At 43.2% G+C, this 120,297-nt stretch overlaps 4 protein-coding genes, 1 long non-coding RNA gene and 1 pseudogene across 9 annotated transcripts; 5 read left to right on the top strand and 1 right to left on the bottom strand.

The window, feature by feature from the left end:
* Positions 1–17,362: 17,362 nt before the first annotated feature.
* On the top strand, positions 17,363–18,450 carry Magea13-ps2 (MAGE family member A13, pseudogene 2; annotated as a pseudogene).
* A 44,960-nt stretch (positions 18,451–63,410) lies between these two features.
* On the top strand, positions 63,411–64,342 carry LOC120099181 (DNA ligase 1-like). The gene has a single exon (XM_039100171.2). The coding sequence runs from the start codon at positions 63,682–63,684 to the stop codon at positions 64,270–64,272; it is 591 nt and encodes a 196-aa protein (XP_038956099.1). The 5' UTR covers positions 63,411–63,681; the 3' UTR covers positions 64,273–64,342.
* A 2,130-nt stretch (positions 64,343–66,472) lies between these two features.
* Positions 66,473–71,718, top strand: LOC134484105 (heat shock transcription factor, X-linked member 3-like). Its single transcript, XM_063280505.1, has 2 exons — positions 66,473–66,833; positions 70,395–71,718. Exons 1-2 carry the CDS (start codon positions 66,804–66,806, stop codon positions 71,019–71,021), a joined length of 657 nt encoding a protein of 218 aa, XP_063136575.1. The 5' UTR covers positions 66,473–66,803; the 3' UTR covers positions 71,022–71,718.
* On the bottom strand, positions 71,042–75,840 carry Eola2 (endothelium and lymphocyte associated ASCH domain 2). Of its 2 annotated transcripts, XM_006243225.5 has the most exons (4): positions 75,363–75,840; positions 73,306–73,578; positions 72,481–72,610; positions 71,042–72,037 (listed from the first exon to the last, which is right to left on the bottom strand). In XM_006243225.5, the coding sequence occupies exons 2-4, from the start codon at positions 73,556–73,558 to the stop codon at positions 72,034–72,036; spliced, it is 387 nt and encodes a 128-aa protein (XP_006243287.1). In that variant the 5' UTR covers positions 73,559–73,578; positions 75,363–75,840; the 3' UTR covers positions 71,042–72,033. The 2 variants fall into 2 exon arrangements, with proteins under 2 accessions (XP_006243287.1, NP_001099682.1); NM_001106212.1 differs by lacking the exon at positions 71,042–72,037 and having other exon boundaries at positions 72,089–72,610; positions 75,363–75,605.
* Positions 75,841–76,014: 174 nt separating this feature from the next.
* Positions 76,015–86,049, top strand: LOC102547109 (uncharacterized). The gene is made up of 6 exons (XR_356385.5): positions 76,015–78,184; positions 80,175–80,229; positions 80,502–80,625; positions 82,595–82,693; positions 83,680–83,787; positions 84,887–86,049. It is a non-coding gene; the product is annotated as an uncharacterized LOC102547109 (long non-coding RNA).
* A 4,737-nt stretch (positions 86,050–90,786) lies between these two features.
* Ids (iduronate 2-sulfatase) lies at positions 90,787–113,687 on the top strand. Of its 4 annotated transcripts, XM_063280160.1 has the most exons (10): positions 93,011–93,349; positions 94,162–94,298; positions 94,915–95,092; positions 96,719–96,807; positions 97,800–98,000; positions 99,534–99,704; positions 101,406–101,534; positions 104,368–104,494; positions 106,746–106,919; positions 110,019–113,687. In XM_063280160.1, exons 1-10 carry the CDS (start codon positions 93,235–93,237, stop codon positions 110,489–110,491), a joined length of 1,794 nt encoding a protein of 597 aa, XP_063136230.1. In that variant the 5' UTR covers positions 93,011–93,234; the 3' UTR covers positions 110,492–113,687. The 4 variants fall into 4 exon arrangements, with proteins under 4 accessions (XP_063136229.1, XP_063136230.1, NP_001388114.1 ...); XM_063280159.1 differs by lacking the exons at positions 93,011–93,349; positions 101,406–101,534 and adding an exon at positions 90,787–90,807; NM_001401185.1 differs by lacking the exon at positions 101,406–101,534 and having other exon boundaries at positions 93,024–93,349.
* Positions 113,688–120,297: the final 6,610 nt, after the last annotated feature.

The raw sequence follows: 120,297 nt of genomic DNA, 5'->3' as shown, positions 1-120,297 counted from the left end.
AGTTTCTGTACACACCAATGAACAGTTTGCTCCCAAACACTTAGAAAAGCTTTACCACCCCTCTGGACCTCAAACCAGGGAAGGCTTTGTCACTCTCATGAGGCTGAGGCATTGGAGATATTGACACAATTGTGCCCATGCCAATCACTCAGGACTTCCTCTGCTCTCTACAGAAAACAGGATGGACAGGCCTACCAGAAGTCACTGACTAGATTCACATAAAAACCTGATTTTGTTCTCATTCCCATCTTGCTCTAATTTCTTAGTTTCCTCTTTACTTTCCTTCCCTGCTTTGTGTTTCTGTCATGATCTTCTGGCCCAAATTATTTTCTCTAAGCATCATTTAAGCAGGGTTAACCTATAACCTTTAGTCCTTCAGTCTACTTCATCCAGACTATGGCTTCTAAACTTGCATTGTGTCAGATGCTGAAGGAGGTGCTAGGAACAAACAGAAATGCATAATCAAACACTGCATTGTGGCTAAATTTCCAGAACTTGAGAACTGAAGAGCTAATTCTTTTGTTTGTTTTTTTTTTTACAATAGTATTCTTTTTTTTTATTTTAACTTATGTTCATTATTCTACATCATTTTATGTTTTAGGTTTTATTTCTGAAAAGCTAACTTTGTTATAGCTCATAGAGTTTTTTTTCTTTAGAATTGCATATTCTTTTTTTTCCATCTTTATGAAATTGGGTATTTCTTATTTACATTTCAAATGTTATTCTCTTTCCCGGTTTCCATGCCAACATCCCCCAACCTCTCCCCCTCCCCTTCTATATGGGTGTTCCCCTCCCCATCCTCCCCCCATTACTGCCCTCCCCAACAAGAATCCTGTTCACTGGGGGTCCAGCCTTGGCTTCCCCTTCCACTGGTGCCCTTACTAGGCTATTCATTGCTACTTATGAAGTTGTAGCCCAGGGTAAGTCCATGTATAGTCTTTGGGTAGTGGCTTAGTCCCTAGAACGTCTGGTTGCTTGGCATTGTTGTTCATATGGGGTCTCGAGCCCCTTCAAGCTCTTTCAGTCCTTTCTAAGATTCCTTCAACGGGGGTCCCGTTCTCAGTTCAGTGGTTTGCTGCTGGCATTCGCCTCTGTATTTGCTGTATTCTGGCTGTGTCTCTCAGGAGAGATCTACATCTGGTTCCTGTCGGCCTGCACTTCTTTGCTTCATCCATCTTGTCTAATTGGGTGGCTGTATATGTATGGGCCACATGTGGGGCAGGCTCTGAATGGGTGTTCCTTCAGTCTCTGTTTTAATCTTTGCCTCTCTATTCCCTGCCAAGGGTATTCTTGTTCCCCTTTTAGAGAAGGAGTGAAGCATTCACATTTTGGTCATCCATCTTGAGTTTCATGTGTTCTGTGTGTCTAGGGTAATTCGAGCATTTGGGCTAATATCCACTTATCAATGAGTGCATACCATGTGTGTTTATCTGTGATTGGGTTACCTCACTCAGGATGATATTTTCCAGTTCCATCCATTTGCCTATGAATTTCATAAAGTCATTGTTTTTGATAGCTGAGTAATATTTCATTGTGTAGATGTACCACATTTTCTGTATCCATTCCTCTGTTGAAGGGCATCTGGGTTCTTTCCAGCTTCTGGCTATTATAAATAAGGCTGCTATGAACATAGTGGAGCACGTGTCTTTGTTTTATGTTGGGGCATCTTTTGGGTAAATGCCCAGGAGAGGTATAGCTGAGTCCTCAAGTAGTTCAATGTCATTTTCTGAGGAACCTCCAGACTGATTTCCAGAATGGTTGTACCAGTCTGCAATCCCACCAACAATGGAGGAGTGTTCCTCTTTCTCCACATCCTCGCCAGCATCTACTGTCTCCTGAGTTTTTGATCTTAGCCATTCCGACTGGTGTGTGGTGGAATCTCAGGGTTGTTTTGATTTGCATTTCTCTTATGACTAAAGATGTTGAACATTTCTTTAGGTGCTTCTCAGACATTCAGCATTCCTCAGCTGTGAATTCTTTATTTAGCTCTGAACCCCAGTTTTTAATAGGGTTGTCTCCCTGCAGTCTAACTTCATGAGCTCTTTATATATTTTGGATATAAGCACTCTATCAGTTGTAGGATTGGTAAAGATCTTTTCCCAATATGTTGGTTGTCATTTTGTCCTAACAATAGTGTCCTTCGCCTTACAGAACCTTTGTAGTTTTATGAGATCCCATTTGTTGATTCTTGATCTTAGAGCATAAGCCATTGGTGTTTTGTTCAGGAAATTTTCTCCAGTGCCCATGTGTTTTGAGGTTCTTCCACAATTTTTCTTCTTTTAGTTTGAGTGTATCTGGTTTGATGTGGAGGTCCTTGATCCACTTGGACTTAAGGTTTGTACAGGGTGATAAGCATGGATTGATCTGCATTCTTTTACATGCTGACCTCCAGTTGAACCAGCACCATTTGCTGAAAATGCTATCTTTTTTCCTTTGGATGGTTTTGGCTCCTTTGTCAAAAATCAAGTGACCATAGGTGTGTGGGTTCATTTCTGGGTCTTCAATTCTATTCCACGGATCTATCTCCCTGTCTCTGTACCAATACCATACAATTTCTTTTTATCGCTATTGCTCTGTAATACTGCTTGAGTTCAGGGATAGTGATTCCCCCAGAATTGCTTTTATCGTTGAGGATAGTTTTCACTATCCTGGGTTTTTTGTTATTCCAGATGAATTTGCAAGTTGTTCTATCTAACTCTATGAAGAATTGGATTAGAATTTTGATGGGGATTGCATTGAATCCATAGATTGCTTTTGATAAAATGGGCATTTTTACTATACTAATCCTGCCAATCCATGAGCATGGGAGATCTTTCCATCTTCAGAGTTCTTCTTCAATTTCTTTCTTCAGAGGCTTGAAGTTCTTATCATACAGATCTTTCACTTGGTAGGTTAAAGTCACAGCGAGGTATTTTATATTATCTGGGACTATTATGAAGGGTGTCGTTTCCCTAATTTCTTTCTCGGCTTGTTTCTCTTTTGTGTAGAGGAAGGCTACTGATTTATTTGAGTTAATTTTATACCCCATCACTTTGCTGAAAGTGTTTATCAGTTTAGTAGTTCTCTGGTGGAACTTTTGGGATCGCTTAAATAAACTATCATATCATCTGCAAACAGTGATATTTTGACTTCTTCTTTTCCGATCTATATCCCCTTGATCTCCTTTTGTTGTCTGATTGCTCTGGCTAGAACTTCAAGAACTATATTGAATAAGTAGGGAGAGAGTGGGCAACCTTGTCTAGTCCCTGATTTAGTGGGACTTCTTCAAGTTCTCTCCATTTAGTTTAATATTATACTGGTTTGCTGTATATGGCGTTTACTATGTTTAGGTATGGGCCTTGAATTCCTATTCTTTCCAGGACTTTTATCATGAAGGGGTGTTGAATTTTGTCAAATGCTTTCTCAGCATCTACTGAAACGACCAGGTGGTTTTTGTCTTTCGGTTTGTTTATATAGTGGATTACGTTGATTGATTTCCATATATTAAACCATCCCTGCATAGCTGGGATGACGCCTACTTGATCATGATGGATGATTGTTTTGATGTGCTCTTGGATTCGGTTTGCAAGAATTTTATTGAGTATTTTTGCGTCGATATTCATAAGGGAAGTAGGTCTGAAGTTCTCTTTGTTGCGTCTTTGTGTGGTTTAGCTATAAGTGTAATTGTGGCTTCATAGAAGGAATTTGGTAGTGCTCTGTCTGTTTCAATTTTGTGGAATAGTTTGGATAGTATTGGTATGAGGTCTTCTATGAAGGTCTGATAGAATTCTGTACTAAACCCGTCTGGACCTGGGCTCTTTTTGGTTGGGAGACTTTTAATGACTGCTTCTATTTTGTTAGGCGTTATGGGGTTGTTTAACTGGTTTATCTGTTCCTGATTTAATTTCGGTACCTGGTAACTGTCTAGGAAATTGTCCATTTCCTCCAGATTTTCAAGTTTTGTTGAATATATGCTTTTGTAGTAGGATCTAATGATTTTTTGAATTTCTTCTGGCTTTGTTGTTATGTCTCACTTTTCATTTCTGATTTTGTTTATTTGGACACACTCTCTGTGTCCTCTGTTTAATCTGGCTAAGTGTTTATCTATCTTGTTGATTTTCTCAAAGAACCAGCTTTTGCTTCTGTTGATTCTTTGTATAGGCCTTTGTGTTTCTACCTGGTTGATTTCAGCTCTGAGTTTGATTATTTCCTGCCTGTGTGCTGTCAAACTGCTGATATATGCTCTCTCCTGTTTCTTTCTGCAGGCACTCAGAGCTATGAGTTTTCCTCTTAGCACAGCTTTCATTGTGTCCCATAAGATTGGGTATGTTGTACCTTCATTTTCATTAAATTCTAAGAAGTCTTTAATTTCTTTCTTTATTTCTTCCTTGACCAGGTTATCATTGAGTAGAGCATCGTTCAACTTCCATGTATATGTGGGTGTTCTTCCCTTACTGTTATCGAAGACTAGCTTTAGCCTGTCATGGTCTGATAGGATGAATGGGATTATTTCTATCTTTCTGTATCTGTTAAGGCCTGTTTTATGACCAATTATATGGTCAATTTTGGAGAAAGTACCATGAGGTGATGAGAAGAAGGTATATCCTTTTGTTTTAGGATAGAATGTTCTATAAATATCTGTTAAGTCCATTTGGTTCATGACATCTGTTAGTATGTCTATGTCTCTGTTTAATTTCTGTTTCCATGATCTGTCCATTGATGAGAGCGGGGTATTGAAATCTCCTACTATTATTGTGTGAAGTGCAGTGTGTGCTTAGAGCTTTAGTAAAGTTTCTTTTATGTATTGGAGCATATATATTTAGGATTGAGAGTTCATCTTGGTGGATTTTTCCTTTGATGAATATGAAGTCTTCTTCCCTATCTTTTTTGATGAGTTTTGGTTGAAAATCAATTTTATTCGATATTATAATGGCTACTCCAGCTTGCTTCTTCAGACCATTTGCTTGGAAAGTTGTTTTCCAGCCTTTTACTCTGAGGTAGCGTCTGTCTTTGTCTCTGAGGTGTGTTTCCTGTAGGCAGCAAAATGTTGAGTCCTCATTGCATATCCAGGTTGTTCATTTGTGTTTTTTATTAGGGAACTGAGTCCATTGATGTTGAGAGATATTAAGGAATAGTGATTGTTGCTTCCTATTATATTTGTGTTTGGATATGAGATTATGTTTCTGCTTGTCATCTCTTTGTTTTGTTGCAAAACAATTAGTTTCTTACTTTTTCTAGGGTGTGGCTTGCCTATTTGTGTTGGGCTTTACCATTTATTATCCTTTGTAGGGCTGGATTTGTAGAAAGATATTGTGTAAATTTGGTAATGTCATGGAATATCTTGGTTTCTCCATCTATGTTAATTGAGAACTTTGCTGGATACAATAACCTGGGCTGGCATTTGTGTTCTCTTAGGGTTTATATGACATCTGTCCAGGATCTTCTGGCTTTCATAGTCTCTGGTGAGAAGTCTGGTGTAATTCTGATAGGTCTGCCTTTATATGTTACTTGACCTTTTTCCCTTACTTCTCTTAATATTCTTTCTTTGTTTTGTGCATTTGGTGTTTTGACTATTATGTGACAGGAGGAGTTTCTTTTTTGTCCAATCTATTTGGTGTTCTGTAGGCTTCTTGTATGTTTATGGATATCACTTTCTTTAGGTTAGGGAAGTTTTCTTCTATGATTTTGTTGAAGTATTTACTGGTCCTTTGAGCTGGGAGTCTTCACTCTCTTCTATACCTATTATCCTTATGTTTGATATTCTCATTGTGTCCTGGATTTCCTGTATGTTTTGAGCCAGTATCTTTTTCTGTTTTACATTATCTTTGACAGTTGTGTTGATGATTTATGGAATCTTCTGCTCCTGAGATTCTCTCTTTTATCTCTTGCATTCCGTTGTTGATGCTTGTATCTACGGCTCTTTGTCTCTTCCTTTGGTTCTATATCCAGGGTTGTCTCCCTTTGTGCTTTCTTTATTGCTTCTATTTCCATTTTTAATTCCTTCACCTGTTTGATTGTGTTTTCCTTTAATTCTTTCAGGGATTTTTGCATTTCCTCTCTATGGGCTTCTGCTTGTTTATTTGTGTTTTCTTGCATTACTTCTTGAAGTCCTCCATCATCATGATCAAATGTGATTTTAAATCTAGATCTTACTTTTCTGGTGTGTTTGGATATTCAGTATTTGCTTTGGTGGGAGAATTGGGCTCCGATGATGCCATGTAGTCTTGGTTTCTGTTGCTTGGGTTCCTGTGCTTGCCTCTCGCCATCAGGTTATCTCTGGTGTTACCTTGTTCTGCTATTTCTGACAGTGGCTTGACTGTCCTATAAGCCTGTGTGTCAGGAGTGCTGTAGACCTGATTTCCTGTTTTCTTTCAGCCAGTTATGGAAACAGAGTGTTCTGCTTTTCAGTCCTTCCTGTGTTCTGGCTTTCAGCTGTTCCTGTGGGTGTGTGTCCTGAGTCCACCAGGCAGGTCACTTAGAGCAGAAAAGTTGGTATTACCTCTGGTCTCGGGCTTGAAATCATTCCTCAGGGCTGGGTTTCAGCTCTCTGTGAGGGCAGCAACCAGAAGGGCCTGCCCCTCCTTTTTCTGGGTCCCTGTGCACAGAGCACCCAGATGGTGTTAGGCGTTTTCCTCCAGAGTCAGAAATGTGGGCAGAGAGTAGTCTCCTCTGGCTTCCCAGTCATGTCTGTCCCTCTGAAGGTCTAGCTCTCCCTCCCACAGGATTTGGGTGCAGGGAGCTGTTTGACCTGTTCCCTTCAGATCTGGGCACAGTCTAGACTGCAGGGCTCCTGCAGCTTGAGTGCCCCTCTCTTTCTGTTCCCAGAGGCCCTATACAGTTTCCTCTTGGGCCAGGGATGCGGGGGGAAAGGTGGGCAGAACTGGAAGTCTCTCCTGCCCTGCAGTCTCAGGATTGCCCACATGTCTGGGCGATCAGCTCTCACTCTCACAGGGTTTGGGAGCAGAGAGCTCTGGGCCAGGATCAGCGAGGTTTGGGCACCAGCTAGAAACTGGAAATGTCTGGTCCCAGAGGAATTTTGCCTTCGTGTGTCCTGAGTCTACCAGGCAGGTCACTTGGAGCAGAAAAGTTGGTCTTACCTCTGGTCTCGGGCCTGAAGTTGCTCCTTGTTGCTGGGTTTCAGCTCTCTGAGAGGGCAGCAACCAGAAGGGAAGAGCTAATTCTTAAAGGAGAAATAGTATTTTGGGCCATGAAAACAAAATTACAAGCAGAGAAAACAATACTTCAAAAGTGTCTGCACCTACCCTTGGCTTCTCTAGACTCACTAGGCCAGAAAACAAATCTGAGCAGCAATAGCTGAACAGCAGCCACATGTCCAGGAGCATTTAAATGAACACCAGTTTCTAGCCACAAGCCTGAGCATTTCCTAAACAACTGGAAGAAATGATCTTGGAGAAAGGTGTCAGCAACACCCTCTTTTCTGGCAAGCCATCAGATAGGTTGGAATCTGAAAGCTTATCACTAAATTGTTTTTACTACAGCTTACTCTTATGATTACCATTGATTCACCTCTACTAAATTCAGCATTACAAATAAAAAGCATGGAGGAATTTGTAATAGAGGTCAATCATTTAATCACTGTCTCCATTATAAGGATACTGAAGACCTTTGATATCCTGCAGGGTTTTTGTTGTTGTTGTTGTTGTTGTTGTTGTTGTTGTTTTGTTTTGTTTTGTTTAGTATTTTTTGTTTTGTTTTTCTATCCTCCAGAGATGCTAGATTTGCCTCAATAAAACCAGATGAAGTCTTTTTTTACTGTGCCAGGAAGAAGAGAAGATGTGTGATACCAAATTCCTGTTTTCCTATTAGGTTCTTTCAGGTTATAGACACAAGATGTCTGTTCTTATTATAAAATAGCTTACTTTTAAATGTGTGTGTGCATATGTTCACTTTGTATGTACACATGTGAATGAGTGTGTATACATGTATGTGGCCATGCATGTGGAAGCTAAAGGTCAATATTGGATGTTTCCTCTCTCATTCCCCACCTTAGTTTTTGATACAGGGTATCTCACAGAACCTAGAGTTCACTGAATAGGCAAGACTATCTGGCCATCAAATTTGGGGGCTCCTGCATTTCTGCCTCTATAAAACTAGCATTATAAACATGCACCATCACATGCATCTTTTTTATTTTTACATAGTGCAGAGGATCTAAACCAAGGTCCTCATATTTGTACAGCAAGCATTTTACTGACAGCCGTGACTCCCATGCTAAGGGCCCTTCAGGAGGAATGACAAATGGCTTTAGAACTCATGGAATATAGCCCACAGGTGATCACAGCCACATGGGTGGGCCTTGGTGTGGCATGGCACCAAGAAATACATGTCCTGAGGACATCATGCTATTGTAAAGTTCTGCTATGCTTGCTGCACTCACATCCCTCTTAACCTAAGAACTTTAAGGGGGCTTATCTCTGGCACTCACAGCACTAATGCTTGATCTCTTTACAGCTTTGATGCTAGACCAGATTAGGAGTTATATCGCAACCTCAGAGAAGAGCTTAGAGATAGAGATTGTGAGCGATGACCTTAGAAAACATTTGGGAAAATAAAATTGTTAGTGAAGCTACATTGAAATGCTTTTACTACTGGCTCTGCTGTAAGAAATCTTAGTGAACAACATGAAGTTCAGAAAGGCAAACTCTTACTAGTTAAGCTAGGGCCCTTTATGGTCGGTTAACAAGAACAACGCCAGCACTGGCTGACCTGACTCTCACTGAGGCTGGACTGTGATGACTGATTTCTGACACCCATTTTTGCTCTCAGCTTCCTGATATGATGTAATAAGAATTGCTGATGAGTACATATGCATTCTGAGGATTTAAGGCAGATATGATTGATTTTTATGAAAGGGTTTAGATTTGTGATTCTTTTAAGAGTCTTACAAGAGTGGTTTAAAGATAAATAGTAAAATAATTACCCTTTTCTTTGTAAATGTAAAATGCTATCTGCCAGTAAGTGAAACTGGCTGAGAAAACTGCCTCGCTTGCTTACACTTTGTTAATCTATAACAAGTTGCTTAGTTACAAATGTATGCGGGTTTTAGGGAATAATTTGGGTTTTGGCTTTTGGATTTTTGGTTTTTTAAAACCTATACTGTGTACTATTATTTTTTGTAAAAGAATCAGGCAACATACTATTATTTTCATAATTGTTTACTAGAAGAAAACTAAAATGTAATCACGTTGTAACTTTATATTTCTTGAAAGATTATTCTGGAATATATAAGCGATAAGAGAAAAAAATTAAGTGTGGTGGTTGGAACACTGTTCTTCCACTCATCAACATATATATATATACATATATATATATATGTATATATATATATAAAATCTGGTTCTGTGCTTGTTCCATCCACACATTGTGTGTGTATGTCTGTGTTAATGTCTGTGTGTGCCTGTGTGTGTGCGTGTGTGTGTGCATGCGTGCTTGAAATTCCTGGACTGTATTTGCTAGTCCTTTTCTCTGAACATTTTACCTGTCTGTAGGTCTGTATGCATGTAGATATGCATATATGCATTTTGTATGTATGTATATATTTGTGTGTATGAAGTGACTTGGACTCTTTGCTTCTCCCACTTTGTGTGTGTGTGTGTGTGTGTGTGTGTGTGTGTGTCTGCATGTGCATGTATGTGCGTGAGTGTGTGTGTGTGCTTGTGAACTTTCTTTCTTTTCTTCTCTTTGTTGCCTGCTCCAAAGAGTTAAAAGAGTTCAGTGTTGTTCTGCTGGCCATGGGGACTGGTAGCCCCAGTGAATTAAGCTTTGTTCCCTTAGAGAAAAGTCTTCTGGGAAACATCCCTAACTGCTGGCTGCCATAGAAAGCAGCCGGTATAGGCATCTGGATCTACCCCAGTCACCCACTCGAGGCACCGACCTGTCGCGCGCCCAATGTCCCGCCAGCAAGAACGACGCGTGGCAACAGGATTCTTCTGCGAGCAAGCCTTTACTGTGTTACAGCTCTTCTTAGTGTTACAGCTCTCTTAGTGTTACAGCTCTCTTGAACAGGGACCCCGAGCAGCAAAATCGCTCGGCTTATATAGACAACAGTATGCTAATTATCTCTCAGGGATTGGTGGGGCTTGGATCACCCCACTACTTGTCCTCCAGGGATTGGCGGAGAATGAATCACCTCATTAGCATATTAACGGTCAACTAACACCTGGTGCATAAACCGCACATGTGCAGTACTGCTGTTCACCACTAGAGGGAGCCCTAGCAAGGGGACAAGCCTGCACATGCGCAGTAAGTCGTTTATATCCAGACAAGGCTGGATGTCGGCGCCATTTTTGTTTCGCCGCGCCGCTCTCTACATCTCCCCCTTTTTTGTTTAATAAAATGACTGGTCTAGATCTGGGTGTCACGTCAATCTTGTCATTGCTCCTGTCTTAGGTCGTTCTCATCCAAACTCGGCCTTACCCGTCATAGAGTTACCCTATCGCCACCGGGCCCCGTGTCTTAGGTTGGTCCGAGTTCGAGGAAAGTTGCCCGTCCCTGGATACAATGACTCCACATGACTGTGACAAAAATGATCTAGGGCGAACTCTTGATCTTTCAAAGAGGCCAGCCATATGTTGGGAGAAGCACCCTTTTTAATGGTGGTCATAGCCTGGTAAACAACCATTTTGTGTCTGGCATGTTCTCTTTTTAAACAGCCAATAAGCCAGAGACCTACTCCGCATCCCAGGAGGACAATAGCTCCCCGGGACAAACATGCCCGCCCACTCCTTGAAAAGGGAGAAAGCATTGGTAATCCATGAGGTAAGTCTTCAACTGTGATGGGGTCCAGCCTAGTGCTGTTGAGGACAGCAATCTGCATCAGCAATTGTCTTGATAGTTGCTCTGCTTTCATGGACCAGTTTCCTTTCAGATAATTCGATATTTCTTTGCTCTGTTGAAAATTCTGAGAAAAGTTAGCTCACAAAGGAATAATGCATAAACCTCTAAGGGAGGAAACACAAGACAGCTGTGTCATATGATACAGTGCTTCAATTTGTTCTTGAACTAAATCTATCCTTTGATTGGCTAATAGAAGGCCAGATGCCAAAGGGGAATTAAATTCTTCTTGTATCTCTAGCACCACTGCAGTTGCTTAGTTACAAATGTATGCGGGTTTTAGGGAATAATTTGGGTTTTGGCTTTTGGATTTTTGGTTTTTTAAAACCTATACTGTGTACTATTATTTTTTGTAAAAGAATCAGGGAACATACTATTATTTTCATAATTGTTTACTAGAAGAAAACTAAAATGTAATCACGTTGTAACTTTATATTTCTTGAAAGATTATTCTGGAATATATAAGCGATAAGAGAAAAAAATTAAGTGTGGTGGTTGGAACACTGTTCTTCCACTCATCAACATATATATATATATATATATATATATATATATATATATATATATATATATATATATAATCTGGTTCTGTGCTTGTTCCATCCACACATTGTGTGTGTATGTCTGTGTGTGTGCCTGTGTGTGTGCGTGTGTGTGTGCATGCGTGCTTGAAATTCCTGGACTGTATTTGCTAGTCCTTTTCTCTGAACATTTTACCTGTCTGTAGGTCTGTATGCATGTAGATATGCATATATGCATTTTGTATGTATGTATATATTTGTGTGTATGAAGTGACTTGGACTCTTTGCTTCTCCCACTTTGTGTGTGTGTGTGTGTGTGTGTGTGTGTGTGTGTCTGCATGTGCATGTATGTGCGTGAGTGTGTGTGTGTGCTTGTGAACTTTCTTTCTTTTCTTCTCTTTGTTGCCTGCTCCAAAGAGTTAAAAGAGTTCAGTGTTGTTCTGCTGGCCATGGGGACTGGTAGCCCCAGTGAATTAAGCTTTGTTCCCTTAGAGAAAAGTCTTCTGGGAAACTTCCCTAACTGCTGGCTGCCATAGAAAGCAGCCGGTATAGGCATCTGGATCTACCCCAGTCACCCACTCGAGGCACCGACCTGTCGCGCGCCCAATGTCCCGCCAGCAAGAACGACGCGTGGCAACAGGATTCTTCTGCGAGCAAGCCTTTACTGTGTTACAGCTCTTCTTAGTGTTACAGCTCTCTTAGTGTTACAGCTCTCTTGAACAGGGACCCCGAGCAGCAAAATCGCTCGGCTTATATAGACAACAGTATGCTAATTATCTCTCAGGGATTGGTGGGGCTTGGATCACCCCACTACTTGTCCTCCAGGGATTGGCGGAGAATGAATCACCTCATTAGCATATTAACGGTCAACTAACACCTGGTGCATAAACCGCACATGTGCAGTACTGCTGTTCACCACTAGAGGGAGCCCTAGCAAGGGGACAAGCCTGCACATGCGCAGTAAGTCGTTTATATCCAGACAAGGCTGGATGTCGGCGCCATCTTTGTTTCGCCGCGCTGCTCTCTACACCGACCCACAAAGGCTGCCTGCCTCAGTTTACCCTACTGGTGAAAACTGGCCTGTGACAGCCTCAATTAATACACATATGGAGTGTATGGTACATACTGAATCAGTGTCACTCATATTACAATCTTGGAGAGAAGGCTTATATTCCGTATTAGCAACCCACTTTGTATGAACTTAGGTAATACTGCAAGTTGAAAAGATTCCTTCCAAAACTTAATGGAAATCTTAATTCCCAATGATAACACCTGTGAAAGCAACCTCATTTGACAGTGGAGACTTAATAGTTAAGATGAGACCATTAAAATGGGTTGTTAATCCAATATGACTATGTTCCTATGAGAAAAGGGAAATCTGGACACAGACACAAAAGAAAACCATCTGTATGCTTCTTAGGGGCACATGATTATGGTTTCAAGTGAAAGATTCCCATTTGATATTAGTACAGCCTTTTCTTAAGAATGAGAATCGGGGTTGGGGATATAGCTCTGCGCTATATAGTAGAGCGCTTGCCTAGCGAGCGCAAGGCCCTGGGTTCGGTACCCAGCTCCGGAAAAAAAAAAAAAGAAAAAAGAAAGAATGAGAATCTTTTAAGCTGGCCCTGGCTTAGCCCCTAGATGTTAGACAATAGACCAGAAAGTGCAGAAAGCACATTCCTACCCACTCTCTAGGAAGCTGCCGGACCATAAGAGCAGATGGTATAGAACATATTTACTGCAGGGCAATTACAAGACAGGAAACATCTCTGGGAAGCTAACTGACCACTATAGAAGTGAGATGTCCTTGGTACTGAATGCAGCTGTGCTGACATAGCTATAGCCTTGTCCTAGGAACTCCAGAAGAGAAACACCTGCCAAGACAGATATCCTTGGTCCTTGTCCTGGAAACCCCAGGATGAGAAAACATATATCAAGTCAGACGTCCTTGGTACTGAAATAGCTGCATTGATGCGGTTACAGCCCTATCCCAGGAATTCCAGGACGAGAAACATCTGCCTAGTTATCCTTGGCACCAAAATAGCTGAGCTAATGAAACTGTGTAATCTTAAATGAATATTTAAGCTGTACATTTCTGTTGTTCGAGGCTTTTCACATCCCTCCTGCGTGAGGACCGTGTCGAGCCCCAATGCATTGGTATCCCAAAGTAAACCTCTTGTTTTTACATCAAGACTGAGTCCCGTGTGTTTGTGGGGTGGTGAGTGTCCTCAGGACTGGAGCGAGAGTCTCCTCTGTCTGAGGGTCTTTCACAAGGCCTCAGAGGAGCTCCTCAGGGAGAAACCTCAGCATCTCCCTGTGGTGGCCATGAAGGAAGGAGACTCTTACCTGCTCTGGCTTGCACAAGTCAGTCCCTGGATGGCACGGGTCCACCCCGGATGCTGATATGAAGGGCAATAGATGCTGAAACTGTACCCACAATGAAGTGGAAACTTAAGGGTTCTTTGTAAAGTCGGTTGGATGGAGTTTTCCAGGGGCCAACACGTGAAGGAAAGTTCCCTTGAAGTGGATACAGGTCAAAGACTAAGGCAGAATCCTGAAAAAAATTTAGGTGAAGCAGACACAGGAGAAAGCATGTTCTGCTAAAGCAAGCACATGAAAAGTCACACGATGAAGGATTCATTGTTAATAACAAGTATGTATTTGTCTGCCTTACATTGCATAGTTGAACTGCATTTGCCTGGATTCCATAGAGAGAAACACAAAATAAACTTCTGGTGTCCTGCAGTTTCTTGCAGCTTCAAAGGACTCAGGCTGGTGGGCAGACTGATGTCAGCTGAGACAGATGCATATTCTGAGAAGGAGGAGGACAAGTAATGCATGGCGGGTATAAATAGGACTCGAAGGACAATGACAGAGACTGAACTTGATTGGTTTATACACCCAGCTGTGTAATGGTCATGGGCCTCCAGTCTTCCCTGAACCTTGCTTTCCTGAGAGAGGCACAGCCCAGAATGTCTCATGGCCTCCCTCCAGGTCCCCCCTGTTGCATTGTTCCATGGTTGAGGCTTGGCTGTGTCGGCTAGGTACTGGGACCACTGCTGATTCATGTTTGCTAGCACTACTCTACCAAACTGCACTGCTGGCTTGCTCGTGAAGTATTTGCAAGTGGATCCAGCTGCCTGGTAACCTGTGTACTGAACTGCTGATTTCCAGATAACACAGCCAGAATATGCTCCAAACCCATTGCTAAACAGGCTCACTGCCCCAGTACACTTTCCTTTCTACTACCACTCAAGGGTGGTAGCCTAAAGCATTTAAGAACCAACATTAAAAATAGGATTTGAAAAAGAATTAAAGTTACACAGGGGAGCCAATTACTGCTACCAGAGGATGTATCCAGGATCTGCCAGCAGTCCAGGTGACCTAGCATGGGAAGAAGGGAATTGTAGAGGGGCCTAGCATCCTCTCAAACAGTGGACCTTGTAGAGCACTTCTGCCCTTGTTCTAATGCCTAGGATGCCCTCCAAGGGTAGTTGTTGTGGCTGGATTTCCTTTCTGCCTCAGGAGTGGGAATATGAGGTCTGAGGGACATAAAGACCTTGATAGTAAGGTCTTCAGATGGCAAGCGAAAGGAAGAGTCCCTGGATGAGCCAGATCCCAGGCATGGACCTCGTCTGGTAACTGCACAATTCTACAGCCCAGAAAGAAGGGGTTGTGCTGTCTGGCTGTGTCTGGGACCAGCCCTCCTGGAAGAGGAATGACAAGCTTACATAAACTAATTCAGGTGGGAAGGTGGGACATACTGGGGAAGAGGAGTCCTAGTACAAAGGGAGCCAGTCTGGAACTACAGGTCAGATGAAGATGCTTCACTCACCAAGGGGTGGGGGAGTGTCTCAGAGAGAAGGTCCTACAAAGTTTTGTCTATAACTAGGGGTAGAAAAAAATCAGCAAACAGGGACAATTTGCCAGAATTAGCCCTTTACCCTGCCAGGTAATATAGAAACAAAGATAAAGGAAATGGTTTCTAGTTGGGAGGTTGTTCTTGAGAGTGGGTTCACATTTATGGTCTATGTGGGACCCAAGAGGACAGCAGAAGCCCCAGTCTATCTAGGGCACAATTTAAGGATATTTCCATTACAGCGATGTTTGTAGCAAATTCCTATTCTATTCCCTCGGTTTAAACTCAGGAATGGAAACAATATTGGATTTTAGAATGATCAGGGGCCCCAATCCATACCCTGGAAAGATAGAAAGGCTGGATCAATCGAGCTAATTTGTATTATTTTGGCCATCAAAGAGATACACTTAGTGTGACTGAAACTATTAGCCCTCCTGGGGCTTCCATGTCTCTCTTAAGACTTGACAATGATAGACCTGAGGTGTTAGGTTCTTGCACCTAACAAACAGGATGCCTAAGTGCCAGGCACTTGTTGAGATGGTGTCATTACCCTTTCACATGCAAATGGAGTTCCAGGAGGGGAAGGCCACTCTATCAGGGACAAGGTAATATCATGACCTTCCCCTAAAGGACAATTTCTAGATAGTGCATTCAGAGTTAATGCAGCCTAGTACTCAGTGTGGTCCAGGGGTTTTTTGTTTGTTTTTTGTTTTTTCATTGTTGTTATTGGTTTTTTTTTTGTTTTGGTTTGTGGTTTTGTTTTTTGTTTTTTGTTTTTTTATGTGTCCTTGCCATTCAGAGCACTGCTGGACCTCTTCATACCCTTGTATCCTGGGAGGCCTTGACAAGGAGGCCAAACTGTGTCACTGTGCTTTTGCTTCAGACTGTGGTGTGAGGATGAGTGAGGAGATTTATCCTGGGAGTAAGACCTCAGGTATATTAGGGTTAAGGAACCAGAACCTCCCATGAGGAGCATAAGATTCCTCTCTGACAAAGGACTTGTTAGAGCTGCCTGATCTGTAGCACAGAATGTGAATGCAGGTCCACGGTACACCAATGGTGTCATCTCTGACTTGTGATTAGTTGCTAAGGTGGTGTTCAGAGGTGGGCTAGGACTGTAAGATCGAACTGGGGTCCAGGCAGAGCTTTGTGGGGAATGGGGAAGAACCTTCAGAACCTGAAAGAGAATACAGTATCCTGCTCCTTTTGCCAGTCTTGAGAAACCTGTGTCCAGAAGTATCCAGAGGTGTTTCTTCTTGACATCTGTCTCCTCTCTCAGGAAGGTATCCCTGTCAAGTCTGGGTAGCATCAGAGCCCAGAAAATGTCAAGGACCTGTGCCCAAAGAGGTATTCATTATCACCAGGCATACAAGATTTTACTGTCAAAAATTAGCATGCAAAGAGGACCTTGTTTCCAAACAGAAGACTGCATAAAGCATGTATTTTCATGTTCAGATGATTGGAGAGCTCTGAGTGGGCAGTGCCATGCCATGCATGGAAAGCAAGGATCTCAATAAGCTGGGCTAAGGTGCCCTTCAGAGGGACTTTGGGAACACCTATGTCACCCGAGATGAGCCCAAGAATGGTAGCCATAACTGCAGATGCATCCCACACAAGGAAAAATGAACACTACAGAGGCTCAGTTCTCTTGACAGGTTTTACAGGGCATCTCTGTGTGGACCTTAGTTTGAGTGGGATTCTTCCTTTGAACACAGCTCTTGGTTAATAGGCACATGGGAAGTTCTAGGAAAGGAAAGCAAGGGATAAGTAAAGGAGTCTCCATTCCAGACCACACACAGTGGCTCCAAAGAGACTGCCTTGATGCACTGTCTATAGTAGTCTGTGTCTCCTGCCCTGCAACCAGGGCAGGAGAGTAAAGGAGCTGAAGGGTCTGCTGAGAGCACTGTGACCTGGGTCATCAGAGGGAAGATAAGGTGTGTGAGGACACAGGGTGAGAGTTGAGAGAGTCCCTTCCTCATGCACAGTCCTCACTACCTACATGCCTACCCTAGATGTATTGAAAATCTGAGGGACTTGGAGTGGATTCCTTCCCCTTTCCTATTTTTCTGCCTTACTCACAGATTAGCGTCGTGTCTTAGGAAGCTGGATGGCCTAGTCACCTGAAACAGGCTGTACCTAGCCTTTCATCATGGCGAAGATCTTGTACAGTACTGTTTTAGGACAATCGATCCACACTGAATTAGGTTCTCTAATTCAGGGACGGACACTTGCCCAGGTGTCAGGATGCTCGAGGTGACCTTGATACCTTCTGTGCCACTTCAGAGACAAAAAGTTGTTCCGAGAATTGATCTCGCCCAAGAGGAGACATACACATAGAAGCCATTTATATTCATTTCCTATAGGCCATGGCATATGTGATAACAGTATATTTTGTTCATAGAACATTCTCTGTGGAACCCAATGCCATAACTCAGGGGCTATGTCTGTCGGAGGAATGCTGGATTCATCCCAGAGGGCTCAGAGCCTCCTCTCCCCCGAAAGCCATGGGATACAGGGCAGGACCCAATCTGTTGGGCTTCAGAAAGCCAAGTATGGGAACTGCTTGACCCTGAATCCCCTTGGCAGGATTCAGTCAATACAAAGAAAGTTGATTTGATTCTCTTTCTGCTCCGCAAGTACAGGAGAAAACAGCTGACATCCTTCTTAGAGTTTCTGTATATGATCATCTGAGATTATGAGGAACACTACCCTGTGATCTTTACTAAGGCTGCTGATTGCATGAGGTGATGATTGGCATTGACCTAATGCAAAGGAATCCCACTGTCTACTCTTACTCTCCTGTCCATGCCCTTGGGCCACTTATGATGGCATTAGCATGGTTCTCCTGGCATACCCAAGACAAGCATGGTAATCACATGCCATGTATCACCTTCAAAGAGGACAATTGTGCCATTGAGGAGGTACTGTGGCATATATTGAAAATAGTGGGGCTATATGTAGAGAAGGATCCTGTCATGTCTGCATAGGACAGAAGCCTCATTAGTGAACCTTTTGTGCATGAACTGTACCTGGAATGCAGACAGGTGCTGGACAGAGACATCCTAGTCATGAGTTAGTGTGGAGACCCAGGACACATGCAGAAACCACTTAGATGAAAACACTGTTTTGTTTTTTTTTGCCAGAATTATTAAGCAGCATCCCAGATCCTACCCCACTAGGAATGCAGAGACTTTGAGAAATGAGATAGAGCCTAGATCAGGTTCGCCCAACAGATAGAACTATGCTATGACTGGCACTCATGCTAGTGCACTGGCCTTCCCATCCCACATCAGGTCAGTCAGAGGGTTTGGGGTAAGTACTGTACCCTTGTTTGAGAAACCGTGTGAGGAGAGTGTGAACCATTGCATTCTGTCTGTACTGACTGTGGGACTTGGGCGATGTCCTTATTGCAATACGTTGTCTCTTTAACTATAGGTTCCATAGCTGGAGATTCACATTGTGGATGGCATTGTTAACACACCTCCTGTTGCTGCTCCATTTTAGGACAATCTGAGAGTTTTATAAAGAAATGAGATTGACTTATGTCTAATGTTTCATATGTCTCAAGATACCATGGTATTCTACTAGGGACTACACAGGAATTGGGAAAGAACTTGGCATTTTCCTGAAATACAGAATAAAATTATACATTTTGGCTAAATGGTTTTAGTCTCCCGTTCTGGTCAGCATATCCATTCATCGTGCAGAAAAGATGAAGTTCATGTTCAAGAGCCCTGCCAGAAACACAAGTGAGAGTTCCATTTTATCTCTAATATGAGCACAGGAAGGCTCAGAGGGGTCCCCTGGGGCAAGTAGTCTCTTTTCAGTGGGATGAACCAAGGCAGTAATAGCTCTCAGAAATATTGACCAAGTAAATGCCATAGGGATGTGTGAATGACTCAGGGCTGAGAGAAGGGAAAACTGCTCTGAGCTGTCACTGTTGGTGTCCTGGAGGACGCAGGCTGGCATGTCACTAGGTGATTGAACACTTGAAGAACGTACACCATCAGGAAGGTTGGGTTGTATCCCTATCACCTAAAAACAGGAAAGCAAAAGGTGCATACGTCATTCCTGTCCTGGTGCTAGAGTTACAGATGAACATAGCACATGTAGGGCATCTTTTCCCCACCCTCTTCACAACACATAGGTTAGGATCACAGGGATGTGGGACCTAGAACTCCTTCTCTCGTGCACTTCTGCCTTCCCAGAGAGTGTCAGAAGAGGCACAGGAGTCTACTAAGATCACTGTGTGTATTAATGTTTCCCCTGCGTGAGATGAGTACCTCAGGTGACCCTGGTGAACCTGAGAACAGAACAGCCTGTCAGCAGCAAGAGCTCATCACCAAAACAATTGAGGTTTTAGACGAAATCATTTATGTATGTATACATGAGTGAGAGTTTGAATATGTGTGAGTTTGAGCAATTGAGAGAGAATATATTTGAATGCCGTTCTTCCTTCTACATTGAGGGAAGGATGTCCCTTTTTTCTGCTGCTGCAGTCTGTTCACTCTCTGTACCTGTTTCCCAGGATGTTCTCACCCTACCAGACCAAGGCTGTCCCTCTGACAAACACAGGACTCTTCCTAGTTCTTTGTAATGTTTATGAGACCAGCAGTAGAAGGACCTTCCAGGAGGCTTATGTTAGCTACTGAGAACAGTCTTAAAATAAAGTGGATCACATGAGTCAAGTATATGTAGAGATTGTCCCTGAGTGCATCCTGGATAGCTGGGTGTTCCAGTGTGGGAGTTTCTGTCCGTTCCCAGCCCGATACAATGCCCATTAAACTGGCTGTGCCTCCGTGTGTGAGCAGTTCAATCCCTACACATTTTCCCATCTTTTCTGATGTTCCTGATGCCTCCCCTGGTCTACAAAGGACATCCTGCCCTCAGCCCTGACTGTCTTTCACACTGCCCCAATCACCAGTTGACAGAGTGTTCTTGTGTGGCACAGAAGAGACTCACAGGCAAAGGTTCACTGCTAGATCTAAAGGAAAGTGAGGATTCTCAGCCTCTCAAGAGAACAATGGAATTGTGAGGAGTGCAGGGGTCAGACGATGCCTTACTTCTAATTTCAGGATCGACACCCTGTCCGCCTTTCTACCTGCAACTATGCACATGAGGATCTTGGCTGTGTTTGTGACTTGGAGCCATGTTGGGAGGTTTCTGAAACACAGAAGGCCAGTCTGAGCCTTCTGAATTAAGGGAGGAAACTACGTAGACGTTAAAGTTTCCTTTTAGAGTTGTGGTGCAAAGGTTATGCAGCCTTTTCTTCCTCAGTTTTCAGAGTGCCTACTCTCTTCAGACTACCATGGATCTCATTGTAAAGCCATCATCTGTTGGGTGCTCTGGAATTCAAGCAAGAGAAGTGATTGACTCCGATTTCCCCTTGCAGGACACCCTAACTTGACAGATAATGTATTTCCTGCAGTTCCTGCGCATCACATGTAGGAGGAAGCAGCAGCCACCCGGGACAGAAATGCTCGATGTGGTCATAAGAGATTATGAGCATTACTACCCTGGGAAAATAAATAAGACAGGCTGTAGGATTTCACATAACAGAAGTGGACCCAATTGCCCACTCTTCCTGACTCGTCTCTACCATAGGAATCCCTTTGATGGGGTGCTACATGAAGTTCTGGAATTCCCAAAGCAGACCTGTCCATCATGTTCACAGAGGGCACCAGCTTCATTGAGGAGATTGTCAGGGAAGTGATGTGTACCACGGGCCTGGATTTTCAGAGGGAACTATCCATGTAGAGAAGTCAGGGGTCAAACTACTGAGCATTTTAGCTAAACAGGACCTTTCCGTGGGATAATTAAATATGGTTAAATCAGGCAACAAAATTGAGTATGTCATAGAACAGGAAAATATCATCTTTGGAGAAGAAAGGGCAACCAGTGGCAATTCTATTGTGCACCTAAGATCAAGATTGGGTGGCAAGCCGATGTTTACATGGAAATTCAAAGGACAGGTGTTTAGAATAAAATACACACATTTTGTCCCACCTAGTCATGGCGCTACACAGGGGGGCATCCTGTCCTACTTGTACTGAAACACATTCCTTATTACGAACTTTGTGAACAGGTCATACTCAGACAGTAGGAGCAGTTGGTAGACACCAATGCCAGAGCCAGAAGTGCTATATGGTGGGATAGGTAAATGTGAAAGCAAGACTAGACATTACTGCTTTGAACATAGTGCCATCTAGTGGCATGTCATCGCGGAGTAGTCTTGGTACGGCTGAAGTTTGGACTAACTGGAGGCTGGATCTTGACCAAAGAAGAGTCAGTAGAAACAGATTTCCCCTGCTGTCCCCTCCACCCCTTGAGGATTGGGAGAAGAAATACTATCTGTTTGCCAATTGATGACATTTCGGCTATATACGCCCTTCTGAACACAGAAGAACGTTCTGGAATATGCTTAATTTTCTCCACTTTTTGACAACTACCAACACTGAGACAGGGCTCCTTCTTTAGGCTTGCTGTGAGCCACCTTGTGACATCATGTGATAAACAAAGAGGCTGATGAAGTCATCAGATGGTTGCCCCACTACAGAAACTAGCATTGAATGGCCACTCTTTGTGGAGCACCTGTCCTCCAAAGATAGGCAGTCTGGACTATCTTGAGGGATGCTACGCACTGCCAAGTCTAGAAAAGAGTGATGGCCAGGGAAGAGGTCATTATGCCTGAGCTGGATTTTACCACCAAAATGACACGTGCAGTTAACCAGTCCACAGGGCCTTTGAGAACATACAAAGAGAGCAGCATCCCTTTAAGTACTCCAGACAAATGTCCATCTCCAGAGACAAGTAACTCATGTAAGGGTGGCTCTTCATTTAAAGATATAGATTGTCCATCAGCTACTGTTGAGGTGCAAGTGGCTGGGAATGAGCCGACCAGCTCCTCATGGTACCTTAAATATGGTGCCATGGTGTCTCCATGCAAGGTATGCAGATCTATCCTGAACGCTGCTCTCTCGGCCATAACTATATGGCAGAACATTGTGAAGGAAGAGGAGGAAAGGGAGGAAGAAAAAGAGGAAATTGTGGAGGGAGAAGAGGAAGAGGAGATGGAGGAGGACGAGGAGTATGAGGAGTGTGTGGACTACTGGGAGGACTATGATGAAGAGGACGAAGATCAATACTCTGACAACATACGTATATCTGTGAGATATTCAGTTTCTTGAACATGTTCATGAACTCAGAGACAACTATTGAATGGGGAAAAGCACCATTTTCTGTGTAACAGAACGTGTTTACTTCTTACTTAAAAAAAATAAACCTTGTGGTAGTTCACTGACATCTTAAACTGGAGCCTAGAGTCTGTGTGCGATGTCATCTACCCTTGGCCCTGTTCCCAAGCCTCGCCTTCCACACACTTGGGTCAGCCTAGCTCTTTCATGGACAGCAGGAGCATTTTTAAGTCCTCAGCATCATGGTGCAGAAGGGTGTGGCTACTGACTTGGTACTGTACCCTCAGACTACTAAGGTGTCTCAGAGAAGGAGATTCCATTCTCCTGGGTCATTACCTACAGCAGATATTGCCAGGAAGCTTCTTGACAGCAGCTGGGGGGGGTGCCTACCAAGCATCTATTAGCCCAGTACATGCACATTTGAAACTACGTGCTTATCTGTTGAGGGAGGGAAACTGAAATACCCTGACCCCTGAGATTTAGGCCACTCCTCTCAGCCCATGGTGGTGGGAAATTGCCTGATGCAAGAGGAAGACCGACTTTAGAAACATTGCAAAAGAACCTACAAAATGTTGCTACAAAATGTCCACCACCTAAAACTTCTTAACCAACCTCACAGAATAGGGTTGTATGTAGGATATATAAGATAAACAGCTGGGTGAGATTCACTCCTCCTTCCCTGGGAACCTCTATGCAGCGATCTTGCATACAAAAGGGCTCGACATGCTTGGGCTTCTCCATGGGTTCTCATCTTTACCACACATTTGCCAGTGTACTGATGTCTGCTCAGTGCCCGACCCTGGACTGAAATATCAACCTAGGGAAGCACTCATGTGTGTGTGTGTGGGGACAGGGGCAAGCAGGCAACACTATTTATGTCTACTATCCAGACAACAGTACGACCAAAGGAAGCTTGAGGGCAGATGTCATTTCCTGCTACTTTTCCACTTCCATAAATGCCAAGGTACCTGGGACTGTGTCCGCAAGGCTAGAGAGGCCAAGCAGGAGAGAAGTCCTCATCACCATCCCATTTGTGAGAGCATAACAGTATGATTGGGTCTGGACACAGTGACCTGTTCTCTGCAAGCCACAGTGGCACAATGTTGCCTTGGCTTTAGAGACTACACAGCATTCCAAACCTGACAGGGCTCTCATTTAGCTTCTGACTTTGCACCACATCTGCCCCCTCAGACATGCCCTAAGTGCTCACAGCCTCCTCTCCAAGGGACCAAGCTCTAAAACCACAGATCCCTCACACTCCCAGAGAACATCTGATACTACACTTTATAATCTACACCGTGACAAGGACAAGGCCTGAATCTCCCTAAGGGTCATTGTCCACTACCCTGTTCATGATATTGCCAACTCTATGAGCATTTGATTTCTGATGGTCCGGTTCTCGGGCACAGCAGAGGACATCAACACATTACACATTGTGTCCCTTTTTAGGGCAAACCCAGCATAAAGCTGTTGGGCAGAGGAAGGAGCAATGCACACTTGCCTCAGACCCCTTGGGGCAGGGCAGAAACACATCAGAGCCCAGCCCTTCAGACTCAAAGCCATGTTCCAAGTTACCTGACACTCCATTGAACTTGATGAGCCAATGCCTCTCCTTACGCAGGTCTAATGCGTACCTCCTTGATGACAGGGTCAATGCAAAGACTGATGCTGAGACAACTGGATTCTGTCTATGGAACTCGGGGGAACCTAGCAGGACAGGCTAGACACTTGTAGAGGAAAGTATTAAGTGGACAATGTGAGCAGGTGACGACAGAGGTCACCATTCCATAGGGGAACACACTGGAGTGAAACCACTTGGCCTAGGCCAAGGGCTGTGTAACTGTGTGAATCAGCATTAGCACTGAGGGACATTCTTTGTTCCACAGCTTTTCATGCCTGTCTATGTCACTGCCACCAATACTCCCATGACAACTGATTTCTTGAGAAATAAAAAGGATTGCCTCCCTCCTAGACTTACTTCTGGAACACAGGAGGCATGCATCTGCAGGTCAGAAAATACATTCAGGCGGTGGGCTGAGATATTCTCCTAAGAAGCAGAACTAACAGGAGAAAAAACATTTCACCAGAATGGAGACGTCTCTTCTGATACTGGTGGAGGGAAGCATTTGGTGTGTTGAATCCCATCCCTTTTAATATAACTGGCAAAACACACAAAGTGTTATATCCCAGACAACAGCTCTGTAGTACCCAAAATCTAGGATCTTGTTGAGTTCACAACTTCAAGGTAATGATGGCCTAGTTCATGTGAAGGAGCCCTGAGGCTCTCGGCCTGTGTGTAGTGACCTTTAAAAGGAGAGCAGATGTGAAATGCTGACAGGAGACATGGTATGGCAAGGGTGACCCCTGGACAGTCCTGCAAGGATACTGAGTCACTCAATGGAGAGCACTACAGGTAGATGTGAGTTTATGGAGGGTCAGGCTCACAGGCTCTGTGCCAAAGGTTCTTCTCTCTCTTGCAGTGTGCACTCAGTCTTTGACCATGGGCAAGCAGGCTTCACTCCCACGCTTCCCAGCCAGATTCACACTACCAGAATGCGTGACTCCCATAATCAGGTGAAGGAATGTCTCGGACCATGGATGAGCCCAAAGGGGTAAGTAAAGCCCCACATGGTTTGTCTGCTGATGTGGCTTCCTGGACCTGACCCAGCCCCAGTTGACTGGTATTCTCAGGCACAAGCTCTGATGCTTTTATCCGGACTCTGACAGCTCATATGCAAGAGGTATAAAATAACACATAGCAGCATGTGTGCCTGCACCTACACATACATCCAGACCCACTACCCCAACCTGTGAAACTAATACATGCTCAGCAAAGCAGGCCAAACCACCTCTTCTTCTTCAAGGACTGGGAATCCATTTATATGAGTATGCAGTAGTCTGAATTGGCCCCTAGGAAATTATGTTGAAATAAACAGACTCTGGGAAGCCCTGATCATTCTGCCTGGGACAGGGTCTGTATGTAGTAGGGATCCAGGAAGGAAAGAGAATGAAGAAAGAATCAGAAGATTAAAGAGTCAGGAGGAAGTTGTGCAAGGGAAGTGCTGAGTGTGATGAGGTCTTGCAGGGAACGTTCTGGAAAAGGGGCACAGGAGAGCTCTGGGTCTGATGTAATGAGTTGGGAGGCAGGGCTATGGAAAGATCAAGACAGGCCTGTGGGTGCTTAGAACTACTGTTTCCAACAGCAATAGAAGCCCTGAGTGTTGAGGTCATGTAGGGGTGGGGCTCTGCTAGTAACATGGATATCAGTATAGGACAGTAACTACTAACATTGGTGGACAGAGTTATGGGAATAGCAAAGCTGGAATGTGTGTGGTGCTGAGAGTAATGGTGTAGAAAGGTAATGGCTGAAGAAGGGACAGAGCTGAGCTGTGAGTTTGAGGTAGAAAATGGAGGCACAGCTGTGAATTCTGACCTAGGGAGGCAGAGATATAGAGAAACAAAGCGAGGTCATAGCTGGAGTGTGAGGTAAGAGTTCAAGATCAGCCATGAATACTGACCTAGTACACAAGGTCTATGTAGTGGCAGGAAAAGAGGTAGAAAGTTTGAGGGGAGTTTTCTTGAATTCTGACAAAATGAGATCTCTGAGGTAGGGTTGGCATTTCTGCTTAACGACCTGGGTAGAGTCCTGAGGAAGGAGTGGAAAGGAGTTTTCAGGTCTTCCAGGTGAACAAGGACAAGGCTGATAGTGGTAGAGTAGGGAGAAGTGCAGAGCGGAGTTGTGCATCCTGAGGTAAGGAGTTTGGAGTGGGGCTGCAGACAGAGGAACAGGTTCTGAATATTTTGGCTGCAATAGGATCATGGGTAGTCCATGTGCTATGTCGTAAAGGTGGGGAGGGCTATAGGACAAGGTACAGAACTGATCAATGGTAGACATACTCAAAGAGTCTTGTAGAATTGAATTGACACATCCTGTCCTCAAATAGTTTTAGGTACTACTCTACCTTTCAATATTCCTTAGCTGAGAATTCTTTGTTTAGTTCTATACACTATTTTTTTTTCTTTTTATTAACTTGAGTATTTCTTATATACATTTCGAGTGTTAATCCCTTTCCCGGTATCCGGGCAAACATCCCCCTCCCTCCTCCCCTTCCTAATGGGTGTTCCCCTCCCCATCCTTCCCCCATTGCCGCCCTCCCCCCAACAATCTAGTTCACTGGGGGTTCAGTCTTAGCAGGACCCAGGGCTTCCCCTTCCACTGGTGCTCTTACTAGGATATTCATTGCTACCTATGGGGTCAGAGTCCAGGGTCAGTCCATGTATAGTCTTTAGGTAGTGGCTTAGTCCCTGGAAGCTCTGGGTGCTTGTCATTCTTGTACATATGGGGTCTCGAGCCCCTTCAAGCTCTTCCAGTTCTTTCTCTGATTCCTTCAACGGGGTCCTACTCTCAATTCAGTGGTTTGCTGCTGGCATTCGCCTCTGTATTTGCTGTATTCTGGCTGTGTCTCTCAGGAGAGATCTACATCCGGCTCCTGTCGGTCTGCACTTCTTTGCTTCATCCATCTTGTCTAATTGGGTGGCTGTATATGTATGGGCCACATGTGGGGCAGGCTCTGAATGGGTGTTCCTTCAGTCTCTGTTTTAATCTTTGCCTCTCTATTCCCTGCCAAGGGTATTCTTGTTCCCCTTTTAAAGAAGGAGTGAAGCATTCACATTTTGATCATCCATCTTGAGTTTCATTTGTTCTAGGCATCTAGGGTAATTCAAGCATTTGGGCTAATAGCCACTTATCAATGAGTGCATACCATGTGTGTCTTTCTGTGATTGGGTTACCTCACTCAGGATGATATTTTCCAGTCCCAACCATTTGCCTACGAATTTCATAAACTCGTTGTTTTTGATAGCTGAGTAATATTCCATTGTGTAGATGTACCACATTTTCTGTATCCATTTCTCTGTTGAAGGGCATCTGGGTTCTTTCCAGCTTCTGGCTATTATAAATAAGGCTGCAATGAACATAGTGGAGCACGTGTCTTTTTTATATGTTGGGGCATCTTTTGGGTATATGCCCAAGAGAGGTATAGCTGGATCCTCAGGCAGTTCAATGTCCAATTTTCTGAGGAACCTCCAGACTGATTTCCAGAATGGTTGTACCAGTCTCTATACACTATTTTAATAGGGTTATTTGACTCTCTGTACTCTAACTTCTTGAGTTCTTTGTATATATTGGATATTATCCCTCTATTGGATGTGAGGTTGGTAAAGATCTTTGCCCCATCTGTGGGTTGCTGTTTTGTCTTAATGAGAGTGTTTTTTGCCTTACAGAAACTTTGCACTTTTATGAGGTCCCATTTGTCAATTCTTGATCTTAGAGCATAAGCCAGTGTTTTGTTCAGGAAATTATAAAAAGTCTTTAATTTCTTTATTTCTTCCTCGTCCACAGTATCATTGAGTAGAGTGTTGTTCAATTTCCTTATGTATGCGGGCTTTCTATCCTTTTTGTTGTTATTGAAGACCAGCCTTAGTCCGTGGTGATCTGATAGGATGCATGGTACTATTTCATTCCTCTTGGATCTTTTGAGGCCTGTTTCGTGACCAATTTTATGGTCACTTTTGGAGAAAGTTCCATGTGGTGATGTGAAGAAACTATATTCTTTTGTTTAGGATGAAGTGTTCTGTAAATATCTGCTAAATCCATTTTGTTCTTAAGTTCTGTCGGTTTCTCTATGTCTCTGTTTAGTTTCTTTTTTCATGTTCTGTCCATTGATAAAAGTGGGGTTTTGAAATCTCTCACTGTTATTGTGTGAAGTGCAATATGTGCTTTGACCTTTAGTGAGGTTACTTTTATGTGTGGAGGTGCCCTTTCATTTAGTGCATATACATTCAAGATTGAGATTTCATATTGATGGATTTTTTCCTTTGATGAATATGAAGTGTCCTTCCTTATCTTTTTTGATATATTGTGTTTGAAAGTCGATTGTATTTGATATTAGAATGGCTACCCAAGTTCATTTTTTGGACCATTTGATTGGAAAGTTGTTTTCCAGCCTTTTACTCTGAGCTACGTAGTGTCTATCTTTGTGACTGAGGTATGTTTCCTGTATGCAGCAAAGTGCTGGGTCCTCTTTATATATCAGGTCTGTTAGTCTGTATCTTTTTACTGGGCAACTGTGTCCAGTGGTGTTAAGAGATGTTAAGGAACAGTGATTACTGTTTGCTGTTATTTTTGTTGTTAGAGGTGGAATTATGTTTGAATGTCTCTCTTCTTTTGGATTTGTTGCAAAAAGAGAAGTCTTCCTCCTTTTTCTATGGAGTACTTTCTCTCTTGTGTTGGAGTTTTCCATCTATTATCTTTGGATGGCTGGATTTGTGGAAAGATATTGTGTAAATTTGGTTTTATCATGGAGTATCTTGGTTTCTCCATCTATGTTAATTGAGAGTTTCGGGGTTAGGGATTTAGCTCAGTGGTAGAGCGCTTGCCTAGGAAGCGCAAGGCCCTGGGTTCGGTCCCCAGCTCCGAAAAGAGAGAGAGAGAGAGAGAGAGAGAGAGAGAGAGAGAGAGAGAGAGAGAGAGAGAGAGAGATTTGCTGGATATTGTTGTAGCCTCAGCTGGCATTTGTGTTCTCTTAGGGTCTACATGACATCTGCCCAGGATCTTCTGGCTTTCATAGTCACTGGTGAGAAGTCTGGCATAATTCTAATAGGTCTGCCTTTATATGGTATTTGACCTTTTTCCATTACTGCTTTTAATATTCTTTCTTTGTTTTGTGTGGTTGTTTTTTGACTCTTATATGATTGGAGAAATTTCTTTTCTAGTCCAATCTATTTGGAGTTCTGTAAACTTCTTGTATGATTATGGGCATCTCTTCCTTTGGGTTAGAGAAGTTTTCTTCTATAATTTTGGTGAAGATATTTATTGTTCCATTAATTTGGGAGTATTCTCTCTCTTCTATACATTTTATTCTTGGGTTTGACATTTTCATTGTGTCCTGGGTTTCTTGGATGTTTTGGGTTAGGAGCTTTTTATGTTTTACGTTTTTGTTGAGGGTTGTGTCAATGTTTTCTACGGTATCTTCTGCCCCTGAGATTCTCTCATCTATATCTGGTATTCTGTTGTTGATGCTTGCCTAATCTCTCCTAGGTTTTCTCTCTCCAGGGTTGTCTCCCTTTGTGATTTCTTTATTGTTTCTATTTCTATTTTTAGATCCTGGATGTTTTTTTCAATTCCTTCACCTGTTTAGTTGTGTTTTTCTGTAATTCTTTAAGGGATTTTTGTGTTTCCACTTTAAGTGCTTCTACCTGATTAAATGTGGTGTCCCTCACTTCTTTAACAGAGTTATTTATGTCCTTCATAATGTCCTCTACCATCATAATAAGATGTGATTTTAAAACCAAATCTTCCTTTTCCCTTGAGTTTGGATATCCAGTATTTGATTTGGTGAGATACCTGGGCTCTGATGATGTCCAGTAGTCTTGGTTTCTGTTGCTTAGGTTCCTGTACTTGCCTCTCACCATCAGGCTATCTCTGGTGTTGGCTTGTCTTGCTGTCTCTGGCAGTGGTTTGACCCTCCTGTAGGCCTGTGTGTCAGCACTCCTAGAGACCTGTTTCCTTACAGAGGGATCTGAGTATAGTGTGCTGTTTGACCTGATCAGCTCCAGGCACAGGCAGGAACCAGAAGGGTCCTGTCCCAGACTGCTCCTGTGTTTGTGTATCCTGAGGCCTGGAAGCAGGTCACTTGGAGCAGAAGAGTTGTTCTTACCTCTCCTGTCCAGTTTGTCAGGGCTTCTTGGTGACAAGCTTTCAGCTCTGTGCACAGGCACAAACCAGAAGGGTCCTGGCCCTGACTGAGGGCACTAATTGGTTTCCTCTTCAGCCAGGAATATTAGCTGAAGTGGTCTCCTCTGAGCTCTCAGGGAGATATATATATATATATATATATATATATATATATATACACACACATGTATATATGTCTATATATATGTATATATATGTATATATATACACATATATATATGTATATATGTCTATATATATGTGTATATATATGTATATATATGTATATATATGTATATATTTGTTAAATGTCTTTAGGTTGTATTTCATTTTCATTTTCAAAACTACAAGACATACACTCTCAAGAAATATTGACGTTGAGAATGGAGGTTATCTTACACCTTCTGTCACATGAATGGCTATGTCATTATGTCTTTCTTAATAATAACTACCATCTTACATTTAAAGATAAACTCTGCTCTATATCTGTAACACTAAAACACAAAGTTATTATTTATGTCCAGTGTGTTCATCTGGAAAATGCTGGGTTTCAAGGTTCGTACCAATCCTGATTTAAACTAAAGAAATAATTTTAAAGTCCTAAAGTCTCATCAAAAATAGGTTAAGGGTATGTGTTAGGAGCTGAGAGCCATTTTCTGAGGTGTCCAGACGTATGAAGGCCTCACTAGGATTCTTGAAATGGGGCATGAGTGGATTCAGGCCATTTCTGAGGCTCCTGCAAGGGAGACATTCATACACCAGGTTCCAGGCACTTGAAGGGTTCAGAGTCATTTTCGGTGTTGTCTTGAAGGGCTACAGTAACTCAGTGCTTCATGGAATCAGGGATTTGTTAAGGGGCTTGAAGACCTTTACTGAACTCCCTGGAATTATGAAGTCCATACTAAGTAAGCTTCTTGCATGTGGATCCATAGGGGACTGAAACCAAGGGACTGAGGTTCCTTAAGGGAGACCTTCAGGAAAGTCTTCATTCAATATTCAGGCAGTACAGGGCCTTAGAGTCACTTTCAGAAGTGCTTGGGACCTGGGAGGGTGTCATTATTACTGTGCCTCTGCATTTGGGAAGTGGGGAAGAAGATGAGCTTAGAGCTATTTTTGACACTACTGGAAGTGAGGTTCCTGTAATGGAGACCTTCACACACAGGAGTCTACATCCAGGTCTTGGTGGTGGCAGTGGATCAAAGGCATTTTCTATTGTCCCTGGAAGTGAGTGGAAAACGCCACTTTTCAGACATTAGGCTTAGGGTGTGTACACAGTCATTTTGGGACAATTGTGGAACAGTGAATGCCATACACTCTTTCTTGCTTGAGAGGTCTTGTGGGTTTCGAAGGTATTTGTGAAGTTGCTGGACAAAAGACATTCTACATCCAGACATTTGGAGGACCCATAGCCATTTTCTGAGAGGCCTAGGAGTATTTCCCACCAGGCTACCCACATCTGGGACTTAGGTGAATGGGGGCCATTTTGTGAGCTGACTATAGTGTATGTGACTAGTTTTGAGATTTGAAAAGACCACCTTGAAAATAGAAACTTTGCAAACAGACATTTGTTGACACTTTGGTCAGCACATCCCCAATAGGGACATATAGAAGGACTAGCTGTCATAAACCCTTTGGTTTTTTGTTTTGTTTTGTTTTGTTTTGTTTTTTTGTTTTGTTTTGTTTTTTTGTTTTTTGTTTTTTGTTTTTTTTTTTTTTTGGAAATCAAAGAAAGAAACCTAAAAAGACTGGAGGTATTACTACTCCTAGGGCTTCCATATCTCTCTCCTAGGACTTGAAAGTATTTAATCCAAGGTTTAAGTTCTTGTTGCTTACAAAGTGCCCAAGTTCCCACTTGCTGTTATGAGCAACTTTTACCATTATTTTCTGTATGGAAGTACGTCCTGGGATGGGAGTCAAACTATCAGAGGAAAAGAGACAGCATAAACTTGACCTATGAGAAAATTTCTAGTTAGTAGGATCTGAATTAATGCAGACTGGCACCTAGTGAGGCCCAAGTAACACCAGAAGCCGCAGGGTGCCAGACCACTAGGTATACGTTTTGACCAGGAATCCAGGTACTTAGCCATGGTCAAAACTGAAAATGTGAAGAGGGCCCCATCCACCAACCAAAGAATGTCTAAAGCATGTATGCCCCTGTTGCCTTGATTGGGAGCCATGACTAGGGGGCTGCCATGCCTTATATGGAAAGCAGTGAAGTCAAGAGAGTGAGCTAAGAGGCTCTGCAGAGGGTTTTGGGAACTCATATCTTCAAAGAGATGAGCCCAGGACAGTGGGCCATTATACTATATCACCTACAGGGGTCCACTTTTCTGGAGAAGATTACAGGGTGTTCAAGTGAGGAACTTCAACAGAGTGGGAAAACAGTCCTTGGTTAAGTACACACAAGGGAAGTTCAGAGAAATAATAGGGATGAACAAAGGAGTCTCTATTCCAGACCGTTGACAGTGGTCCCACAAGAGACTTTCTTAAGGCAATTTCACACAGAGTTCAGAACAGGTCTGCTAGTCTGTGTCTCCTGCCCTGGTTCGAGGCAGGAGAGTAAAGGAGCTGAAGGGTCTGCTGAGAGCACTGTGATCTGGGTCATCAGAGGGAAGATTTGGTGTGTGAGGACACAGGGTGAGAGTTGAGAGAGTCCCTTCCTCATGCACTGTCATCACTACCTACATGCCTGCCCCAGGGGTGTGGGAAACCCAAGGCACTTGGAATGGATTCCCTCCCCTCTCCTGTTCTTCTGTCTTGCTTACAGATTAGCCACTTGTTTTAAGAAGTGGACAGCATGGGGTTGGGGATTTAGCTCAGTGGTAGAGCACTTGCCTAGCAAGCACGAGGCTCAAGGTTCAGTCCCCAGCTCTGAAAAAAAAAAAAAAAAGAAGTGGACAGCAGAACACCAGGAGCAGGCTAGACTTAGCCATTTATCAATGTGAAGATCAGGTACTGTACTGCTTTGCACAATTGAACTGCACTGAATTATGTTCTCTCTTCCACTGACCCTTGTTCAGGTCTAAGGATGTGGGAGGTGACAATGATTCATTCTGTCCCACTTCACAGACACAGAAAGTTCAACTGTGAGTTGACAACAGGCAAGTGGAAACACACACAGAGCAGCCATTTATATTCATTTCCTTTAGGCCACGAAATATTTGGTAACAGTATATATTGAACATAGAGCATTCCCCAAGGAAAATACAGTATCAGGGATTTGAGACCTGCCCAAGTGACAGCTGTCAGAGTCTACTCACCTTCTTTATTTCTCCCTCAGACCTCTGAGAGTTCACCCCTGTGACCTACAAGGTGTCCTGCTTGGTTTCCCAAGAAAACTCAGCATGTTTCCTCCTGAAAACAGTCAGAGCTTCAATGTCCTGGACAGCACTTAGTCACATAGTGAGACAGGGGACATGGAGGGTTCCCAGGCCCCCATAGCAGAGGTGGGGCAGGTGATAGCCATCCCAGCCGCCTTGGGGTTTGTATCTGGGGGAGGAATGCAGAGTTCATCCCAGAGTTCCCAGAGTGCCTCCTATCCTCCTACGGCTATCTACTGCATTGGAGGGGCAACATATGTTGAGGGTTCTTGTGACCTATTCGGGGCAGAGGCAAATGCAGTGTCCTCACTCAGGAAGCAACAAATAGAAAAACAGTTAGTCCAGTGCACATCCTGCTTGTGAAGTATGGAAGTAAGCAAATAGTAACCATGGCAGAAATGCTGGCTAAGATCACTGGAGCTTATGAGTTGTCCTACCATGTGGTAGTTACTAAGGCCTCTGATTGCATGTGGCTATTGTTTGGCATTGACATTGTAGAAGTGTACCCCATCTCCACTCCTCTCTATTTTGTCCCTGCACTGGGGATCACCTATGCTGGGTGCAGCATGGCATTCCAGGCATCCCCAAGACAGGCCCAGTAGTCATAGTGCTAGGCATCATCTTCTTGCATGACAACTGTGTCAGTGAGGAAGAGTTGTGGCCTTTATTGAATGACATGGGACTGTATGCTGGGAGGGATCATTTCATGTATGGGAAGCCCAGGAGACTCATCACAGAGCATTTTGTGCAGGAACAGTACCTGGAATACAGGCAGGTGCCTGGCAGCCTCCCTCCTAGACAAGAGTTCCCGTGGGGCCCAAGGGCCCACGCTGAAACCACCAAGATGAAAGTCTGGATGATTTTTCCAGCATAGTTAGGCAGCATCCCAGACCCAATCCCTTCAGCTATGCAGGGACTTTGGTAGAAAAAGTACTGAGGCACTAGGCCAGGAGCACCTTGCAAATGGTACCTCTGCTCTGAGGGGCACCTATTTAATGCACTTGTATTTCCAATATCAGGTCAGGCAGAGTCATGGGTCTAAGATCTATACCCTCATTAGAGAGCTGGTAGCAGTATTTCCATTCCATTTGTCCTTTTCTGACTGGGTGTCTTGGGGGTTTCTTGCTGTAGCAACACATTTCTGCTTTTAATGCAAGATTCCTTATCTGTAGATGTGTAACAATTATGAATGCGATTAATAAAGCATGTGTTCTTCATACAAACTAGGAGAATTTTATTTTCTTTTAAAAAGTTGCTTGCTTTTTTCTCTCTAGCTAGTACAATGTCACTGAATTTCATGGCATTGACAGTGGAAATTCCTTGTCAATGCAAAGAACTTAGCATGATATTGAACAACAAAATAAATTTCTTCTTGATTTCCTCATTGTATTTATTCTCTCTTTCTGTTTAACTACATACTACTCAACTAAAGTAGGCTAAACAGAATTGCTGCCCCAAATCTTCAGTGAGCACATGGTGTCTCTAAGGCTCTGTGTTAGTAGGACGTGGGAGAGGTCAGATCCTTCACTCAGATCACACAGGATGTGTGAGTGCAGAAGACACACACATGGGAGGAAGCCATCGAGAAATGCTTAGACCAGAAGTCCAAGCACAGCAGTGCTTTAGTGTGAGGTTGCAGCCAGAGCAGCCACATTTCAGTGCTATAAAGAAGGCAGTTGTAAGTGTGGAAAATGAGAAAGAAGCTGATTCTAGGTCTTTCAGAGTGTGGTGAACTTAGGGGGAAGTGCTCTGAGCAGTTCCTGCTCTTCAGGAAGTTGGAAGGGAGGAGTCAGTCTGGATTGTCCTTCAGGGTTCAAACATCAACACTACAGGGGCAAACCCCTGGGCTGAAACAATCAGACAAATAAACCCAAGGCAGAGGGTACTGAGCTGGTGCAGGGTCTGGAATTACATTGGAGCATGCCACATGCACTGCAGGGCTGGCCCCCAACCTCTGGAAGAGGTTTGTGAGTCATGGTGGAATTATGGGAAAGTGAGTCTTTGAACTCCTCCTCCTCTCTCCTTGATAGGAAAGGCAGAGCTGACTCTTAACATAAATTGTTTATTTCTCACTTGAAATAGTGTTTTACCTGAACATATGACTGTACAGTAAATGTGACCCTGGTGTCCCCAGAGTTCAGGAGAGGGCGACAAATTTCATAGATCCAGATAGTGAGAGGATGTAAACCTCCATGAAGGTGTTGGAAGCTATACCCTGCGCCTTTGCCAGTGCAGTTCGTGCTGAACAGATATTCTAGTGGCAGATGCGTTTATATTTTATCACTCATCTGTACGTGTTAAGTGGCAGGGTTTGTGTATGCAGTCCTTGGTGCAAGTGTGGACATTAAGAGAACAGCTTTCCTATTGATTCTCAACTTCCTCAGGGGCAAGGCAGCCTCTCTGCTGGCTTTAATGCCTCCTCCTCCAGGCAGGATCACTGCTATTTTTACTGCTGCCCTCCATAGTCAGGCTGGCTGGCCTGAGCGGATGTGGTTCCTTCTCCTGCCTGTCTGCTTTACACCTCACCAAGGATGTGCATGGATTACAGATGCCCACTGATGATGCCCACTCTGTGTTCGAGTTCCTGGGAGCAAAACCAGATTCAGAGGGTTGAGCAGCTAGCATTTCCATGTTCTGATCTATATCTTGTTCCTAAATAAACTTTCACCTCCTAATCTCCATTGTACTTTGGGGGAGTCTAAGGAGATAATGGCTTTGGAGTTTGGAGAAGAGCAGTGAGTATTGGTTTGGCTGGGAAAGTAGCTTTATGGTGGGTAGGATCTGGTCTATGACTACCATGCTAGGAGTTTCCCTGTGAGGGAAACACTCAGATTTCAATGTGTCTGACAAGGCAGTTCATTTAGGGAAGTTTCCTCATGAGATTTCATTTGGGCTCATTAACTATCATATTCCCAACTGTTCAGCATAGCTCTCTTCAATACAGGAATTTGCCCCGGGGACTTTACATGTAGCACAGAAACTCCAGTCTTCTGGTTGGACAGGCTTTATCCCACCCATTTCCCAGGTGTGAGCTGTGAGGTACACAGCACTGGAAATCTCCCTGATTCCTGTCACAGGTCCTTGGGCAGGAGTCTGCATGAACTCATGGCTCAGACAGTTCCAACACTTCTGGCACCATGGCTGACAATCTTAAGGACAGGGAGTAGGGGGGAGGAACTTCTTGGCTCTTCATAATGTCTTCTCAGGCCTCAAACAAAAGGAACTTCCAGGAGGCCAGTGCCCCTTACTGAAACCAGCTTCTAATGAAAGGTAGCAATGCAAGAGTCACACGGGATTTGGGGATTGTCCCTGAGTGCGTCCTCCTTGGCTGAGTGTCCCACTAGAGAAGTTTCTGGTCATATCCAGGACTTTCCTGTAATCTTTTTCCATGGGACTGCTGGTCCATTTTATGATGTTCCTGATGCATCCTCTGTAGGGAAGAAAGGAGCCCCTGCCCTCACCTGTGACTGTCTTTCACAGTTACCAAGGCACCTGTTGATGTGTTTGCTGAGAGAGGTCAGGTGTGTGACAGCAGAGAGTCACAGGTGTAGGTTCCCTGCTGTGTACATGAAAGAGATTACTGTTGACCTCCCATGAAAACGGTAACATCATCCAGAGTAGTAAGGAATGCGCCATTCATGAAAACACGAAAACCTTTTTTTCAGTCTTAACATGGTTTGAGTTTGGCACTTCCCTTCATAACTTCAAAAATTGTAATTATGCCTGGCCAGAAGAGGAAGATGTCAAATGGCCCACCTCACCACATGACAGCAATTCCAGCAAATCTTCAGTGTGGGGGCTGTAGGATCAAGGCAGTCAGCTTGTGTCTGTTGCTGGCTGCATGTGATTTTGTCCTGCTTCCTTCCTGTATAGCAGCAGTGCAATGGCAGTACCAGGCCTTATTTGACCTTGAGCTTTCTTAGAGCAGTCAGAAGTATCTGTATCATCTTGGGTTCTCAAAGAAGCCACAGAGGTTAGCGAGCTACCCAAACATGGGCTCATTGTCAGAATAAGACTTTGGCCCCACCAGTTATTATGGAGAAAAAGGATTTTTTTTTCTTTTTAGGAGTGAGATTATTCCTGACAGTTGTTTCATATTTATGGTGTTTGTGGGACACAAGAGAACAGCTGAGCCTGTACTGTAACTTATAGTCAACCAAATGATATTTCCATGAATTTCTAATTGGGAGAATGGGCCTATGTCACACCCTCACCTAAGTGTCAGTCATGGAAACAATTTTGAGTTAGAGAATGACTATGTACCCCAGCCAGATACCAGAGAGTTAAATAGATGGGCTGTAATAGACAGTCAAAGAAACAAACATAGGCTTACTTGGGGCATTCCACCTAGGGCTTGAAATTTTTAGAGCAAAGGTTTTAGGTTCTTTGTGTTTATAATATGCCTAAGTGCTCACTTGCTGGAAAGAGCTCTTTCCCCAGCCTTATGCACACAAAACAAGTTACTGAAGGTGAAGGCCAACTTATCAGAGGCAAGCTAGACCTAAGAGACAATTTCTAGATACTGCAAAATGAATTCATGTAGCCTGCCATATAGTATGGCCCAATTTTAAAGAATGTTGTCCTTGCAATTTGGAGCATAGTTGGGTCACTACACATTCTTCTTGTATCATAAGATGCCTTGAGCATGCTAAACTGTCTAAGTCTGCTTTTGCTTCAGACTGTGGTGTGGGAAGAAAGAGAGGGTTTGTTCTGGGAGGAATTACCCCAGTAAGTCCTCAGATGTATAGGGTTAAGGAACCAGAAACAGCTAGGAGAAACATAAGACCCTTGATAAGGGACATATGTAAATGCTGCTTGCTCTGCTGCACAGAATGTTAGTCAGGGTCGACTGTATAACAAAGATGTCATCTCTGATTTGGCTTTGGTAGGAAGTTGCTGATGAGAGGTAGCTTGGACCTAAAAGATGGAACTGACAGTGTGGAAGAAGTGTGTGGGAATGAGAAGGATAAAAATCTTCAACATCTGCAAGAAAATGTAGAATGCTGCCTACTTTGCCAATCTTGAATAGCCGCTGTCCAGGAGAATACAGAGGTGATACATCTTGACTTCTGTCTCCTCACTCATGAAGCTGAGAGTTCAAGTGTAGGTTACCACAAGAGCCCAGGGACTGGCAGTCCTCTGTGCCAGAGGAAGTATCCATTTTGTCTAGAAATCCAGGGAAGCTGTCATGGTCAAAAATGAATTTGTGAAGAGGGCCCTGTTCCCAAACAAACAAACAAAAAAAACTGTAGAAAGCAAGTATGCCCCTGTTCCAATGTCTGGAGATCACTGAGAGAGGGGCTGCCCATGCTATGCTTAGAAAGCTTAGAACCCAAGGAGGAACGATACAATGTTCTTCAGGCTGAATTTGGATATTGCCAAATCAGCAGAGATAATCCAAAGACAGATGGCCTTTACTGCAGATCTCACACAGGGATTTATCTACTCTGCCAGGGCAGAGTTTTCCAGAAAGTTGTAAAGAGTGTCTGAGTATGGAACATCACCAGAGTGGGAGTCTTCCCTTGAACACAGTAATAGACACCTGGGAAGTCCTAGGAAAGGATCCAGAGGATGAGCAATGGAGTCTCTCCACTGCAGACCATAGACACTGACCCTACAGGAGACTTCCCAGGGGTACTGTCACACAGAGTGTCTGAAGCCAGAATGTCTGTCTGAGTCCCCTGCCATCCATCTTCAAACCTATCTCCTCCCTAGGAAGTTGAGTCTACACAGGGAAGGGTACATCAAAGCAGCAGAGGAGGCCACTTGCTGTTACCAAAGGGAGAGTCTAGGATCTGTCAGCCGTCCATGTGTGTCACCATGGTAGAACTGCAATGGTGGTGGTGCTGAGTTTCCCCAATAGGCAGGGAGCACCCTGAGCCAGTATGCCCCTATTCTGATGTCTTTGGAACTCTGATTGCATCACTGCTGTGGATGGCCTCTGTTGGACTTCTTGAGTTGGGGTGAGGCCCCTCTGGGAAGTCATGGCTCACATGTAATGTTAGCACTTGCAGCCATCTTCATACAGTTAATGGATTCATGGTCTAGATTTCCCATGAGGACTGTGTGATTCTGACAGAAAGAATGAAGTGACAGTAGAACTTGGGCCATGTCCCTAACAGGCAGTAAGTGCCTTTCCTACCTGAAGTACCTCAGGAGGAAAGATGAGAGGCTTTGAGCAGATGAGGAAAAGGAAAGTGTCAGGAAGGACAGGTCACATGAATGCATGTCCAGGATGCTTAGGGAAACCCTTTCTTAGAAGAAATGATTCTAGGTCATGTGGGCATGACTGGAGATCCCACATAGGGGGGATGGGATATAATGCTAGCACACTGTTGGGAGTGATGCCCTTAAAACCCTCCATTATTGATGTTAATAGTATAGTTAGAGTTAAACATGACTGGGTTCATGGAAAATCCCTAACCAGCTGCAGAAGACTAATATAAATCTGGTGGTCAGGATGAATAATGATATGATAAAGTTGTAACTTCGCTGAGAAATATATCTGACGTCAAGATGCCCAATGATATGACCTGTAACCTTTCTGAAAAACCAACATCCTGCTGACTAATAATATGACAGACCTGTAACCTTTCTGAAAAAGCAACATCCTGTTGACATCAGCTGACCCCACGAATACTGTGTCCTTGGCCTGTGTAAATGTTTCCCACTCTCCCCTCTCTCTGTTACCCCTGTTATGGTATAAATTCAGCCTTGGGAAAAAATAAAATTGTCGCCTTGATCAGACTGTCTTGGCATCCTTCTTCAAGTTTCTTGTCCACCATTCTCTTCCAGGTACCCTCAGCACCATCATTGACAGCTCACTACTCCTGGGAGGGTATTGGATCTCAGGGAGATGAGAAAAGAGATGTAAGATGGAGATTTAAATCAGGTACACAGGTTCCCAAACAGGACAAGACCCTGGAAAAACTCCAGGGACTATAACAGAATCTCCAGCCTAGTACAAAGGCAGGGAACTCAGAAAAGTCTTCCAAGGAGCCCTCTCATTCAAACAGCCCTGGGTTGGGTTGTTAATATTAGCCCCTGCTTTGTTCTCAGGCCTTAGGTCAGTAGGGTTGAGAAAAACCTCTTGACCCAGGCCATCAGTGGAAAGATCAGGTGTGTCAAGACTAAGGGTGAGAACTGAGAGAGCTTCATTGGCCAAATTCAGGATTCCACACACTTCCTGGCCTCTTGTTGTCTGTGGGAATGGTTAGACACTTTGGGGGAATTTCCTTACCCTCCTCCTTTTGTCTCTCAGAACAAAAACTTGTGTACAGAAAGGTTAGAACCTAGCAAAAAAGGAAAACCTTCCTAGACCTTGACATTTCTCAGGGTGAGGTCCAGTCTTGTCTTCAATCCTTGCACTAATGGGGCACATTGAAATTGCCTGCCTCTTGCCATTTCTCCAGAACAGGTGGAAGGGACTATGATGTTCCCTCACTTCCTTCTGATCCATCTCAGGGACAGAGAGACCACTTCTGGGACTTTGTCACAGGCAAGAAAATCTTCACTCAAAGAGCCATGTCTCTTTTCTATCGGGGTCCATGCAGCACCAGAGTCCTTTGGCCTGGAAGCAACACCCAATCACATGCACAGGCATTATTGACAGCTGCTGGAGGTAGAGCTCTCAGAGTCCACACACCCTCTCCCCACAGGCCTGTGAGTCTCTCTCCCTGTGATTTGCACAGTGCCTTGCCATTCTTTCCAGAGACATTCAGCCAAATCATAATGTGAACAGCCAGAGCTTTAACCTCCTGGAAAGCACTCAGTCCCAAAGGAAGGCAAGGTATCAAGTCGAGGGGGCCAGGTCACCATACCTAAGGAAGGATGGAAGGATGTGTCTCTGGTAGAACACCCTTTTCTATCTGAGTTCTCAGAGAGCACCCTCCTCTCACTAGTGTGGGCTCTGTTCTAAGGACATCATCTGTTGGGGCCTATTGATTACATGCAAGGCATGTGATTGACTCAGATTTACACTTGCAGAACAACTTACCTTGAAAGATCATGTTCTTCATGCAGTTCCTGCTCATCACATATGGAAGAAGCAGCAGCCAACTAAGACACAAATGCTCCATGCGATCATAATAGATTATGAGCATTACTACTGAAAGACCCCCTCCTAGAAAGGGAATTGTACAAGCCCAAGGCCCTCAACTATAGAAGTAAAAAATAAGTTTTTAGATACACAGACTCAGAACTAAAATAAGCCTGGGAAAGTTCAGATGTGTCCAAGCTTTGTGGGACAAGCTGACCCATCATTTAGACAAAACAGACCATAAAAGAAAACAAAATACAGAAACCAGTCTAAATTATTGGTATTGCTTTATGGGCCACCTAACAAGAGATAACCCCCTAGCCCCTGACATTCTGGACGCCCCAACCTGCACGTATTCTCTTGCTGTGTGGCAACCTCATTTGAATAGCCAATTGGGTGTAACCATACATCCGTGCCTCACTTGAATCCACCAACCATGCATCTGCTTCTGTAAGCCTGCTTCTGCTCCCCAATACCCTATAAAAACCCGTCCCTGGTTCTGTTAGGTGCGCCAGTCTTCCGAATTGACTGGGACGCCCACAGATACCTGTGTATCCTGATCAATAAAAATCCTCTTGCAGATTGCAGCCTGTGGACTCGGACTGGTCATTGGGCTCGAGGATCTCCCTCCTGAGGGAAGATTCTCTCTGAGAGTCTTACACTACCCTCGATCATAAGTAAGGCCACCGACTGCATGAGGCAGGCCTTTGGGTTTCACATGATACAAGTGGACACAACTGTCCATTTTTATGATCCTGTCTCTACCATACGGATCTCCTATAATGGGGTACTGCACAGAGTTCCTGAAATTCCTAAGAAAGGTTTTTCCATCATGGTAACAGAGGGCACCTGCTTCAGTGAGATTTCTAGAGGGAACTTTCCATGTGGAGAACTTGGGAGTCTCACTACTGAGCATTTTGTGCAGGAAGCATCCCTGGTATATATAGAAGTGCCTGAGAATTATCTTTTTAAGGCTCTGTGTTAGTGGAACATGGGGAAGTCAGATCCTACAGTCAGATCACATAGGAAGTGTGAGTGTAGAACACATACTTGTGAGGAAGCCATCAAGAAATGCTTTAGACCAGAAGTCCAAGCGAAAGAAAGCTGCAATGTGCTCTCCAGCAAGAGCAACCACAAGATAGTGACATAAAGCATAGAAAACATGAAAGAACCTGATAGCAGGTCTTTCACATTGTGATGAACTTAGAGCACAGAGAAGGCAGAGCTGACTATTAACATAACTTGATTGGTTCTCACTTGGACTAATGTTTTACCTGCATATGACTGTACACTACATGTTACTGTGGTATCCCCGGATGTAAGGAGAGGGTGACAAATTTCATGGAAACAGGGTTTGAGAGGTTGCAATCCTCCATGTAAGGGTTGGAAGCTAAACACTGGTCCTTAGCCTGTGCCATAAGGGCTATTAACAAGTGAACAACCTTCTAGCACCAGATGCATTTAAATTGTAAGAATCATTTTTGTGCGTTAAGTGTAGTGTGTATGTATGCAGGCCTTGTTGCAAATGTAGACATAAAAGAACTTCTTTCCTATTGATTCTCAATTTTCTCAGGCTCTCTGCTGGTTTTAATGCCTCCTCCTCCAGGCAGGATCACTGCTATTTTTACTGCTGCCCTCAGAAAGTTGTTTAATTTCACTTCCCAGAAACTACAGGATGGTAGAATGGATGGGTAAGGTTTTCTTTACCTGACAGTTCTTGAGCTTTCCCTGGTATACATTCATTATCAGTTAAGATAGCTCACACTCACAGGTAACTCTATGATCAAGGATGAGAATCCTCTACTGTCCTACAAGGGCTACTGTGGTCATGTGCTCACACAAAGACACAAGACAGCAACCCACATGATTAGTAATAAAGCTAAATTTTTTATAAAGGAAGGATCTGTCATTGTGGGCTCAGTGGTCTCTCACTCCATGGTACCTGTGACTCTGTCATAGCCTAGTCTGAGACCTGGAGCATGATACTTCTGTCTCAGGTTTTCCATGATGTGCAGACCATGATGATAACGACATGAGCTTTTCTGAGGGCATCCAGATATCCATAATCAGGATGGTGGGACCGTGCTCTCACTGAAATGAAACTTGCAAAAGTCACTTGAATCTTCTTGTTGAAAGGGGGGTTTTTCTCATAACACTTTGATGGGCACTGCACTCAAATTATCTCAGGATAGTACAGGCAGATAGAAAGAGAAAGAAATAGAAAAATGATTTCTTCACATGTTGATTTTCATCTTCATTGTTGATTCAGTGCAGGTTCTCATCTTGTCTTAATTCTATCATATATTTCTCTGTTTCCTTAAAGTAATTATTTTTTTATTTTGAATCTCTGGGTGCTTGTTTCTGCACACATCTACACCTCAGGCGTTCAGGTCCCTTTGGAGGACATTAGGGGTCACCAGATGGTAAAGAACAGGACCTGAAAGTGATTTTGAGGCTCCATGTGTGTGCTGAGAACCAAACCCAGCTCACCCACAAGAACAGCAAGATGTATTAAATACCAAGTCATTTCTCTTGACCCTATCTTATTTTCTGTGCATTGTACCTGGTATGATTTTAAAGGAACACCCAGCCTTTTGTCAGTTTCAAATCTTTCACATGCTTCTGACATTGCTATACCCATCTAGAAAACCTTGTACTTTTACAGCATTTAAAATGTTGTGTTTGGGAGAGCTGAACACCCAGAAGTACAGAACATCCTGAGACCACAGGACAGACAATCACTTCTGCCCACCTCTGCCTACATCCCTGGTCCAAGAGGAAACTGCATAGTGTCTCTGCACACAGGAATATAGGAACAGTCAACTGCAGGTATCTGCGGTTCTGTTCTGTGCCCAGAACTGAACTGAATCGGTCAAACAGCTCCCTAACCCAAATCCCGTGGGGGAGAGAGCTGGACCCTCAGAAGTGAGGACACTCCTGAGGAATCAGAGGAGACTATCCTCTGCCCACATCCCCTACCCAAGAGGGAATTGCCTAGTGCCAGCTGTGACCCTTGGGCACAGGGAACTAGGATCCATCAGGGGCAGGATCCTTTTGATTCCTGCCCAAGTCAAGAGCTGAAAGACAGTCACCAGAAGTGCCTACACACCTGAGAGCAGAGCACCTGTTCCCAGAAATGGATGAAAGAAAACAGGAAAAGAATTCTACAGGAGTGCTGACACAGAGGCCTACATGAGGGTCAAGCCACTTCAGAGACAGCAAGACAAGCTAACACCAGAGACAACCTGATGGTGAGAGGCAAGCATAGGAACATAAACAACAGAAACCAAGACAACTTGGCATCATCAGAGCCCAGTTCTCCCATGAAAGCAAATACTGGATATCCAAACACACTGGAAAAGCAAGATTTAGATATAAAGCAACATTTTATGATGATGATGGAGAACTCAAAGAAGGACATAAATAACTCCCTTAAAGAAATACAGGCTGCCGCTGCAGAGAGCCCCTGGGCAGCACCCCACGAGCGAACCTGAGCCTCGGGACCAAAGGTAAGACCAAATTTTCTGCTGCAAGAAAGCTGCCTGGTGAGCTTGGGACACAGGGAAGCAGAATTTCTCTAGGACCGGGTACGTTCTGTGTTTACCGGAAGTCCCACACCCGCGGATCCCGGCCCACAGCAGCTCTCTGCTCCCAGACCCGGTGAGAGAGAGACCCAACCGCTTGGTCAGGTGGGCACTCCTGAGGCTGCAGAGCCGAAGAGACCAACAACACTGCTCACCCCTGCCCACATCCCTGGCCCAAGAGGAAACTGTATAAGGCCTCTGGGCTCCCGTGGAGGAGGGCCCAGGAGCAGCAGGACACCTGCCTGAGACACCACTGGAACCGGAAAGAAACAGACCGGATAAAACAGTTCTCTGCACCCAAATCCCGTGGGAGGGAGAGCTAAACCTTCAGAGAGGCAGACAAGCCTGGGAAACCAGAAGAGACTGCTCCCTGCACACACATCTCGGACGCCAGAGGAAAAAGCCAAAGACCATCTGGAACCCTGGTGCACTGAAGCTCCCGGAAGGGGCGGCACAGGTCTTCCTGGTTGCTGCCGCTGCAGAGAGCCCCTGGGCAGCACCCCACGAGCGAACCTGAGCCTCGGGACCACAGGTAAGACCAAATTTTCTGCTGCAAGAAAGCTGCCTGGTGAACTCAAGACACAGGCCCACAGGAACAGCTGAAGACCTGTAGAGAGGAAAAACTACACGCCCGAAAGCAGAACACTCTGTCCCCATAACTGACTGAAAGAGAGGAAAACAGGTCTACAGCACTCCTGACACACAGGCTTATAGGACAGTCTAGCCACTGTCAGAAATAGCAGAACAAAGTAACACTAGAGATAATCTGATGGCGAGAGGCAAGCGCAGGAACCCAAGCAACAGAAACCAAGACTACATGCCATCATCGGAGCCCAATTCTCCCACCAAAACAAACATGGAATATTCAAACACACCAGAAAAGCAAGATCTAGTTTCAAAATCATATTTGATCATGATGCTGGAGGACTTCAAGAAAGACATGAACACACTTAGGGAAACACAGGAAAACATTAATAAACAAGTAGAAGCCTACAGAGAGGAATCGCAAAAATCCCTGAAAGAATTCCAGGAAAACACAAACAGTTGAAGGAATTAAAAATGGAAATAGAAGCAATCAAGAAAGAACACATGGAAACAACCCTGGATATAGAAAACCAAAAGAAGAGACAAGGAGCTGTAGATACAAGCTTCACCAACAGAATACAAGAGATGGAAGAGAGAATCTCAGGAGCAGAAGATTCCATAGAAATCATTGACTCAACTGTCAAAGATAATGTAAAGCGGAAAAAGCTACTGGTCCAAAACATACAGGAAATCCAGGACACAATGAGAAGATCAAACCTAAGGATAATAGGTATAGAAGAGAGTGAAGACTCCCAGCTCAAAGGACCAGTAAATATCTTCAACAAAATCATAGAAGAAAACTTCCCTAACCTAAAAAAAGAGATACCCATAGACATACAAGAAGCCTACAGAACTCCAAATAGATTGGACCAGGAAAGAAACACCTCCCGTCACATAATTGTCAAAACACCAAACGCACAAAATAAAGAAAGAATATTAAAAGCAGTAAGGGAAAAAGGTCAAGTAACATATAAAGGGAGACCTATCAGAATCACACCAGACTTCTCGCCAGAAACTATGAAGGCCAGAAGATCCTGGACTGATGTCATACAGACCCTAAGAGAACACAAATGCCAGCCCAGGTTACTGTATCCAGCAAAACTCTCAATTAACATTGATGGAGAAACCAAGATATTCCATGACAAAACCAAATTTACACAATATCTTTCTACAAATCCAGCACTACAAAGGATAATAAATGGTAAAGCCCAACATAAGGAGGCAAGCTATACCCTAGAAGAAGCAAGAAACTAATCGTCTTGGCAACAAAACAAAGAGAATGAAAGCACACAAACATAACCTCACTTCCAAATATGAATATAAAGGGAAACAATAATCACTATTCCTTAATATCTCTCAATATCAATGGCCTCAACTCCCCAATAAAAAGACATAGATTAACAAACTGGATACGCAACGAGGACCCTGCATTCTGCTGCCTACAGGAAACACACCTCAGAGACAAAGACAGACACTACCTCAGAGTGAAAGGCTGGAAAACAACTTTCCAAGCAAATGGTCAGAAGAAGCAAGCTGGAGTAGCCATTCTAATATCAAATAAAATCAATTTCCAACTAAAAGTCATCAAAAAAGATAAGGAAGGACACTTCATATTCATCAAAGGAAAAATCCACCAAGATGAACTCTCAATCCTAAATATCTATGCCCCAAATACAAGGGCACCTACAGACGTAAAAGAAACCTTACTAAAGCTCAAAACACACATTGCACCTCACACAATAACAGTGGGAGATTTCAACACCCCACTCTCATCAATGGACAGATCATGGAAACAGAAATTAAACAGTGATGTCGACAGACTAAGAGAAGTCATGAGCCAAATGGACTTAACAGATATTTATAGAACATTCTATCCTAAAGCAAAAGGATATACCTTCTTCTCAGCTCCTCATGGTACTTTCTCCAAAATTGACCATATAATTGGTCAAAAAACGGGCCTCAACAGGTACAGAAAGATAGAAATAATCCCATGCGTGCTATCGGACCACCACGGCCTAAAACTGGTCTTCAATAACAATAAGGGAAGAATGCCCACATGTACGTGGAAATTGAACAATGCTCTACTCAATGATAACCTGGTCAAGGAAGAAATAAAGAAAGAAATTAAAAACTTTTTAGAATTTAATGAAAATGAAGGTACAACATACCCAAACTTATGGGCCACAATGAAAGCTGTGCTAAGAGGAAAACTCATAGCGCTGAGTGCCTGCAGAAAGAAACAGGAAAGAGCATATGTCAGCAGCTTGACAGCACACCTAAAAGCTCTAGAACAAAAAGAAGCAAATACACCCAGGAGGAGTAGAAGGCAGGAAATAATCAAACTCAGAGCTGAAATCAACCAAGTAGAAACAAAAAGGACCAAAGAAAGAATCAACAGAACCAAAAGTTGGTTCTTTGAGAAAATCAACAAGATAGATAAACCCTTAGCCAGACTAACGACAGGACACAGAGAGTGCGTCCAAATTAACAAAATCAGAAATGAAAAGGGAGACATAACTACAGATTCAGAGGAAATTCAAAAAATCATCAGATCTTACTATAAAAACCTATATTCAACAAAACTTGAAAATCTTCAGGAAATGGACAATTTCCTAGACAGATACCAGGTATCGAAGTTAAATCAGGAACAGATAAACCAGTTAAACAACCCCATAACTCCTAAGGAAATAGAAGCAGTCATTAAAGGTCTCCCAACCAAAAAGAGCCCAGGTCCAGACGGGTTTAGTGCAGAATTCTATCAAACCTTCATAGAAGACCTCATACCAATATTATCCAAACTATTCCACAAAATTGAAACAGATGGAGCCCTACCGAATTCCTTCTACGAAGCCACAATTACTCTTATACCTAAACCACACAAAGACACAACAAAGAAAGAGAACTTCAGACCAATTTCCCTTATGAATATCGACGCAAAAATACTCAATAAAATTCTGGCAAACCGAATTCAAGAGCACATCAAAACAATCATCCACCATGATCAAGTAGGTTTCATCCCAGGCATGCAGGGATGGTTTAATATACGGAAAACCATCAACGTGATCCATTATATAAACAAACTGAAAGAACAGAACCACATGATCATTTCATTAGATGCTGAGAAAGCATTTGACAAAATTCAACACCCCTTCATGATAAAAGTCCTGGAAAGAATAGGAATTCAAGGCCCATACCTAAACATAGTAAAAGCCATATACAGCAAACCAGTTGCAAACATTAAACTAAATGGAGAGAAACTTGAAGCAATCCCACTAAAATCGGGGACTAGACAAGGCTGCCCACTCTCTCCCTACTTATTCAATATAGTTCTTGAAGTTCTAGCCAGAGCAATCAGACAACAAAAGGAGATCAAAGGGATACAGATCGGAAAAGAAGAGGTCAAAATATCACTATTTGCAGATGACATGATAGTATATTTAAGTGATCCCAAAAGTTCCACCAGAGAACTACTAAAGCTGATAAACAACTTCAGCAAAGTGGCTGGGTATAAAATTAACTCAAATAAATCAGTTGCCTTCCTGTATACAAAAGAGAAACAAGCCGAGAAAGAAATTAGGGAAACGACACCCTTCATAATAGACCCAAATAATATAAAGTACCTCGGTGTGACTTTAACCAAGCAAGTAAAAGATCTGTACAATAAGAACTTCAAGACACTGAGGAAAGAAATTGAAGAAGACCTCAGAAGATGGAAAGATCTCCCATGCTCATGGATTGGCAGGATTAATATAGTAAAAATGGCCATTTTACCAAAAGCAATCTACAGATTCAATGCAATCCCCATCAAAATACCAATCCAATTCTTCAAAGAGTTAGACAGAACAATTTGCAAATTCATCTGGAATAACAAAAAACCCAGGATAGCTAAAGCTATCCTCAACAATAAAAGGACTTCAGGGGGAATCACTATCCCTGAACTCAAGCAGTATTACAGAGCAATAGTGATAAAAACTGCATGGTATTGGTACAGGGACAGACAGATAGACCAATGGAATAGAATTGAAGACCCAGAAATGAACCCTCACACCTATGGTCACTTGATTTTTGACAAAGGAGCCAAAACCATCCAATGGAAAAAAGATAGCATTTTCAGCAAATGGTGCTGGTTCAACTGGAGGGCAACATGTAGAAGAATGCAGATCGATCCATGCTTATCACCCTGTACAAAGCTTAAGTCCAAGTGGATCAAGGACCTCCACATCAAACCAGACACACTCAAACTAATAGAAGAAAAACTAGGGAAGCATCTGGAACACATGGGCACTGGAAAAAATTTCCTGAACAAAACACCAATGGCTTATGCTCTAAGATCAAGAATCGACAAATGGGATCTCATAAAACTGCAAAGCTTCTGTAAGGCAAAGGACACTGTGGTTAGGACAAAACGGCAACCAACAGATTGGGAAAAGATCTTTACCAATCCTACAACAGATAGAGGCCTTATATCCAAAATATACAAAGAACTCAAGAAGTTAGACCGCAGGGAAACAAATAACCCTATTAAAAAATGGGGTTCAGAGCTAAACAAAGAATTCACAGCTGAGGAATGCCAAATGGCTGAGAAACACCTAAAGAAATGTTCAACATCTTTAGTCATAAGGGAAATGCAAATCAAAACAACCCTGAGATTTCACCTCATACCAGTGAGAATGGCTAAGATCAAAAACTCAGGTGACAGCAGATGCTGGCGAGGATGTGGAGAAAGAGGAACACTCCTCCATTGTTGGTGGGATTGCAGACTGGTAAAACCATTCTGGAAATCAGTCTGGAGGTTCCTCAGAAAATTGGACATTGAACTGCCTGAGGATCCAGCTATACCTCTCTTGGGCATATACCCAAAAGATGCCTCAACATATAAAAGAGACACGTGCTCCACTATGTTCATCGCAGCCTTATTTATAATAGCCAGAAAATGGAAAGAACCCAGATGCCCTTCAACAGAGGAATGGATACAGAAAATGTGGTACATCTACACAATGGAATATTACTCAGCTATCAAAAACAACGAGTTTATGAAATTCGTAGGCAAATGGTTGGAACTGGAAAATATCATCCTGAGTGAGCTAACCCAATCACAGAAAGACATACATGGTATACACTCATTGATAAGTGGCTATTAGCCCAAATGCTTGAATTACCCTAGATCCCTAGAACAAACGAAACTCAAGACGGATGATCAAAATGTGAATGCTTCACTCCTTCTTTAAATGAGGAAAAAGAATACCCTTGGCAGGGAAGGGAGAGGCAAAGATTAAAACAGAGACTGAAGGAACACCCATTCAGAGCCTGCCCCACATGTGGCCCATACATATACAGCCACCCAATTAGACAAGATGGATGAAGCAAAGAAGTGCAGACCGACAGGAGCCGGATGTAGATCGCTCCTGAGAGACACAGCCAGAATACAGCAAATACAGAGGCGAATGCCAGCAGCAAACCACTGAACTGAGAATAGGTCCCCTATTGAAGGAATCAGAGAAAGAACTGGAAGAGCTTGAAGGGGCTTGAGACCCCAAAAGTACAACAATGCCAAGCAACCAGAGCTTCCAGGGACTAAGCCACTACCTAAAGACTATACATGGACTGACCCTGGACTCTGACCCCATAGGTAGCAATGAATATCCTAGTAAGAGCACCAGTGGAAGGGGAAGCCCTGGGTCCTGCTAAGACTGAACCCCCAGTGAACTAGTCTATGGGGGGAGGGCGGCAATGGGGGGAGGGTTGGGAGGGGAACACCCGTAAGGAAGGGGAGGGGGGAGGGGGATGTTTGCCCGGAAACCGGGAAAGGGAATAACACTCGAAATGTATATAAGAAATACTCAAGTTAATAATAATAATAAAAAAACAGTGTGGAGATACTGTGGGATGTTTTGGAATTAGACTGGATGCATATTTGCATTATGATATGACAAGAAGCCTACGGGGCCAGGAAGTGCAGTGTGGTGGTTTGAATAGGAATGCCCCCCATAGGCTCACAGATTTTGTTGCTTAGTTACCAGGGAGTAGCATTATTTAAAAGAATTAGAAGGTGTGGCCTTGCTGGAAGAAAAGCTCTGAATTTTCAAATGCCGATGCAAGACCCAGTGTATCTCCCCTTAAAAACAACTGCATCATGAAAATCCCATTTCAACATGGACGACAGCTAGCTAGATAGCTAACTAGAGCTGGGAATCTGGAGCACTGTACAACCTAGAGGCATCCCCACAGATTGAAGAGTGTCTGTGCTAGAAATTTCAATTTTTCTGAACACCTTTCAGGCAGTTTGGCTTGCTTCTGATTCTGCAGACCATTTGGCTGGCTTATTTCTGTTTCTTTCATACAGCTTGACTTGTCTAAGAGCATCTCTCAGAAATCCTTTTCACTTATATTTCATGGAGATAGGTGTACCTAGTGATTCTGGTCAATTTCAGGGACTTTCTCTTGTTTACTTCCTATGTTTAAGAAACTTTCCCATAGTATGGGATATTTTACCTCCCTTCAGTATATCTTGTTGTTTTACATTGCCTGTAATCATATTGTATCTTAAGTACCTTCACCTTAGAATATCCAATTGTTTTATTTGACTTTTAACATCTTTTTTCAATAAACCATTGCTTCTCCTCCAAAAAAAAAAAAAAAAAGAAATACAGAACAACACAAGTAAACATGTAGGGGCACTTAAAGAAGAAACACAAAAATCCCTGAAAGAATTACGGGAAAACACAACCAAAAAGGTGAAGGAATTGAACAAAACCTTCCAGCATTTAAAATGGAAATAGAAACAATAAAGAAAGCACAAAGGGAGACAACCATGGAGATAGAAAACCTAAGGAAGAGATCAGGAGTCATAGAGGCAAGCATCACCAACAGAAATACAAGAAATAGAAGAGAGACTCTCAGGGGCAGAAGATACCATAGAAAACATCTACACAAAGGTCAAAGATAATGTAAAATGGAAAAAAAACTCCTAATCCCAAAACATATGGAAAATTGAGGACACAATGAGAAGGTCAAACCTTCCTTAAGGATAATAGGTATAGAAGAGAGTGAAGACTCCCAACTTAAAGGGCCAGTAAATATCTTCAACAAAATTATAGAAGAAAACTTTCCTACCTTAAAGGAAGAGATGCCCATAAACATACAAGAATCCTACAGAACTCCAAATAGATTGGACCAGAAGAGAAATTTCTCCTGTCACATAATAGTCAAAACACCAAATTCACAAAACAAAGAAAGAATATTAAAAGCAGTAAGGGAAAAAGGTCAAGTGATATACAAAACAGACCTATAAGAATTATACCAGACTTCTCACCAGAGACTATGAAAGCCAGAAGATACTGGGTAGATGTCATACAGACCCTAAGAGAACACAAATGCCGGCCCAGGCTACTATATAGAGCAAAACACTTAATTAACATAGATGGAGAATCCAAGATATTCCATGATGAAACCAAATTACACAATATCTTTATACAAATACCGCCCTACAAAGGATAATAAGTGGAAAACTCCAATACAAGGAGGAAAACTACACCCTAGAAAAAGCAAGAAAGTAATCTCCTTGCAACAAAACCAAAAGAAGAGAGACACACAAACATAATTCTGCCTCTAACCAAGAGAATAACAGGAAATGACAATCACTATTCCTTAATATTTTTCAATATCAATGGACTCAATTCCCCAATAAAAAGACATAGACTAACAGGCTGAATATGTAAAGTGGACATTTTGCTGCATACAGGAAACAAACCTCAGAGACAAAGACAGACACTACCTCAGAGTAAAAGGTTGGAAAACTATTTCCAGGCAAATGGTCTGAAGAAACAAGTTGGAGTAGCATTTCTAATATTGAATAAAATTAAATTTCAATCAAAAGTCATCAAAAAAGATAAGGAAGGACACTTCATATTTATCAGAGGAAAAATCTACCAAGACGAACTCTCAATCCTAAATATCTATGCTCCAAATGCAAGGATATTTCATAAAAGGATGTCCATAAAAGAAACTTTACTAAAGCTCAAATCACATATTGCACCTCATACAATAATAATAGAAGATCTCAACACCCCAAACTCATCTGTGGACAGATCATGGAAGGAGAAATTAAACATAGACATAGAGAAATTAAGAGAAATTATGAACCAAATGTGGATTTCACAGATATTTACAGAACATTCCATCCTAAAACAAAAGGGTATACTTTCTTCTCAGTACCTCATGGTACCTTCTCCAAAACTGAACATATAATTGGTCACAAAACATGCCTCAACAGATAGAGGAAGATAAAATAATCCCATGCATCCTATCAGATTATCACGAACTAAGGCTGATCTTCAATATAAACAATAAGATCAGAATGCCCACACATACAAGGAAGTTGAACAACGTTCTACTCAATGAAAACTTGGTCAAAGAAGAAATAAAGAAAGAAATCAAAGACTTCTTAGAATTTAATGAAAATGAAGATACAACATACACAATCTTATGAGACACAATGAAAGCAGTGCTAAGAAAACTCATAGCTCTGAGTGCCTGCAAAAAGAAACAGGAGAGAGCATACATCAGCAGCTTGACAGCACACCTAAAAGCTCTAGAACAAAAGAAAAATATACACCCAAGAGGAGTAGAAGGCAGGAAATGATCAAACTCAGGGCTGAAATCAACCAAGCAGAAACAAAAAGGACTATACAAAAATCAACAAAACCAGGAGCTGGTTCTTTGAGAAAATCAACAAGATAGATAAACCCTTAGCCAGACTAACGAGAGGACACAGAGAGTGTATCCAGATTAACAAAATCAGAGATGAAAAGGGAGACATAACTACAGATTCAGAGGAAATTCAAAAAATCATCAGATCTTACTATAAAAGCCTATATTCAACAAAACTTGAAAATCTGCAGGAAATGGACAATTTCCTAGACAGATACCAGGTACTGAAGTAAAATCAGGAACAGATAAACCATTTAAACAACCCTATAACTCCTAAGGAAATAGAAGCAGTCATTAAAGGTCTCCCAACCAAAAAGAGCCCAGGTCCAGACGGGTTTAGTGCAGAATTCTATCAGACATTCATAGAAGACCTCATACCAATATTATCCAAACTATTCCACAAAATTGAAACAGATGGAGCCCTACCGAATTCCTTCTACGAAGCCACAATTACTCTTATACCTAAACCACACAAAGACCCGACAAAGAAAGAGAACTTCAGACCAATTTCCCTTATGAATATCGACGCAAAAATACTCAATAAAATTCTGGCAAACCGAATCCAAGAGCACATCAAAACAATCATCCACCATGATCAAGTAGGTTTCATCCCAGGCATGCAGGGATGGTTTAATATACGGAAAACCATCAACGTGATCCATTATATAAACAAACTGAAAGAACAGAACCACATGATCATTTCATTAGATGCTGAGAAAGCATTTGACAAAATTCAACACCCCTTCATGATAAAAGTCCTGGAAAGAATAGGAATTCAAGGCCCATACCTAAACATAGTAAAGCCATATACAGCAAACTAGTTGCTAACATTAAACTAAATGGAGAGAAACTTGAAGCAATCCCACTAAAATCGGGGACTAGACAAGGCTGCCCACTCTCTCCCTACTTATTCAATATAGTTCTTGAAGTTCTAGCCAGAGCAATCAGACAACAAAAGATCAAGGGGACACAGATCGGAAAAGAAGAAGTCAAAATATCACTATTTGCAGATTATATGAGAGTATATTTAAGTGATCCCCACCTAAAGCCAAGGGGAAACTGGGCTCCATTCTCATTTGCTGCTTAGGTGATTCCCTGGTATAAGAGGTTAGTACAAGGTTAGCACTACGGCTGTAGTTGCACCTGTTGCTTCTCCATTCACCATGCTGGATGATACCTTGACTTTACAAATCATCTCCAATCCTAGCATAAAGTTTTGGCAGAGGGAACTAACTATATACCCTGCATAGTCTAAGGAAGGATGACTCACTCTGGGACAGTTTTAACCATCTTCACCTATAACTTTTTCTTTTTTTAAATTTTTTATTCGATATCTTTCTTTTTTTTTCTCCATCTTTATTAAATTGGGTATTTCTTATTTACATTTCAATTGTTATTTCCTTTCCGCGTTTCCAGGCAAACATCACCCTAACCCCTCCCAATCCCCTTCTATATGGGTGTTCCCCTCCGGATCCTGCTCCCATTACCGCCCTCCCCACAACAACCCCGTTCACTGAGGATTCAGACTTGGCAGGACCAAGGGCTTCCCCTTCCACTGGTGCTCTTACTAGGCTACTCATTGCTACCTATGCAGTTGGAGAACAGGGTCAGTCCATGTATAGTCTTTGGGTAGTGGCTTAGTCCCTGGAAGCTCTGTTTGGTTGGCATTGTTGTTCATATGGACTTTCAAGCCCCTTCAAACTCTTTCAGTCCTTTCTCTGATTCCTTCATCAAGGGTCCCTTAGTCAGTTCAGTAGTTTGCTACTGGCATTCGCCTATGTATTTGCCATATTCTGGCTGGAACTCTCAGGAAAGATCAACATCCTGTTCCTGTCAGCCTGCACTTCTATGCTTCATCCATCTTATCTAGTTTGGTGGCTATATATGTATAGGCCGCATGTGGGACAGGCTGTAAATGGGTGTTCCTTCTGCCTCTGTTCTAAACTTTGCCTCCCTATTCCCTCTCAAGGGTATTCTTGTCCCCCCCCCCTTTTTTTTCATGGAAAACAATTTTATTTTGGCTCACAGTTAAACACACAGCCTATCCTAGCAAGGAAATTAACATCACATCCATAACTAGAAAGCAGTAGAACAATGAATTCATGCATACTAATTCCCCCTCTCAATGGTCATTCTTTGCCTATACTATTTGTCTAGGGGATGGGGCATGAGATTTCACCCTTCAGGTTACCATGTCTATTGGTGTTTTCTTTTCTAGGTGGCTATATCATTGAGTTATTGGTGTAGCATCCCTGTCCTTTTTAGGTGATACAATCTCACAGCTGACTTTCTGTTCCTGAGGCTCTTACAACCCTCCCATAATCTTCTGTGATATTACTTGCATCCCATCTCAGGTACAGGAGTTGTGTTGAAGATACATCAGTTGGTCTCTGAATTTTGTTTAGTTGTGGTTTTCTGAAATACACTGCATATATTTCTGAGAGAAGCCTCCTTGATGAGGGACAAGAGCTACACTTATATGTGGATGTAAGGGTAAATATTTATAATGTAATTAAGAATTATACTGACTTAGCAAGGTCATGATAGTAAGTTTTACTTTAGGATCCAGGAACACACTAGCTGCAATTATTTGGCTAGGTTTTTATACTAGGTATTATTTTCCTCTTGTTAAGCTGACCTTATATCTAACTAGATTAATTCGCAATCTAGGAGGGCCACTAGTGCACCTTTAGTGATATCTTGCCATGTTGGTTATTGTGGTTTATAAGCGTCACAGCTGGGTAAGGCTATTGCTTACTTTCCTCCATTGGAAGGCTGTGTAATGCCTTCTAGTACTATAACAAACTCAAGAATTAAGCTTTCAGGACAGATACATTTAGAATCTTCTTAGCATTGTCTCAAAATGTGTAATGTCTTCAATAATTGGGACTTAACGTCATCATTTAGGAAAGCAACTAAGGGCAACAGCAATAGTCTATATTGTTTTTAGAGACACTTGGACCAACCTGGGCCACCATTTTTTTTTCAGCTACCACTGTACTTTATTGTGTTCAACCAAATCACCATGTTACAAAAATAGCAAGCTGCCATAATAAAAAATAAGGCTCCTCTATCCAGCACCAGATAGCATCATTTTACTTTCAAGGCTAGAAATTGCACACTTGTATATAAACCAACCGAAGATGAGGATTGAGAGTTCATCTTGGTGGATTTTTCCTTTGATGAATATGAAGTGTCCTTCCTTATCTTTTTTGATGACTTTTAGTTGGAAATTGATTTTATTTGATATTAGAATGGCTACTCCAGCTTGCTTCTTCTGACCATTTGCTTGGAAAGTTGTTTTCCAGCCTTTCACTCTGAGGTAGTGTCTGTCTTTGTCTCTGAGATGTGTTTCCTGTAGGCAGCAGAATGCAGGGTCCTCATTGCGTATCCAGTTTGTTAATCTATTTCTCTTTATTGGGGAGTTGAGGCCATTGATGTTGAGAGATATTAAAGAATAGTGATTATTGCTTCCTGTTATATTCATATTTGGATGTGAGGTTATGTTTGTGTGCTTTTCTTCTCTTTGTTTTGTTGCCAAGATGATTAGTTTCTTGCTTCTTCTAGGGTATAGCTTGCCTCCTTATGTTGGGCTTTACCCTTTATTATCCTTTGTAGTGCTGGATTTGTAGAAAGATATTGTGTAAATTTGGTTTTGTCATGGAATATCTTGGTTTCTCCATCAATGTTAATTGAGAGTTTTGCAGGATACAGTAACCTGGGCTGGCATTTGTGTTCTCTTAGGGTCTGTATGACATCTGTCCAGGATCTTCTGGCCTTCATAGTTTCTGGCGAGAAGTCTGGTGTGATTCTGATAGGTCTGCCTTTATATGTTACTTGACCTTTTTCCCTTACTGCTTTTAATATTCTTTCTTTATTTTGTGCGTTTGGTGTTTTGACAATTATGTGACGGGAGGTGTTTCTTTTCTGGTCCAATCTATTTGGAGTTCTGTAGGCTTCTTGTATGCCTATGGGTATCTCTTTTTTTAGGTTAGGGAAGTTTTCTTCTATGATTTTGTTGAAGATATTTACTGGTCCTTTGAGCTGGGAGTCTTCACTCTCTTCTATACCTATTATCCTTAGGTTTGATCTTCTCATTGAGTCCTGGATTTCCTGTATGTTTTGGACCAGTAGCTTTTTCTGCTTTACATTATCTTTGACAGTTGAGTCAATGATTTCTATGGAATCTTCTGCTCCCGAGATTCTCTCTTCCATCTCTTGTATTCTGTTGGTGAAGCTTGTATCTACAGCTCCTTGTCTTTTCTTTTGATTTTCTATGTCCAGGGTTGTTTCCATGTGTTCTTTCTTGATTGCTTCTATTTCCATTTTTAATTCCTTCAACTGTTTGATTGTGTTTTCCTGGAATTCTTCCAGGGATTTTTGTGATTCCTCTCTGTAGGCTTCTACTTGTTCTCTAAGGGAGTTCTTTATGTCTTTCTTGAAGTCCTCCAGCATCATGATCAAATATGATTTTGAAACTAGATCTTGCTTTTCTGGTGTGTTTGAATATTCCGTGTTTGCTTTGGTGGGAGAATTGGGCTCCGATGATGCCATGTAGTCTTGGTTTCTGTTGCTTGGGTTCCTGCGCTTGCCTCTTGCCATCAGATTATCTCTAGTGTTACTTTGTTCTGCTATTTCTGACCGTGGCTAGACTGTCCTATAAGCCTGTGTGTCAGGAGTGCTGTAGACCTGTTTTCCTGTTTTCTTTCAGCCAGTTATGGGGACAGAGTGTTCTGCTTTCGGGCGTGTAGTTTTTCCTCTCTACAGGTCTTCAGCTGTTCCTGTGGGCCTGTGTCTTGAGTTCACCAGGCAGGTTTCTTGCAGGGGAAAAGTTGGTCCTACCTGTGGTTCCAAGGCTCAAGTTTGCTCATGGGGTGCTGCCTAAGTCCTCTCCGCGGCAGCAGCAACCGGGAAGATCTGCGCCGCTCTTTCCGGGAGCCTCCGTGCACCAGAGTTCCAGATGACGTTCGGTGTTGTCCTCTGGCGTCTGGATGTGCACAGAGTGCAGTCTCTTCTGGTTTCCCAGGCGTGTCCGCCTCTCTGAAGGTTTAGCTCTCCCTCCCACGGGATTTGGGTGCAGAGAACTGTTTATCCGGTCTGTTTCCTTCAGGTTCCAGCGGTGTCTCAGGCGCAGGGGTCCTGCCGCTCCTGGGCCCTCCCCTATGGGAACCCAGAGGCCTTATACAGTTGCCTCTTGGGCCAGGGATGTGGGCAGGGGTGGGCAGTGTTGGTGGTCTCCTCTGCTCTGCAGCCTCAGGAGTGCCCACCTGATCAGGCGGTGAGGTCTCTCTCCCACGGGGTTTGGGAGCAGAGAGCTGCTGCGGGCCGGGATCCGCGGGTGTGGGACTTCCGGTAAACACAGGAAGTGCCCGGTCTTAGAGGAATTTTGCCTCTGTGTGTCCTGAGTTCTCCAGGCAGGTTTCTTGCAGGGGAAAAGTTGGTCCTACCTGCGGTTCCAAGGCTCAAGTTTGCTCGTGGGGTACTGCCTAAGTCCTCTCCGCTGTGGCAGCAACCGGGAAGATCTGCGCCGCTCTTTCTGGGAGCCTCCGTGCACCAGGGTTCCAGATGGCGTTTGGTGTTTTCCTCTGGCGTCTGGATGTGCACAGAGTGCAGTCTCTTCTGGTTTCCCAGGTGTGTCCGCCTCTCTGAAGGTTTAGCTCTCCCTCCCACGGGATTTGGGTGCAGAGAACTATTTATCCGGTCTGTTTCCTTCAGGTTCCGGCGGTGTCTCAGGCGCAGGGGTCCTGCCGCTCCTGGGCCCTCCCCTATGGGAACCCAGAGGCCTTATACAGTTGCCTCTTGGGCCAGGGATGTGGGCAGGGGTGGGCAGTGTTGGTGGTCTCCTCCGCGCTGCAGCCTCAGGAGTGCCCACCTGTTCAGGCGGTGAGGTCTCTCTCCCACGGGGTTTGGGAGCAGAGAGCTGCTGCCTCGATATCTTTCTTTACTTACATTTCAAATGTTATTCCCCTTCCTGGTTTCCTGTCCATAAGCTCCGATCCCCTCCCTTCTCCCTCTCCCTCCCCCATACGGGTATTTCCCCCACACATCCCCCTTACTCCCCCCCCCCATATTTCCCTGCACTGGGGATCCAACCTTGGCAGGATCAAGGGCTTCCCCTTCCATTGGTACCCAACAAGGCTATTCTCTGCTACATAAGCAGTTGGAGCCCTGGGTCAGCCCATGTAGCGTCTTTGGGTAGTGGTTTAGTCCCTGGAAGCTCTGGTTGGTTGGCATTGTTGTTCTTTTGGAGTGGCAAGTCCCTTAGGCTCTTTCAAACCTTGCTCTAATTCCCCCAAAGGAGGTCCCGTTCTCAGCTCAGTGGTTTGCTTCTAGTGTTCCCCTCTGTATTTGCTGTATTCTGGCTGTGTCTCTCAGGAGAGATCTACATCCGGCTCCTGTCAGCCTGCACTTCTTTGCTTCATCCATCTTGTCTAATTGGGTGGCTGTATATGTATGGGCCACATGTGGGGCAGGCTCTGAATGGGTGTTCCTTCTGCCTCTGTTTTAAGAGCTCCGATTCTCTTAACGTAGGCTCCGCGGGAATTTTGGGTTAATTTCCTGATATGACAGAGTACAAAACCCCAACAGGCTCACACTATTGTTTAACTTACTTCCTTTTTAAAAATTGTTTAATCTTCATAATGGGTGTGACTTTGAGTTTTATGGTTATATTATTACTCTGGGAGAGAGTGCAAGGTACAGGCTTTTCTCATTACAGACTAAGGAGCAAAGTATTCAGGGGGAGAATTTTTTGTTTTTGTGTTTTTAAAAAGTGTGATTAGGCTCTGGAAACCTCACAGAGTCATACTGATCAGATTTGAGAGAGGGAGACCGCCTGAAAAACTAGATTCAAGAGACTCAAACAAAAAGATGCCTCAATTCTAAACTTTTGTCTTGAGAGTTGTATTTTACAGAGTGTACCTACTTGTGTTCCTGGTCTCAAGGACATTCAGTTGGGTCCAGTCAGGACACATCAACTACAGCATTTGCTTCATTCTTCCTACCCCCTACCCCCAAGTATATCTCAACGCTCATGTACAGCTTGAAGAATTTATAGAAGAGTCGTCACCCCAATTCCCTGGACTTTTGGGGGCTGAAAAGGTTGTAATTTAACAGGGAGGACTTAGCTAGATGTATGAGTTGTACAGTCATAATCTCATTTGGTAACATGCTAAAATCATATCTCTGCTTTGGTATAGAATTTATTTGTTAAAAAAGTTTAAAAGTACAAGGTTTAGAACCAGTCCTTCTATTGATGCCATTACAAACTTCTGAGTTGATTACATTTGTGAGTTAAGGGCTGAAAAGCAAATTCATAGCTCTAAGTTTTTTAGAATACTTTCAGCATAATATGATAGTTAATAAACAACAGTCCAGATTACTTTATGTAAATAGATTGTTTTCAAAAACGTCAGAAATCCACAAAATATGAGATGTAAAGTTATTTATTTTTGGTTGAGACATATCTGCTGTGAACAGTTCCCCTTTGGCAGATTTAATGAAGAAATTGAGCATCTCTACCTCCAGGTGAGGTAATACTTTGTGGCTAGGCAGCCACTGGACAGGAACTGTCCATTTCATCTACAGACTAATACTCTCCAAAAATGACACCTTATGCAGAATATTCGACTGATAATTTGCCAAGCCAGAATTATCAGTCCTTCAAGATTTCTGCATTTCAAGAGTCTGTCAGTTGACTTTGGGCTAGAAGACTGAATACTTGTGCTCACATGTGGCTGGCAGAGGACTGTGCTAGTGGAGATTTGTCTCTACAACCTCTCAGTTCTGGAAGTTGTGTTAGGCTTCCTATGTTTATAAATATTTGGTCATTCTCATATTTCTGAAGGGGTTCAAGACTGATTATAGTCTCCTAGCATATCAGGCTGTTTAACTCTGAAAACACATATTTAATTAGATAGTTATCAGATAGTATACAAGCTAGCCAGGATATAACAGATTTTAAGCCTTTCTTCAGATGGAATGGATAACTAAATATTCTGTTTAACTGTACATTTTATGCTTTTTATTACAAAATAATAATAGTTGTGCTTAGCTAAAGTTTGAGAAAAAAGTTTTTTTTTTTAAATTAGACAAAAAGGGTGAAATGTAGGATGATGTCATACAGGTGAAGGCAGGTACAAGATAGAATGAGGCCTGTCATTGAATGAGAAGGAAGAATGGGCAGGAGAAAAGTTTGAGGGAAGAGGTGGAAAACAGAAGGCAGAGGAAGCTGTGGAAAGAACATGGAGGATGATGTTAAAATACCACTCTGTGTATTTACAGGTTGTTATGAATATTCTTAAGGGATGGATGTGTAAAGGGCTTTGTATGTTTAGGTGGGCAATTATATCTTATCAATTGGATCAGTTATTGTGTTGTGTGTTCTTTTATGTAGCAATTTAATTTAAAGAGAGTGTGCAGCAGCTAGAGACACTGGGCTGCCAGGGAGTTGGGATGTGTGTTTCTGGCAAGATATCTACCAGATATATTGGGACACTGTGGTGAAGGATCAAGTGGGGGTAAAGAAAAACCATTTAATATAATTTTACAACAACAGTACACCCCAGAAAAGATTTGGTGGCAAGCTGATGTTTATATGAAAATTCAAAGGACAGGTGTTTAGAATAAACTACACACATTTTTGTCCTACCTAGGCATGGCACTACACAGGGTACATCCTGTCCTACTTGTAGTGTAACACGCTCCTTTTCAGACCTATGTGAACAGTCACACCCATCCACTAAGAGCAGTTGGAAGAGACCAATGCCAGACATGAGAGGGGTGTGTAGTGGGATAGGTACGGAGTGAAAGCAGGGGTAGACCATGCTGCTTTGAAGGTAGAGCCATCTACCATCCCTTCATCACTGAACAGTATTGGTACTGATGAAGTATGCACTAACTGGAGGCTGGCCCTTGAGCAAAACGGAGTCTGTAGAAACAGCCACATGCTGCCCTCCTCCACCCCTTGAGGAGTGAGAGAGAAAATAGTATGTGTTTGTCAATTGATCCAGTTTGGGCTACATATGCCCATCAGAACACAGGAGACTGTTGTGAAAACATGCTTAATTTTGTCCACTTTTTGACAACTCCCCTACCCTGAGACAAGGCTCCTTCTCCAGACTTGCTGTGAGCCACCTTGTGACATCATGTGACAAACAAAGAGGATAATGACTTCATCAGATGGTTGCCCCACTACTGAAACTACCATTGAGAGGCCACTATTTGCGGGGCACCTGTCCTCCAAAGGTAGGCAGTCTGGACTGTCTTGAGGGATGCTTCGCACTGCGAAGTCTAGAAAAGAGTGATGGCCAAGGACAGTGACATTATGCCTGAGCAGCAGTTTAACAGCAAAATGACACCTACAAGTAAACAGTCCACAGGGCTTTTGAAAACATATGAAGAAAGCAGCATCCCTGTAAGTACTCCAGACAAATGTCCACCTAAGGAGACAAGCAACTCATGTAAAGATGGCTCTTCTCATAATGATATAGATTGTCCATTCGCTACTGTTGAGATGCAAGTGACTGGGAATGAGCCCACTCGCTCCTCATATTACCTTAGATATTGTGTCATGATATTTGTGTACAAGATATGCAGATCTATTCTCAAAGCTGCCCTCTCAGCCATAACAATATGGCAGAACACTATGAAGGAAAAGGAGGAGGAGGGGGAGGAAGAGGAAAAGAACGAAGATATGGTGGAAGAAGAGGAGGAATGGTATGAGGCAAAAGAGGAAGAGGAGATGGAGGAGGAGGAGGAGGAAGAGGAGTATGAGGAGATTTATGGTGAAGAGGATGAAGATCAATATGCAGAGAACTTTTGTATAATCTGTGAGATATTCCATTTCATGAACATGTTTGTCAACACAGAGACAACTATTCAATGGGAAAAATGACCATTTTCTCTGTCAAAGAATGTGTTTAATTCTTACTTAAAAAATAAACCTTGTTCATTAACATCTTAAACTTGAGCCTAGAGTCTGTGTGTGATGCTATCTAACCCTTGGCCCTGTTCCCAAGCCTTGCCTTCACTCACTTCAGTCAGCCTAGCTCTTTCATGGACAGCAGCAGCATTTTTATGGCCTCAGCATCAGGGTGCAGAAGGGTGTGGCTACTGACTTGGTACTGTATGCTCAGACTACTGTGTCTCAGAGAAGGAGATTCTATTCTCCTGGGTCACTACTCACAGCAGATATTGCCAGGAAGTTTCTTGGCAGCAGCTGGTGGTGCCTTACAAGCATCCATTAACCCTGGGTAAGCACACTATGAACAAAGGTGCCTACCTGCCAAGGAAGGAACATTGATATAGCCTGATCCATGAGATGTAGGCCCCTCCTCTCAGAAACTGGTAGTGGAAAATTGCCTGATGCATGAGAAAGACAGACATTAGAAAAATTGCAAAAGACCATACAGAATGTTCCTTCAAATTTTCTAAACCTAAAATTTCTTAACCAACCACACAGAATCAGGATTGTATGTAGGATATATAAGATAAACAGCTGGGTGAGATTCACTCCTCCTTCCCTGGGAACCTCTATGCAGCGATCTTGCATACAAAAGGACTCGACATGCTTGGGCTTCTCCATGGGTTCTCATCTTTACCACACATTTGCCAGTGTACTGATGTCTGCTCAGTGCCCGACCCTGGACTGAAATATCAACCTAGGGAAGCACTCATGTGTGTGTGTGTGGGGACAGGGGCAAGCAGGCAACACTATTTATGTCTACTATCCAGACAACAGTACGACCAAAGGAAGCTTGAGGGCAGATGTCATTTCCTGCTACTTTTCCACTTCCATAAATGCCAAGGTACCTGGGACTGTGTCCGCAAGGCTAGAGAGGCCAAGCAGGAGAGAAGTCCTCATCACCATCCCATTTGTGAGAGCATAACAGTATGATTGGGTCTGGACACAGTGACCTGTTCTCTGCAAGCCACAGTGGCACAATGTTGCCTTGGCTTTAGAGACTACACAGCATTCCAAACCTGACAGGGCTCTCATTTAGCTTCTGACTTTGCACCACATCTGCCCCCTCAGACATGCCCTAAGTGCTCACAGCCTCCTCTCCAAGGGACCAAGCTCTAAAACCACAGATCCCTCACACTCCCAGAGAACATCTGATACTACACTTTATAATCTACACCGTGACAAGGACAAGGCCTGAATCTCCCTAAGGGTCATTGTCCACTACCCTGTTCATGATATTGCCAACTCTATGAGCATTTGATTTCTGATGGTCCGGTTCTCGGGCACAGCAGAGGACATCAACACATTACACATTGTGTCCCTTTTTAGGGCAAACCCAGCATAAAGCTGTTGGGCAGAGGAAGGAGCAATGCACACTTGCCTCAGACCCCTTGGGGCAGGGCAGAAACACATCAGAGCCCAGCCCTTCAGACTCAAAGCCATGTTCCAAGTTACCTGACACTCCATTGAACTTGATGAGCCAATGCCTCTCCTTACGCAGGTCTAATGCGTACCTCCTTGATGACAGGGTCAATGCAAAGACTGATGCTGAGACAACTGGATTCTGTCTATGGAACTCGGGGGAACCTAGCAGGACAGGCTAGACACTTGTAGAGGAAAGTATTAAGTGGACAATGTGAGCAGGTGACGACAGAGGTCACCATTCCATAGGGGAACACACTGGAGTGAAACCACTTGGCCTAGGCCAAGGGCTGTGTAACTGTGTGAATCAGCATTAGCACTGAGGGACATTCTTTGTTCCACAGCTTTTCATGCCTGTCTATGTCACTGCCACCAATACTCCCATGACAACTGATTTCTTGAGAAATAAAAAGGATTGCCTCCCTCCTAGACTTACTTCTGGAACACAGGAGGCATGCATCTGCAGGTCAGAAAATACATTCAGGCGGTGGGCTGAGATATTCTCCTAAGAAGCAGAACTAACAGGAGAAAAAACATTTCACCAGAATGGAGACGTCTCTTCTGATACTGGTGGAGGGAAGCATTTGGTGTGTTGAATCCCATCCCTTTTAATATAACTGGCAAAACACACAAAGTGTTATATCCCAGACAACAGCTCTGTAGTACCCAAAATCTAGGATCTTGTTGAGTTCACAACTTCAAGGTAATGATGGCCTAGTTCATGTGAAGGAGCCCTGAGGCTCTCGGCCTGTGTGTAGTGACCTTTAAAAGGAGAGCAGATGTGAAATGCTGACAGGAGACATGGTATGGCAAGGGTGACCCCTGGACAGTCCTGCAAGGATACTGAGTCACTCAATGGAGAGCACTACAGGTAGATGTGAGTTTATGGAGGGTCAGGCTCACAGGCTCTGTGCCAAAGGTTCTTCTCTCTCTTGCAGTGTGCACTCAGTCTTTGACCATGGGCAAGCAGGCTTCACTCCCACGCTTCCCAGCCAGATTCACACTACCAGAATGCGTGACTCCCATAATCAGGTGAAGGAATGTCTCGGACCATGGATGAGCCCAAAGGGGTAAGTAAAGCCCCACATGGTTTGTCTGCTGATGTGGCTTCCTGGACCTGACCCAGCCCCAGTTGACTGGTATTCTCAGGCACAAGCTCTGATGCTTTTATCCGGACTCTGACAGCTCATATGCAAGAGGTATAAAATAACACATAGCAGCATGTGTGCCTGCACCTACACATACATCCAGACCCACTACCCCAACCTGTGAAACTAATACATGCTCAGCAAAGCAGGCCAAACCACCTCTTCTTCTTCAAGGACTGGGAATCCATTTATATGAGTATGCAGTAGTCTGAATTGGCCCCTAGGAAATTATGTTGAAATAAACAGACTCTGGGAAGCCCTGATCATTCTGCCCGGGACAGGGTCTGTATGTAGTAGGGATCCAGGAAGGAAAGAGAATGAAGAAAGAATCAGAAGATTAAAGAGTCAGGAGGAAGTTGTGCAAGGGAAGTGCTGAGTGTGATGAGGTCTTGCAGGGAACGTTCTGGAAAAGGGGCACAGGAGAGCTCTGGGTCTGATGTAATGAGTTGGGAGGCAGGGCTATGGAAAGATCAAGACAGGCCTGTGGGTGCTTAGAACTACTGTTTCCAACAGCAATAGAAGCCCTGAGTGTTGAGGTCATGTAGGGGTGGGGCTCTGCTAGTAACATGGATATCAGTATAGGACAGTAACTACTAACATTGGTGGACAGAGTTATGGGAATAGCAAAGCTGGAATGTGTGTGGTGCTGAGAGTAATGGTGTAGAAAGGTAATGGCTGAAGAAGGGACAGAGCTGAGCTGTGAGTTTGAGGTAGAAAATGGAGGCACAGCTGTGAATTCTGACCTAGGGAGGCAGAGATATAGAGAAACAAAGCGAGGTCATAGCTGGAGTGTGAGGTAAGAGTTCAAGATCAGCCATGAATACTGACCTAGTACACAAGGTCTATGTAGTGGCAGGAAAAGAGGTAGAAAGTTTGAGGGGAGTTTTCTTGAATTCTGACAAAATGAGATCTCTGAGGTAGGGTTGGCATTTCTGCTTAACGACCTGGGTAGAGTCCTGAGGAAGGAGTGGAAAGGAGTTTTCAGGTCTTCCAGGTGAACAAGGACAAGGCTGATAGTGGTAGAGTAGGGAGAAGTGCAGAGCGGAGTTGTGCATCCTGAGGTAAGGAGTTTGGAGTGGGGCTGCAGACAGAGGAACAGGTTCTGAATATTTTGGCTGCAATAGGATCATGGGTAGTCCATGTGCTCTGTGGTATAGGTAGGGCGAGTGCTGTGGTACAAGTTTCAGAACTGAGCATTGGTAAACATACTCAAAAGTGTCTTGTAGAATTGCTGTGCAGAATTGGTGGAAGACTTTATAAATGCTGTGTTAAGAAGACACTGTTCTCTCCTTTCTAGGGAGATTCACTTCTCATGCCCAAAATGCTCCAGAAAACAAGGCTTATGGGATGGACTGGAGGGGAGGGGAGGGGCAGAGACTCCCTTCCTTGTGGGAGAATCCATGAATGTTGGCAGGGCCTTCAAGTCATTGGTTACTCTTTCCACTTCTGCCAGTCTAATAAAAGGCTCTTTCTTCCGTTGAAGGCTCCTTCCTTCTGCCTACACTTGAGCACCACTGATCCTCTGATCAGGAATTAATGGTTCAGACCTCTCTTCTAGTTGTGGGTCAATGATGGAGCAATCAGTACACCATGTTGCAGGATGAATATAGTGGCATTTGTGTGCCCTTGTGAGAAATTCCAGAGTACTCCCTCTGACTTCATATTTATCTTAAGGCAGTCTACAGCAATGCTGTAAATGCACTCCCTTTTGAGGCACAGATCCCATTGTCCTCAGTGGCTTCTTCCTTCAGTCCATGTATGGAGTCCTGTAGGGTCTCCTAACCATTCCCTCTACTCACCTACCTACGGTCAGCCTTTGTTTCACTTTTCTCTTCTGTAACTGATAAAACACTGACCACAAGCTAGTTGAGGAGAGGACTTACTTGGCTTAGATTTCTACACCACAGTCCATTAAGAAGGAAAGCAAGGGAAGTAACTTAAATTAGAATCTCTCGAGAAGCTGGCTTAATGGCAATCAACAGTTAAAGTACATAGTAGTTTTAGCACAGCAATAGAAGCCCTAAATTGGACAAGTACTTGGATTTACAAGACAACATGCCAATAAGGTTTACTTGTTCATGGCCTCTGCATCAGTGCCCATCTTCAAGTTTCTGCCTTTCTTGTGTTCCTGTCCTGCCTTACTTCAAAGGTAAAAACTAGGAACACAAGCCAAATAAACCCTTTCTTCCCTAAGTTTCTTTCCTTTTGCATGTTGTTTAGCACAACAATAGCAATGCCAACTGACAAGCCCCATGAACCCTTCCCTCCTCAATCGAAGTTTGATTGCTTACAGGTCCTGTTGTTATATCTATATCTTTGAATTCTCAGTACTTTTAGATTTACATGTTAACTTGTTTGTTTTTGCTTTTCTTAGCCTATTGAGAATTTTTTGCAGGGTGCTTTCGTCATGTGTACCTTCTAACTTCTCCAAAATTCACCCACTTTTCTTACCCTCCCAACTTTGAACTCTCTCTCTCTCTCTCTCTCTCTCTCTCTCTCTCTCTCTCTCTCTCTCTCTCTGTGTGTGTGTGTGTGTGTGTGTGTGTGTGTGTGTGTGTGTGTACATGCATGTCCATAGGAATTAAAATTAAGTAAAAGTGTTTTTTCAACTTGATATTTGCTACACTGGAATTGGTTCAAGGGAAGGTAACTGCAAGCGTCTGGAGAGAGGGAAACTGAGGGGCTTGAGGGAGGGTACGTGGGAAGAACCACAGGCAGGAGAGAAGTGGTGAAATTCTACTCAAATTGATATCATTTTCAAAAAGAAAAGAAAGCTATTTCTGTAAAATATAAATGACCTTGGGTTGAAAGACACAGGTGCAGCATTTTCCTTAGGCTCTCATTTCCATCTATGAGCTAACAGGGAGAAAAGTCTTCTCTGCTCTACTCCTTTACACCAACACACAAGCTTGAAAAAAAGGGCTGCCCCTGAGAGAGGCCAAAGTGGACCCCATAATAAAGACCGGGACCCTTTTGGTCTGGGTAGTGGCTTTCCAATATAAGTCTGGTATCTCCTTATATAGATTGATACTAAAGACTAGATGACTTCATTGTGTGGAGGGATGTTGCTCTTTCTAAATGTAGAAGAAAGTGGAGGGTGACTTTCTTTTGGGCCTCTGACTTTACCTCACACACACTCACACACTCAGCTGATCATCAGATGCACTCTGGTATCTTTCACATTTGAATTACTATAGTTAATTTGACTAAACAGGTAGGGCCTTTTCTGGGGATAATCAAATATGGCTAAATCAGACTTCAAAACTGAGAGGCAGACAGGGTCTGAGAAGCCAGTTAATGTCACATATATCTTTATGAGTCATCTTTATGAGTCATTGGTCTTTATGGGAGTCCTACTGCAGCACATATCACCTCTATCCGGCCACTTCAGTCATTTTATCCATCCCACAAAAGACCAGTAGAATGTGGTGAGGTCAGTTTAGCTGCATTTCAAACTGCCTAACCTAGTCCATTTCATTTCAGGTCTATTATAACTTCAATTTCCAGAGGGACAAGCCAGAGCTCCTGGAGAATATTGAGAGGAGCAAATGGAGAAATGCGGCTCAGGTATGCGAGGCACAATCTCTTCTCACAAGTGGTGAGGATCCAGGACCCAGTCCAATGAAGATGAAGCTTTTACCTACCAAGCATTCCCCATGGTTACATAAGGCCAAGGAAGGTGGTATGAAGTTACAGCAGGCATTTAGCAACAAAGAGGCACCTGCAGGCAACCTTTCCAAGGGACCTTCCTGTCCATTTAGGAAGAGCAACATCCCTGTAAGTGCCCCAGACAACTCTTCATATCAGGATATGTGTAACTCATGTAAAGATGGATCTCCAGGTAATGATATAGATTATCCATCAGCTGAGATGGAAGTGGCTGGGAATGAGCTCACCAGCTCCTCATGGGACCTCGGATATGGCTCCATGAGGTCTCTATACAAGTTATGCAGATCTATCCTGAAAGCCGCCCTCTCAGCCATATCTATAAGGAAGAACATTGTGAAAGAAGAGGAAGAAGAAGATACAGAAGAGGAAGTAGAAGATGAAAAACACTCAGAAAACAAGTGTATAATCTGTGCACTGTTCAAAAACAAAACATGCTCATAAACTCGGAGTCCACTACAGACTGAGACAAATCACCATTTATTTTGTGGAAATGAACAATTTTAGTTCTTATTAAATAAAAGCAGACCCCATGGAGGTAAAATAATGATCTTGTGCCTGGAATTTCTGTGCTATCTGTCTGTATTGTCCCTGTGCCCTTGTCTTCTGTTCCCTGAATCCACCTTTCCTTCCCATTAGAAGCAGCTACAGTATTACGCAGGCACACGTGCATTCTCCTGGTTCCCCAACCCCAGTCAATGTCAATATGAATTTCTAACATCCATCTAATGCTCTGGCTTCAGTTTCCCACAAGAGGACTATGTAACGTATCTTCCAAGTCATTGATACAGAGACCAAATAGTAAGTAGGCCCACAGAATCAAGTTAATGGGGCTCATAGAATTGGCAACTATGCAAGCATGCTGTGATTGTTGAACTTGGGGTGTTTGTGGCACTTGTAAGTGTGGGAGAATGGCTTTCTCTGACTCTTTTGCCCACTCTTGGGATTCTTCCTCCTACTGGGTTGCCTCATCTAGCCTTGATATGAGGGGAGGTGCCTAGTCTTATTGTATGTTATGCAGTGTTTCGTTGATATACCTAGGAAGCCTGTTCTTTTCTGAATAGAAAGAGAGGAGTAATAGATCTGGGAGAGAGGTGAGGTTTGTGTGTGTGTGGGGGGGAAGCGATTGGGAGGAGTGCAGGGAGGGGGAAGCTGAGGTCAAGATAAATTGCATGGAAGAAATAAATATTTTCTACAAGATAAACACTATCATCTAAATATTAAACTTCATGCTACCTGAGTAATATTTAGGATTCTCTAGGTAAAGAGTAGTTGGGTGATAGTCATTTTTTTGTTGCTTGAGGGACTGTTTCCCAGAATAAGAGCAAGAAGGGGTCACTGTTTTCTCCATTTGATTCCCTCTTCACCACAGACTTAGTGCATTGGGGTTAACTCAGTGCCTGGTCCCGGACTTGTCACATGGCCCCCTGGGTGCTGTTCATACATTGCATGAGATTTAACTGCAACAAAGACATGGAAAAGGAGAAAGGGAGGTGAGACACTAAACACTTAACCATTGACAGATTTATTTGTACAATCTAGAACAGCAGGACTAAAGTGAACTTCAGCAAAATATCATTTCCTGGGATTTTTCCTTTTCCCTAAAGGCCAAAGTTCTCAAGACTGTGCAGCTTTGCTGGCAGAGCCACAGCATGAGGGATGTCTTCACTGCCATCCCCTTCCTGAGGGCAGAGCAGTCTGGGAACAGCACCTACTGAACTGTGTGCTCTGTAGGAGTTGATTTGGAGGTTCACACTATGATATTCTATGGGCAGAGCCATTACCCAGTTGTTTTCCAGAGCATTCACTGCTCCATTCTTTCTCCAGTGGGATCAGGTGCTCTGGGATATCTACTTGGAATATATCTTTCCCCCCTTTCCTAGGTATGGGCTCCAGTAACCACCTGGGGTTTGAAACTGGAGTCAGGTACTTCAGGTGCAGGTTGGTTAGCACTGCTTGAGTTTCCAGTTCCACAACATCAGCAGCAGCTAAGTTTTCTGGACACTGCAAAGTCTCTCCAATGTCAACAAGTCCTGGACACAAAGACAGAAATATGCAGATGTATTCTCTTCTATACAACAAGGCTATCATTATGACTGCACAGTCAACAGATAGGGTGTAACCAAAATGATAGGAAATTAGGATTTTTCTTACTGAACACTGGGGATATGACCAACTGAACTAGGGATTCCTAGGTGAGGCAGCCACAGGCCTTGGGCAAAAGGAGAGAGTGGCTTATGCTCAATGAGTCCTGTATTAAGGGACAGTCAGATTCTAGCACACTATTAGATATTTACCTACTGAAAGAGAACCACCCCTATTCAGGAGCCTACAAATAAAATTACCAATTAGGTCAGCAGGTGACTGGGTCAGATGTTGATTGGTGTCTTACCTAAGGTCCTTGTGACAGGCATTACAAGCCAGGAAGGCAGCTTTACTCTCGATAATGCTCCACTTTTGCAGGGACTATGACAGTTGGTGTCTGTGCTGACTGTCATAGGCCATGCCCTTTTCACATATTCATGCACACACAGTCCAATGCTATATGAGTTCTACCGTCAAGAGGGTACTGAGTCTATAGAACCCAGGCCTATTCACCCGATTCAAGTGACTTTGGCAGCTCTAGAGAGGCTTTTTGGAAACTTTAGCACATGCTCTAGCTGACAGCAAAACAGTGCACCAATCTATCAAGCAGCATCCTGTTGGAGTTGTCTAGAGCCTCACTTACCAGCTATTACCCCTCTGCCGTATTTTTCTCCTGCCTGTAGTAAGGTCTGAATCTGTGTTGGGGTCATCCCCAACCTCTCCACCAGCACTTTCTGCCACGCATCATCTTCCCAATCCCTGTGAGCAATGTGGATGGCAACAGTACATTTCTGATAGCTGCTCAACAGGGGACGCCAACGTGTCTCAAGAGTCTTGATTCCATTTAAGATTAAACCAGCGTAGGGCTGCCGGAAGGATAGGCAGGGAAACTTCATTTTCCTCAGAGTCTCTGGGCCTAAAAATAGAAACACATCACAGCTCAGCTCTTCAGGCTCACATTCATTGGATCTGGCCTTCCCCAGATGATTCCCATGTACCCTGAAACTGCAGTGAACTCGATGTGCTTCTTGTCACAGATTAATAATGTCCTGCTCTTAACCTCTAAGCCTAGGAATGGGAGTGTTCAGGGTCAGGTATGGAGAAGGACAGGAGATGGACAGATGGCCATGAGAATGAATGGAAATATCCAAACTGTCAGGGGCATGGAGTGAGGGGGAGCATCTCCAGGACAAGACAGAGTTCTGGGATAAGGGAGGTACCCAAGAATCAGTGGGGGTGACCTTAGCCATGACTCACAGCATTGGGGACATGGAACCTGAAGAGGCCACATCCTGTAGCCAGACAGGACCCCAGTGGAACGATAGCGACACCAACTCACCCACAAAACTTTTGACCCAAAATTTATCCTGTCTATAAGAAATGTAGGGATGGGGATGGAGTAGAGACTGAGGGAATGGCCAACCAATAACGGGCCCAACTTGAGACCCATCCCATGGGCAAACACCAATTTCTTATGCTTGCAGACAGGAGTCTAGCATGGCTGTCCTCTGAGAGGCTTCACCCAGCAGCTGACTCAGACAGATACAGACACCCACAGCCAAACAGTGGATGGATCGTGGGGACTCTTATGGAACAGTTGGGGGAAGGATTGTGGGCTCTGAAAGAGATAGGAACTCCACAGCAAGACCAACAGCCAAATAACCTGGACGTCTGGAGCTCTCAGAGACTGAATTCCTGCCCTAACTTCTCCTGTGACAGACTGTAACCTGTAAACTAACATAGACCTCTTTGTCCAGATCACACTGTCCTGTGGGCATGTCTGGAAAACTATTTAGATTATTGATTTTTCCCAAGGCTCATGTCCCAACCAACTCCAAGAGCTCACAAGAATCCTCAGGATTCCTTGTAATCTGGCTGCCCATGCTAAACATCTGCCCTCTTCCCATGTCATTCACTGCCTGTAGCCAAAACAATGGAATGCTCTTCTTAATAGTACTGCAGATAAACCTGCTCTGTGGATGAAGAAGCTGCCCTCTTTGGCTTGTTTCTGCTTCTCCCCTTGCATAAGCAGAAGGTAGATAAAGGAGAAAACATCAAGTAAAACTTAGTTATGTTGGCTACTGGCAACATGAAAGACTTCTACTCTGCAAGCATTGGAGATCATCAAGAGTTAGGGCTGGCCTTACACAACACACAAGTGCATCTCACAGCTTGGTACCGCTATCATGGCAGCGGGAAGGTCCTTTTCTGCCTGGGACAAGAACCGCCTGATGTAGAAAGTTAATTCTACAACTGGTTCCCATTATTACACCAAAGGTGCAATTTAACAGGAGAAAAATGATGCCACACAGAATGTGGTTGCACGGAAATGTTCAGGTCTACCAAATCCCAGTGCCTTCAATGCCATCTGGAAGATTAGACTGGGCATAATACCAAAGGCCACAGATTGGCATCCTCATGAGCTCGTAGCCTAAAAGAAAGGAAGAAGCAGTGCCATGGAGCAGTACATATGGTTTCCATCCGCCTGTATCCACACTGCATCACTTAGGAGAGACAGTGAGATGCTAGCAAGATAGTGCAGGCAAAGACTAGCCTTGGGCTAGCCCAGCAGTCAGGGAAGCCGGAGGCTGGGGTGCCCTCAATGGGGTGGGGGTGGGGGTGGGGGTGGGGGTGGGGTGGGGTGGGGTGGGGTGGGGTGGGGGTGGAGGCAAGCTCACAGGTTCCGATTCAACAGGTTACCTGTGTCCGTTGGGTGCGTGGGTCTCTCAGTTTTACCACTTGTCACTCAGCAGACTCCAGTTTACATCCAGTCCTCCGTCTTCCAGCGTTCCCAGGAGGCCACCGATACCAAAGGCTCCTAAACGTGGGTGGATAACGTCAGCTCTAAAGAAAACAAAAGCGTTTGGCTAGTGCAGTCACACTGACGGGCGTTCTAGGATCTTAACTCTGACTGTTTTAAGATGAGATCCAAACAGAGACGTATTCACTCTTGCGCACACAATCTCGCGTAAGCACGCACACCACGCCCATTTACATTCGCAACCAATTAGAAGTACAGGCACTAAGCAACCGGCCTTGGAAAGTACGGACTAACGTAATTGAGCAATAAAACACATTGAAGGCTAGGAGACACCGTTTTTTTTTTTAGGCAATCTTGCAAATAAAACTAGGTCAGGGTCTGTAGTAGGCGGCTGGGATGAGAAAGAATTGAAAAAAGGAATGAAGGATTTAGTAGGAGGAGTCTGCAAAAACCCTCGGAAGTTGGAGTAGGGTGCACTGCAGCAGGAGGGGCGGGGTTGGGGCTGTGAGGGAAGAGGCTTGTTGAGGAGGGGCCTGAAATTGGTCCAGGGCCAAGCTGTGTGAGTCCCGAAGGTTAGGCCTTGGGGTGGGGTGGGGCTGTGAGCACCTGGTAAAGGTTGAGAATGGGAGTTTGTGCTTTCAAGAATCCTTGGGAACAGATCGGAATTGCGGGTTTTTGGAGTTTGGGCAGGGTGTGAGTGCTGACCTACGTGGGTGGAGCTATTGGGATACTAGGGCGGAGCTTTGGATTCCAACTTAACTTGGCCCAGATCTACTTAAGGACAAGGAAGGACTGTGCAGGTTGAACTGGTGGGCCAGACTGTCAGTACTCAGTAAGGTGGTCAGGGCCTCCAACGTACCAGCCAGTGCTGTGTGTGGTGAGATTATGTTGATAGAGCTAAGCTTTGGATCGTGGCATTACTTGTTGGAGGACTACAGGAGGAGGAAGGCTTGCCTGTGCGTGTGAGCCGGATTAGAAATGATGGGCGGGGCTGTGTATGCTGAGATAGATTGCTGACATATGAAGTAGGAACAGAGCTTTGGATAGTGACATAGTAAAGTCCCAGAAATTCTGAAAGAGAATGACAGTGTCGTTTGAGATGTAAGAGCCAGGTTTTGGGTTGTGGATGGGGCTGTTAATGCCAGTTTGGATCTCTAAAGTGCTGGCCAGGACTGTGAATTGTGAGTGTGACAGCAGGGCTGAGCAATCCTGATAGAATGTGATAGAAGACCACTTAAGGAATAGGACGTGGATGTGGATGCTGACATAAGAGTACGGATTGTGTATGCTGGACAGGATGGGTGCACTACTGTGAGTAGTGCTATATGAAGCAAGGGAGGAGGAGTCTGGTCATTTGTGATGATGCAGGAGTGGCGGGTAGGACACTGCTTTCTGAGTTAGTTGTGGTGAGTAGTACTGTGTAGGTTGTTGTCTGATGATGGGCAGTACTGTGCACACAGTGTGGTTGGAGTGGTGGGAGGGGTGTGGGTTTGAAGGTAGGAGAGGTGGGTGTTGTTGCGAATGTTGCTCAGGGCACCCAGGGTTTACAGAGTACTGGGAAAGGTCTATAGGTATTTCTGGAGGGGGAGGGAGACATCTGAATACTGACATACCATGACAGAGGATCACTGGAGAGGGAAGAACAAGACTGTATGCTGAAGTAGGAGTGGTGGGCTTAGCTGTGAGTGCTGACCTAGGTGAGCTGTCTCGAGAGTAACAGGGATGGTTGTCAATGGTAAGATATGAAGTGGGGATTGAACTTTGGATATTAATACAAGATGATGCAGGACCACTGGAAGTGGGGGGCAGAGAAGTGTATGCTGAAGTGGGGGTGATTGGTGAAGTATGAAGTAGAGCTTTGAATACTGTCATAATAAATTTCAGACTGCTGATGTAGGGCTGGGCTTTGAGTGCTCACCTCCATGGGTGAGTCAATGGAAGCAGTGTTGTAGGACAAAGGAAGACAGCAGTGAATTCTAACCTAACAAGACTCATGCTAATGGAGAAGCCCAGCTGAGTGTGTTGAGATTAGCACTAGAGGCAGAGATAAAGGAAAATCAGGGTGGGCCTGTGAGTACTGTGGTTGACCTGGGGGCAGGGAGTGGGCTCCTGAGTAAGCAAGATAAAGTTGTTAGTGGCAGAGTAGATGGGAGAGGAAGAAGTTTAGGGCAGACCCCTGGATTAAAAAGTAAGGCATTTGGAATGGGGCTGCAGGAAGAGGAGCTAAGCCGGACTGTGAGAGCTGAGGTGGGGATGTGGAAAGTGTCCTATAAGTTGCTGTATAGATATGGGTGGGGCTTGGGAGGAGCAGGGTAGAGCAGGGTAGGGACCTTTTAGGTATGTCAAAGAAGCTTGTAGAGTAGCTACTTGGAGTTGGAAGGAGGCACTCAGAGATTGTGAGGCACATCCTTAAGTAAGAGAGGCAAAGTAAGAAGAGAAGGATGCCTTAGGGACCTAACCATATCCTGAGGGTGATCTCCAGGGGACACCTTAGAGGGCATGAATGCTGCAAAAAAAAAAAAAAGGCCAGGAACTTTTGTCTGGGACTCAGGTATACTTAAGCTAAGTCTTAAAGGGTAAGACTCAATTCCTGAGGAGGTCAGCCTCCTTTTCTCCAAGCCCTGCTGTCTAAAAGTACCAATGGTCCTAATCTTACTAAGGTTTATTTCAAGTGCGAATTTGGCAGCCAACTCTGGATCCCTACCTCTGCGGTGCCTAGAAGAAAATATGGCTGTCTTCTTGTTTGCCAGGGCTACCCAAGGTCAGTCTTCATCTGCTGCCTGAGCTCCTTTCCGAGCCTCTGGATGAGCTTGTCCTGGATATCTCCACTTCAACCATTCTCCACACGCAGGTGTCTAAGCTACACTTTCCCCCTACCGCAATTAGTCTTTCAGTCTTTCATGTCATCCTGTTTGAGTATCTCAACAGCAGATGTCAATCCTCCCTCTCTTCATCCTTATTGTTCAATGTGGATCAGGGCTGCATATGTGATGCACTTCATTGTCTCTGACCCAATAGACGTCACTAGCTCAGGGTTTTGTTTTTGGTTTTGTTTTTTTGTTTTTGTTTTTGTTTTTTGACTTCTCAGGGCTCATGCTCTACAATGCCTGTCCAGCTTCTGTTCTAATTGACCCATTTCTTCAAGACATAATGTTACCATCTAGGGCCTAGGATTTAGACACTTTTGCCTCTCAGTTTTGATAACATTTTTCAATGATCCCCTTGCTTCCTGCATTAGGATCATGGAACCTACCTAAAAATCTAATGCTGTTCTCTTGGGGTTGGGGGAGGTATTCTGAGTTCTCTGGTCTCTAAGGCAAAGGGGAAAAGAATCTAATACAGTGTTTTGGGGACTTAAAGTCCATTGGTTTCCCGGATTCTCTTCTGTGCTGGCCTTTTGTACTAGACTCCTTACTCTTTGGGTGGCTACTGGCTACCTCCTGATCCCTGAGCACATGCTTGGAGCAGTTTCATATCATAATTAAGGACAACCTGAATGTAGACTGCTCCTTCCCCTGTACTCTGCTATGCCAAAGAGCTTGAACTTGCTCAAGGAACCAAGTCCTTTGAAATAAGTATCTTCTAGTGTGGAATTGTAGAAGGACTTCCTATCCTGATTCTCAGCTACCCTGAGACTATATTGTAGTGAGTATGTTGACTGGGGTACATACTGTAACACAACTTCCTTGGGGACCAGATCCAACAGCAGAAGCCAGTTTTATTCTCTGGCATGGATGTACAATGTTAGTTTTCTGCTGCAGTATCAGATAGGCCTTGGAAGAATCACCTTACTGGGGTCAAGGAAGGGCCTAATAGGTATTTTCTCAGGACACCGAAAATCTCTATCTTGATTTTCATTCGAAATGACAATTGACTACCAATCCTGGAATGGTCTGTTTGACCCCTCCCCTCAGACCACATTCTCTTTACAGACTGACTTCCTTCCTGACTACTGTTCTGATAATGTCCTGATAGACATTCATCCAATACTGTCAGATCATCTCTTGGAACATTAGTCTTCATTCCTTCCCCTGCCTAATGTTATACAGCTCTTGCATGACTGTTATAGAGACGCTGTTCAGTAAGCACTGTGATTTCCATAACAACTCCTATGTTCCTAGCCCAGAGGTTCTCAACCTTCCTAATGCTGCAACTCTTTAATACAGTTAGTTCCTTATGTTGTGGTGACCCCAGCCATAAAATTGTTTTCATTGCTACTTTATAACTTTAATGTTGCTACTATTATGAATCATAACGTAAATATCTGATACAGGATGTGAGACTCCCAAAGGGGTTTCAACCCATAGGTTGAGAACTACTGTTGTAGCCCATAACTCACTTGTCTCTATTCCTTATGCACTTCAAAAATGCTGCTTCCACCCTTCCCTTGCTTCTTTGCCTCAGAAATACAGGATTAAGATGCCCTCCTGGTAAGGCTTCAGTTTTATCCTGAGTCCTAGATTTCAAAAGTCTGTTGTTCCCTTGACCCAAATTTGTGTCATCCCTTCAAACATCCCTAACTCAGTCCAGTTTCCTCCTCTGGAGAACACCTTTGTCACATTTTCCCTCCTGTGGAGTTACTTGTCTTGTGTGATTGGAATGACAGGGACCACTTTTGAAATCTGCATTCACAAGATACTCCTGGCATGAGTGTTTGTTTCCTTTATTCTTCTTCTGCAGGGCTTCTTTGCCTCTGTCTAAGGACTCTTTTTGACTCAATATTAACCAAGTGCTTATAAATATATTTGCAGGTCAAAGAATATCCTATTACCCATCCATACAGCCCATACACCTCCCCAAGTTCTGGTGAGTGTTTCTTGAGAAGAAGATACTCAGGTACTGTAACTCTTAGAGAGGAGCATACCTTTCTTCTGTCACATATGTTGTACCCATCCTCATTGAGGGCTAGACGACCTTGTAGCCTACACATGGAGAATGGCAGGCTTCTGGGGACCTATGTGCTGATTGTGACTTGTTTTTCCCCTATCTATTCATTCCTGCAGTGTTTCCCCACCCCTGATGTGGAGTTCACCTATTTCCCAGATTCCCTCCCTTAAACTTCTTTCTTCTGCATCTAGGCAAATGGGATCATATAGTACTACCCGGAGCCCTACATTTATTGCTGGTTTTGACATTTCATATGGACGAGAAGAAGCTGTGCCTCAGGAACCCTAGACATGGATGGACTACTTAGTCTATTGGGTAGGTTTTCTTTTTATCACATGTTACATGTGGTTGGGAAGAAGTGGCATCCCAGTGAGTTTGCAGGCCTGGCAGGCTACTTTTACTTCACTGGAGAGGTATGGTGCAGGGGACATGTTGGAGAAACATAATTTGGATTTTTTCTGGGCTTCTTTGACTTGGCTTGTAGTGATTGGAAGGAGAAATGGTCTACATATGCTCATCTATTTGAACAGTTGGTTGTCAGTTGGTGGTGCAGTTTGGGGAGGTTATAGAACCTTTAGGATATCAAGTCTGGAGGAAGCAAATCACCTGGGGCGAGCTTTGTTGATTTATGGCTTCATCACCCTTCTGGTTCATTTTCTCTGCTTCCTATGTGTACATCGGCCAGCTTCTGCTCCTGCCACCATGCTGCACATTCCTGGCCACGAGAATTCTATTCCTCTGGAACCATATGGTAAAATAAAGTCTTTCAGCATCTAGTTTCTTTTGGCCATGGTCCTTTATTGCAACCACATGAAAGTAATTAATACATGTCCCCAAACAGTTATATCAGCTTTAAGCTTGATGAATTCATTTCCCTTTCTCCAAGGCTCCAATCTCTTTAGTCACCCTTTACTTTCTTCTTCTTCTTTTCTAGTATTCAATCATGAGCATATCACCCATGTGTCATGATGAAGGTTTCAGGTGGCATATAACATGTGGTCATGATCTTTGGTTATATGACCAGGGATTGGTGGACAGGCTCTGGAGAACACAATTGTAGATAAGAATTGTTCTAGTGTGCTCCTTCTAGAAGACCCTTTCCTTTCTTCCACATGTATAGTTGTAAGATTGCTCTGGCGACTCTCAAAACACAAAAAGGTAGAAGGCAGACAGGGACTTGAATGTGACCATTTCAAAGAAGCAAAAAATATTTTGGGTTTAGTCATAACCCTCATGTTCCTTTTTCTGTGTATTTTCTTCATGTATTAAGTTGATGCTGTCTGATTATTTTGTTTAGTATTTTCTATTGTGTTATTAGTCTATATTTTAAAAGGATCTTAACAAATTTAACCCAACATTCTCACTAGGTCTGCAGTCTAATATGAAGTATGTTGACTAGAAGTATTTACTTGCTAAAGGCCAACAAGGAAATTCACAGGAAATGGACTTTCTCACTTTGAATATGACATCATTTGTTCAGAATATAGATACAGGAGGTCGTACTGAGGCCACCTTTCAGATGGATGTCATTGAGATGCCAGGTATAAACCTCACATAGGACAGTGCATGCAATTCCTCTTTTGAGTTATTTCCATTTTCCTGGTGTTTCATGACCCAGAACACAGTCATAGGTCATTTTGGAATGAGGTTAGTGTCAATTTAAATATCTCCATGTTGGGATGCTGTAGCATCTTCTCTTTTAGGGACCTGAATACCACTTTAGTCATAGATACAGGTCTAAAATCTAGGCTATGGGCTGAAACAAAGCAGAATGCTGGCTGATTTATTAGGGTAGTAGCCCTTATTCTCTTCATGCCCTCCCCATTCCCAGTGACATTCAGCAGAAGAGTGTTGGCCTTGTGTTCCGTGGACTCATAATGAGGCCACATTGCTGCCATCTATTCTGTCAGTTATGTCTAGTCCAAACATGTGGTTCTTGCTGCACAGTATTGTTCATTGTTGCCTCTGACCATTTCTTTGCTGCTGCTGCTGCTGCTGCTGCTGCTGCTGCTGCTGCTGCTGCTGCTGCTGCTGCTGCTGCTGCTAAGAATGAGAGTGGCAGGAAGAGGGGACTACACTGAGGATGGTATAGCCTTACATTGCTGCTGTACAGGAACCATTCTGACTGTCCCGGGTGTCTACATGTTCTCAACAACAAATGGCCCACCTCTCCACAGGACGGCCATTCCAGAAAATCTCTAATGTGGAAGGTGTAGCAACCAGGCAGTCAGCTTGTGCCTGTTTCTGGCTGCATGTGACTTTATCCTGCTTCCTTCCTGTATAGCATCCATGTAATGCAGTACCAGGCCTTAATTGACCATGAACTCTCCTAGAGCATGCAAAAGCAACTGTATCATCGTGGGTCATCTAAGAAGACACAGAGGTTAGTAGAGTAAAGGATTTTATTAAGATCCACCTCACCCAGATATAGGAGGAAGAAAGCAGGGTTGGAAGGGTGGGGCACAACCTGATATTGTTGACTCATCAAGCAGATGGAGAGGAAAGCTTGCTCTTACATTTTTACTCTGTTGAGCCTTCATGGCCATGTGACATCCTTCTAGCACCTGAAACACAGTGGACCATGGGGCCATAACGACAGAGTGAATGATGGACTGACTGACTGAATGAATGAATAAGAGAATGAATGATGGGCCCTTTGGAAAGCAGAAAGTGAGAGCCAGCTGGGAAGCACTAGGATGCTCCAGTGGCTGTCTTCACACATCAGCTTGATCTTTAACCCTGTGGTATCCCTTGTCCCAGAGTGCACTTCCTCGGAGATGCTTCCTCCTGCCCCTTGTGCATTAGTCAGCTGTCTGAATTGTAAAGATGTTCATGGCAAATGCTTACAGGGCATCTGAGACCTGTTAGCGCGGGTGTGTGCGTGCACAGCCTGCTGAGGGAAAGCTTGCCTCATGACACACCACAGTGTGAGATCAATAGGCTCTGCCCTGTCCTGTTAGATGTCCCCTGTTGGTGTATCCTTAGCCCTACATTGCTGACAGAGCTGCTGGGTGTGTTGTCCCCTTGAACTTTCGGGTGGTGGTAGATGTGAGGTGATGAGGAAGGGTGGTCTTGAGTGTGTGCAAATGATGCTTCCAGAAAGCTCCAGGAGAAAGGCCCTCCTGCAGGAGGAAATGCCACTAGCAGCATTTTAACTTGGTCTTGAGCAGTACATTTTCTCACAGTGCCATCTGCTGGCCCATTCTTCCAACTTCACTGGGAACTAAAGATGAAGGGCGATTAGAGGCTGGGGCAGTGAGCACCTTCCATGGTGGAAGTTCTGTCATGCTAAGGAAGCAGGAGTGGAGGTGAGGATGCTTTGCCTTTTGGGTGGATAACTTGTGAGACGTTTCTTTCCCTTTTCCTCAGGTTCTTCGTCTTCCTCCGGGGCTCCACGGTCTCTGATGAGAAGGCCCCATCTTTCTAATTGTTTTAGGCATATCAATATAGGATCATTTCTCTTCGAGTGCTTCTAAGGTACTCTTTCTTAGTCCTCAGAGCTTTGACGTGGTTTATCTGTAGATATATTTGGGTTTAATCTTCTGATTATGAAATGTGTCAACGTGGGTCTTTTGGCAAAATTTGTACTTTTTCTCTTCTCATTCCATGCATTTAGTTTAGAGCTCGTGCCCTCAGCTTCTAGAAACCCTGTGGCAGAGATGTTGGAATTTTCTCTATAGTCTCTTGGGCCTCTGAGGCTCTGTTCTAAGTTTTATGGTGTGTGTGTGAGTGAGCAGTTTTATTTTTTAGGATTAGTGTCTTCATGGAGAATGATTAGTGTCATTAGGCAAACCTGTGACTTTTAGGTACTCTCATTTTTTAGGGAAAATACCCATGTGGGGTGTGACTAGTGTCATTAGGCAAACCTTTGATTCTCAAGGTCCTGACAAACTTTTGTAAACTACTCCTTCTCACCACATTTCCTCTGCTTCTTTGCTCTGCTCACTAATCTCTGCTGTGGGCAACCTCACTGCTTTCTTTGTGCTTCAGAGATCAGATCTTTAATTTTTAAATTTCCACTGGGTTCTTTGTATGTTCTATTACTTCCTGAGGCATTGTGATTTTAAGTTTCTTTTTCTTCAGAAACGATTTACTTATATTTATATGTATATGTATGACTGTTTCGCCTACACACACACACACACACACACACTATATATATATATATATATATATATATATATATATATATATATATATACTGAGCACACACATGCAGTGTCACAGAGGCAAGAAGAGGGTGTGAGATTCCTTGTAACAGGACTTACAGACTGTTGTGAGCGGCCAGGTGGCTGCTATGAAGCAAAACTGAATCATTGGAAGAGCAGTGAGTACAGTGAGTACTGTTAACCACTGAGCCATCTGTCTGACCCCAAGTTTCAGGTTCTTTAAAGTGAGGTTTTTTTTTAATTGCTCAGTGAAGCATTTTTATGGAGGTTAATTGACAGGTAATGCTGACGAGCATCTTCAGTGTAGACTCTGCAGTTCTTTGGATGGAACGGGAATTTTTTTTTTTAATGAAATCTGCACATGGTCTTATTGTTTGCCTCAGTATCTTATTTAAACTGTGTTGTAGCTGGAATCCTGTGACACACAGATGTGATGGAATCCAGCACATCAGAGGAAAGAGGAGAGGCACTACTCCCTGAGTGAATGGTGATTCCACATCTTCATCTGTCCTCTTGATTTCCAAGACTCCCTCCATCTCCAGGGAAACTTCAAGTGATTTCTCATTGAGGTGCAATGTGGGCTTCTGAGCAGGAGGACTTTACTGTTGCCTTCAGGCCTTATATGGTGAGTGATGCCTCATTACCTGCCTCTCCCCTGTAGTCTGCTGCAACATCTTGGAGGATTACTCTTATTACCACTCAGTCAAATACCAGCTGCCTGGTAAATGTGACATCATTTGGAGGGGTCAGGGGGCACAGTGTGATGGTCTCAAAAGGATTAGAGCCTGATCATGGTTGACACAGCTCTCCTCTGAAGACAGTAAACTGAAGTGTCCTTCTAAACAATCAGCACTGTCAATTGTCTGGGGTTCAAGTAAACTGCGTTTGGAAAAGGTGGGAAGTGAGGCAGTTTGTAAAGATCAGTCTGGAGGACTGGCTGACAGGGAGCCCTGTATCTATATCTCTGTGCAGGAGAATAAGGCAGCATTGAAAAGTGCGAGAGGGTTGTGTGTGATCTCCCTGGGCAAAGAAAATGATTCATTTTACCACCATGTGGAAGGAGGCTAAGAGGTTGTGAGTATAGAGACCCAGGGTATAGGAACACGACAGAATCCAGCCTTGGGACCACAGGAGGCCATATTGGTGTACATGAGTGAGGTGTGTGGACAGGCCCATCCAGCACATCAGCCAAGTTCTCCGTGCCACTCTGAGCCTGTATGACTTGGCAAGTCGTAGTGGGCTGCCTGGCACCATGCAAAACCAAATCTTAGGCTAACAGAAATACTGGCACACAACAAACATTTAGTACCTAGCTGCTTTCCTAGCTCCTGGCTACAGAAACACATTCACCCATGGTTCAGTGTAGGCTGATGGAGCTGGGGGCAAATATGTGAGCACAATCCCAGGTTTCTGAGCTTTAAAGAGTCTGTCTTGACAGAAGGAAGGATGAAAGAGGGATGAAAGCTGGAAGCCCTTGGCAGGGAGCTCATAAGTTTGCTAGCTCCTGCCCCAGAGATGTAGAGTAAGGGCTAGGCAGCAGCCCAGGATGGCAGAGGAAGTAGAAGCTAAAGAGATAAGAAGAGGAAGTTAGAGCCACTGGACGCAATTGTTTAACAGTACGTGCACACTTTGTGCCTAGCTTTGCAACTGCTTGCTTGAGTGTGTCTACACACATGTACACACACACATATACATACACGCAGACACACATATACACACACATACACAAACACAGACACACACATACACACACATACACACATACACACACACATACACACATACATACACACATACACACACATACAAACACATATAGACACATACACACATACACACACATACAAACACACATACACATACAAACACATATAGACACATACACATGTCCCCGCCAGCGGGGACCCAGTTATTCAGGGTCCCGAAGGGGCGCTACCCTTGGGCCTAAATGGGGGGTGAGAGAAGAAGGAGACCAAGCAAAAGTTCTGTTGTCAAGGTCTCGTTTATTGGGATGAATGTTACAGCTTTTAAGGCTTTCAGGTAGGGGGAATGACCTTTGTGAAACATGAAGGAGGGGGAGATGAGGGTATAGGCAGTGATAGCTGGAGGCAAAGAAGTCAGGTGATGAGGTCAGGTGGTGGAGACACTGGGTGTAGACTGAGGAGATCACTGGTATCTGCTAAGGGAGCTGAAGCATCCCTTGAATGTTATCTTCCTGTGCCGTAAATTCATGGGAGAGGCTTTATCCAACAATCTTAAGACTTATGGCAGTCATCTTAGGGGTGAGTCTCTGTGGCCAAACAGCCCAGAGTCACTTTGAACCATGCAGTCAAAAAGCGGCTAGGCCCAAATCCAATATGGCTCCGTGCATACACATACATATACACACATAAGTACACATACAAATACACACAGTCATATACACATACACACATACACATATACCCACACATACACACACACACACACACACACACACACACACACACACACTGATTTCTGATCTTATTCACAGGGTGGACAGTAGACCCCAAACAGCCCTTTCAGTGAACATCAAGCCCATACAACATCTCTGATCCACTCATGACGTCCTGAGATGTGTCCATCCCACTCATACTTCACAGAGAGACCATCCATTTGCCAAAGACTGAGGTCTCCAAACTTACCTTCATCCAGCATTGCTCCCCACAGCTAGTCCCCCTCCCCTCCAGCAAGGAGACCAAGAACCACCAGCAGCTTCTAAAGGAAACAGGCCCCCACCCTCTGGTGAACACAAAGTCAGGTTGAAAAATGGTAGGTTTTAGTTTGTGTTTGGTTGGTTGGATAGGTGGGTTTTGTTTTGTTTTGTTTTTGTAGAAAGGCATCAGTGAAAAGGAAGCAGCTGGCTGGAGGAGGTTGCTGAAAAACATTTTTCCAGCATGCCCCTCCAGGAGGAGTTGATATAATAGGGGCAGGTAGTGTCTGGCTGCCTCTTGGCCAGGAGGGACACCTGGCTAGTGTACACAGGCCTTGTTGACAACGATAAATAGAGCTGTGCCCTCAAGTGCAACCAAGCAACCTTCCCAGGTCCTCAGCAACAGCCAGGCAGCTGAGCCATGGAGATGTTAAAGCCAATGGAGGGATATGGGCTTCACCCACATGCTGTTAATCTCAAAGGGAAGCAGAAACAGGTCCCCCCCACCAGCACGTGCTGAACTCTTCTAAGCAATGCCATCAATTCCAAGGTATCCTTGGTGGGCAGTGGTCTTGTGAGATTGCCCTGAGCTGGGCTAAGCAGGTCAGGCCACTGTGGCAGCTGACTCACTCTACCCATCCCCAGGTCAGTCAGAAAACCCACAGGTGGCATTCTGAAGCTCAAGGCAGCTCCTGTTTCTGAGAGAAACCTGAACAGGCCCATTATGAGCATGTCAGGGTCAGGGCACAGCCTCCACTCTAGGAAGAGAGAAAAGCTCATAGACACAAGCTTTCGTTTCTTTTAATGTTTATTGTACTGTGTGTGTATGCGTGCATGTCTGTGGTTTTGTGAGTGTATGGCATATGTACTGGTGTCCTTGCAGTCAGCAAGATGGTGGGTGAGTCCCTGAAGCTGGATGTGCGGGTAGTTATGAGCTGTCTGATGTGGGTGCTGAGAACTGAACCCAGGTCCTCTGGAAAGTGGGAAGCACACAACTGTTGTGGTGTCTTTTCAGTTCTAGGTACAACTTTCTTATGACTGGACAAGAGGCTTTCCAAAGCTACAGTTTTCTGTATTCATGCTTTCCTCTATCAAGGAGGTGTCCAGAGCAGTGAGCACCACCAAGAATTAGCTGGAGAGCCCCAAATCTCATTTGCTAATGGAGACACTATCTCTCAATATACCTGGGTAAAGGCATTCTGGAAGATTAGGTTCTGGGACACTGGTGGTTGCTATCCTGGGATGTCACTAGATCTCCTTACAGGAATATGGGTGATTTTAAGCAGTTGCACCATTAAAAGTCCCAGCCCAGCAAGGATGGCCACTTCTCCAAAGCTTCAAAGATAGAGTCTCCCCTCTTCCTCCCCCATGCTCCTCTACCTTCTGAGACCACATACAGCTGCAAAGGTGACAAATGGGAGTGTCTATAGTGTGAGGTGAGGATCAGATGACTTCAGTCCCCACTCCTGTGAATGAATGTTAATAAGCCCAGCTTTTGGAGAGTGTACCTTAGGTAAAGCAGCAGAGCTGCAGTGGTAAGGATGGTAAACAACAATGCTATGCCCAAAGGACAGCATTCACAAGAGCCTTTTTCATTCCTGCCCTTCCCTGAGAGGCTTTATTACCTAAGGCTAGGTCAGGTTGAAAATCAGAAGCCCTTTCTGGGTCAGTGGTAGAGAGCCTAGGGAGGTGGCCAGAAAAGCTGCCTTCATTCAGAGAAAACCGAGTAAGTACCATGGTGAGTGACAGAGGGAGCCTGCTCAGTTACTGACGGTGGTGACATACTTCCAAAGAGCTGATTAAGCATGTGAGGTTGCAATATTTGGTTTTTAGCTTATGTTTTAAGTGATGAAATCTGTTGCCTTTCTGTGTTAGTATTTGAACATCTGCGCGGTGTCGTCCTCTGGTGGATACTTTTAGAATCTCTGCTTTAGCCCACTGGCTTGTATGCTCCAAACAGGAGCTCCATCGAAGCTGAGCTGGGTTACCAATGAATGGCCTGAGGGAAAAGTCTGGGATCGGAGAGGCAGAGACAGGAAAGTGGGGAGAGCTGGACAAAACCTAAAGGGAGGGAAAACTAGGACGGTTGAGCAGATGGTGTGGAACACATGAAGTATGCAAGGGTGTGTGTGGCCTTCTGTCAGACACCATGTATAACCCAGGGCTGTAGCCCCTCTGCAGAGGTCAGGACTGGTGAGTAGCACATCCCCTGATCCGTTTCCTGTGTTCTGTGGGGCTCCACATGCACCTTTAGGGAAGGAAGACAGAATCAGAGTCTGGTTGTGATGCAATTCACTTTCATTTTCTGCAGCTAAGGGCAGCCTGAGCAGCTACAAGCCATGGTCACCAGGCCTGGCTGTGTCCATCCATGGTTTTCAGACAGCCAGAGAACTGACTTGTGTTTCTGGGCACAGCCATTCCTGAGAACATTGAACCTTGATGGCAGGGTGACAGAGGATTAATTAATTTACTCATTGCGTCCTCTCTTATTCTCGTTAAGGCTGTCCCATAGGTGGAGATACAATACAGTTCTAAGGGCAAGAGGAGTCCTGATCCCTGCTTGGAGAGAGTTCCAGAACTGACTTTTGTAGTAGTTGAGGATAGCTGAGATGCATAAGTTCCCTGGATATGCTCCTGAGGATCTTTGACGATATAGAAGCATGTGAAGGATGCTATATTTCCCTAAACTTTCCAGCCATGAGTGAGGGGGACCCTGCAGCTTGGACCCAGGGTAGGGTGAGGTCATTTATTTGGAAAGCATAAACGCTTTGTGTCTCTGAGGGCTGGCTAAGATTGTACTATATGGTTTTCTTTGTGTTTTGCAGTTCTGTGGATTGAGCCCTGGGCCTTCTATGTGCCAGGCCTCTTCTCTACCACTGGGATGTATTCCCTGCCCTTTAATGTTTCTTTTCAGTTGTTTTTTGAGACAGGGTCTGGTAAGTTTCCCAAGCTGTCTTGCACTAGCAGTTCTTCCACCTCAGCCCTCTGAGGAAGTAGGAGCACAGATACTGTCAACTGTTTTAAGTTCAAATTGTTTGAAAGTTGTCCTATTGTATAAGGACACTAATCATACTGGATCAATACACACTGTACAAAGGTTTTCTCTGTAAATATCCCATTCCAAAATAATGATATATTTTGTGGCGTTGAGTGTTGGCACTTTAATGTATTTTTTCAGGGTCAATAATTCAGCACATAATCAAAGGTAGCAGTTTTGGCATATAGTATAAAATGAAGGTCATTCTGTCCATATCTTTAGATGAAAGTTTTCATTCAAAATGTTTCTAACATCATTTTTGAGAGTTTATTTAAATCTAAATCCTATGTGTATATCTGTATGTTATCTTGTGTTTTTCTCAACTTTAGACACTGCTGACTTCCTGTCATGATAGATGAAATTATAGTTCACTTATCTCTTCCTCTATCTATGTACATACTTTGAACCCTTGATTATGAAAAATGATCAAAATTTTACACACACACACACACACACACACACACACACACACACACACACACACACCATGATGCAACTGATCCTGATGTCTTCCCTTCCTGTTTGCCTTTCTCTCCACAGATTTTTTTTGAAGGAACTCCATTGCCAACATCCTGTATGCTTAACTTTAGAGTCAATTTTCTTTTGTGAACATGCATGTAAGTGTTTCCTATGCTCAGAGGCCAGGGGTCTTGGGTGTCTGTCTCTATTACTGTCTGCCTTGTTTCTTTTATACAAAACTTGTCCCTGCACATGGAACTCCTGGCCTTTTTTTTCAGCTAGGCTGTCAGTCAGTAAACCCCAGTGATGCTACTGTCCTCAGTGTTAGTGTTACAGGTGTGGTTGTGGACCTTGTACTTAGGTTTTGAGAAGTGAGTCAGTCACAAATAATTTAACATTTTAGAAGTTTGTTTAATATTTTTGAGTAAATTTTAAATAGAAAGAATTGGCCTATTTTCTTTGGCTGTATCTATTGTATATCATGTTGGCACTGAGCCACACAGAAGTATTGACCTTTTTTGTTTTAGAGTTATTGCAGAAGTCAGAAGAGGGTTTCAAATCCCTTGGAACTGGAATTATGAATGGATGTTACTCATGAGATTCTGCCCCAGTCCTCTTCAGGAGCAACAAGAGCTCTTAACCACTGAGCCATCTCTCCAGCTGACAGAGGCCTGATTTTTATGATGTGAAGTTTCAGTTAAAGATTTTAGATTTTAGTGAAGTTACATGATTTCCTTAAAAATGTTCAATGAAATAAAATATTAGTGTAGATCATGGAGGGCATTTCATATATTTGTCTGTTGTACTTAGAAAATATCAGCTTTGACTTTTCAATAGTAGTAATCATTCAAGGCTAGAGAGTCTACAGCCAAATGGGCCACTTTGATTTCCTTAAACCAGACCATAGCATCCCTTATATTTGAGGTTAATTCCTTCTGTGTTTTGGCTTCTGAGTCTCTCTGGTTGTAACGTAAGATGAGTCTCTGCTATGTTTCTGTTTGGAACTGAACCATGGCCATGGCCATAATGGTGGAAAACACTGAGGATGCTCTTATTCCTGGTCTCCCATGGTCTTATTCCCTATGTTTCCTCACACTCTAAGCCTGGATGTGAGGGTCCTCAGAAACTGTGTTTGTGAATTAGAAAATAGTCTAACAAACAGTTTTAGAAGTAGAAATCACCTGTAACTTTTGCCTCAAATCCTTCTTTACTTGACTATGGGGTTATTTAGGCTGTGTGTCGTTTGGTTACCCCCTGAAGAGGCATGCTCCTCATGGATAGCCACACTGTCTCACATTTCCTGGATTAATGCCTTCATTCAAGAAATTTAGGTGTTCATAATTTTCTGTTTTGAACAGTAATAGGGATATTCGTTGCATATAGCACAGTGTTGATATGAGAAGAAATTATTGCCTTTAGTTTTTAACATGTTGCCTAGAAGGTAAGAGGCCACAATCAATTATTTTGCAATAACAAACACAAATTTTTCATCAGTATGCTTGACATTGTGCTAGATTATTTTATGGGTGGGTGATTTGGTGCGACTCAGCAATAAAGGGTCTAGTTTTCCAGAGCTCCATTTGGTAGAAAGAAGACATGGTGTATCCTTCTTGGTCTCCAGTCAAAAAATGAGCAGTGGATAATTGTTGCCACAGGAGTCTGACTCCCAATCACTGTGCCCATCTCTTTTCTTCTCTCCAAAATTCTCTTTCTGGCTGACTTCAGCCATCACTGTCTGCTGCATAGTTGCCGTTCCCTCTTTTTACAGACAAGAATTGGATTGCTTCTTTCCTTCTAATATTTGTTCAGCTATTACTTTACCACTGAGGTTCTGACTAAACTACCTCATAGAAAATAATAAGACCCTTCCCCTGAGCTTTATTTTGTCCGGGCACATTCTCCGAGTTTATTTTAAGCTCAATCAGAGCAGTGACTGAGAACTCTAGCACTACTAACAATGCCTAGTATACATTGTATGTGTGCGCTTATGCAGTGTTTAATAAGGATTTACTGTACCAATAAAGAGGAAAAGAGATCCTTTTAGGTATAAAATGGAAGTTTGCAAAAGGCTTCTTTGGAGAATGGGGCTGGAAAGAAAATTTAAGATGTATAGAGATATAAGGGCAGGGCAGGAGTTCCAGGTAAAAGGTACAGAACTAGCAAAGGCAAAGAGGCAAGAAGCTTGTTCAATAGCAAAACCTTTGGATTATCAAATCTCCAGTCACCACTGTTTACATTAAAAAGTACGCTGGGAAAGCGGCAGTAGCAGTATTTCCGGTTAAGGTTCCGCCCACCGCGACCGATTACGCTCGGACCTCCGGCGCCATCAGGCTCCACCCACAGAGGGAGGGGCAGAAGAGAGTTGCACAAGCGCAGTCGCGTTCAAGCCAGCGCCCGGGCCTTCGGGCCCGAGGCGTCGCGTCGGTGTCGCGCAGTCTTCTCTGAGACAGTCGCGGGCTGTGGAGGCCGCGACGACGGCAGCGGCGGCGGCGGCGGCGGCGGCGGCGGCGGCGGCGGCGGCGGCTACGGCTACCTAATGGTCCTGATGTAGCCGTACCTTCTCGCAAGGCTGTGCTGAGGAAGAAATGTCGCCGCCGCCGCCGCCGCCACCAACTACCTGGCGCCAGCTTAGCTTCAGCTTGTTGCTAGGCTTCTTCTGTATCGCCCTGGTGTCCGCAGCGCAAGGCAACTCTGCTACAGGTGCCAATTCCTTGTTCCCAGTCTTATCCAACCTTGTCTCTGTCCTGGCTAATGTTTTTTTTTCCATCCATCATTTCTTCTTTCTTCCTTCATCCTTTCCCCCCACATTTTCACTCCTCCACTCCTCTCCATCTTTCCTTCCTTCCGTCTATTTAGCCCGCATTATCTTTCATCCATCCATTCCTCCTCCCCCCTTCCTTTCCATCCCTTCATGTTTTTTCTCCATCATTTCCTTCATTAATTTTTGAGGATTTCATAAATGCATTTTCTAACACCCCCACTGCTCCTAACTCCACCCAGATATACCCTGTTTCCAACTTCATTCCTTTTTTTTATTTTTATGACCCAGAGTCCAGTTTGTGCTATCCATATACACATGGGTGTGGCCCAGATTACATGTCTCTTAACAGTTCTTTGCTCGCCATCCGTCCATGTTCCTTTCTTTCCCCTTTCATCCACTCCTTTCCTTCCTGTTTCTTGCCTTCTATCCACCTTTCCTTCATTTTACAATCTTTCCATCTGTCTTCCATTCCTTCCTTCTCTCTATTCTTTGATTCCCCTCCCATCTCTGTCTCTTTGTCTCTTTCTTCTTCACCTAGATGTGGGGACAGGACTGAAACATAACACTCAAACCTTGGATTAAGGCTTTTGTGTACTCAACCCAGCCCTTGCTGGAGCAGAGCCCTGTTCACCCCTTTTCTGGATGGATTGTTAAAGAGCAGGGGCTAGCCTTGATCCTTTCATTACCCTAGGGAGGGGGGATTTCAATGTCAGTGCATGTGATATAACCAAAGCCCCTCCTTCCTGTGCAGATGCTCTGAATATCCTTCTGATCATCGTGGATGATCTCCGCCCCTCCCTGGGCTGTTATGGAGATAAGCTAGTGAGGTCCCCAAACATTGACCAACTGGCATCCCATAGCATTGTCTTTGAGAATGCCTTTGCTCAGGTATGTCCAAGGACCTGTAGGTGAGGGTATATGCCTCTTTGTTTATACACACTATTGAGATGCATGGTACTGCTCTATTGACCTTCTTGGAAGGGGAAAGCAGGGCTTAGAAAATGAAGGCCTGCATGGACAAGGACCATCGTATTTGCAGGGTTTCCCCTTCTCCTTGGGCGTAGACAATGCCCTGGCCCTAACATGCTTAAGACAGGCTTGGCTAGCTTTCAGCTAGAAACAGGAACTGACTAGAGCTGAAAATCCAACTTGTGGGTCTGCCAGCTGTGGGTGGCTAAGAGTCAGTCATCTATCCATGGCAGTTGTCTTCCCTGAACCCTCTTTTCAGGGCTACTCTCTCTGAGTATCACCCTTTCTGGGTACCTAGGGGTGCCATTGCATAGGAAAGCACATACCGTTGCTGTTTTGAGAGCCTGATTGCTGGGAGGACAACTGTCTTTAGTACCTTGGGCGAGGCCCAAAATCCCACTTGGTTGGCTTTGACATCTCCGTGACTCAGCTGCCAGGCTGTTGCTGAGGATCTAGAGAGGTTGCTTAGTTACCATGAAGACTGCAGACACATTTGGCTGTGACATTGTTGACATTTGCCTCTGTTCCCTAACAGCAAGCAGTGTGTGCACCAAGTCGAGTTTCCTTCCTCACCGGGAGGAGGCCTGACACCACCCGCCTGTATGACTTCAATTCCTACTGGAGGGTACACTCTGGAAATTTTTCCACCATCCCCCAATACTTCAAGGAGAATGGCTACGTGACCATGTCGGTTGGGAAAGTCTTTCACCCTGGTACTGTTCAATTACCAAAGCTTGGGCTCTCCGTTTCTGTGCCTAGATACTGGGTTGGGACTATCCTTGTACTGGTCTTTTCTCTGACAGGCTTACGTAACTGGTTCATTGATGCCGTTCTAAAAAAACAACAAAACAAAACAACATTTCTTTAACCTAGGTTTATGTTCACATTCTAAATAAAAAAGAAACTGTTTTCCTTTTAGAAGTTGGAGGTGATGTCAGACTCATGTAGTTGCTGTTGGAGAGGCAGTTCAGGGTGGTCCTTAAAACTCTGAGCCTTGCAGGATGCCTGTCTATAAAGTTGGGGGTGAGGCAACATCATCCGAGGACCTCAAATGTCCAGAGGTACTGTGTGTACTTGTATGGGCTGCAGCTTGGTGAAAGCTATCTCTTTCTCTGTGAGTAATATCAGAAAGAGGAAGTCAGCTGGGTTTCAAATTCTGACTTTGAATACTACCTGATAAAGTAGATATTTATGTCCTCAATGAAGCATAAATAATACATTAAAACAAATAATAGAATCACATGATTTCTTGATTTCAAGAATTTTAAGAAACCAAAAAATGTAAATGTGTAATTGCCTTGCCCTGGAGAAAGCTGCCTTTGATGAAGCAAGGAAAAAAATACTTGTTTTCTGGACATAGTATTTTTCCAATTTGTGGTTACGTTATTTTTATAATTTTACACGATGAGTGAGAGTAAATATTTCCCATTATATAACACTCCTGAAAAATTCATTTTTAATGACAGCATAGAAGTCTGGCATAATTATCAGGCTTCTGGCTTTTCACTGATGTGAGCATCTATGGAAGCAGACATGACTTCACTGGGAAATAACATCAGGGCTATGGGCATCTGGTCGTTGTCTAAGTGCTTCTACTTCTTAGCCATGTGGCTGACTTTGAGTCTCATAGTCCTTATCTGGGATGCTAGGACTGTAGTGTTCTTGATGCACAAGCAAGGGAACATGCTACTGTGGGCATTCGTGAGTGTGAAATATGCTCATATGCTAGAGCTGTGGGCATGATGGTACTTCTCACAAAGGAGACTGCTTGAGTGTCTCCAAGAGCCCTGTGTACATCATTATTACCAATGGGCTTAGGAGCTGTCTTTAGGAACCTAGCTGGCAGTCCAGGTTGGAACTAGCAGTCAGTTTTTAAAAAGGCCCAGTCTTGAAAATAATTTATGAGAAATGATATTGTGTTGATTATTAGTTGAACTTCCTAGGTTGGTACTAACACAGCTTGCCTGAGGACATCTGGAGGGAAGTGAGTATTTTCTAGAGAAGAGGTTATACTTTGAGAAGGGAAACCAAACAAGACTTTTCTGCTGTTCCTTGATATGTTTTCCGATGAGTAGATTTAGGGATAAGTTTCTCTGTTTTTTACAGATTGCTTACTTGCAAGGCTTAGTAATTAATTGGGAAGTTAGATGCTTATTACTAAAATCCTGGGCAGTTGATCTTAATGGAAATATTCTGTATCTTGAGGTCCTGATTTTATAGGTGAGGAAACTGAGGACCAAAGAGGGGAGGAGCTACTTGCATAGTTGTTCAATTTTAATTTGGCAGTAAGATAATGAAAGACCTTTCACATTTTATTCAACAATTTTTTCCCATTTAAGGTATATCTTCCAATCACAGTGATGATTATCCATATAGTTGGTCTTTTCCACCTTATCATCCATCCTCCGAGAAGTATGAAAACACTAAGGTAGGTCTGTCCTAGGGCTGAGGAAGCACTGTCTTCTTGTCTAGCAAATGAACTATTAAATATATTGTACTTTCTTCTAAGCTGGTAATGCTATGATGTTTGTAGCTTTTGCTTGTTGTGATGTCTTATAGAGACAAGCATTAGGATCCTTAGGGATTGCTTTGATAGGTACAATGAATACTTTTTTGTGAGATTACTTCTTTTTTTACTACATAGTACAGACAGGCTGGTTTGGAGCTTGCTCTGAAGCCCAGGCCGGCCTCAGACTTGGACTCTTCCTGTCTCCGCTTCCTTCATGCTGCTGGAATTAGAGGTATAGGCTACCATACCTGGCTGATTGAGGGTATTTCTTATTCTAAAACCTTATGTTGGGTCAAGGTCACAGGTCACTCAGTAAAGTACTTGTTTGGAAGTGTGAGGATCTGAGCTCAATTTCTAGTACCCATCAAGAAGCCGGTGTTGGGGACATAAGCAGCTCCCTGGAGCTTGCTGCCCAGCCAGCCTAGTCTAATATCTCAGAACACAAGCTGAGTAGCTTTTGAGGGACAACTGAGGTTGACCTCTGCTTTTCACCTACACCCCTACATGTGCAGTGGCACACACATAAATATGTATACACAGAAGTAATGAATTCAAACCTTAACTTTAAGCAATAGTGTGATCAGTTCACTTAATGGAGTTGTGATGGTCACTCTGGATGAAGTTTTGTGTTGAGAATCATATCCTTTTAATATCCTTTTGATGCTTTATTTGGGTATCTTTTAATTAGTTATGGTCTGGAGACACAATTCACAGCAGTAAACTGAGGGTTGTGTGACTTTTGCCCCCATCTGGAGAGGGGACAAATCCTTTGCTGGTTCAATTCTGCTCTCAATGTTGCTCTGAGTGACTTAACAACTTGAGGGCTGGTGATGTGCTGTTCATTCAGTGTGTAACTGTCAGGATTTCTATTTATTGAATTTAATAGGATGTTACATATTTTGTTTTGAAAGACATGTAAGGGACAAGATGGAAAACTCCACACCAACCTGCTTTGTCCTGTGGATGTGGCAGATGTGCCTGAGGGTACCTTGCCTGACAAACAGAGCACAGAGGAAGCCATTCGATTGTTGGAAAAGATGAAAACGTCAGTCAGTCCTTTCTTCCTGGCGGTCGGGTATCACAAGCCACACATCCCCTTCAGATACCCTAAGGTAGAACTGTCACTATATCTGTATTAATTATTCACCAGAGAGGCATTTATGTATTGAAGGTGTTCATAACCTACCAGGATGCCTGATGCTTCCTAGTGTACTTGAAATGATGGTAATCATAGTTCAAAAACAAGAAGTACTCGTAGAACATGTAAGGGTTTTGGAAGAAGCTGGTTGTTGGTGGTGCATGGAGGCAGGCGGATGTCTGTGAGTTCAAGGCCAGCTTGGTCTACATAGAGAGTTCCAACACAGGCTACATAAGGAAATCCTGTCTCAAAAAAATACCAAAAACCAAACAAAGCAAAAGTCTAAAGAATCTTGTACAAATGAGAACTATCCTCCACTAGAGGTTTGCTTTCTTTTGTTTGAACTCATTATGCAGGTGGGATTACAGAACGATGTTGGAGAGGGTGACACAAAGCTACCAGGAGCCAAGGGATGCTGTTTAGAAGATAATCTCAGGAAGCATGAAGCCCTCTTGCCCAACTGTCAGTCCTCCCTAAAGCTGTCACATTAGAATCCAGGGGCACAGGAGACAGAATTGCTGTGACCACATCAAAGCTATGCTTCTCTATGTCATTTACCGTGTATAGTCCTTTTTAATAATCTTCTCCAGGATTTCTCTGCTTTCTTTTTCCTGGGCCTGAGCAGCCCAGCATTTTCACTTTATAAAGAATGTCTCTTAGTTATAAGTGAGAGTATAGACTGGGAAGTATGCCCTTTGATGTTGTAGGTGTCTTCTTTGATGAGCCTTGGGGATCTTGCCCTCATAGCCCGAGCTCTCAGCATCTTTGGAAAAAGCTTGTGATGTTCAGCCTCTTCTGCTTCCATGTAGAACCGAGTTCACAAAGCTGCCTAGCTTGCAAGCCTTTCAGAAGTCTGCTTAGAATGCTGGCCCTTGTCTGGCAAGTAGGAACTTTGATTTGGGAGTGCCTAAGTGGTTTTTGGCAGGCATGGTATACTGAATCATCGATTGCCTTGAGGAAGTTTGAAATTTTATGGTTCAGGCAGAATGCCTACGTGATGAGATCCATGTCAGAAGCATTATTGCAGCTTTATTGAGCTTCACCAGTTGGCAGCATTTTACATGTACTGTCTTTCTACATGTTGGGACAGTATGTGCCTCCTATGTGAAATTCCTGGGAAAGGACTCTGATGCTGGTCATTGGTTTCTTCTAGATTTTCCTCCATGTTTGTTTTTCCTTTTCTGATTGGGTTTGAAATGTTTTCACTGTAGTAAATAGGACCATCTGCTAAGTCCTGTGAGTACTTTTCATGACTCACTGAAGCTGTGGGAGGGTTTTGGAACCCACTGTGCTTCATTCCCACATTTGTATGTTAGAACTAAGGTGGGGGGCAGGACAGTAGTTGCTGCTATAATTGTCAGAAATGTGTTTTAGGATTTTGTTGTGTTCTGATCCAAAGGTACAACAGATGAGGGTGTTTGAGTACTTGGGAAGCATTGGCACCAAGTAAATGTATCATAGGCTTTCAGACTAGCAACCTAGCAGCTTTGTATACTTTTTGTCCTAGGAATTTCAGAAGTTGTATCCCCTGGAAAACATGACCCTGGCTCCTGATCCCCATGTTCCTGATAGCCTACCACCTGTAGCCTACAACCCGTGGATGGACATCAGGGAGCGGGAAGATGTCCAAGCCTTAAACATCAGTGTTCCCTATGGACCAATTCCTGTGGATTTTCAGGTAGTAGTGGTATGCTTGGGGGTTATGTCGGGCACTGATTGTGTGATACCATTGGTGAGGCCACTTTTGAATTCAAGGCCAACCTGTTTATACAAGGAGCTCAAGACCAGTCTGGGACTAAATAGTAAGATCTTGTTTCAAAAAGACAAAAACCAAAACCCTTCCTGACGATTTTTTTTGGCAGTGGGTTTCTGTTAGTATTGACATGGGTAGTACTGTATAGATCAAGTTTTCTTATTAGTACTTATGCTTCCTCAGAAGGTAGCATCCAGAGTTGCTATAAGTAGGCACAAAGATTGGATATAGTTTGGGTAAACCACCCTAGCCCATGGGGGATTAATATTAGTCACAGTTGGGATGTTTGCAGTTGTATGGAAGCCCAGAATCCTTAGTTTGCTGGTACTTTTGTTTCCTCTATGGGAAAGCCTAAAGTGGCATAAGGATCCCTCCCTCCCTTCCTTTCTATCTCCATCTGTCTCTCTTTCTCTTCCTCTCTCTCCCTCCTCCTCCCTATTTTCTTCTTGTTTTATTTTTTGCACTACTAGTGGTTGAACCTAGGGCCTCACATACATTAGGCAAGTATCCTACTACTGAACTATATTCCCAGCCCTAGAGCTGGTGATAAAGTCAAAGAAACCACATTTCCTCAGAAAGCATATCAGATGGTTGTGATACACTCAGTGATTTGAGAACCATTGCAAGGAGATTAAATTTTTAAAATAAAGTGAGTCTGACACATAAAGGTATCTTGTTCATTGTCCAAAGCTATTTGGCCCAGAGTTTACACAGCCAGAGTTCAGGATGAGGTCTGTAAATTCCTCACAACTGTCTGATTCCTGAGTTTTAAATACAAATAGAAAGAGTTTGGAAAGCAACACATGTGCCGCCTTGTTGTCTGATAACACGATGGTTTGAAATGTAGATTTAGGTCTATTCCTATTTTATTAGTGACAGACAGTTAATATGCCCCTGTATAATAGACTAGGTGCCAGGAAAGCCTCTAAGCATTTTCATGTTCAGGCTGGATGAAAACCTCGGTGTTATTAGGTGAGGAAACTGCCCTGCAGCTTTGTGGGTAATGCAGCTGGTGACAAGTAGAGCTGCTTCAGCTCCATGGACCCATAACTTCGAACTTCCATGCTTGCCTTTGTCTGTTCAGAAATACTGTTTTCAGTTCACCCCATGGCAATGGCATGACCTCTGAAGTCACTGTGCTTTATTTCCTTCCTTAATCAAACAGAAGCAAGATGGGTAAGTTTTCTGTGAGACACTGACTTGAAGTTTTCAGTGAATCGTGGAGAGGATCTGTGGAAGTATACAAGGTTAGCATCGGCTACACGGAGAGGACCCCTTCATGTTCTGTGTCTTTTCCTTATACTCCTAACTACTGGACACAGCAGATGGCATGGCTCTTACTGTCACTCGGGTGATCTTGTATATAGGACCACACCTCGTCCTCTGTGAACCTGAGCCATGCTCCTTGGCCTATTGTAGCTTTGGATGCCTTTGTTAAACATCACCTCTGTACTTCCTTCAGCTCCTGGCTTTGTGCTTAGGCCTTTACTTGCTTGGTCACAAGCCTGGCTCTAACCCTTTCTCCTTGTAGCTTCCTTGCCTGACATTCTTGTTACCTTTCTTGCCACACTCCTTAGGGAGGGAAGTCCGATGGTGTGACTTTCTTTGTTCTTGTGTTCTTCTTAGTACAGTTGTTCCATGTGCACTATCCTAATCATGAGGCAGTCCAGCGGTGAGAACTGCTGGAGACAACCTCTGTTGCTGCTAAGCAGAGGTTCTCAGCTGCCCAGTGGAGTTCTTTGCTTGTTTGGTGAGGTCTATTCCTTGTTAAGTTCTCTGTAGCATCTCTGTCTGTTTATGTCCCTTTGTACCATGTCTGATACATCTGCTAGGTTCTGTCGTCTTCTGTTTGCTGCTCTGGTCTATCAACTACTGTTGGAGGGTAGTGAACAGTATCCTATTCTGGCTACATCCATGGTCTTCCTGGTCTGTTTGTTCGACATCTTTCTCTGCATGGACTTCTGTCTCCCTGGATCACTAAGAATTCTTACTGTGGCAGACACTGACCTTGGTGGCAAATTCTATCTTTTAAGTTTCTACCCCACTACCCAAGCTCGGTGCCACTTTCTCCAATCTAATATAAGCTGTCCAACTCCTGGTCTTCCTTGCCAACCTTTCTGTCCTTCCTCTATTTCAGTATGCATAACAGGGCCCTCCTGTGTTTCCCACTTAGGTATTGCTCCCTGGTCAATTTCAGTCCCCCATATTGCCCTCTTCTCATTCTGCCCAGTTAGCTTCATCTGTGCCGTTAGGTTGATGCAAGAAGTATTCCTTCAGCCTAGGCATCCCTCTTGACATTCAGTTACACAGGTCTGCCTTCCTGTGAGTCACTCCCAGGCAGATGATCATAGAGACCCCAGTTCTGTCCCACATGGCCAGACCTCTAATCTTTCTCTGCCTTTTTTCTTTCTCCACTCGATCCCTTCTATCAGATGGCAGCAAATCATGCTGTTTTGTTGCTACTGTGAACATTTGTCACCCTTGGCTTTCTCATCTTCCTCTGACACTATGTTCCTTGTCTGTATCCACACCTGATATCCCCATGTTCCTCTTAGGTCTGCCCTGTTCTGTGAACACATCTTTCTGGGCAGCTAAAGTACATTGTGCTTTTTAAATTTTTTTCTATTTTTTTTTTTGAGACAGGTTCTCACTATAGCCCCAGCTGGACAAAAATGCATGGTGATCCTTCTGCCTCAGTTTTCCTAGTGCTAGGATCACAGGTACATACACAGTACCTTTCTGCCTTTCTTTCAGCATTCTGGATTCTTAAGCACCAGGAATGGCCTGGTGTTGTTTTATCTAAAGCCCCTAGAACCTGCCCTGTGGTTGCCACAGGACTTTTACTAACCTGCAGCCTATATTACCTTTATGTCTTGAAACTGCTTCTTGGCCTATAACCTGAGACTTTCCCCCCCTTGAAGAACTGCCAAGTCTATGTCATCTGTTCCTAAGCTGCTGCTTCTTGTCTGCCTTCCTATGTCAATACACTGCTCTGAATGTGCCTTGTTCTTCCATAACTCCAGTCTGTTGTGTGCATAATAACTGCTGCTTTAGAGCGTCTTTGCTTGTTTGGTGAGGTCTCTTCCTTGTTATGTTCTGTCACATTTGGGTGATGGCCATGGGAACTCCTCTGTGAAGTCTTCCCTCATCCAGGCCAGGTAACTTGAAGGCTCATTCCATGTCTCAACCTTTGTCCTTCCGATAATATGTATGTTTACTTATGTGTAGTTGTAACCTTATTAGCTGGGTGGCTCAGCAGGTCTGAGGATTATGCCTACTTCTTTGTTGCTTTCTTTCCAGAACTAACATAGGCAGGAAGTGTCTTGATCCCCAAGACATCTAATGTTCTCTAGGCTCCAGACTGAAAAGTGTATTTACTAAGAACTGTATGTAGGCAGAGGTTCAGCATAATCCTTCTGTAGGCATAGATATTTGTCACTTCAATCAGATGAAGGGGCAAGTCTTATGACTGCCCTTATCCTAACGGTGACAAGTAGCAGCTGACAGGTCCATCTGATAGGGCAGGGCCCCTGAGGAAGGCAGAAGATGGGGCTGATCTGGTAAGTGGTTATCTTGCTTGTTACTGCTTGGGGGTTAGTATGCGAGGAAGAATAATCTTTTGCCTTAAGGCTTGTAAGCAATAATAGAGGAGTCGGTCCAGGAAGGGCTTTTGGCCCCTTACTTATGGATCTAGACAACTTGTCCTAACAGTCACTTTTGGGTTTAAGGACTTCGACTGCTCTCTTTTCCTTCATTGTTCTTTTGCCCATTGAGAGTTTATTAGAAATCAGGTAACAGTGGTTCATGAAGTTATCAATTTCCACTTCTTGTTAGGTAAGAAAGTGGTCACCTAAAAGGCCTGCTCAGGGTCATTATTTGTGGTTAATTTGTGTCTCTCCCCCAAAAGATATACTGAATTGTTAACACCTTATACCTCAGAATATGACCTGCTTTATGTTAAGATGTAGTCATACTGATCAAGTCCCTAGTCCAACATGACTGTTATCCTTTTGAGAAAAGGGCGAGGTAGGGAAGATAGCTACAGAAACGGATGGAGACAGTGCACAGTGACTACTGCAAGCCAAGGGTGCAGATATCTGAAGAACTTTAGAGACGGCATTCCCAAATCTTAGTTATGGACTTTTGGTATCTGTGGCTGGGAGGCAATCCATTTCTAGTTTTTCAAGTATCTGGTGACTTGAATTGAGCTGAGTGGTATCTCTGGTATACCCCTCATCAGAGAATGTGTGGCTCTGGCCATACAAGGATTAAGGGATCATTTTCTGTTTAGATGTTCAGTTGTAGGGGACTGTCCTGAATGTGCAGAGTAGACAGAAAGGAACAGTAAATGCATCCATTTGCCATGATCTGGATCCTAATATAAAAGCTGATTAAATTTCAAACATGTCAGTTTGGTTCTGCCGATTGTTAATCTGGCTTCTGCAGGCAAAGGGCTGTAGACGGTAGGAAACAGAACATTAGGTTTAGGCTAAGAACAGCATCAATCAGTGAATGGAGAGGTTGGGATTATTTTGTATGCCAAGGTAATTAAAATTGTTCTCACTCTTATAATTTTTTTTCATTTCAGCGGAAAATCCGCCAGAGCTACTTTGCTTCTGTGTCCTATTTGGATACACAGGTCGGGCATCTTTTGAGTGCTTTGGATGATCTCCGTCTGGCCCACAACACAATTATTGCTTTCATGTCTGATCATGGTAAGCATTTTGCAGTGTGCTGGTGAATTGAGGATCTCAGTTTCCTACAAAGGACACTTTGAAAAATTCCCATGTACATAGGGGTGCTCTGAATCTAGGATCATGGGGTGCTTTTAAAAGCACCTTAGTTGTTTGTGGATCTATCACCGATCTGTGAGAGTGGAGGCATGCGCTGCACCTTTTTTCTTAGTTGCTTATGAAAGAGGATTTGTTTTTGTCTCTCTTAACATTTTAAAAATGTTTTATTTTTAAATTACGTCTGTATCTCCGTGTTGGTGTGTGTACATGAGGATAGTGCCTGCAGATGACAGAAGACGGCTCCAGACCCGCTGCTGCTGGAGCCATAGACAGTTGTGAACTGCCGACATGGGTGCTAGAATTGAACTTGGGTCCTTTGGAAGGGCAGGGAATTCTCTGAACTGCTGAACCATTTCTCCAGCTTCAATTTATTTTATTCTCGTGTGTGTGTGTGTGTGTGTGTGTGTGTGTGTGTGTGTGTCTGTCTGTCTGTCTGTCTGTCTGTGTGTGCGTCTGTCTGTGTGTGTGTCTGTGTTTAAGTATCTGTTACGTGTATGGAGACCAGCTGGAATTTTAGGCAGTTGTGATTCACCTGACTTAGGTACTAGGGACTGAACTCCAGTCCTTTGGAAGAGCAGCAAGAGTTGTTACCCACTGAGCTATATCTCTAGCATAATGAGCACAATCTCTTAATGGCTGTGGCCCTTGTTTGTAGCTCCAGCATTGTCTGGATATTGAAGAAGAGAAGTTGCAGGCTAGTCTCTGCAACCTCTCCTGGCAAAAGTCAGCGAGCGTGACTATGATAAGGAAAGTACAGGTGTATGCCAGTGCTCCCATCAGTGCATGCAAGCTTTTGGTGTCTGCGGTCATTTTTACAACATGAAATTCTCCACACACAATTGTTGTCACGTACTTTTGTCTTTAAAGCATGCTTATATGGAAGCAGGTTGAGAATTCCCAACCTGTAGTAGTCATACTATCTTTTGGAATGGGGCCTTTAAAGGAATGCTAAGAATTTCTTTTTCTTACTTGGAGCTAAAAATTTGTATTATTTTTTTTTGTCTTCCATACGGATGTGTATGTAAAGTGTTAATGTGTATGTTAAGATCAGGATAAGAGCTGGAGAGATGGCTCTGTTTAAGAACACTGGCTGCTTTTCCAGAGGACCTGGGTTCAATCCCTAACACCCACATGGCAGTTTCAGAATTTTCTGTAGCTCCAGTTCCAGGGGCTCTTACACACACACACACACACACTCACACACACACACACACACACACACACACACACACACACACACAGAGAGAGAGAGACAGAGAGAGAGAGAGAGGCAAAACACACATGTACATAAAATAAATAATTTAAAAAATCAAATTGTCTTGTGCACAATTATATAGTTCATACAACCTTGGTATTAAAAACCTGAGAGAGAGAGAGAGAGAGAGAGAGAGAGAGAGAGAGAGAGAGAGGCAAAACACACATGTACATAAAATAAATAATTTAAAAAATCAAATTGTCTTGTGCACAATTATATAGTTCATACAACCTTGGTATTAAAAACCTGAATCCCAAGGGCTGGAGAGATGGCTCAGTGGTTAGGAGCACTGACTGCTCTTCTAGAGGTCCTAAGTTCAATTCCCAGCAACTACATGGTGGCTCACAACCAACTGTAATGAGATCTGATGCCTTTTTTCTGGTGTGTCTGAAGACAGCGACAGTGTACTTACATAACATAAAAAAATAAAAAAAAAATAGAAAAAAAAAACCAAAAAAAGAATCCGAGGCCCCTGATAGAGGGCACAGTAGTGGAATGGCTGCCTCTCAGGTCCCTCCTATCCAGGAAGAGCTTATCAGTGTAGCTGAGTGGTAGATCATGTGCCTAATCGGCACTAAAGTGTGGACAGATTCCTACCTAGGCAGAGGAAACCTCTTGAAACTGATAAAATGCAGTGTGTGTGAATTTCTTTTTACTTTTAAAAAGTATAGTTTATTTTTTCAAAACTATAGGAATTTACGGTTGCCCCTTTGGAGGGTTTCTTCTTTATGAACAGATGTCTGCCTTTGAATAACAGGAATTTATGTGAGTTATGTTTCATAAGTCTAGAGGGATTTCCTTAGGTTATGAGGTTTAGTGTCCTCTGGTCTTTACACTGAGGAATGAAATGGTCTTTAATGTAAGCAAAGCATAGTATAATTCCTCATTTTCTTATATTGTGTGCTTTCTTATTGCCAGGATGGGCCCTAGGTGAACACGGAGAATGGGCCAAATACAGCAACTTTGATGTCACTACCCGTGTACCACTGATGTTTTATGTTCCTGGAAAGACAGCCCTCCTTCCTGCAGCAGGAGAGAAGCTCTTTCCTTACCAGGACCCTTTTGATCCCGCTTCAGAATTGATGGGTGCAGGTATACACAGACAGAAGTAGTAATGCCTAGCAATGAGAGTACCTTTGTTGTATATATGAACTGCCTTATCACACAAGCTCTCCCTCTTTGTGGTGTGTAGGAACTCATTCTCAGTGCTGTTTGCTATGCACATATTTCTTAGCATCTCCCATCTCTAGGTTGGGAATACACGGCAAATCCAGAGCTGGCAAGAATGGCTACTGCACACAGGGACTCTTGGGAAGTCTAGGGGGCCAAAGGAGCATGTGACATTCCAGAGGTGGGAGGACTATTTGGAAGTGACAACAGCATAACAGACCTTAGAGGAAATGGCTATATACTGTTGGGACAAAGTCTCTCTAACACACAAGTGGAATATTTCATGTACATGTTTTATATCCCCTGTTTTGGGGGTACTTTGTAATTTTACAGGAGGTATTTTCAATTTTGGAGCTCATTGAACTATGAAAACACATTCAGGTAATTTGTAGTGAAGGACAGGTATTGTTTTTGGTTGGTTGGTTGGTTGCTTGCTTGGTTTTTGGTTTTGTGGCCTATGTGACAATTGACATTTCTAATTGTCAAAGGTAAGGATGAAGGTGAAGCAGTGTAAGTTTAGCTCTAGGCAGGTCAGACAGACTAGCCAAGTGGGACAAACTGTTTGAAATACAAATTGAGGTTGAGAGAAAAGACGAAAACTAGAGATTACACTTGGAAAACGCTGGCTGACACTACAATACAGGGAACTACATGCTCTTTCTGTTTGTGTGAGGTGGCTGGTGTAGGTTCTTAAGAGTTGTGTCCTGACTCTATGTGACAAATAGTCTTTCAGACAGCAGTCGTATACTTCCAGTGTCATCCTTCTTTGTAGAGTGCTTTTCTGTGAGCTGCATTCTACCGACTTGCCCCCTTTCAGGACTGGCTGGCCCGGGCTCCAGCTTTATCACTTGAGTCTTGCACTTTTGTTCTCTGCCCTGTGAATTGATCTCAGGTTCATGCTGGCCTTTCTAGAGTTTCGTGCTTAGATTATCCATTTTTGTGTGTCTTTGTTTTCTTTCTTTTTTGCACATGTTGCATGTTTCTTTCCAAACACCAAGAGAAATGTTAAACACTTTCAAGGCATAGTTAATGATTGTTGGGACAAATATGGTAGGTAAGAGTCCTTTGTGAAACTTGGAAGACACTTAGAAAATTAGAAATCCCTGTATTGTAGTGTCAGCCAGCATTTTCCAAGTGTAATCTCTAGTTTTCGTCTTTTCTCTCAACCTCAATTTGTATTTCAAATAGTTTGTCCCACTTGGCTAGTCTGTCTGACATGCCTAGAGCTAAACTTACACTGCTTCACCTTCATCCTTACCTTTGACAATTAGAAATGTCAATTGTCACATAGGCCACAAAATCAAAAACCAGTCAACCAGCTAACCAATCAACCAACCAAAATACCTGTAGACAGAGACTTGTAATGACAGCTCCTTAGAAGCTGAGGTATGAAAATCACATGCTTAAAACATGTCTGAGATACAAAGTGAGGCCAGCCTCTGAAATTTACTGAGAACTCACCTAAAAAAAGAACAAAAACAACCCTCCATCCCCCCGCAAACCAAACCAAAACAAGAATGCATGCTCGAGATGTAGCTCAATGGTATAGTGTTTGTCTACCATTATTTCAGTTCCTAGATAGGCATAGTATGCAAAGTCAGTGCCTGGGTTCAGTTCCTGGTACTGAAAAAAAGAATGTTCAGAGTCTTTTCAACCCATGTTTTCTTTTTTTCTTTATTCCATATGTACTATGCAGTCTAGCAGCAAGCATCATCCTTTCCTTTCAGAATCTGTCTCTGCCCATTCTCTGTTTCACTGTCACCAGACTTCTGCTATAGCAACTTTCCAAAGTCACCTTGCTTGAGGCCTTGGTTCGCTAGAGTCTTCTTTCTCATAATACTGCACGTAACCATTTTCAAACTCAAAGCAGAAATGGGGATATAGCTCAGTGGTAGAGTTCATGTCTAGGATGTGCTTCTATCCATAGCACTGCAAAGATGAAAATCAAAACAGAATATAAAACCTCTAAATTACAGTGGTACTTGGGAGCCAACTAGTGAGTTTTATTGGAGCTCCTAACAGGACTAAGAGTGAGGGTTTACTCACAGGAGCACCAATTACTCAAAAGCACCTGCATTGCAGAAAAGCCCACATCAACATGGGTGATGACTAATAAAAGCTAGGTCCCTAGAGTTCTCTACACAGTTGCAGGAAGCTTGACAGTTCTAAGAGGGGGCCTGTGAACAGCTGGGCTGGTCAGACTCTCCCCCTTCTCCAGTAGTAGTATACCTGTCAATCATTGGATGAATATACACAATGTGCTATGTACATACAATAGGATATACACAGTATGTTATAGACATACAGTAGAATATTATCCATCCTTAAAAAGGAAGGAAATTCTAGTGTATGCTATAGACTAGATTAGCCTTGAGGACATTATGTTAAGGGCAAATAAGCCACAAAGGCACATAGGATCAAATACATCAGAGACGACTCACACAAGCTATCTCTACTGGTCAAATCCATAGTGTTAGAAAGTAGAGAGAGTATTACCCATTGATGGTAGTAGGAAAATGGCCAGCTCTTTGGTTTTACTGATGGTGATATTCTGAGACAGTGGAGACAGAGCTGTACAAGGAGTTGTAAAAGTGATAGCGATGATGACACAGTATGAATACATGTATTGCCACTACAATGTTGTGAAGTCCATGTTTTGTGTATTTTACCATGTTAAAAAAGAAAACATGGATCAAATACAAACACTTAGAAATGAAATGAGTAATCTTCAACAGACTTTTACACAGTGGGCAGAGCTTTAATGGATTAAACTTGTCTGAATAAAGTATTTTGCTCTAAAATTTAATTTAAATAGTTTAAAATGCTTCTAGCTGACCAGAAGCACTATCATTTTCCTTCCGTGGGATGGGTGTCATAGTGAAGAGTGAAGTCCTGAAGTAGTACTTCTAAGCTGATTTTGCAAACAAGTGGATGTTGTGTATGAAGAAGAGATGGGGAACGGGTGGTGCTCAGCCAGGCTCTGCAGTGTACTGCATGCAACTATGCTGCTTCCTCTTTCAGGCAGGCGCACTGAGGACCTCGTAGAACTTGTGTCTCTCTTCCCCACGCTCGCTGGACTTGCAGGAATGCCAGTTCCTCCTTGGTGCCCCATCCCTTCTTTTCATGTTGAGCTGTGCAGAGAAGGCCATAATCTCCAGAGGTATTTGCAGCTCCATGACTTGGAAGAGGATCCATACTTGTTTGGTAATCCCCGGGAGTTGATTGCCTACAGCCAGTATCCCCGGCCTGCAGATTTCCCTCAGTGGAATTCTGACAAGCCAAGCTTAAAAGATATAAAGGTCATGGGATACTCCATACGCACCATAGACTATAGGTATACTGTGTGGGTTGGCTTCAGTCCTACTGAGTTTCTGGCTAACTTTTCTGATATCCATGCTGGGGAACTCTATTTTGTCGATTCTGACCCACTGCAGGATCACAATGTATATAATGACTCCCAACATGGAGGTCTTCTCCTCTCACTGAGACCTTGAGTTCTGCCAGCCTCAGAGAGCAGATATGCGTCCCCTTCCCCGTCTTTATGGTGAAAGGAGGCATTAGAGATGGTATCTTTTCCTACCCGTTGTATTAGACATAACCTGAGTGGGAAACAATCAAAACATGAATCAGCAATCTGGCCTATGAGTAGGTGGCAATGGATCTTTTCCTATAGTCCTTAAGTTAGATTTTGCCATTGGATTTGGGCTAAGCTAAAACTTCCATTTTTAAAAGCTCCCATAGCTCATTACTATACAAGTGCAAAGTGAACTAAAGTAAAATCATATCTTTATATCTAAAGACCATGCTAACCAGACATAATACTTTACTCAAGAAATTGTTTGCTTATTGAATTTAATGCTTTTCATATAGTAACCATATGTCTTAAGTAGCCCAGTGTGTCAAGCATGTTAACATGTGATTCATTTCTTTCTCATATGTAAAATTAAAGTTGTTTCTAGAATTATTACTTAGTTCCTAAGACTACAGATTTCAAAATCAATGGTAAAATACCCATGAGATGATCAATGCAGTGTTTTGTCATTAAATAATGCTTAGTAAATTATAGTTAAAGCTAGGAAATTCAGTTAACTATTTTGATATTCTCTGGCCTAAATAATAATTTATTAGTAAATAGTACAACTATTGAACTCAGAGGCTATCTGCCAAAAATTCTATTATTCACAATGAAAAGCATTTAAAATGGAAGTATTACCATGATTTGAATCATTCAGAATTGTATTCATATTCCTATTTAGAGAATTGCAGATATCTATGTATCCTGGAGGCAGGAGGTATTCTACTTTTTGCTAAAGAAAACATGTTTATGAAATGTAAATTATCTTGAGGCTTATGGAAACTTTTCACTAATAAGGTATAAGTAATGTCCAGAATGTAGTTCTAAATTCGCAAGTACAAAAGTAAGTAGAAGGGTATGTAGTGAGGATAAAGTTATTTCATTGCTGTCATCAAAGAGAAGCCCTTTGTCTAACATGGTGAGAACTGCTCCATTACCAGCTGTCCACAGCTTTCTAAATCAACATTCTTTGTATTTGCTTTTGTATTTAAATGAGTAATTTCAATAATTTTCTTAAAAATGCCCGTGTTCAAGGCAAATGTTTTTAAAACAAAAATACAACAAATAGCTAGTTAAATTATTGACATGTATTAAATTGTAACCAAAAAGTCAAGGTATTACTTTGAACAGTGTAAAATTTCAGAGACAGCGTTGTTTTTCCCAGTTGCCTGTAGAAGACTGGTAGCTGACAATCCATTGTTTTCCCCTGAGCAATTAAGTAGCTGTCTTGGCAACAGCAGTTTGCATTGCTGGTTTGGGATTGATGGTCCCATTCATCTCTCCTGATCCCCAGATTGGTCTGTTGTCTAGAAACTGACTGTTGCACCGTCTTTTCTTGTTCTTGATCTTTATGGCTCTCATGATGTCCACTCAGCATCAGTTTTACAATTTAGTTTAGAAATTTCTCACAGCATGCTTTCATTTTGTTTAGCTCTGTTTGTTTCTCCTACTTGATGGTTAGAGGGACAGATTTTGACACAAGTTTTTATCTTTTATCTATTTATTATTTCTGTTTGATCATAGTATATATACTTCATTTTTTTTAATGTCCCAAAGCACAGTTTTAGTGTTAAACTCACCTGAATTCTGTTTTCATTGTAGTTATAAGGCCAGTGGTGGCCACATGATATATATGGCTATTTAAATTTAAATTAGTTGACACAAAATAACATTTGAAAAGATTTCTGGTATGTTATAATTTACACTTAGAACCTTCCCATCATAGCAGACTGGACAGAGATGCCCTGGATTCGAGCTAGAAGTGTTCACCGTGATTGGCAGGTTCCTACTGTCGTGTATTTGCCCACAGTGAGCAAACTCTATTTGGTTTAGGCAGAGTCGGCCTAGAGTGTGTTGTGGCCATCAGCTTCTTCCTTCCACTCTCATCACCATTGCTTTTGTCCTTCTTTCTTTCCTTCCCAAGAAATTTACCTCCCTTCCTTTTTCCTCCCCCGTTCCTGAAGGAATCCATGTGTCTTCCTAAAATCCCTCTTGACCCCTGCCCTTTAAGAACACCGTCAGTGCCTACTAAGGGTCTAGCAAGACCTCCGCTGAGCAGTCAGAGTCTTCCCTGGCTCCACAATGCCCCTTCCCTTGGCTGACTCTCCTTGCCAATCCTTACCTCCCTGGTCCTTCCAGCCTTTGTCCCTTCTTCTTTGCTCCAACCCCTTCATTGCCATTCTTCATAACCTGGCTCCCTTACCCCCCTGCTTAGAGGCTGAGGCTGTCAGGACTCTCTAGACTGTATGAGGGGGGAATTTGAGTACATCTTAAAAAATGTGGTATTTGCTTCACTTTTTAAAAGGCATTTTTCTCTCATTATGAGTTTGATATGTTAATTATACAACAATTGGAAAGCAGAAATGCATTTAAAGGCAAGAAAATGTCTGAGTGCTTTATACTAAGATTGCCATATCTTGTCCTTTTTGGGGTATGAATGTTTTACATTTATTGATCCTCTATGTTTTTTTATAATACAACTTCTGCTCTTACTTTCTCTCTAAACATCATGTATGGCTACTAGTGATTTTTGCAGATATTTCATATTGCTGGTAATATATGTTATTGCATTGATTTATTGTAATTTTCTCAACCTTCTTTCAGTTGTTAGAAATTTAGGTTATTTCCAAGTTTTCAGTATTACGAATAGTGCTGTGATCAATTTTGTGAATACAGTGTTTTTATATATTTTAAAGTATTCCCATACGCTAATTTCTCAGTACCAAGTCATCAAAAACAGCTCTGTTTTCTCTTTGCTTGCTATGATAGCATATTAAACTTAGAAAAGAAACTCAAAAGACCTATATTAAAAAACTATAATACCAAAAAAGAAACTCTGTAGTCCCATAATAATAAGTGAAAGTTGTATTCTGTTTTGACGTCTGATTCTTTGTTGATTAATAACATGAACCATTATTCTCTCTGTATGGTAGTTGTGCAGTTGCATTTCCAGTTGTGTGACTGTGTGGAAATGTTATGAGTCTTATTACCTTTTAGTGTAATAAAGTAAATTTCTTTTTTCCTGTGTGATAGTTTTTCCTGTATATTTGTTCTAAGCACAGAACAACTCCATTTGCGTTGAATAAAAATGAATAAATACTCATTTTCCTTTGAAATTTTTTGGGGTTCTTAATGTCTTTTCACCTAATTGTAAGAGTAATGTATGTTTATTGTGTGGAATGTTAAAAATGTAAAAAAATGAAGCTAGAAAGAAGCTTGTGAAAGATCCCACGCAGAGAGACCCTTACTCAAGTCTTGGGAAATCGCGGACCCCAGACACAGAGAGACCATTTTGGATGTAATAAGCAAAGGCGAGGTTTATTACGGAGACCTATTACAGAGATCTCCGGGCCGACACATATCCCACGCAGGAGACAGAGGTGTCGACCCCGAGAGGCTGGGAAAAAGAGTATTTAAAGGCAGAGGCTGTGAGCACCAGGGGATGGGGGATGTCAAAGGGGAATGTACCACAAGTTACAAGATTGTTTTATGGCTCCAGGAGATAAGGGGACGCCAGAAGGTTTTATGGCCCCCTGGTTCCTGGAACAGAGCTACTAAATCAGGAGAAGGGTAGGGTTTTCAGGTCCTCATTATTTTTAAACGTTTGTCAAAACTGATGGAGCATTTGTATTTGAAACACCTCTGGTTCGGCTTGGGCTGTCCGGTTTCTTGGAGTGCTCTCTGCAGGACACAATGGCTGAAAAGCACAAGTAGGGGCTTATCAGGGTCTGGAGGACATCTGGTTAAAGTATGACTCTGAGTAAGCTGGGGGGATGTCTGTGGATGGTTTATGGGTCAGTCTTCGATAGCCTGAGCTGGTTCCTGCATTCCTTTTCTTTATCTTTATGGCCTGCTATTCCTGGCGGCAGGGCTTAGCCCTGAGTTTGTGGCTTTTGGGGCTAACTCTTTTAATTTTATATTTCTAAACCTAGAATTTGTATAATTTTCTTTTCACTTGCTCTTTCGAAATTATTTTAATTTTATGTATATGAATGTTTTGTCTGTGTGTGTATGTCTGTACACCATATATGTGCCTGATGCTGTTGAACGCCAGAAAGAAGATTTGGATCTCCTGGAACTGCAGTTACAGATGTCATTAGTTGCAATGTGGGTGCTGGGAATTGAATCCAGCTCCTCTAGAAATGCAATCATTGCCATTAACTGGTGAGTCATCTCTCCAGTTTCCTTTATTTCCTTTGGAGTTGTGACAGCATACATTGATAAAAGCAACAAAAGGGAAGAAGGCTTATTTTAGTTCCCATTTCATCTTGAAGTACAAGCCAAGGTATCGGGAGTGTAGTGGTTTGAATGAAAATGGTCCCTTTAGACACATAGGAAGTAGCACCATTGGGAGGCCTTGTTAGAGGAACTATGTTAGTGGGGGTGAGCTTTGAAGTTTCAAGTGCTCTTACCAGGCCTAATGTGTTTCTCTTTTCTTTCTTTCTTTTTTTTTTTTTTTCTTTTTTTTCTGGAGCTGAGGACCGAACCCAGGGCCCCAACCCCATGTTTCTCTTTTCTTGCTGCCTGTAGAACTCTCCAGTAAGATGTCTGCTTATATGCTGCCATGTTTCCCTCCATGACAATAATGGACTATGTAAGGCAGCCACAATCAAATGATTGCCTTTATAAGAGTTGCTGTGGTTATGTTGTCACAGCAACAAGAAGTTGTTACCAGCGACTGGGGTCCTGCTGTGATAAGTCTAACCATGCTTTTGTTTGGAGGAATGTGGGCTTTGAGATTAGAAAAGCAGCTGAACACTTTAAGTAGGGCTTAGTAGTTCATCCTAGTAGGAGCTTGGAAGACAGAAGTGCTGAGAGACATTTGAACTGTGGGGGTCTAGCTCAAGACGTTTCAGAGGAGAAGAATATTTGTATGTGGCCTAAAGACTTTTCTTATAATATTTTGGCTAAGAATGTGGCTGCTTTTTGCCCTTGTACAAAAAGTTTGCCTGAGGCTAAGTTGAAGAGTTTAGATTAATTGAGTTGGCAGAGGAAATCTCAAAACAGCCTAGTATTGACAATGTTGTGTGCTTACTGGTGTTCATTCTTATGCAGATCTATAATGAAAAGGAGCAAGCAGAGCAAAGAAGAATACCAAATGTACCATTGGAGGAGAAAGGGGTCACCAGGAAGTCCATGTTAAAGGAGATAAGCACATTAAAGGAAAGCCTGATATTATGTGGGATAAATGGAGTGGCAATCTCAGGGCAAGATCCTACCCAGCTAAACTTCCTTCTTGTGAAAAGAAATCAAAAGTTTAGGTCCAGGCCTTCAGACCTTTAATCTGAGCATCCCAGAGCCAGGCAGATGTGTGAGTTTTATGCCAGGCTGGCCTACAGATCAAATTTTAGGAAAGCCAATCTTAGGCATGAAGGAAACCGTCAGAAACGGAACAGCTGATGCCAATGTAATTAAACAAGGGGGCCAAGTTCAAGTGCAGCAAGCAAAGACCATTGGAGCCTTGGCCAAGTAGTTGTGCTTTTAGAGTCAAGGATACAAGAAAGGGGCTATGGAATTTCCCACTGCAGTTAAGGAAAGTTGCTGAGGCCAGGTAATGTGTCAGGTGTGTCCCTGTGTGGAGACAGAGAGGACATTGTGTGAAACTGTGAAGGTGAAGTCTGTATGGTGTTGGAGACTACAGAATGTTGGGAATTCCAGAGCTGTGGGATACCTGCTGAGGAAAGCTGCTAACAAGGTGTGGAACCAGCCCATCCAGGAGAGAGAAATGTTTTGCAGTCCAAAAAGCTTAAAGGATGTCACACATGGAGATTCAGAGTTTGGAGTTTGCCCAGCTGGTTTTCAGTCTTACTTTGGTCCAGTATTTTCTCACTATGCTCCCTTTTAGAATGGAGATTATATATATATATATATATATATATATATATATATATATATATATATATATATTATATATTAGAAGTTTTGATTTTGCTTTTACAGGGTTTAAAATTAAGAGATTACGAAGAGACTTTGACTTTAGACTTTTAAACAGAGTTGAGACCGATAGACTGTGGGACTTTTAAAGTTAGACTGAATGCATTTCTGCTTATGATGTGGCTATAAGCCCGTGCAGGCCAATGAGTGGAAATGTGGTGGTTTGAATGAAAATGGCTCCATATGCTTAAAGTCAGTGGCATTATTAGGTGGTGTGGCCTTGTTGGAGGATTTATGTCACAGGGGGTGGGCTTTGAGGTTTCAGATTCTTTTTTCCCCCATCTTTATTAACTTGAGTATTTCTTATTTACATTTCGATTATTATTCCCCTTCCTGGTTTCCATGCCAACATCCCCCTAACCCCTTCCGCTCCCCTTCTCTATGGGTGTTCCCCTCCCTATCCTCCCCCCATTACCACCCTCCCCCCAACAATCATGTTCACTGGGGGTTCAGTCTTGGCAGGACCAAGGGCTTCCCCTTCCACTGGTGCTCTTACTAGGCTATTCATTGCTACATATGAGGTTAGAGTCCAGGGTCAGTCCATGTATAGTCTTTGGGTAGTGGCTTAGTCCTTGGAAGCTCTGATTCTTTACCCAAGCCTAGTGTCGCTTTCTTCTTGTAACCTGCTAATCTGGATGTAGACCTCTCAACTATTTCCCCCAAACACCATGTCTGCCTGCACGTGCTGCCATGCGTCCCATTTAATGATAATGGACTAAACCTCTGAAATGTAATCCAGCCCTAAATGAAATGTTTTCCCGTATAATTGTTGTCTTGGTCATGGTATCTCATCACAGCAATAAAACCCAAACCTTGTCTTAACAAGGGTCTTGGAACCCTGGTCATATTCCACAAAAGTCAGGAGAGAATAATGAATACATATGGGTTAGAGCTCTGCTTGCTTTGTACATATACAGTTCAGGATCCTCAGACAGAATGGTTCTGCTCAGAGTTCACATGAATTTTCTCCACATCAGTTATTGTAAGCAAGATAACCCCTTACAGGCATGCCCAGAAGTCCATCTCCCAGGCAATTCTGTATTTTATCAATGTGACAACACTAAAAATTATACTGACCCTTCAGAATATAACTAATGCTGACATCTTTGTGTATTTCTACTCTCTTGTGTGTCCATGTACATATGTGTAACTACGGACATTTTTTACTTTTCATAGCTGGAGTCTACCAGTCTTAATTACGATTAAGTGTAATATAAGTAGTTTTGGAAACAGGGCTTTATTATGTTGCCTAGGTTGACCCCAAGCTCAGTATACTCCAACCTTCACAGATGTGTGCTGTCACAGCTTGAATAACAAGATACTTAGTTTTTCAGAACTGGAGATCAAGCCAGGGAATTGGAACAACTTAAGCAACTGCTTTAGAAGCATGCTACCCTCTGGCTACAGCATAGTTTGTTTCCATGGTATTTGGCAGGTATTGTTTAATAGTTACAACTACCACCTTCCCCACACCAGTCTATTTTTGACAAAAAATCTCAAATTTTATTATGCATTTAAAAATTAATAATATATAAGTCATCAGTACAACTGCTATGTGTCAGAGTTCTCACTGCTCTTAGGTTTCGCTTTCCCCATGCTTGAAAGCTCCAGGTAGCTTCCTTGTTCCTTCATGCACTAGGTGTAGCAGATGCCATGTATTTACTTGAAGTTTTGATAAAATGCATGCCAGTCTGATGTGGGTAGGAGGCCACTGTCAAGCCTTTTTTGGGGGTGGGGTTTAGAGTTTCCCAGTTGTAACTTCAAATTTTACCTGAAACCACTCTTATTCATAATACAAGAAAAGGATGATTTTGAGTTTTGGGAGGCAGGGTCTTACTGTGTAGCCAAGGCTGGCCTCAAATTCATGACAATCTTTTTGGCTCAGCAACCATGAGTGCTGAGATTACCTTGCCTGACAAAGATGCTATTTTAGATTCTGGATTATAGGCAAAGCCCCTTATCCTCTGATGCAAGAAAAGTTCATCAGAGAAATGAAGATAGTTAAGGTTGGCTAGAGGTAGGGCATCATTGATACTAACCTCAGGAATAAGGCACTGGCCACTGGCAGGGCCACTTAGCAGTCTCACTGCTAAGATCTAGTGCAATATTAGCACATGCTAAGGAAGCAAGAATTAAGATAAGCCTGGGATTAGCCACTTTGTGTTTTTTTCCTTCTGGAAAATCCAGAGACTGTGACTTATGTGGGTAAGAAGTTTTGGGACAGGTCTATGTTGGCATTTACAAACCCTTGCCCTGATTTATTGCCCTTCCAAGCCATCTCTCCAGTCACTTTTTTAAATTGAGTTTTTAACCACAGTTATGAATTGTTATACTGTTTCTCTAAGATTTATTTATTTTATATAATTGAGTACATTATCACTGTCTTCAGACACGCCAGAAGAGGGCATCAGGTCCCATTACAGATGGTTGTGAGTCACCATGTGGTTGCTAGGACTTGAACTTAGGACCTCTGGAAGAGCAGTCAGTGCTCTTACCCACTGAACCACTCTCTAGCTCCCACATTTTTCTTTCTTTTAAAAATATGCTTTTTTACTTTTGGGAATTTCATATGTGATTACTATATTTGCATAATTTCCCTTTTCTCTCCTCCCTCTAATTCCTCTTGTGTTTACCCCTACTCCTTAAACTCACAGTTTCTTATTCTTTATTATTGTTATGCAGGTGTAGACACACACACACACACACACACACACACACACACACACACACACACACCAACTGTGCAGCTCATTTAGCCTTGCTCACATGTGAGGGCAAATATTCAAATACAAATAAAGAATTATAGTTTTTCTCTAGTGGTAGTCAATTGGATTTCTTTCTATTTTCTGGGTGCCCTCTCCTATCCAGGCTTTCTTCCTTATAGAAGATGAGTTATACCAGGTGATTTCTTTAAAAAAATATATTCCTTACTTATAAGAAAATAATTAGTTATAGAAAGGCAGAGGCAAGAGGGTCAGAAGGTCAAGACCTAGCTGGGCTACAGAGTTCAAGGTTAGCCTGGGCAATTTAGTTAAACCTTGTCTCAAATTTTTGAGAAAGTAAAACAAAACTTGGTGATAAGACAAAGTGTACAATGTTTGTCTTTTCTGCACCAAGCCATTAGTTTAAACTCCAGGATAACCAATAAAAACAAAACCACTATCACCAATGTTTACTTGAAATAACTTTTCTTCCATGTCCAAAATATATTATACTCATAACCTTCCTCCTTTTTATTTCCTACATTCTAATTTTAAAACATGATTTTTATTTTGCATGATTTCCTTTCTTCCCTTCTCCCATTTTTAAGTAAAAAAACCTTTTTGTATGATATATTCTAATTATGGGTTCCTCTTCTCAGACTCCTCCCAGATCCCTCTCACGTCCCCAACCCTCCCAACTCCATCCCCACCCCTCTCAATAAAAAGAACAGGCAAAGAAAATCAAAAACAAATCAGAATTTACAAAAGTGAGAAACCACAACACACACACACACACACACACACACACACACACACACACACACACACCAAAACTGGGAAACCGTAATATGCAATCAAAAGACCAGTGATGCAAAAATGCCCAAAGCAGTATGAGATTAAAAAGTCTACAAAAATACCATTGAGTTTGTATTCTCTTAGCAAGTACTCCTTGGAATGCCTACTGTTAAGTGTGGTTAATATACCCAGCCAGATTCCAATGGAGAAAACTAGTTTTCCCTTTTTAAAGCAGATAGTCTCTTAGTTAAAAGAGGACGCCTATGTCCAGAAAGCCTTGTCAGCACTGGGACCC

Source organism: Rattus norvegicus, chromosome X, assembly GCF_036323735.1.
Source record: "Rattus norvegicus strain BN/NHsdMcwi chromosome X, GRCr8, whole genome shotgun sequence".
Classification (NCBI taxonomy): domain Eukaryota; kingdom Metazoa; phylum Chordata; class Mammalia; order Rodentia; family Muridae; genus Rattus; species Rattus norvegicus.
This window is presented reverse-complemented; position numbering and strand designations above follow the sequence as displayed.

What these genes read in the sequence shown, in the direction of transcription:
- LOC120099181 (XM_039100171.2), top strand. Translation starts at nt 63,682, where the DNA reads ATGGCCAAGGACAGTGACATTATGCCTGAGCAGCAGTTTAACAGCAAA.
- LOC134484105 (XM_063280505.1), top strand. Translation starts at nt 66,804, where the DNA reads ATGTCTCGGACCATGGATGAGCCCAAAGGG. An exon ending in CCATGGATGAGCCCAAAGGG is followed by an intron (nt 66,834 to 70,394) that starts GTAAGTAAAGCC and finishes ATTTCATTTCAG; the next exon opens with GTCTATTATAACTTCAATTT.
- Eola2 (NM_001106212.1), bottom strand. Translation starts at nt 73,558, where the DNA reads ATGAAGTTTCCCTGCCTATCCTTCCGGCAGCCCTACGCTGGTTTAATC. An exon ending in CGGCAGAGGGGTAATAGCTG is followed by an intron (nt 72,611 to 73,305) that starts GTAAGTGAGGCT and finishes CTTTGTGTCCAG; the next exon opens with GACTTGTTGACATTGGAGAG.
- Ids (XM_063280160.1), top strand. Translation starts at nt 93,235, where the DNA reads ATGTCGCCGCCGCCGCCGCCGCCACCAACTACCTGGCGCCAGCTTAGC. An exon ending in AGAAGTATGAAAACACTAAG is followed by an intron (nt 96,808 to 97,799) that starts GTAGGTCTGTCC and finishes TTGTTTTGAAAG; the next exon opens with ACATGTAAGGGACAAGATGG. An exon ending in TTCAGAATTGATGGGTGCAG is followed by an intron (nt 106,920 to 110,018) that starts GTATACACAGAC and finishes TTCCTCTTTCAG; the next exon opens with GCAGGCGCACTGAGGACCTC.